Raw genomic sequence first — 144,179 nt, 5'->3', positions numbered from 1 at the left:
GGAAAATAAATCAGTTGAGAAAAAGACAGGGAAGAGTGCGAGGAAGGAACTTGCTTAGAGAAGAGCATGAACGTAATCTTAAAAAGAAGCATTGACAGAATTGGATTAAATCATGGTTGCAAGTTTGTCAAAGCATCCAAACATATTAAAAAGTGGACAGACTATTAATTTTGTAGTCATATGTACCGTTAGAAAAATTGCCAAGAACACTCGTGAAAATTTTTGTTAATATTCCAGTGGAAATCTTGAGGCTGTTAATTGAAAGAGAAGGAGGCATAGAAGAATTTGGTATTCCATTGGGTATTTTTTGAGTAGGGGGTACCATTGAAACGAGCAATAGTGGCTCTTCAGATTAGCACAAATTGGTCGCCAATAAAGATAACTATATTGTATTTCAAAATCTGACGTTTTCACTTGCAATTCAACCAATAAAACTAATTGTAAAAAATAACAATAAATCGAGGAGCATTGAGAGCTCGACAATTAGAATAAGAAAAAGCAGAGATTATTTTAAAATGGAGTTTAACAGAAAAAGAAATTCAATGGCGTCAGGAGGACCAACCGTTCCAATTGCAATACAAATGGATGCAGTAGGCAATCATACGGTTAGTATCGTACTACTACCTACTTTTCAGGGATTTTCGGATACAGATCCCTATCAACATTTATCTTTATTTTTTACAACATGTGTAGCTAATAATAGTAGAACTGAAGATATTTGGTTGCAATGGCTGCCAACGACCTTAAAAGACATGACATTTGAATGATATAACCGCCAACCAGTGGGTCAATTTCTGAATTGGGAAGTATTGAAGAATGCATTTTTATCTCATTTTTGGCCAATTGGTTTTGAAGACCGCCTTCGAGAGAGGTTAATGAAGAGTAAAATGATCCTAGGGAAGGCAGTGGAATCGTATTATGGCCGAGTGGTTGATATACTCCGTAAGTGGCCAAATCACCAAATATCGGAGGTATTTATCTTATCCATATTAATCAATGGTTTGTACTCATTAGAGCTAAAAATGTTTTTAAAGGAAGCTCAAACCGTTACGGTGGCTGCATCCCTTAATAGAGCCAAGGTTTGGGAGGAATGCCATTATGATCAATTTCTAACTGCGGGAGCCACGATGATTCCAATTCAAGGTAGATATCAAAATCCGACTTGGAACAAATTAGTGGGTAGTTATCCACGGATGTTAGAAACAGGGGCCAATTCCAATACTAATATTCAAGGGCCAGTTAATGTCACTCCATTGCAAGCTATACCATTGAACGTGACAACAGCATATGCTCCATATTTTTCGTATCAACAACAAGCGTTAACTACGAAAGAGGTACCAATAATGCCAGCTCTAAAAGATTCTAATGAAACCTTGTTATTGAATTTGACAAAGAAAATGGAGGAAATGGCCGTCAATATGGCCAAAGATAAGGAGAAGAGGCAAAAGTCTACCAATACTAGGACCAATGTATGGTACAATAATTATAAGGGCCACGGTCATTTTGTAACAGAATGCCCCTTACTCTCACAAATAATGAGTCAATATACATTTTGCGGAAGAAAGCACTTAACAGCAAATTGTTGGAATTGGCAAAGACAACAACAATAATTTAGTAATTAGACCATGATCCCACCAACCTAGTGGGATGTCAATCAAGTACAAATGGGAAATACGTTTGGATGGAATGAAAATCGATTTAATTGACAGAATCGAGCATTCAATAACTTTTAAAGTTTTAATTTTAATCAGGGGTCTGCATTGAATCCTCAGAACTATGATAAGAAGCAGTAGAGGTATCAATAATATACTCCATCGATGTCATCAAACCAAGTTCCCTCAGTACCAACAAGACAATCTGGATCATTTTTTAACCCTACATGGAAGAAGCCTAGTAGGTATATACTAGTGGAAGCACCCAATATGCTTGATGGCAGTGCAAGAAGACCACTTCATTATTTTTGTTGTAGATAGATTGTTCATTATACCAATAAATGTCCCAATCCTTGAGCCAATGATGACTAGGTACCAGTTTGTGGGAATTGCAAGCAGTCGAGGCATACGTATCAGCAATGTAATGCTCCTTTGAATGTCAATAATCTGGATCAGTTGATCCAAAGCCAAGGAAAATTTGAGGAGATAAATTGAGGTCCTCAAGATTCTCTGGTAAATCGGGTGGAATGTGTCCAAGCCGTTCTTATCCAGAGTTAGCAAAAGGAAAAAGGACTAATTCAATATTTGATTAATCCCGATGCGAAAGATCAATTTGACCCAATTAGGGGACCATCCAATCCAGGTCCTGTTACGGGCTTCGTACCCAGTATGAGACCTGACTCGACGACACAATCCAATGAGGTCCCAATTACGGAGGCTTTGGTTCCATTGTAAGCAATTCCAATCTCTATGCAGTTTTGAGAAATGTCTTATTCGTTAAAAGATCCTCTTGGGGGCGAGAATTCTAAGGAAGCCCGGGCTGCTGTTCCAATTCCGAATCCAAGGCGGAAGAATATCATACCTTAGGGAGTTAAATTCAAACCAATGAAAAGAAAGAGGGTATTAGAAATTATCCTAAATATGGAACCCTATGATATTTTGAAGGATCTGGATGCTATTTGGCCTTCTTTTTCTATGACGCAACTTCTAGCAGTCGCATTAGACTGTCGTTCTACATTGAATTCATCGTTGACCCGTCATAGGCACCATAATAAAGAAGTTTGTGAAATCAGTTTGAATCCTGACCCATGTGCACCAACCATCGATGTTTCGATTGACGGTGTTATGATTTCGGGTGTTCAGGTGGATGGTGGTTCCAACGTCAATTTAGTGAACGTTGATATAATGGATGCTTTAGTTTTGGAACACTTAGTACCCACGACATTGGTATTATGGATAGCAGATCATAGCCGGATTAAACTAATGGATATTTTATAGAGTGTTCAAACTATGATTGCCGGTATTGCATATGAAATTGACTATATCATCTTTCGGTTACAACGTTCGATTTTATCGTATCCAATTTTATTGGGATGACCTTGGCTTTATCAAGCAAAGGCCAAGAATGATTGGGATTGAGGTACTTTGACAATTGGCAAGGACTGAGACAAAATAGTATTACAAATGTACCCAGTACACTATCACGGGGAGTCTTAATTGTCAGCATCTGAATTAACGTCGAACGATGAGCTTAGCTCTGATGACGACGCTGTTGTAATACGTGAAGTCTAGCTTGAGAATGCTCTGAGCACTTAGCTGTGGAAGGAAGAATGGAAATTGCTATAATAAAACCCTAATTCTAATAGAATACTAACAATGCTCTAATTAGACTATCATACTACTAAACAAGCTTAATCAAATTCAAAAAAAATTTAAAGAAATTTTAAATAAACAATAGGAATTTTTAAAGAAACATTAAAAAGAACACAAATATCATTCAAATACATCTCAATTCAATCTTAATTTAATTCTAGTTAAAATCCTATTGAACTTCATTCAAACTTTAAGCCAAACTAATTGTATCTTAAATCCTAAAAAAATCTTAAACCCTAAATCAAACCATAACTAAATCCTAAACCAAACCCTAACCAAATCCTAAATCCTAAATCAAACCCTAACCAAATCCTAAACCAAATCCTAATCCAAACCTTAAATCCTAAACCAAACCCTAACCAAACCCTAAATCAAACTCTAATCCAAATCCTAAACCAAATCCTAATCCAAATCCTAATCCAAATCCTAAACCCTAAATCAAACCCTAACCAAATTCTCAACCCTAAATCAAACCCTATCCAAATCCTAAATCCTAAATCAAACCCTAATTCAAACCCTAAATCCTAAACCAAATTTTCAACCCTAATTCAAACCCTATACAAATCCTACATCCTAAATCAAACCCTAATTCAAACCCTAAATCCTAAACCAAATTTTCAACCCTAATTCAAACCCTATACAAATCCTACATCCTAAATCAAACCCTAATCCAAACCCTAAATCCTAAACCAAATCCTAACCAAATCCTAAATCCCAAACCAAATCCTAACCAAATCCTAAATCCTAAACCAAATCCTAACCAAATCTTAAACCAAACCCTAATAATTCCTACAATAGAATTAAACCTCAATAACTAATGAATAAACCGTTGATCTTAACTCAAATTTTGCACACTTCTAAAAAAAAAATTTCAAAACAAGTACAAAAAAAATTAATAAGGATCGGAGTTACCAAATTGACGATATCCTTAAAAATGTGCTCGGGTATTGGCCGGCATCCTTCTCTAATCTTGATGCCAATCTTCTATAGCCAATATCTCTCTTTTGAACTGTTTGATTTATTTTAAAATTCTCATACGCATAGAAAAACAAGTCTTATATCCTCTCACATAAGTTTCACTCCAATCCAACTAGTAAATTGCAAGAAATCTTAAAAAACCTCATTGGACCAAAATTCTACTTTTTGAGACCTTAACCCACTTAAACCTAAATATCCTTGAATTCAACCGTTAGATTGAGCTCAAATTCATAATACGTATTGAACACAACTATAAACATAATTCTACAAAATTTTATTTGTAGATCTATAACAAAATTATTGAAATCACCCAAAATATAAACCCTATTTTATTTCATAAAATCCAAGTCATCTGAAACAAACCTTGACTTTGCAAAGCTATTACAAAGCCAACATAGATTCAAATCAGCCACAATCAACACCCATAGAAACCTTATTCAATCTTCTATCAAATCCTACTCTCCGATCTGCCAAAGTGTCCTGGAGTCATTGTCAAGACTTGGTTTTGTGCCTCAAGGTCTGATTTTGATGCTGGTTCATAACTGGCCCTCTCTGGGTATTAATATTCATCTTCTTGAGGTAATTTTTACTAATTTGCACTCCTAACTCTTCCCTACATATGCCTATATCCTTTATTTTTCTAATCTACCTTGTTTGCCTTATTTATGGCCTTACAAAGTAAATAGAAGCATAATTTGTAAATAGGTAGTATTAGCACCTTTAATTTTTCTACCTTTTGACTAATATCTATTTTTCAAAGATAATTTGCTACAATATTTTTGAAGTGAGATCCTCAAAACATGATATTTTCTTCATCCTTACACTTATTATCTATGTTATATCACAACAACGTAGTAGCTCCAATTACGAAGGCGCCCATGGAGGCAGCACTACACCCTAGAGTGGTGTATCAATGTGGAGGTCCAGGAGAGTACTTGATATATCAGACGGACTCGAAAAACTTGGATAATGTTAGTACTAATTGGACGACCAAGTATGATGTGTACCATATTAGTGCCCTGGATACAGGATTCAGTACTTCATATAAGTCAAACTTATCGACTGACTTTAAACAAGCATGGGGGTGGAAATAGAACATCACTGTTGCACCTTTATGTCAAACTATCAACTTGGCGACCAGAGTAGAACCTCGGTGTCGTGTTGTGACACGAGTATACAGTGAAAATAAAAAGAAAGGGGAATTTTATTAATATTCAGTTACCTCGAATATTGGGAACATCGACCAACTCTAGTACAAATACTGAGTGGTCAGGTTCAGTGACTCCGTTACAGTCAGCCGGGGCATACTGAAATGCCCCGTTCGATTCCAATAACGAGAGTCAGCAGGAAGAGAAGGACCAATTCACACGACCGGTTCGAGGAGCCAATTGGATCCAATTTCGATAATCCAATCCGGGTCCTCTTACCCAATATGAGACCTGTATTGGTGGGGCAACCCAATGCAGTCTAGTTACAGGAAATCCAGGTCTTACTACGGGTCTTAGCCAATCTGACGCGAAGACCAATTTGACCCAATTACGGGAACATCCAGGTTACTACGGGCATCTTTACCAATATAGGACCTGAATTGGTCAGGCGACTCAATGTGGTCCCGATTACGGGGTTCGATTCTGTTTCAGGCTGTCCTGTTCTCTGTGCCGTCTCAGGGAACGTTGTTTTCGGTAAATGGATTTCTTAAAGGTAAAAACGAAGGAGAAAGCTTGGCGGCGAGAGCCAATTTCGAATCCAAGTTGAGGTGAGAGCCAATTTCGGATCCAAGCTTGAGGTGGGAGCCAATTCCGGATCTAAGACGGAAGATTGAAGAAATTCAGAGGATAAGGTTAGGGGGGATATAGTTTTGAGGTGGGTTTTTTTTGAGGGAAATCGAGGGGGGAGCTAGTTTTCAAGCTTCTGCAAGGTTACCAGTTCGGTTTTCATTGGAGGTTTTTTTTGAAGATCAAGGGAATTAGAGAGAGGAGCTTCATGCTTCGGGTCGGGGAAGGAAAGACAGAGAATTTGGATTTTTCTTCTTCGTAGAGTTTTGGGAAGACTGAGGCAATCGCTGCTGAAGTCAGTATTGTAATGGTGAATCGAGATTTTTAATGAAGTGGGTTTGAATACTCTTGACTGTTTTGTGAAATCGAGTTACGTCTGTGATTGAAGGATTAAAAGGGCGTCTATAGGATTGAGTATGCGGAGTGAATGAAATTTATTGGGTTAATCTAACAAGACAGTCAGTGGATACAAGATCGTAAGTACAAAGCAGTATTGAAGGTTAACAGTTTGGGTTGTACGGGGTTCTCTGTAACGTCTAGAGACCTACCGACTGGGGCAAAAAGGACTTCGACAAGCAGTCGAAGAGCACCCGTATAGATTTACGGTACATTGTTGCAGTCGTTTATATTCCAGCAGTCAAAAACTGATAGACTGCTTGACTATCGGCAAATCTCCATACTACCTTCTACAGCCAGACGCCCAGCGCGTTCTCGAGCAGGAAAGCACGTAATACGACATAAGTGGTGAACCCGACGTGAAAGCTTGAGATAGAAGGTATTGGATTTCGGTTGATTTTATCTTTATTTTAATAGAAAACGAAAATAAAAATTTTGAAGGATTTTTGGGAGAATTTTCTGGTGGGGAATCTTCTAAAGGACAAGGTATGCACATGGATCCGTCTATTGCTAGTTTGTTTCAAGCCTTCTCATTGTCAATGCAGCAACAGCAAAGCAATGATCGGAAGGAAGCTTTGGCAACCAAAGCATTACAAGCAGTGGTCAATAAAATTGATCAATTTGATGGGAGGAATATTTCAAGGTATTTAAGATGTTATGTTCGTGAAATGGAATTAAATCGGGTTTCTGAGAAGAAAATGGTTGCACTATTTGGACTTGCCACGTTACCGAAGATAAGGAACCACATTACATCGATTACGGATCATTGTGGGAATTCATGGGAGGATTTTTCACATGCATTGAAAGACGAATATTTCTTGGAAGATGCTGATCGCGTTACTAAGAAGCTGTTTCTGGGATGGATTGAACGGCCCAATAAGAATTTGCAAGCAACAGAGCTACTAAGGGAATTTGAGAGGCAGTACTCTCAATTATCGAAGGTAGAAAAATTGACATTGGAGCCGAACAAAGTTGATCTATTTCTTCAAGCTGCTGATGGAGAATTGTAAGAGAAATTAGAACCCCTTCTTGAAGACAAAGAAAAAGATGAAGGATTGACAACGAAGTGGAAGAACGTTGAAGATGCGATGGGGTTGCTTACAAAAAAAGAAAGGAGGAAGGATAGGAGCAATATTCCGAAAACAGTACAAGCACCCAAAGCTCGAGTACGTACAACACCACCGACAATGCCTACAGTTCAACCTTCGACATCCTTGTCAAAGAAAGCAGATATGGGTATGGAAGAAATTATACGAGGAATGCGAGATCTTCAAATCAAATTGGCAAGACTTGAAGAGAATACTTCTATAAACAATTCGAAGAATGTTTCAAAACAAGGATATGTACAAAGATGCATTTGGTGTGATGATGCTTCACACACTAGAAAAGATTGCAATGAATTTAATAATATGATACGACAGAGAATTATTTGCTGGAAAGATGGGAAGATAGCATTGAAAGATAGGGAGGATCTTCTTCAAACCAATTTTGGCAAGGGAGGAATAAGAGCATTGGTTCAAGATTACTTAAAAGGGCATGAAACAGTAGCACGAGAAAGTGCAAGTTATGGTGCTAGAGTAGATGATGAAATTGGTGGAAGTACGGAAACTAGTGAGTTTTGGGCTTTTGCCGTTTCTACAATGCAAGAAGGGAAATTACCTCGAGAAGCGTTATTGAGAACTACAGCTACAATACGAGGAAGAACAGGTTGGGAGGATCCTGTTGAGTCTCTTTCAGTTCATGCATATATTGCTAAGAGCCAACATGAAGCTTTGATGGAAGAAAAAAGACGAGGAAATTTTGATAATACTAGAGAAGGAAATTCTTTTAAGAGGCAAACTCGAGGAGACAAGGCTCGGGAGGCAGCTTCACAAGAATTGCCTGTAAAGGATATCTCAGCATCATTGGGAGAAAAAACAACGGAGATAAAAGATAAGGGCAAATCAATTGCTTATAAGCTACTTTTTGACATTGAAGCGGCAACAAATTTGAAAGGGGTGTTGGAAGAACGTATATTAAACGCTAAGGTGGAATTCACATTGAAAGAAGTCTTGGGAATTGCAAAGAAGGAGTTTCATGATGTTATCATTGACAGCATTAAGCGAAAGAGGCAATTAATGAGCGAAACTGGAATGAGTCATGCTATTGATGCAAGAATATGTAGAGATGAAGAAGAGGTTGATATTGGTTACAAGCAACCAACAAATGAAAAGAATGGGTATAATCAGCGAGTACGTTTCGAAGATTCTAGTGACAAGGAAATGGAAACTTTGAGCCATTATACTCGAAAGCATTGGGCAAGGGCAACTACCGAGGTATTGGTGAAGGTAGGAGATATAGAAGAACCAATAGTTGCCTTGGTGGACCATGGTTCTGAAATAAATCTCATGTCTAAAGATCTTTATAAGAAGCAAAAATGGCCAATTGATATGGAACATGGATGGGCAATACGAGCAGCTAATAACACACGAGGCGAATTATATGGAGCTTGTCCAGATGTCAAAATTTGGATTGGGGATGTTGCGACGGAGCAACATTTCTTCGTTCAAGATACAACGTCTTATCCGTTGATTTTAGGACAACCTTATATCACGGCAGCACAGATAGAAACAAAGGTACTTGACGATGGTTCTGCTTATGCAAGGGTACGGAGCGAAGATGGGAGGAAAGCTGTACAATTTCTAACAGTACCTCCTAACCATGAACGGAATCGAGATAGGTTGAGGGAGAAACCATTGCCAAAGATTGTTGAAGGATTTAAGGATTTTGGGGAGGTACCACTGTAAAGCGAGATTATGGAGGTACAAAAGAGGAGGTACTCTCGCGAGATGAAGGTGCCTTTGATGCGAGTTTTATTGGTATATTGGAGAATGGAAATATTATGTATAAGAAAGTTGATGATTTTAAAAGAAAAGAAAGAAAAAGATTATATGATATTGAAGGACAGTTACGCAAGATAGGTACATTGCAAGATGATGAGAGGATTTTGGGTGTTTATGAAGAAAATGGGCTGGAAGATTCATTGGAATTGATTACATCTATTGGGTTAGGGAATAATGATAAGATTGTTGAGATTCATTCGAGAGAGGTTTATACCATGCTTGAATCTTTTCAAGCACCAGAAGTCACAGTAGAGACGAGATATAAAACGGCAGATAAGAAGATAAAGCCTGTTGCCGGACCATTACCAGAGGATTCTAAAGAACAAATGGGAGAAGCATCAAAAGAAGCAAGTTTAAGAGATCCAATGAGTATTGGACATCAGTTTACTGAAGAGACTTTTGAAGAATTGAAGATTGGTTCTAATGGTTCTTTATTTCCGGAGGAAATTACTTGCTTCAAAAAGATGTTGGCTAAACAAGGTAGATCGTTTGCCTTCGAATCTCATGAAATTCGATGTGTGGATCCAAATATTATAACACCTATGGTTATCTTCACTGTACCACATGTACCTTGGAATCTAAGACCGATTCCAGTACCGAGGGCACATTTACCTAAATTGGTGGAACTATTGAAAGAAAAGATAAAGATGAAAATATTAGAACCTTCATTTGCGCCGTATTCTAGTCGATGGTTTACGGTACCTAAGAAGAATGGGTCACTGCGGTTTATTCAAGATATGCAGCCGGTGAATGCTGTAACTGTCAGGAATGCAGGAATTGGACCTATTGTGGATGAATTTGCTGAGGCGTTTGCTGGAAGGGCGATCTATTCAATGGGTGATTTGTATTCAGGTTATGATCAATTTCAACTTGCCGAAGGAAGTAGAGATATGACAACGATGAGGACACCGCTTGGATTGGTTAGAATGTGCACTCTTCCTCAAGGCGCGACCAACTCAGTTGCGCATATGATGAATGGGATGAATAAGGTATTGAGAGATTTTATCCCAGAAAAGACTATGCCTTTTCTGGATGATGTTCCTATAAAAGGGTGCAGAGAAGGAGACAAGGATGAAACTTTAGATACGAGGGGATGTCGCAGATATGTTGTTGATCATATACAAGATTGTGAAAAGATTTTAACTCGGCTTGGAGAAGTTCATCTTACATTATCGGGTATGAAGTCCGTATTTGGAGTGCGAGAGGTTGTAATTGTTGGACATTTATGCGGATCTTACAGAAGAAAACCAGATCCGACTAAAGTTGATGCAATTGGAAGGATGAAAGAGGATTGTGGTTCTTTAACAGAGGTTCGCAGGTTTTTGGGTGCATGTATATTTTATCGAATCTGGATCCCTCATTTTGCTCACATAGCGGATCCATTATATGAACTGTTACGCAAGGGTTACCGATTTGAATGGAAAGAAAGGCATATTCAAGCAATGCAAAGATTGAAGAAATTATTGATGTCACCTCCAATATTGAGGAAGGTTGATTATAAGTGCAATAGACCAGTGATTCTTACTGTAGACGCTAGTCCAATTGCCGTTGGATGGGCGGTGGGTCAAGATGATTCGAATGGGAGTAGATTTGCAGTTCGATTTGGGGCTAAAGTTTTAAGTATTCGTCAGCGTACATATTCGCAAGTCAAAAGAGAACTTTGGGGAGTCGTTTCGGCTATGAAAGCTGAAAAGGACTATTTGATTGGGGTAGTAGTAGTAATTGAAACAGATTGCTTGCCATTGCTTGGAATGATTATTAACTGTTTAACGCCAGATATTACAATGTTGAGATGGATTGCTTATATAAAGTCACTAAATCCAGAATTTAAGCATATCACTGGAAAGGACAATTTAGTAGTAGACATGCTATCTCGAGCAAGATACGAGAGGGAGGACGAAATGGTTGAAGACATTGATGATGTCGAATTGAAATTCTATTCAATATCAAATCTCAACAGAGAAGACAAGCTATTTCTTGAAGAATCTTATGAAGGAGAATTATTGGATATTGGTCATTATTTGAATACCTTGTCTAAGCAGGGGAATTGGTCTACAGAAAAATTCAAACAAATAAGAAAAAAAGCATATGGATTTTTACTTTGAGATGGATTCTTATGGAAGAGACCGAAGAAAGGAATTGGGATGCCACAAAGAGTGATAGGCAAAAGGGAAGAAAGACTAAAATTATTAAAGGAGTTTCATGATAGTTTATGGGCAGGGCATAGAGGAATCTGGGCTACTTTTGCTAAACTCAAGGAACGATATTGGTGGAAAATTATGTATCGAGATGTGCTCTTATTTGTAGAGTCATGTAAAATCTGTCAATCGTATTCTAATATCCGACATCGAGATGGTCTTCATCCTATGTATCCTCTGGCTATTCATTTTAAATGGGTTGTTGATTTGGTTATTATGCCGGTTGGGTTATGGCAGATGAGATATTTGGTTTTAGCTCGTGAAGATTTATCAAATCAAGTAGAAGGAAGAGCATTGAGGACAAAATCTACAGAGGGGATTTGTAGGTTTTTGCTTGAAGATGTCATTTGCCGTTACGGATGCGTAGGAAAAATCACTGCAGATCGTGGAGAATTAAATGCACAAGAAGCTCGTAAGTTCTTTGAAAGATGTGGAGTTAAACTATCACTGACTACTGCTTATAATCCGGAAGGGAATGCGAAAAGCGAACGCGGTCACACGCCGATTGTGAAAGCATTGGTTAAAGCTTGTAATGGGAAGGTTAAAGAGTAGCCACAGCTTTTGTCATTTGCATTATGGGCTGATCGAACAACACATAGTTCGGTGACAGGATATATGCCAGTAGAACTTATGACAGGTCAAAAACCAATTATGCCGATTGAAGAAAAGGTACTTACTTGGAGTATGCTACCATGGGAAGATGGATTGACAAGATAAGAACTTCTGGCTATTAGGATTCGACAATTGGAGCAAAGAACGGAAGATGTCCAGATAGCATTGGAAAGGTTAAAAAGAGCAAGGTTACAAAACAAGGCGCGATTCGATAAGCAACATCGATTGAGACCAAAAGCAATCGAGGAAGGTGACTGGGTACTTGTTTATGACAATAGTCTGGATAATCAACATAGTACTTTGCGGAAATTTTCAAAACGTTGGTTTGGACCATATGTTGTAACAACTGTTCATGATAATGCGACTTACTCATTACGGGAGTTAGATGGTACAAAATTGAAAATACCAATTGCAGGGAAGCAAGTAAAAATATTTAAACAAAGACACGCGGAGATGAATATGGAAGACGTTAATGAAGGTGCAGAGATTCCACAGCAAGAAGATGAAAGTGATATGGATAATGAAGGTGACGACGACGAACTGGACAAAGACGTAGGGGATATATTCTGAATCAAACAGCAATTGAGTAAATTGGTGCATACCGGAGGATGCACAGGTTCAGAGGGGGTGGATGTCGTGTTGTGACATGAGTATACAGTGAAAATAAAAAGAAAGGGGAATTTTATTAATATTCAGTTACCTCGAATATTGGGAACATCGACCAACTCCAGTACAAATACTGAGTGGTCAGGTTCAGTGACTCCGTTACAGTCAGCCGGGGCATACTGAAATGCCCCGTTCGATTCCAATAACGAGAGTCAGCAGGAAGAGAAGGACCAATTCACACGACCGGTTCGAGGAGCCAATTGGATCCAATTTCGATAATCCAATCCGGGTCCTCTTACCCAATATGAGACCTGTATTGGTGGGGCAACCCAATGCAGTCTAGTTACAGGAAATCCAGGTCTTACTACGGGTCTTAGCCAATCTGACGCGGAGACCAATTTGACCCAATTACGGGAACATCCAGGTTACTACGGGCATCTTTACCAATATAGGACCTGAATTGGTCAGGCGACTCAATGTGGTCCCGATTACGGGGTTCGATTCTGTTTCAGGCTGTCCTGTTCTCTGTGCCGTCTCAGGGAACGTTGTTTTCGGTAAATGGATTTCTTAAAGGTAAAAACGAAGGAGAAAGCTTGGCGGCGAGAGCCAATTTCGAATCCAAGTTGAGGTGAGAGCCAATTTCGGATCCAAGCTTGAGGTGGGAGCCAATTCCGGATCTAAGACGGAAGATTGAAGAAATTCAGAGGATAAGGTTAGGGGGGATATAGTTTTGAGGTGGGTTTTTTTTGAGGGAAATCGAGGGGGGAGCTAGTTTTCAAGCTTCTGCAAGGTTACCAGTTCGGTTTTCATTGGAGGTTTTTTTTGAAGATCAAGGGAATTAGAGAGAGGAGCTTCATGCTTCGGGTCGGGGAAGGAAAGACAGAGAATTTGGATTTTTCTTCTTCGTAGAGTTTTGGGAAGACTGAGGCAATCGCTGCTGAAGTCAGTATTGTAATGGTGAATCGAGATTTTTAATGAAGTGGGTTTGAATACTCTTGACTGTTTTGTGAAATCGAGTTACGTCTGTGATTGAAGGATTAAAAGGGCGTCTATAGGATTGAGTATGCGGAGTGAATGAAATTTATTGGGTTAATCTAACAAGACAGTCAGTGGATACAAGATCGTAAGTACAAAGCAGTATTGAAGGTTAACAGTTTGGGTTGTACGGGGTTCTCTGTAACGTCTAGAGACCTACCGACTGGGGCAAAAAGGACTTCGACAAGCAGTCGAAGAGCACCCGTATAGATTTACGGTACATTGTTGCAGTCGTTTATATTCCAGCAGTCAAAAACTGATAGACTGCTTGACTATCGACGAATCTCCATACTACCTTCTACAGCCAGATGTCCGGCGCGTTCTCGAGTAGGAAAGCATGTAATACGACATCGGATAATTAAGGTCTACAAAACTATTTAGCAACAAGAGTTCACCTACTCGACCAAATTTTTCTTGCATCATAAATCCACTTTTGCTTAGACTTATGATGATTTAAAAGGTATTCCCGTTGAAGTCTGTGAGCATTGTATCTTTTTAGAGGAGAATGCTAAACCGATACGGTAGAGGCAACATCGCCTTAATCCTAAATATTCCCTCATGGTGAAGAACAAATTGAATAAGCTTCTTGCCATTGGTTTTATTTATCCATACCAAATAGTGAGTGGGTTTCTCTAATCGTGATGGTACCAAAAAAGAATGGAAAAATCTAAATTTGTCAAGATTTTTGAAAACTTAATGCAGCCACCAAGAAAGATTACTTCCCATTGCCCTTTACAGATAGTATATTAGACGCTGTAGCAGGTCATGAATGTTATTTGTTCCTAGATGGATTTTTTAGATATAATTAAGTTTAAATTGCAACAAAAGACTAGCTCAAAACGACCTTTATTATGGATTGAGGCACATTCGCTTATTACGTGATGCCTTTTGAATTATGTAACGCCCCAGCTACGTTTCAGAGAGTGATGACTCAGACCTTCCAAGTCTATCTTCAGCTGTTTATAGAGATCTTTTTAGATGACTTCTGTGCATTCAGTACAAAATAAGATCATCTTAATTGTCTCGACAAATACTTGGCTCAATGCGCTAAGTTTGGGATATTGTTGAACTCGGATAAGTGTCAATTTAGTGTTCTGACAGGAAAATTGTTGAGACATATCGTCTCTAGCCACGATATTGCTACAAATCTGGATAAAGTAACACATATAATGAACTTGCCTAGACCAGAGACGGTCTCCGGTGTTTGAGGGTTCATTGGCCATGTCAGTTATTATCGACAATTTATTCGTTCATTTGCAGTTATTTTTCAACCTATAATGAACTTACTGAAGAAACTTCCATTAGAAGGGACTAGTCCCATTTGGGCCATGGAGTGTACCATAGCCTTTGAAGCATTGAAGTCAAAATTGGTCTCTGCACCAATATTGGTGGCTTCTCGTTGGACTGAGCCCTTTCATGTGTATGTTGATGCATCTAATGTGACTATTGGATTGGTGCTAAGTCAGAAAGATGACCAAGGTCTGGATCATCCTATCTATTATACTAGTCAGTAATTGGTGGCTGTCGAATGTAATTACATTACTACTGAATGAGAAGCGTTGGATATGATATACTCGGTTCAAAAATTTCAGCACTATTTGCTTGGGTATCCATTTGTCTTTTATGTGGATCATGATACCCTCAAATACATGATTAATAAGCCTCAATTGAGTGGACGCATTGCTCAATGGGTGTTATTACTTCAAAAATTTAATTTTACTATCAATGTACGACCAGGAAAGCAACATGCCAATACGGATCACTTGTCCGGATTGTCCAATATCTTGGGTAATGAACCTATTAATGATGCACTTTCTGATGTGCAGTTATTTACCGTCGAAGTGATTACAACTGAATATAGTGAATTGATTCAATATCTGACATTTCAGACATTCCCACCTACATATAGTGAGAAACTCAAGAATTGACTGATTTTAAAAAGTACACCGTATACAATGATGGGAGACGCCTTATATAAGCAAGGTTGGGATGGAATTCTACGTCGTTGTATCTTTCCCAGTGAAGTACAATCGATACTAGAGGGATGTCATTTGGATAGTTGTGGTGGGCATTTTGCGGGAGACAGTACTGCTCACAAGGCTTTAATGGCTGGATATTGATGGCCCACAATGTTTTCTGATGCGCACCAATTTGTTTGTTGTTGTGATCCCTATCAACGAATTAGTCGACCCATGGATACTTCAGTGATGTCGTTAGTATCAATCTTGGCACAAGCACCATTTGAGAAATGAGGAATTGATTTTGTTGGATCAATTGCACCAACATTGAGACATGGACAAAAGTGATATATTTTAGTTGCCACGAACTATGTAACCAAATGGGTGGAGGCTATTGCTACCTGCAATGATAATGCCAGTACGGTGGCTACTTTTCTATACGAGACTATTATTAGTCAATTTGGATGTTCGAAAGAATTGGTTAGCAATCGCGGCACCCATTTCATAAATGCTACTATAGCAGCCTTGATGAACACATACGAAATCAAGCACAGGAAAACAACACCATATCATCCTCGAGCCAATGAACAGACAAAAAAGACCAATGGTATTTTATGTAAGATTTTAACCAAAATAATTTTGGTCGCGAGAACAAATTGGGATACTAAATTGTTTGCGGCATTGTGGACATATCGTACTATATATAAAGTGACTACTAATTCCAAACCATTCTAATTGGTGTACGGGCAAGAAACAATATTACCAATTGAATTGAAAGTTCAAAGTTTGCGCATTGCATTGGATGAATGTCTTGGAGATAAGGAATCACTCCAATATCGGTTGGCAGAGTTGGACAAATTGGATGAAATATGAGCTACAACTCTCTTCAACAAGAAAACAACTCAAAAATGACGAAAGAGTTACTATGATAGTAAACTACGTCCGAAGAGTTTTATGTCCAATGATTTGATATTGTTGTATGATAGCAGGTTTAATCATTTTCCGGACAAATTTCAAGTTCGCTCGCATAGGCCATATCATGTGATTGAAGGGTTTTCCAATGGGTCTGTTTAATTGGAGGATTTCATGGGTCATCAATTCAGTACCCGCATTAACAGGAACCGATTACGGTTATATCATACATAAAACCCGAGACGGGTTTTCAATTTTTGGAAGAGGTCATATCGAATTTACTTAGGATAGACCTATCTAAGTGCATTAGGGTGTAGAGGCGGCTGAAAGGATAGTTAGTAATTACTAATGTATCAGATAGGACGGAGGTGTAAAACGGACAATAGGAGTAACATGTTGTCGTTATCACCACTAGATAAAAGAATAGGAGTTGGGCACCCATTTACGGTCATTTTCAGGTGTCACATTCTGTTATTGTTTCTTTTTGGTGTTACAATTTCAGGTGTTTCGGAGTATTGGAGCATAGTATTGACGGTTAAAACTTGAAAGAGTGTGCATCATGGCGATTGAGAGTGCAAAGAGAGCTACGGACAGAGAGAAAAGTGGCCGAAATGTAAAAGCTAAATGTAATTTAGGACCACCATCTGTAGTAATCATTACCAATATAGAGCCTATGAAGTTGGAGATTTGCTGGACGCCAAGGAGAATACGAGATTTTTGAAATGCACAAATGTTTTAATTTTTGCGAAAGTCAGATAGTTTGCCTTCAATTAATGTGGCATTAGTGGAAGAATACATCACGAACTATGATCCATAGGATGGATCGAGCACAGTACAAGGACGCGTTATCTGTATTGATGAGAAGATCCTCGAAAAAGTACTGTTTCTTCTAGTTGGAGAGATTACGGTGGATGTTGAGGAGTCCAATGACTTCCGACCGAGAAGTTATTTCAAAGGTGGCATATCATCATTTGAAAAGAACCAAGGTTGGCGGACGGTTGAGGCAATTACATCAAAGCTCATAGAATGGTTGAGCTTCGTGTTGAGGCGTCTAGGATTGTATCGACACAACACATATATGTCAAGACAATTAGTGTTTGCAGTGGTAGGGACGTTTGAACGGATGGTGTTCAATTGGGTAGCTTATGTAGCAACCCGTATTCATGCGAAAATGGGAGCCAAGTGTAAAATAGGAAATTTTACAACGTTGCTATGTTTCAATTATGTGTATGCTGTGATTGCGTACACATTACGGCAAACATCGCTAGTAGAGGGAAGTTCTGAAACAATGCCAGTGCCTCCACAGTGAGAACAGAATTTGTTGGCATAGAATGTCAATACAACGGTGTCGGGATAGAGAGAGTTTGCCTCAAGAAAATGCTGGGCTTTTGGCTATCACTAATTATTCAATCAAACTTGAAAATAAGAGAAGCCCTAATTTAATATATAATTTTTTCCTTTTGAGTAATTACACCAAATTTACAATTCTTAAGTAACCCACAACTTCCAAAATATGATAAAATCTTCTAAAACTTTGTTTATTCTTATGTGGAGATTTTTCTGAATTTCAATACCTCATATCTCCTAATCCGACCATCCAAACAAACTCAAATTTTACATGAGGTACTGATGTATTCTTATTAACTTCTACAACAAATTTCAACCACAAATTCGTTGTAGATCTTGAGATATCTTGAAAACCCTAACAGTCACTACAAACCCTTGTCTTTATACATCCGCGTGAAATTTTCTTCATATATCACAAAATATAAACTCAAATGCCACGAAATTTGTATGTATAGCTTTTTAACACAAAAATTTACATTCTCCAAAAGTTTGAGCCAAAAATTCATCCGGATACTCAAGTTATGGCTCTAACCATTACTACAAACAAAACTGCTTACTTACTGCCTTTGATTTGGAAGTGCTGCCTTCAACTCCTTACAACTCCTTCATATAAACTCCAAAAGCAATAATTCTTTCATGAAATATGTAGGCCTTCAAATCGCTGTTCTAGTCGCACCCGTTTTAATCACCATTCTAGTCGTACCGTTCTTCCTATCTTCAAAAGCTTCTGTAAAACTCCTCGTACCTTCAATAGAGTAACAATATGCCTTAAATAAACACCTTAACTTCAAACGGCTATAACTTTTTCATCCTAATTCCAAATCTTCTAATTTTTGCACACAAATTGTACCCAAAATCCTAAACTTTACAACCTTAGCTTGTAATCTCCAAATGCCGTCGAAAGAGGAATCCTAATTCCCTAATAAGGCCTCTGGCAGCCTCCTTGAAGCCCATTGGATATGGTATTCGACCAATAGGGATGAAGTTCTCCATTCCTTGCCTTCATCCGACCATGCCTTGCTTTTATTCCTTTCAATTAGCCTCCTACTAATTTAGATTTTCATTCTTAGGTTTCCACCTTCTCCCAAGGCTTCATACTAAATATTTAGGTCCTAAATATATATATATATATATATATATATATATTTTTTTAATATCAAAATCAAAAGAAGTAAAGAAACAAAGCAAAGTTTCTTATACTAAATCCTTTTAATTTAATCTACTAGCCACTCTAACACACATCTAGATTTATCAACATATAATATGTTTTAGCTAATTTTTACATACTGTAAGCATTTACAGTACAACAACATTATTGAAGACTGCAGCTACAATACAAGGTACAACATGTTGGAAAGATCTTATTGAGTCTCTTTCAGTTCATGCTTATATTGCTAAGAACGAACATAAAACTTTGATGGAAGAAAAGAGATGAGAAAATTTTGATGATACAAGAGAAGGAAATTCTTATAAGAGGCAGACTCGAGGAGATAAGGCTTATGAGGCCGCTTCACAAGAATTACCTATAAAGGATACTTCAGCATCATTGGAAGAAAAAACAAAGGAGACAAAAGAAAAGGATAAATCAATTGCTTATAAGCTACTTTCTGATATTAAAGTGGCAACAAATTTAAATGGGATGTTGGAAGAACATATATTAAATACTAAGGTGGAATTCACATTGAAAGAGATTTTGGGAATTTCAAAGAAGGAATTTCATGATGTTATCATTGACAACATTAAGGAAAAGAGGCAATTAATGGGCGAAGCTGGAATGAGTCATGCTATTGATGTGAGATTATATAAAGATGAAGAAAAGGTTGATAATGGTTACAAGCAATTAAAAAATAAAAAAAATGGGTTTAATTAACGAGTATATTTCAAAGATTATAGTGATAAGGAAATGGAAGCTTCAAGCCATTATACTCGAAAGCATTGGGCAAGGATAACTACTAAAGTATTGATGAAAGTAGGAGATATAGAAGAACCAATTGTTGCTTTAGTTGACCATGGTTCTGAAATAAATCTTATGTCTAAGGATCTTTATAAGAAGCAAAAATGGTCAATTGATATGGAACATGGATGGATAATATGAATAGCTAATAATGCACGAGGCAAATTATATGGATCTTGTCCAGATGTCAAAATTCGGATTGGAGATGTTGCGTTATAACAACATTTTTTTGTTCAAGATACGTCTTATCCATTGATTTTAGGACAACCTTATATTACGACAATACGGATGGAAACAAAAGTACTTGACGATGGTTCTACTTATGCAAGGGTACATAGTGAAGATAGAAGGAAAGCTGTACAATTTCTAATAGTACCTCTTAATTATGAACGGAATCGAGATAGCTTGAAGAAAAAACCATTGCCAAGGGTTGTTGAAGAATTTAAGGGTTTTGGGGAAGTACTACTATAAAGCAGGATTATGGAAGTACAAAAGAGGAGGTAATCTTGTAAGATGAAGGTGTCTTTGATGCGAGTTTTATTGATATTTTTATAAATAGAAATATTATGTATAAGAAAATTAATGATTTTAAAAGAAAAGAAAGAAAAAGATTATATAGTATTGAAAGGGAATTATACAAGTTAGGGACATTAAAAGATGATGAGAGGATTTTAGATATTTATAAAGAAAATGGATTGAAAGATTCTTTGGAATTAATTACATCTATTAGATTAAAGGATAATAATAAGATTGTGGAAATTTATTCGAGGGAGGTTTATACTATACTTGAATCTTTTCAAGTACCAGAAGTTATTATAGAAAAAAAATATAAAACAGTAGATAAAATGATAAAACTTGTTGTCAGACCTTTACCAGAAGATTCTAAAGAACAAATGGAAGAAGCATCAAAAGAAGAGAGTTTAAGAGATCCAAAGAAGATTGGACATTAATTTACAAAGGAGACTTTTGAAGAATTGAAGATTAGATGTGATGGTTCCTTATTTCCATTAAAAATTAAATATTTTAAAAAAATGCTTGCGAAACTAGGTAAATCATTTGCCTTTGGGTCTCGTGAAATAGGATGTGTAGATCCTAATGTTGTTGCTCCCATGGTTATCTTTATAGTACCTCATGTGTCTTGGAACTTAAGGCCAATTCCCATGTTGAGGGCACATTTACCTAAATTGGTGGAATTATTGAAAGAAAAGATGCGAATGAAAATTTTGGAGCTTTGTTTTGCTCCATATTCTAGTTGTTGATTTATGGTGCCTAAGAAAAATGGATTGTTTCATTTTATTCAAGATATGTAGCCAATGAATGCAATAACAATAAGAAATACAAGTATAGGACCTTTAATAGATGAGTTTGTAGAAGTATTTGCGGGAAGGGAAATTTATTCAATAGGTGATTTATATTTGAGTTATGATCAATTTCAACTTGCATATGAGAGTAGAGATCTAATAACTATGAGAATGCCACTTGGATTACTTGAAATATGTACTCTCCCTCAGGGTGCTACTAACTCAGTTGCACATATGATGAATGGGATGAACAAGGTATTAAGAGACTTCAATCTTGAAAAAACTATGTCCTTTTTAGATGTTGTTCCTATCAAAGGATGTAAAAAAGGAGGAAAAGATGAAATTTTAGATGAAAGAGGGTGTTGCAAATATGTTGTTGATCATATACAAGATTGCAAAAAGATTTTAACTTGACTTAAAGAGGTTCATGTGATTACTCGTTTTACTTATTCCAAATTAATCTAATGGGAATAAATCCGTATAGGAGGATTCGAACACGGAGAATGACTAGTTGCTTAAGTGTTCACGTTAGGATCTCACAATCAATTACCTCTTGAATGTATCATCTCTATTTCCAATATCTGAACACATAAGAAAATTATAATCTCCTCCTTTACCTTGTCGATCTCTTCCTTACAGCAATTCAGTCATACCAATAACTACTATTTCTACCAATATATTCACCTTCATAATCTCTAACTGTAATATTGCACCCTCACAGCTTTCAATACACAATTACCCTCATTCCAATCACTGAAATTCTTCACACAGAACTGCCATTCACATTACGGTGTTTCATATAAATACAGATTCATTCTCTCTACTGAACTACAATTAGATTTCAGTATTCAATCTTTCTTCTTTTCAAATTATACCAATCACATTTCCATTCCATAATTCACTTCACAATATTCAGAAACTCTCAATCCTCATATTCAAAGAAAATAACAAACAAAAGAAAAGAAGTAGCACAAAGCTTATCCCAACTCACACTATCACAGCGATGGTACCTTAATTAACTTCTACAACTCCTATATACTTTCCCATGATTCTCCAGATTCTAACTGTAATTCTATAGTTAATTACTTTTAAGAGTTAAATCACTCATCTGTCCTCCTGAATTTTCTATTATATGAATTCTTAATATATTTTATCAATATCTTTCAAAAATAAATTAATATCTATTCTACATAGCCCCACTCCTATCTATGCAACGTCGTTGCAAACACTTAATTGATACCTATTTAAAAATTATCTAACAAAACTCTACAAAAATTACAATCCCTCTGGCTTATCTAATTAATCAATTTCCACAGTATTTGTTATTAGTTCTACTGATTCCGGTTCCAACTGCAAATCTTCATCCTCCTCCAATCCTTCCATCGGCTCCTGCCTCAACTGAGCTGAAAGGTCTTCATTGTACTCGCCCACTTTATGAACTTAAGCTTCCAATTTCAGGATCTGGACATCTCTCAATTCCAACTGGTGCTGAAAGTGACTCCTTTCTTCTGGAACTTCGAGAACTAGCAATGTCGATACTTGTACTTGACCAATATTGACTAAATCCTCTGTCAATCTTGTCACCTTGGCATTCAAGGCCTCAATTTCAGTCCTTAACCGCTCCGTTTCACATCTGTATTGATCACTCAATACCAATTTCTCTTATACCAATAACTTGGCTTTTTCTCGTTCCATTACCAACTCACCCTTCGCTTTTTTCAGTTCCAAAATTGAATGACTGCCAGCCCGAAATAGTTCTTACCTATAGATCTCCACCATTCATTCTCTTTCTTTGTTCCAAGCTTCTTGTTGTTCTCCAATTTTTTGCTCCAATAGCAGCTTGGATTCCGCATTCACTTGGATGATCCGTTCTTGCTCTTTAATTCTTCGGGTCTGCTCCAATATCACCTTTTTGCTTGCCTCTAATTCCTATCTACCACTGCCCTCTACATCCAATGCTCGTACCATACAATGTATTTATGAAATATACTTCAATATAACATTTTTAAGATGTACGCCTTCCGGTAGTCGGCCCTATGGATACTATTAGGGATTCAAAAGCTTCTGTAAAACTCCTCGTACCTTCAATAGAATTTCTGTAAAACTTCTGAAGTTTTACCGAGGCCTTATTAGGGATTAGGATTCCTCTTTTGGAGGCATTAGGAGATTAAAAGCTAGAGTTGTAAGGTTTAGGGTTTGGAGAACAATTTGTGTACAAAAATTAGAGGATTTGGAGTTAGGGTGAAAAAGTTATAACCGTTTGTAGTTAAGATATTTATTTAAGACTTATTGTTACTCTTTTGAGAGTACGAGGAGTTTTACAGTAGCTTTTGAAGATCGAAAGATGCAACTAGAACGGCAATTTCAAGGCCTACATATTTCACGAAAGAATTATTGATTTTGAAGTTCATATGAAGGAGTTGTAATGAGTTGAAGGCGACGCTTCCAAATCAAAAGCAGTTTGTAAGTGGATTTGTTTGTAGTAATGGTTGAAGCCATAACTTGAGTTTTTGGACGAATTTTTGGCTCAAACTTTTCAAAGAATGAAAAATTTTGTATTAAAAAGCTTTACATACAAATTTCGTGGTATTTGAGCTTATATTTTGTGAGATATAAAGAAAATTGCACGCAGATGTATAAAGATAAGGGTTTGAAGCGGCTGTTAGGGATTTCAAGATATCTCAAGATCTGCAATGAATTTGCAATTGAAAATTTATAATAGAAGTTAATAAGAATACATCAGTACCTCATGTAAAATTAGAGTTTGTTTGGATGGTCGGATCAAAAGATATGAGGTGTTGAAGTTCGAGAAAATCTCCACATAAGAATAAATAAGGATTTAGAAGATTTTATCATATTTTGGAAGTTGTGGATTACTTGAGGATTGTGTATTTGGTGTAATTACTCAAAAAGAGAAAAATTATATATAAACTTAGGACTTCCCTTATTTTGAAGCTTGATTGAATAATTAGTGACAACCAGAAGCCCACCGTTTTCTTGAGGCAAACTCTCTCTACCCCGACAATGCTTCCCGAGGCATTTTCTCCTTTTACATTGTAGCAATAACAGAAGCCCAAAATTCACTAGTTTCCATACTTCCACCAAAGTCATCATCTACTCGAGTGCCATAACTTGCACTCTCTTGTATTGCTATTCCATGTTCTTCTAAATAATCTTGAATCAATACTCTCATACTTCCTTTGTCAAAATTAGTTTGAAAGAGATCCTTTGTATCCTTTAATGGTATCTTTTCATCTTTCCAATAAATAACTCTTTGCTGCATCATATTATTAAATTCACTGCAATCCTTCCCAGTATGTGAAACGTCATCACACCAGATACATCTTTGTACATACCCTTATTTTGAAACATTCTTCAAATTATTTATAGAAGTATTTTCTTCAAGTCTTGCCAATTTGATTTGAAGATCTCGCATTCCACGTATAATTTCTTCAATCTCCATATCTCCTTTCTTCAATAAAGATGTTGAAGGTTGGCAGTAGGCATTGTTGGTCATGTTGTATGTACTGGAATTTTAGGTGCTTGTATTGCTTTTGGAATATTACTCCTATCTTTCCTCCTTTCTCTTTTTGTAAGCAAATCCATCACATTTTTAATATTTTTCTACTTTGTTGTCAATCCTTCATCTTCTTTTTTGTCTTCAAGAAGCAACTCTAATTTTCCTTGTAATTCTCCATTAGCAACTTGAAGAAATAATTCAACCTTGTTCCACACTAATGTCAATTTTTCTACCTTCGATAATTGAGAATATTACCTCTCAAATTTCCTTAGTAGCTATATTGCTTGCAAATTCTTATTAGGTCGCTCAATCCATTCTAGAAATAATTTCTTAGTAATACGATCAGTGTCTTTCAAGAAATATTTGTCTTTTAATGTATGTGAAAAAAATTCCCATGAATTTTTATAATACTCCATAATTGATGTAATATGCTCTCATACCTTGTCCTTTAGAAGCCCCACCAAAAGCTCTACTTGAAGCTCCTCCCAAAGCTCCTTCAAAATTTTTATTCTTGTTCTCCATAAAATAAAAATAAAAATAAACAAATTCCAATACCTCCTACTTCAAGCGTTTCACGTTGGGTTCACCACTTATGTCATATTGTGTACTATCTTACTTGAGAATGTACCGGGCATCTACCTGTGGAAGATAAAATGATATTTTGAAAGTATCCAAGTAGTCTAATGGGTTTCAACTATCTAAACACAAACTATTTTGGATTTCAATATAAAAACTTACCTCCAATATAAAGTGCTTAGAAATACTATTTTTAATAACTTTGAGATATTATAAGCATAAATTCTTCTGTTATTTGTTAGTTTTATTTTATTTTATTTTAATTTTATTATTATTATTATTATTATTATTATTATTATTATTATTATTATTATTATTATTATTATTATATATTATATATTTTTTTAATTTGTTTTTTATTTTATTATTTTATTTTTTAATTTTTAATTTTTAATTTTTTTATTTTTAAACCCTAACCCTAGATAGCGAGCTTCGACAAGCTGTAATTCTCAATCTGACCGTCCGATTGTTGTAAAACTTCTACCGCTAGTATCTTTGCAAGTCTTCAAAATACTTAAGAAGTTTCAATCCAATCCACCTTACAAATTACAAGAAAACATTGTAAATCCACACTGATGTCCCTTGACCACCGCCTAGGGAGTTGATGACAAACCTTGACTTACAATTTCTTCTTCTCCAACCATTAATCAAACATTGTGTACAGCTCCGCCTTTAAGTCCTCGACTTACCACATCAAAATTCACCTTATTCAAGCTGATAGATCTCTAGATATTACAAAAACCCAAAATGACCCCAATATGCTGACTTTTGGTACCTCTTTATACTAATGATCAAATATCCTCTATTTGTACTATTAGATTAACACAAATATTTGCAAGTACTTGGCATACTCAACCATCTACATACTTCTAAAATTTCAACTGCAAATGTTTCTCCAATTTTATAAAACAGTTAAGAGTACTAGTCTTAACTTTATTGTAAAAAAAAACCCAATTCACCAATACAAACATTGACTTTGAGCAACAATTGCAAAATCCTGCCAAACTCTATGAAACTAAATCTTACACCTTTTGAAGGAGCTTGAAGCTAGCTCTTCGACGCCAAAAATCTCGATCTTCGAATGCCCTCTTCTTTTTTCTTTCTTTTCTTTTAACTCCGTGAGGTCCCCTATTCTTCCGCCTTGGACTCAAAATTGGAACAACAGACCGCGCTTCCATGGAATTCCCGCTTCTAAGAGGATCTTTCTATGGAAAGGACGTTTCTCCCAAAATGGCATAGAGAACGGAACAGCTTGAAATGAAATCGAAGCGTCTCTATTCGAGACCTCATTAGGTTGCCCAACCAAATTAGGTCTCATATTGGGTAAAAGGCCTGTAACAGGACCTGAATTGGATGTCCCCATAATTGGGTCAAATTAGTCCTTCACATCAGATTCATCCGAATATTGAATTGGTTGTTTTGCCTTATACCGACTCTTAGTAAGAACGGCTTGGATACATTCCACCTAATTTATTGGAGAATCTTGAGGACCTCAATTTATCTCCTCAATTTTTTTTCTTGGCTTTGGATATGTTGATCCCGATTATTGAAATTGAACGAAGCATTACATTGCTGATAAGTATGTCCCAACTGCTTGCAATTTCCACACACTAGCACGTAATCATCACTAGCTTTGGGATTGGGACATTCACATGTATAATGATCAATCTGTCTGCAACAGAAACAACAAAGTGGTTTTCTTGCACCCCCATCAGGCATATTGGGTGTCTCCACTGATATATACCTACTAGGCTTATTTCATATAGGGTTAGAAAATGATCATGGTTGTCTCGTTGGTATAGAGGGTACTTGGTTTGATGACGCCGGTGGAGTATATTACTGATGTCACGTACGGTGGTATAGCTTGCAATGAGGTGACATTAACTGGCCCCTGAATATTGGCACTAGAATTAGCCACTATTTCTAACATCCAAGATGACTAAATATTAATAAAATCTTTTTTATTTATATTTTTACTATATAGTCGTGTTACAATACGACGACGGACTCCCGAGGCAATTACTTCAGAATTCATAGAATGGATGCGCTTTGTGTTGAGGAATTTAGGATTATATCAATACATCACGTATATATCATGATGGTTAATGTTTGAAGTAGTAGGGATGCTTGATGGGATGGTGTTCAATTGAGTAGCTTATGTAGCAATCCATATTCATGCAAAAATGGGAGCCAAGTAAAAAACAGGGAAGTTTATAGCGTTGCTCTATTTCAACTATGTGTATGTTGTGATTGCATTTACATTGAGTCAAGCAATACCGATAGTAGAGAGAAATGTATCCTTGCCAATGCCTCAACAAGTTGAATGGAATTTATTAGCACTGACTGCCGATTCAGAGGTTGTAATACACAAAATTGGAGAATCCAGTCGTACATTGGCACAAAAGGCAGTTTCAGAAGTTATACCACAACCAGCTCCGATTTATTTCGTAGTGAAAGAAGAGAATGATGTCCCAATTTTGTTAGATATTAATCAATTGGTATTTCTATAGGACCGACTATTGAAAGGCATATATCTTAAGAATATTTTATTGAAGTATATTTCACAAATATATTACATGGTATGAGCATTAGATGTAGAAGGCAATGTCAAACAAAAATTGGAAATAAGCAAAAATGTGATATCGGAGAAAAATCAAAGAATTGTAGAGAAAGAACGGATCATCTAAGAGAATGTAGAGTCTAAGTTGATATTGAAATGGAGGTTTTTATAGAAACAAGAAGCTTGGATGAAAGTAAAAGAACACATCTTCAAGATTGTAGAAGGTCAATGGGATGAATTGCTCCAAAATCATCGGACATGGGATTTGGAATGGAAGAAAGTCAGGTGCCAGTTGCAAACAAAACAGAAAAAAATAAAGTTCTTAGTGCAAGAGAAAGCGGTATTGAGTGATCAATACAGATGTGAAACGGAATGGTTGAGGGTTAAAATTGAGGCATTGAATATTGAGGTGACAAAATTTGCAAATGATTTAGTCAATACTAGTCAGTCACAAGTATTGATGATACTAATTTTTGAAGTCCCTAAAATAGATGATTTAACATTAGCACTAATTAGAATTGAGTGATGCTAAGATCCTAAAATTAGAGGCTCAAGTCCGTGAATTGGGCAAGTATAATGAAGACCTTTAAGCCCAATTGACGAAAGAGCCTATGAAAGGATTGAAGGAGGATGAAAGTTTACATTTGGAATTGAAATTGGTGGAACCAACAATAGATAATGTTGTAGTTTATCAACTAGTTGAGGGAATAGCAATTTGATAGAGTTTTGTTTAGTTTTTTTTTCAATATGTATCAATTTTGTGTTTGCGATGTTATAGTGTATATGCTTATAATATATAAAAATTATTTTAAACATACAATATGTTCATAAGTCTTGGTGTATGTTAGAATGGTTAATAGATTAATTTAAAGAGAGTGGATTTAAGAAACTTTATTTTGAGTTTTATCTTTTTAATTATATTATTTCAAAAAAATTATAGAACTTAAATGTTAGTATGAAGCCTTGAGAGGAGATTAGAGCCTAAAGGAAAAAAATTTAATTAATAGGAGGCTTATTGGGAGGGATGAAAGCAAGGCATGGTTGGATGAACGTAAGGAATGGAGATCTTCATTCCTATTGGTCAAAGGCCATGTCCAATGGGCTTCAAGGAGGCTGCCTAAAGCCTTATTAGGGATTAGGGTTTCACTTTCGGAGGCATTCGAGCTTTAGAAGCTAGAATCAGCAAGTTTAAGGTTTTGGGTATAATTTAGATGAAGAGTTTGTATGATTTTAAGTTTTGTGAAGGAGATATAGGTATTCAAAGTTGAGGTGTCAAATTTATACCTATTGTCATTCTTTGAAGCATAACATATGCGTACAAAGAGCAATAAAAGATTGGTGATTAGAATTGAAAAAAAAATATTTTTGGATATACTTTACACATACTGTTTGATTAATTCTAAGTCTAGATGAAGGAGTTATAGCACATTAAAGACAACACATGTAATTCAAAGGCAGTAAGTGACTCATTTTGTTGATAGTAATGGTTGGAGCCATATCTTAAGTTTCTATATGAATTTTTGGCTCAAAATTTCTATAAGTGTGTGTTATTAGGTTAAAAAGTTATAGATCAAAGTTTCATGGTATTTAAATACTTATTTTGTGAGATATGAAGAAAATAGGATGCATGTGTAGGTAAGCTAGGGTTTAAAGCTACTACTAGGATTTTGGTGATATCTTAAGATCCGTAATGAATTTGTAATTGAATTTTTTTGTGGTAGCTTTTGAAAGCATATCAATACTTCATGTAAAATTTTAGATTTTTTGGACAATCCAATCGTGAAATATAAGCTGTTGAAGTTCAGAAAATATTTCTCATAAGGATATATGAGGCTTTAAGATACTTTATCATATATTTGGATGTTTTCTTGGTACTTGGGCTTATGTATTGATTTAATTTTTCAAAAAAGAAAAAAATATATATATATAAACTTAGTACTTTTATATCTTAGACTTGATTGAGCATTTAGTAGCATCCAGAAGCGTAGCGCTTTCTTGAGGCAAAATCTTTCTCTACCTGACAGCAAAGATGTTGCAAAGTTAGGAGTGGGACTAAGTTAGAAGTGGGGCTATGTAGAAGGAGTAGAAATTTGTTTTGTAAGATATTAGTAAAGTAGATTAATCATTCCTAAGATAGTCAATTTAGTAGGATGAATGATTGAATTAGTCATAAAAAATGATTAAGTAGGAGATGATGATTAAAATCTAGAATTTCAGATGTAAAGCCTAAATAAGTTGAAGAAGATATTGTAAGGGCCAGAATGTGATAGTCATGAGCCAGAGTAAGCTTGGTGCTATCTCTTTGTTTCTTTGTTGTGGAAGAGTAATGGATAGTTTTTAAATACTAAGAAGTGAATTTGTCAAATAAATCAAAGATTGATTTATGAATTATTGATTATATAATTGGAGTACTGTGTGATTGAATTATATAAGAAGTTATTAGAAGATTGATTATGGATGGAAGATTATGATTTTTGTTTATTGAGAGTTGTGTGTATTTCAAAAAAGTCTGTAATTATAGAAATTATGTGAATCCAGATTGGTTGGAGTAAATTCTGTTATTTTTGGTATTGGATAGAATTTATGTATTTTGAGCAATTTTTTGAGAGTGCAAGATTGCACATTGTTGTTATCAGTTGATGAAGGATTATTATTATTGGAAGAAAGTATTTTAGTATTTCTAGGTATTTTAGTGGTTCGAATTATAGTTAATTGTATGATCTTAACATGTAAGCTCATGCAATAGTCTTTCCCTGAGTTTGAATCTCCTTCTATCGATTTATGTGAAAGGAATTTATAAAATAAGTAAAACAATAACGACACCATCTATAGCTAGCCTTTGCTTTTGTCTCTTTTTGAACTTAGTTTTTTTTTTTTTTTTTTTTTTTTTTTTTTTTTTCAAGAAACTACATAATGGCTTAGTTGTGTGAGGAATATAAGGAATCTAAATTTAATAGAAGTTGCAAGCTCTTAAATGCCTTTTTATTTTAGTGATGCTATTACATACTTTCATCTCAGTAATAGCATCAATTTTTTTAGAGTGAGGCTTTTTGTCATACCTTCCATAAAAGTGTCCAATTATCATGATTTCATCAACTCTAAATTTAGACTTATCAATAAATAAGGTTATATCTACTTCTTCAAGCCTCTTTAAAATCTTTTTTATATCTTCAATGTCATTCTTCTTAAATCTTTTATATCAATCAGCATTCAATATCAAGTCTCTTATCTCTTCTTTGTAATCTTTGATAGGTATATCATCCATACAAAGAATAGTCTTCTTAAGTACAAAATACCTCAAGATTTGATTCATGGCATTTTACATATGAATTATTGAGTTAGTAGCACTTTGAGGCAAAGTGCACATCTTTATAAGTTCTAATAGAATTTTCATAGTTATTAGATCTCTACTTTTTGATGCAAATTATAACTAATCATAACTTAAATAAAGATCTCCAATAGAATAGATAGTTTGAGTCCCATCAATGCATTCTAATTTGTGGATTACTTAAAAATTTAGTTTAAAGTTATTTAATTATATAAACATTAAGGTTAGAAAATTTATTTGACTATTTAATTATTTATTAGAATTTAGAAGTATTTATAAGTTATAAAAGTCTTATTAAAAGAAAAATTATAAAAATAGAATCTTAATAAGTCTTGGAAGTAATTATTTTAGTTAGTTTAGTATTTTTACTTATCATTAAATATTAAGAATTAGTTATTGAGAAAAATGTCTTTATTGGCTTCCTATCTATAGTTTTTACTTATAAAAATCCTATCAATGATTAGTTAGTAGTTGGAAGAAGTATGAAGAAAATTTCATGTTTTTTTAGTAATTCTTTTTAAAATAGGATTTTTAATGGATATAAATTGATTTTATTACTATAAAAAATCACCAAGGTAGAAAAATATAACCTTTAATTCTAAAAATTTATTTAGAATTTTTTAGAAATTTTTATAAAAGATTTTAAGACCTTGGTGAAATTAAATTTTACCACCTTAGGAACCATTATGAAGAAATGAAGTAAAATTAGAAGGCCACACAAGGCTATTTGGCTAATAGAATATTTTTGGTGAATTTGAAAATTCAAAAAAATGAGTTTTACTAGTAGAAAATAGGAGGATTAGCAATTAATCTAGTCCTTGTAGGAAAGGAGGTGTATAAATCCCATATAAGTTGTAGCACCTTGGATATAGGTAAGAAGATAAGATTAAAGCCTCAAGGCTTCTTTAGACATCCCATATATACTACTTGTGAGCCTTGGTGAGGGCTCTAACTCTTGATCTCTTAAGCAAGTTATCCTTAAGATAAAAATTATTCACTTAACTTTTCTATTATTTACATTCTATCTTTAATTTATGATAACTTACTCATAGTAACTTGAATTTATATATTTTTTATATCATTGAAAAGAAGAAAAAAAAAATTATCTATTTAAAAATATGTTTTTTTTATTTTTTACTTTTATATTTTATTAGATGAAAGTAAAATAAACAAATTATGATTAGTTTATAGTATACAATTGCTTGATTGTACTTGTTTCACTTGTTTTGTATTTTTCTTCTTTTATTCTTTGTTCTTGCTATTTTCACTTCATACTATCAATTACAAGTTAATTGAGGCCATCTTGTAATTTGGATTGAAAGATGAATATTATCCTCACAGATAGCATGTCTTACAAAATCCTAAACAATTTTTTCTACAATTAATTACAATCCCTTATTTCTAATTATCATCTTATTGATTGGCTATATATCTTGAATAAATCTCAAAGCTCCAAAATTCTTTAATATTATAAACCATCAATTGGAATATAGAGCCATAGATGGTTTAAGTATTTTCATCTATATCTTTTCTTTCAATAAACTCACCAACTTAGGTAGTAAGGCTTTTAGCACACGAATTAGTTTCAAATTCCAAGGCATATGTAGAATAGTAAAAATGACCATTGATGTAATAATCTTTGGATTAACACATCCAATCCTAATTGGCAAAGAGGCAAAAGCCTTCTCATGCTTACAGATCATTTTTTAAAACCTTTTCTTCTCAGGTTCTTTCAAGAATTCATCCCTTCTAATCTTTAGCTTATTCAATGTCTCTTTCGTGATATTGTACCAATCTTTTTTTATTTATTTTAGTTTAGGCTCTTCTTCAGCCTTACTAATATAATCTTTAGAGTCAAATGGCAATTGTATTGCTACTAGCTTCATCTTCTTTGCCATGGTCTCATACTTGGTATTTACTATTACCTTAGTCTCCTAGCCATAAATCTCAATCAACTTTATATCAGTAGCTATCTTCAATGTCTCTTTATACAATCTTCTTAAATAAATTTCTATCATATCTATTGATGGAACATTTTTACTTGTAAAGTCTCTAAAATCTATAAAATATCATTTAAAAATCTTTCTTCTTCAATAATTCTACAAATAAATCTATCACTTAAAATCACATTAATTCTTTTTAATCTTTTTAATCTTTTTAATGGATCTTCTATACATAGAATCTAAATCTTTAATCTTTTAAAAACTTACAAATCTATCTTTTGTCAAACTCCAAATCTTACAACCATTCCTTTGTATATTTGAGCATATTACAGTAGATGATTTCTTTGCACCTATGGCACCTCATGCTTTATGCGTATAGTCTAGAAATCCAAAAAAATCATCATCCTCTTGTTTCATGATTCATGAGAGTTTTTTTAAGTTGATTTCTATATCTTTCATGATTTTGCTTTATTATGAAAAATTGGACTAAATTCTTGCTATTATGGCTATAAATCTAAGCATAGTATAAGCCATCATTCAACACCTTACTCTCCATTCTTATTAAAGTAATATATGCATGTTTCAAAATAATTAGAAAACTTCTTTGATTTTACACAAAGAAATTTTAATCTACTTCTACATCATTAATTTTAATATCCATTATTAGACATGCTCCACAAAAGCTACATCTTTTATCATTGGTAGCTCTCAACACCCATTTATTGTTGATATCAATTAACTACTTGTCCTTCTCATAAATCTATTAGGTTAAGATATTGATCTCAAAGTCCTAATCTAATAATACTAAAATTAGCTTTTCAAACTTCCAATCTTTGTACATATCTTTGTAATAGCTTTTGTCCAAAATAAATGAGTATAAGTTATCAAAGCTTCTCCTTCATCCATCTATAACTTTTTAGTCTTACATTGAGACACTTTGGCATCCACTATAATTTCTTCTTCTTAATTCTTATTAATATTGGCTTCTATCTTGATGTTAGCTATACCATCACATAAAAATATTTGTAGTACTTCATCTTCTATCTCATCACATAAAACTTCTTTTATAACTTCAACTTTTATTTTTACAAACTTATCATAAATCACTCCATGCTTTTAAGTATAGTCACCATTGCCTACATTATCATATATCAAGACAACTACATGTCCAATTTCTTTTCCTTCATTTTTTATCATTGATGCAATGAAATATTGACAAAATATTTATATTATTCACGCAAAGAAATAGGTAATTGGAGCAATATTTGAAAAAAAAATTGAAGTTTTAAGAAGTTTTTAAAATTGAGACTAGGTTGGTATCAAGGATAAGAACTTGATAAAAATAAATAAAAAATTGAGATTTTTCTCAATAAAAGATGACAAAATAGAAATAATTCAATATATATATTAAAAAAGAAACTGGAATGGATATTGCCAAAAGACAAGAAAACTCGAATCCCTTGAAACTAGACTAGAAGTAAGAAAAGAATTGACAAGAATGAAGAGGGCTTCACTCTTCTCTCTATATATACTATCTAACTAGGAGCTACGAGGTGACGTTCTATAGGACCTCTAATATGTGTTGACTTTGTAGGACACATACCTTGACTTACAAGACAAGTTTTTCTATGTATGAGCCAAATAGTTAGCTTGGTCTTTATACTAACAATATGTGTGGCACATGGCCAACTTGTTGACCATATTTTTAATCCAAAAAGTCAATTAAAGACACCTATAAAGTCAAAGTAGCATCTATGAAGCTTCTAAGAAGCTTTTATAGTAAACACTAAAGAATTAACTTACTTTTATCTACTTTTACTTATTTCTATCTATTTATATATGTAATTATTAGCTTACATGTATATTTCCATGATATTACCTTCCTTTTAGATACGAGTTCCAAAAGGAGCGATCATCATATGTTGAAGAAATCTATGATGCAACAAATTGTATTTGCTACATACTCTAATCTTTGTTCTCTACAAAGATGATTGATAGGGCCTTTCAACCATCGATAGTGTCCCATACTAGGGTGGAAAGACCATCCAATTATTTGATCGTTGTTGAGGCCTTCATAACTTCCTTCGAATAAAATATTTAGAATACTGTGAAGACTTGTTCTTATCTCTAGTAAAATCACCAAACATCGGGAGTCCCTTCCAAAGTTGTGATACCAAACACGTTGTATCTCGCCATCTATTTGAAGAAGAATATGTCATTCTTGAAGATCTTCATCTCGATTGCATAGTCTTAAAAGTTGTGACAATCGTAATGTCTCGTTCGGCAAGTCAGCAAATGAAGGCTCTTGAGTCGAATCTGCTAGTTGTTGGTTCTCCATCTTCTCAGCATTACAACTACAAAGAAGCTACAAATAAGGATTGAAAGTAGAATGTTATCTTGCTTAGATCTTGTTTCTTTTATAAAGAAGGTTTTCATCTTGATTTTGATGGATGTCATCCATGAAAAGCCTCCATCGCCTTTGTTGTATTTGTAAGATTCTTTATTGAGTCCCATGTGCATTTACTAATATCATATTTGCACTAATGGATAAGATATTCTAATTTATTTTGACACTGTTGTTGTATTACGTGTTGTTTTGCTCAGGAATGCACTGGGCACCTAGTTATGAAAGGTGAGATTGTATTTCACAAGTAGCCAAAAAATCCTAATAGATTTTATCCATATGAGAAGAATATAATCTGAATTTCAATTCAAAAGTGCATAAAACACTCTTCTTAGTAGTCTTCACCATACATAAATTCCAATTACCTTATTACTTTTATATTTAAGCAATTTAGATTTTTTTTGTAAGCCCCAATCCTAATTAGTAAGCTTTAACAAGCTATAACATCAAATCCTATTGTCCACTTGATGTAGAATTTTGCATGCAATTTTTAATATAAGTCTACTATATACTTAAGAATTTTTAGTTCAATCCAACTTACAAATTGTAAAAAAAACTCCAAAAATTGCACTAATATCACTCATCCACCAACTTGAAAAATAAAGTAGAAATCCTAGCAATGATTTTTTCCTCTCTAATTATTAACTTTATCACAAAATTGGTGTGTGGCTTGATCTTCAAGTCCTTCAATACCAAGCCAATTTTCACCTTAATCCAACTAATAGATCTTCAGATATTGTAGAAATCCTATCCAATATCAAATTGCCACCTTCCAAAATCCTCTTGTGCTAAAAACTAGTTATCTCTAAACCACACCATTAGATTAATACAAAATTTTGTATACAATTAGCACATCCAATAATCTAAACAATTTCAAATGTTCAATTGTAGATGTCACACCAATTGCACGAACTAGTCAAAATTGCTAGCCCTAATTATATTATATAAAATCCAAATCACTGATACAAACCTTGATTTTGAACAACAATTTTTAAGTCCTCCAAAATACTCTCAAAATAATTCTTATGTCTTTGAAAAGAACTTCAAACTAGCTCTCACATCCTAATTTCGGATCTACAAATGTTCCCCTATTTTGCTCTAGGCCATTGTTTTAGTAGCGAGAGGTCTGATTTTGACCCTATCTCACAAATGGTCAATCCTTAGGTATCAATCTAACCTACCTTAAGATGTTTTTAGTCCAAATCTACTCTCAACTTAACCCTAGTACCAACTATATTAATTATTTATCTCTTTTTACTTAAATTTATTAATTTATGGTCTTTCTAAGATAGTAGAAGAGTCTCTACAACCTAGAAGGTAAAATTATTAACTAACCTTTAACCTACTAACTATTAAGATAAGGAAATAACCTAAGAGGCTTTTATAAAAGCCATGTTTAGATACATCAAATTATAATTGAATTAAGATAATTAGATATTAATTAGAAATTCAATTTTGATTATAACTTCACTATATAGTTGAATTACATCACGACACCACCTTGAATCTAAGACTTCTTCTACTTCAAATTCTTCATTATTATTCACTCCTATAGAAGGAAGTAGAGCTTGTCTTCTTCTTGATATGTCCACTATCTTAAATGGTTCAAGAAGAGATATGTGGAATACTAGATGGATTTTTATTGACTTTGATAGGTATAAATGATATGCAACTAGATTGATTTGTGCAGAAATAAAAAATGGTCCAAGCCTTCGATAGTCCAACTTGTCGCAAGGACAAGTCATCTTGATATTATGACAAAGTAATCATATCTTATCACCCTTGAGAAATGGTAGTTTTTCCCTTCAATAGACATCCGCATTGATCTTTTATTGTTCTTGAGTTTCTTTTAACTGCGCCTTCATCGTTGCATGTAGCTTTGACAAATGAATTACCGAATCTTTTACCATAGGATTATCAACTTTTAAAATGTCAAAATTATCAAGTTGTGGATGATAACCATAATTGGTAAAGAAAGGTGTTTGATTTCTAGAAGAATGTATTGTATTATTGTAAGCAAATTCTATCAATGATAAAAGAATTGTCAAATCATCTTGTTGGAAGTTGATGGTACATCTTAAATATTACTCCAAAACTTGATTAAAACGCTTTGTTTGTCCATCAATTTGAGGATGGAATACTGAAGATAGTTTAATATCTACTTTTAGAATCTTAAAAGAATCTACTAAAATCTTAATACAAATTGAGTTCTCCTATCTGATATAATATCCTTCGATAATCTATGGTAGCAATAGATATAGTCAAGAAAGAGCTTAGTTGTTTCTTCACCTGTGATAGATTTTATACATGGTACAAAATATGCCATCTTGGTAAAATGATCTATTATTACAAATATAGAATCATAAGAATCTGAGATTGAAAGATCCATGATAAAATCCATAGAAACAAAAGAACATGGTTATTCTCAAATGGATAATGGTTGAAGAAGTCCGTAAGGTCGATGACAAGGAGTTTTTTGATCTTGAGTAAACATCACAAGATTCTATAAAATCATTGACTACTTTTCACATTTGGGGCCACCAAAAGTCCCTGGACATTAGTTCCAAAGTTTTATTGTACTCAAAATGTCTTGCTGTTGGAAAGTCATGATAAGCTTGAAAAATATGTAATCAAGTTTCACCTTCCAAAACATATAGGTATCTCTCAAAATATAATAGATTGTTTTTGAATTCAAACTTGAAAGTATCATGAGACTTTGAAGGATTTTCTTTAATATTACGAATAAGAGGATCAGAAGACATATTTACCTGAACTTGCTTAATGAAAGTTGAAACAATAGTTAATGTTGATTTTATTGCTTGAAGATGAAGATACTCTAGCTTCAAGAAAAATGTCCATCGTTGAACAAAAATAGCATCTCCTTCCTTTGATATAAGATAAGATTGTCTAGAGAGTGCATCTGACAAACCTTATTATTTTCCTAGTCGATAAGTAATCTTGAATTTGAATCTTGACAAAGACATACTTCAATGGCTTAGTGACCATTCAAAATACGTGTCGACATAAAATATTCAAGGTTTTTGTGATCCATATACATGATAACTGGATTAGAAGTACCTTCTAGATGATGGTGCCATTCTTGAAATGAATCGATGATTGCAAGAAGTTCTTTGTCGTGGATCTCGTAGTTGATCTCGGCTGCTTAAAATTTTCTAAAATGAAAAGCTATTGGATGAAGTTTATCATCTATTCCCATTTGTGACAATACAACAGCTAAAGCAAAGTTTGTTGTATCTGTTTCCATATAAAATGGCTTAGAAAAATTGATACGATACAAGATTGGAGTAAAAATAAATATTATCTTCAAAGCTTCAAATGCTACTTCCGTTTCTTGATTCCATTGAAGTTTTTCTTTACAAGTCAAATGTATAAGTGCAGCTACAACTTGAGAGAAGTCTTTGATGAAGATCCAATAGTAGTTGACAAATCCCAAAAAGCATTGGACATGTCTTATTGTTTTTGGGATCTTCCAATCTATAATAGTTTGAATTTTCTTAGAATCCATCATAAGTCCAGCATTTGAAATGATATATCCTAAAAAATTGACATGAATAGTGTGAAATATACACTTTTCTATCTTGGCATAAAGTCGTGCATCTCTTAGTTTTTCTAACACAATAGAACATGAAGTTCATGTTTTATTGTATTCTTAGAATAGATTAATATGTCATCTAGATAACAGACAATAAAATCATCTAATAACTCCCAAAAGACATCATTCATTAGATGTTAGAATGCTGCTGGTACATTTGTAAGTCTAAAAGGCATGACATTGTATTTGAAATGTCCATACCTTGTTCAAAACGCAGTCTTCCATTCATCTCCTTTTTTGATGCATACCATTTTGTATGCTCCTTAATGATCTATTTTTGTATAGATCTTAGCTTGATTCAACTGATCAAGAAGTTTAGATATCAAAGGTAGTGGCTACTTGTTCTTGATTGTGATTTTGTTGAGTCCTCGATAATTGATTCACATTTACAATGATTCATCTTTTTTCTTCACAAATAAAATTGGAGCTCCTGCTGGAGATTTGGAATGGCATATGAAGTTCTTGGCCAGATTTTCTTCAATATACTCCTTGAGTTCAGCCAACTCATTTTGAGATAAATTGTAGATTAGTCCAAATGGCAGTTGTACTCCTTCTTAAAGATCAATTGAGTAATCATAGGAACAATATTTTGGAAGAGTATCTACATTTTTCTTCTCAAATACATCTTGAAAATCTTAATATTGGCTTGGAATGCCACTTGAAGTCTTTTCACTAATAGAAATAGGTGTGGCATAAATGACACAAGGTGTTATTTTTTTTGCAGCATGCAAGAAAGCTCTTATACCTACAAATACAGGTTTAATTGTACTAGACTTATGACTTTCTATTTGATCAACTAAGCTCTTAGTTATACTTTCATAAAAATCAAGACTATAAGAAGTCCAATCTATTTTAGGATTATATTTTTTTAACCATAATAAACCTAAAATGACTAGATCAGAAGGAGATCTAATGATATTAAATATTACAAAGCTACTATGACCATTAATTACTACTTCTTTAGGAAGGGTTTCATAAATAACATCTCGTGAAGACAATGAATGACCATCTATGACTTCTACATGAACAATTTTAGTTTTCTTCACTAAAAGTATGCTAAGTCTTTCAGCAAATTTTTCATCTAAGAAGATATAGGTGTAACAAAGGTTGAATTTTTTTTGTAGTAGTTTTTGAAAGTATATTACTACTTCATGTAAAGATTAGGGTTGTTTGGATGGTCCGATCGTGAGATATGAGCTATTGAAGTTCAAAAAACATTTTTCATAAGGATATATTAGGTTTTAAGATACTTTATCATAAATTTGGGTGTTTTCTTAGTACTTGGGCTTATGTATTGATGTAATTATCCTAAATATATATATATATAAATTTGGTATTTTTATATCTTAAACTTGATTGAGCATTTAGTAGCAGCCAGAAGCTCAACACTTTCTTGAGGCAAACTCTCTCTACTCGGACAACGTACCATTTTAATTTGTATATCTTCTACTTTCAAATGTATGTGTTGAAGAGATGTTGATATTGCCATTGAATTATAGTAACGTCAAGGTCCACTTGTATGGTTCTCAGATCAAAATTCAAAAAGACGATTGTTGCACTTCACAATAAAATCAATTGCTTGACTCAATGTTTGAGGATCAGATAAATTGAGCATTAATTTTCTTACCTCATATTGCTATCCATAGAGAAATTGGCTAATAAGTGCAACATCATCCCACTTGATATTAGTTGCAAGTTGTCAAAATTAAAAAAATATACACTATTATTGATCGATTGCCTTGTCGCAAAATATAAATCTTGTTGTTTGCAACACAAATTATATCATGTTTTCCATACATGGATCGAAACTCCACAAAAAAAAGCCTCTAGATTATCCAATATTAGATCTTATTGTTTAAGAAAGGATGAAAACCATGATAATACTGAATCTGAAAAAAAAAAAACATACTAATAAATCTAACTTGCGATCCTGGAGTTACATAGCTTTGGGATTGAAGTTCAATCACAAGTTGTACTTGATTGATAAATCCTCTAAATTTTGATCTGGTGCCATCAAACCTCCCAAATAAGATAATTACAGGTTTTATAATATTGAAAGTATATTCTACCATAGAAGAAGGGACATAATTTGGTACAGATGTTTAAGCAACTCCAATCATTTTTATATCTTCACATCCTACCAATCTTGTTGTTCCTTGTGGTGATAAATTAAGTTCATACATCGCAAGCATTAGCTCCCTCAATTGCTCTTGTATTTGTGCCATTGCACTCTTCATTTCAAGAAGTTTTGCCATGATAACACTTAAAAAAAAAGATGTTTAATATCGCTCAAGACAAATAGAAGAAAGGACTTGACAACAAAGAAAATACTAAGGACAATATCTATTTAGAAAAGAGTAATTGATAACTTCTAATATACTTATATCTTATCAAAAAAAAGAGATAAACTACTATTAATCAAGATTAGATAAAGCTCTGATATTGTAAGGGTATTCTTGTCAATTTGTCAAGGACAAGAACTTGATAAAAATAAATTAAATAAAAGAGACTTCTTTCAAAGAAAGATGATAAAATAGAAATAACTCAATATGTATATTAAGAAAGAAACTGGAATGGCTATTACCAAAAGACAAGAAAACTAGAGACCCTTGAAACTAGATTAGAAGCAAGAAAGGAATTGACAAGAGTGAAGAGGGCTTCACTCTTATCTCTATATATACTATCTAACTAGGGGCTACATGGCAATATTCTATAGGACCTCTAATATATGTTGACTTTGTAGGATATATGCTTTGACTTACAAGGCAAGTTTTTTATGTGTGGGCCACATAGTTAGCTTGGTCTTCAAGCTAACAACATGTATGGCACATGGCCAACTTATTAACCATATTTCTAATCCAAAAAGTCAATTTAAGATACTTATAAAGTCAAAGTAATATCTATCGAGCTTCTAAGAAGCTTCTATAGTAACTATTATAGAATTAACTTATTTTTCTTACTTTTACTTACTTGTATCTATTTATACATATAATTACTAGCTTACATGTGTATATCTGTGACAATTGGTGGTCTATGTAGGATCCACTATAGAACATTTTAGAAAGGACTTATGACAATTATCTAGGTTGAGTCCACCATTAAAAATATTCTAAAATGTTTTAGGATATTTGAACAAAGTATAAATAGGACTAATTAGATCCATTTGGATATCTGATCAAATACAACTTTTTTTTCTTTCTCTTAATAAAGTTTGATTTTATATTTTTTTATTCAATTTTATTTTATTTTATCTGTCATATTCTATCATATTTAGTTAGGTTTTAGATTATATTATCTTATGTTGTAATAGAATTTATTTGCTAAGATTTGGAAGGGTCTTAGATCTTAAAAATAATCCAATTCCATTATTGTATTGTAACACGACTATAAGATGAAAATATAAATAAAAAAGATAATATTAATATTTAGTCATCTTAGATGTTAAAAACAAGGGTCAATTCCAATGCCAATATTTAGGGTCAATTAATGTCATCCCACCGGCATCATCGAACCAAGTATCTTCCATACCAACGAAACAATGAGGATCATTTTCCAATCCTACATGGAATAAGCCTAGTAGGTATATACTAGTGAAGACACCCAATATGCATGATGGTGGTGCACGAAGACCACTTTGTCATTTTTGTTGCAAACCAGGTTGGTCATTATGTCAGTGAATGTTCCAATTCCAAAGCTAGTGATGATTATGCACTAGTGTGTAGGAATTACAAGCAGATGAGGCATACTTATGAGCAATATAATGCTTTGTCCAATATCAATAAACTGGATCAGTAGGTCCAAAGACAAGGAAAAATTGAGGAGATAAATCAAGGTCCTCAAGATTCTTTGGTAAATCGGGTGAAATGACTCCAAGCCGTTCTTACTAGGAGTCAAAAAAAGGAAAAAGAACCAATTCAATATTCGGGTGAGTTTGATGTGAAGGGCCAATTTGACCCAATTATGGGCACATCTAATCCAGATCCTAGTAAAGGCCTTTTACCGAGTATGAGACTTGACTTGATTGGGCAATCCAATGAAGTTCCAAATACGAAGGCTTTGGTTCCATTTCAATCTGTTTCGTTCTCTATGCCATTTTAGAAGAAATATCCTTTCCATGAAAAGATCCTCTTATTGACAAGAATTCCGAGGAAGCGTTGTCGTATTACGTGCTTTCTTGCTCGAGAAGGCGCCGGGCGTCTGGTTGTAGAAGGTAGTATGGAGATTTGCCGATAGTCAAGCAGTCTATCAGTTTTTGACTGCTAGAATATAAACGACTGCAACAATGTACCGTAAATCTATACGGATGCTCTTTGACTGCTTGTCAAAGTCTTTTTTTTTGCCCCAGCCGGTAGATCTCTAGACGTTACAGAGAACCCCGAACAATCCAAACTGTTAATCTTCAATACCCCTTTGTACTTACGATCTTGTATCCACTGACTGTCCTGTTAGATTAACCCAATAAATTTCATTCACTCCGCATACTCAATCCTATAGACACCCTTTTAATCCTTCAATCACAGACGTAACTCGATTTTACAAAATAGTCAAGAGTATTCAAACCCAATTCATTTAAAAATCCCGATTCACCATTACAACACTGACTTCAGCAGCGATTGCCTCAGTCTTCCCAAAACTCTACGAAGAAGAAAAATCCAAATTCTATGTCTTTTCTTCCCCGACCCGAAGCATGAAGCTCCTCTCTCTAATTCCCTTGATCTTCAAAACCCTCCAATGAAACCGAACTGGTAACCTTGCAAAAGCTTGAAAACTAGCTCCTCCCCCGATTCCCCGAAAAAAAAAAAAAAAAAAAACCTCCCTCCCTAAAACTATATTCTCCCCTAACCTTATCCTCTGAATTTCTTCAATCTTCCATCTTAGATCCGGAATTGGCTCCCGCCGTCAGAGCTTAGATCCAAAATTGACTCACGTCATCAAGGCCTTCTCCTCCGTTTTTACCTTTAAGAGATCTATTTATCGTAAACAACGTTCCCTGAAACGGCACAGAGAACAGGACAGTCCGAAACAGAATCGAAACCCCGTAATCGGGACCACATTGAGTCGCCCGACCAATTCAGGTCTCATATTGGGTAAGATGCCCGTAGTAACCTGGATGCTCGCGTAATTGGGTCAAATTGATCTTCGCGTCAGACTGGCTGAGGCCCGTAGTAAGACCTGGATTTTCCCGTAACTAGACTGCATTGGGTTGCCCCACCAATATAAGTCTCATATTGGGTAAGAGGACCCGGATTGGATTCTCGAAATTGGATCCAATTGGCTCTTCAAACCCGTCGTGTGAATTGGTCCTTCTCATCCTGCTAACTCCCGTTATTAGAATCGAATGGAGCATTTCAGTATGCCCCGACTGACTGTAACGGGGTGACTAAACCTGACCACTCAATATTTGCGCTGGAGTTGGTAGATGCTCCCAATATTCGAGGTAACTGAATATTAATAATATTCCCCTTCTTCTTTTTTTTTTTTTTTATTTTCACTGTATACTCGTGTTACAACACGACATCCACCCCCTCTGAACCTCTGCATCCTCCGGTATGCACCAATTTATCCAACTGCTGTTTGATTCAGAATATATCCCCTACGTCTTTGTCTAGTTCGTCTTCGTCACTTTCATTATCCAAATCACTTTCATCTTCTTGCTGCGGAATCTCTGCACCTTCATTAAGGTCTTCCATATTCATCTCTACGTGTCTTCGTTTAAATATTTTTACTCGCTTCCCTGCAATTGGTATTTTCAATTTTGTACCATCTAACTCCCGTAATGAGTAAGTCGCATTATCATGAACAGTTGTTACAACATATGGTCCAAACCAACGTTTTGAAAATTTCCGCAAAGTACTATGTTGATTATCCAGACTATTGTCATAAACAAGTACCCAGTCACCTTCCTCGATTGCTTTTGGTCTCAATCGATGTTGCTTATCGAATCGCACCTTGTTTTGTAACCTTGCTCTTTTTAACCTTTCCAATGCTATCTGGACATCTTCCGTTCTTTGCTCCAATTGTCGAATCCTAATAGCCAGAAGTTCTTCTCTTGTCAATCCATCTTCCCATGGTAGCATACTCCAAGTAAGTACCTTTTCTTCAATCGGCATAATTGGTTTTTGACCTGTCATAAGTTCTACTGGCATATATCCTGTCACCAAACTATGTGTTGTTCGATCAGCCCATAATGCAAATGACAAAGGCATGGCCACTCTTTAACTTTTTCATTACAAGCTTTAACTAATGCTTTCACAATCGGCGGGTGACCGCGTTCGCTTTTCGCATTCCCTTCCGGATTATAAGCAGTAGTCAATGATAGTTTAACTCCACATCTTTCAAAGAACTTACGAGCTTCTTGTGCATTTAATTCTCCACGATCTGCAGTGATTTTTCCTACGCACCCGTAATGGCAAATGACATCTTCAAGCAAAAACCTACAAATCCCCTCTGTAGATTTTGTCCCCAATGCTCTTCCTTCTACTTGATTTGATAAATCTTCACGAGCTAAAACCAAATATCTCATCTGCCATAACCCAACCGGCATAATAACCAAATCAACAACCCATTTAAAATGAATAGCCAAAGGATACGTAGGATGAAGACCATCTCGATGTCGGATATTAGAATACGATTGACAGATTTCACATGACTCTACAAATGAGAGCACATCTCGATACATATTTTTCCACCAATATCGTTCCTGGAGTTTAGCAAAAATAGCCCAGATTCCTCTATGCCCTGCCCATAAACTATCATGAAACTCCTTTAATAATTTTAGTTTTTCTTCCCTTTTGCCTATCACTCGTTGTAGCATCCCAATTCCTTTCTTCGGTCTCTTCCATAAGAATCCATCTCAAAGTAAAAATCCATATGCTTTTTTTCTTATTTGTTTGAATTTTTCTGTAGACCAATTCCCCTGCTTAGACAAGGTATTCAAATAATGACCAATATCCAATAATTCTCCTTCATAAGATTCTTCAAGAAATAGCTTGTCTTCTCTGTTGAGATTTGATATTGAATAGAATTTCAATCCGACATCATCAATGTCTTCAACCATTTCGTCCTCCCTCTCGTATCTTGCTCGAGATAGCATGTCTGCTACTAAATTGTCCTTTCCAATGATATGCTTAAATTCTGGATTTAGTGATTTAATATAAGCAATCCATCTCAACATTGCAATATCTGGCGTTGAACAGTTAATAATCATTCCAAGCAATGGCAAGCAATCTGTTTCAATTACTACTACTACCCCAATCAAATAGTCCTTTTCAGCTTTCATAGCCGAAACGACTCCCTAAAGTTCTCTTTTGACTTGCGAATATGCACGCTGACGAATACTTAAAACTTTAGCCCCAAATCGAACTGCAAATCTACTCCCATTCGAATCATCTTGACCCACAGTCCATCCAATGGCAATTGGACTAGCGTCTACAGTAAGAATCACTGGTCTATTGCACTTATAATCAACCTTCCTCAATATTGGAGGTGACATCAATAACTTCTTCAATCTTTGCATTGCCTGAATATGCCTTTCTTCCCATTCAAATCGGTAACCCTTGCGTAACAGTTCATATAATGGATCCGCTATGTGAGTAAAATGAGGGATCCAGATTCGATAAAATACACATGCACCCAAAAACCTGCAAACCTCTGTTAAAGAATCACAATCCTCTTTCATCCTTCCAATTGCATCAACTTTAGTCGGATCTGGTTTTCTTCTGTAAGATCCGCATAAATGTCCAATAATTACAACCTGTCGCACTCCAAATACGGACTTCATACCCAATAATGTAAGATGAACTTCTCCAAGCCGAGTTAAAATCTTTTCACAATCTTGTATATGATCAACAACATATCTGCGATACCCCCTCGTATCTAAAGTTTCATCCTTGTCTCCTTCTCTGCACCCTTTTATAGGAACATCATCCAGAAAAGGCATAGTCTTTTCCGGAATAAAATCTCTAAATACCTTATTCATCCCATTCATCATATGCGCAATCGAGTTGGTTGCGCCTTGAGGAAGAGTGCACATTTTAACCAATCCAAGCGGTGTCCTCATCGTTGTTATATCTCTACTTTCTTCGGCAAGTTGAAATTGATCATAACCTGAATACAAATCACCCATTGAATAGATCGCCCTTCCAGCAAACGCCTCAGCAAATTCATCCACAATAGGTCCAATTCGTGCATTCCTGACAGTTACAGCATTCACCGGCTGCATATCTTGAATAAACCGTAGTGACCCATTCTTCTTAGGTACCGTAAACCATCGACTAGAATACGGTGCAAATGAAGGTTCTAATATTTTCATCTTTATCTTTTCTTTCAATAGTTCCACCAATTTAGGTAAATGTACCCTCGGTACTGGAATCGGTCTTAGATTCCAAGGTACATACGGTACAATGAAGATAACCATAGGTGTTATAATATTTGGATCCACACACCCAATTTCATGAGATTCGAAGGCAAACGAGCTACCTTGTTTAGCCAACATCTTTTTGAAGCAAGTAATTTCCTCCGGCAATAAAGAACCATCAGAACCAATCTTCAATTCTTCAAAAGTCTCTTCAGTAAACTGATGTCCAATACTCATTGGATCTCTTAAACTTGCTTCTTTTGATGCTTCTCCCATTTGTTCTTTAGAATCCTCTGGTAATGGTCCGGCAACAGGCTTTACCTTCTTATCTGCCGTTTTATATCTCGTCTCTACTGTGACTTCTGGTGCTTGAAAAGATTCAAGCATGGTATAAACCTCTCTCGAATGAATCTCAACAATCTTATCATTATCCCCTAACCCAATAGATGTAATCAATTCCAATGAATCTTCCAGTCCATTTTCTTCATAAACACCCAAAATCCTCTCATCATCTTGCAATGTACCTATCTTGCGTAACTGTCCTTCAATATCATATAATCTTTTTCTTTCTTTTCTTTTAAAATCATCAACTTTCTTATACATAATATTTCCATTCTCCAATATACCAATAAAACTCGCATCAAAGGCACCTTCATCTCGCGAGAGTACCTCCTCTTTTGTACCTCCATAATCTCGCTTTACAGTGGTACCTCCCCAAAATCCTTAAATCCTTCAACAGTCTTTGGCAATGGTTTCTCCCTCAACCTATCTCGATTCCGTTCATGGTTAGGAGGTACTGTTAGAAATTGTACAGCTTTCCTCCCATCTTCGCTCCGTACCCTTGCATAAGCAGAACCATCATCAAGTACCTTTGTTTCCATCCGTGTTGCCGTAATATAAGGTTGTCCTAAAATCAACGGATAAGACGTTGTATCTTGAACGAAGAAATGTTGCTCCGTCGCAACATCCCCAATCCGAATTTTGACATTTGGACAAGCTCCATATAATTCGCCTCGTGTGTTATTAGCTGCTCGTATTGCCCATCCATGTTCCATATCAATTGGCTATTTTTGCTTCTTATAAAGATCTTTAGACATGAGATTTATTTCAGAACCACGGTCCACCAAAGCAACTATTGGTTCTTCTATATCTCCTACCTTCACCAATACCTCAGTAGTTGCCCTTGCCCAATGCTTTCGAGTATAATGGCTCAAAGTTTCCATTTCCTTGTCACTAGAATCTTCGAAACGTACTCGCTGATTATACCCATTCTTTTCATTTTTTGGTTACTTGTAACCAATATCAACCTCTTCTTCATCTCTACATATTCTTGCATCAATAGCATGACTCATTCCAGTTTCGCTCATTAATTGCCTCTTTCGCTTAATGCTGTCAATGATAACATCATGAAACTCCTTCTTTGCAATTCCCAAGACTTCTTTCAATGTGAATTCCACCTTAGCGTTTAATATACGTTCTTCCAACACCCCTTTCAAATTTGTTGCCGCTTCAATGTCAAAAAGTAGCTTATAAGCAATTGATTTGCCCTTATCTTTTGTCCCCATTGTTTTTTCTCCCAATGATGCTGAGGTATCCTTTACAAGCAATTCTTGTGAAGCTGCCTCCCGAGCCTTGTCTCCTCGAGTTTGCTTCTTAAAAGAATTTCCTTCTCTAGTATCATCAAAATTTCCTCGTCTTTTTTCTTCCATCAAAGCTTCATGTTGGCTCTTAGCAATATATGCATGAACTGAAAGAGACTCAACAGGATCCTCCCAACCTGTTCTTCCTCATATTGTAGCTGCAGTTCTCAATAACGCTTCTCGAGGTAATTTTCCTTCTTGCATTGTAGAAACGGCAGAAGCCCAAAACTCACTAGTTTCCGTACTTCCACCAATTTCATCATCTACTCTAGCACCATAACTTGCACTTTCTCGTACTACTGTTTCATGCTCTTTTAAGTAATCTTGAACTAATGCTCTCATTCTTCCCTTGCCAAAATTGGTTTGAAGAAGATCCTCCCTATCTTTCAATGCTATCTTCCCATCTTTCCAGCAAATAATTCCCTACCGTATCATATTATTAAATTCATTGCAATCTTTTCTGGTGTGTGAAGCATCATCACATCAAATGCATCTTTGTACATATCCTTGTTTTGAAACATTCTTCGAATTATTTATAGAAGTATTCTCTTCAAGTTTTGCCAATTTGATTTGAAGATCTCGCATTCCTCGTATAATTTCTTCCATACCCATATCTGCTTTCTTTGACAAGGATGTCAAAGGTTGAACTGTAGGCATTGTCGGTGGTGTTGTACGTACTGGAGCTTTGGGTGCTTGTACTGTTTTCGGAATATTGCTCCTATCCTTCCTCCTTTCTTTTTTTGTAAGCAACCCCACCGCATCTTCAACGTTTTTCCACTTTGTTGTCAATCCTTCATCTTCTTCTTTGTCTTCAAGAAGGGGTTCTAATTTCTCTTGCAATTCTCCATCAGCAGCTTGAAGAAATAGAACAACTTTGTTCGGCTCCATTGTCAATTTTTCTACCTTCGATAATTGAGAGTACTGCCTCTCAAATTCCTTTAGTAGCTCTGTTGCTTGCAAATTCTTATTGGGCCGTTCAATCCATCCTAGAAACAGCTTCTTAGTAACGCGATGAGCATCTTCCAAGAAATATTTGTCTTTCAATGCATGTGAAAAATCCTCCCATGAATTCCCACAATGATCCGTAATCGATGTAATGTGGTTCCTTATCTTCGGTAACGTGGCAAGTCCAAATAGTGCAACCATTTTCTTCTCAGAAACCCGATTTAATTCCATTTCACGAACATAACATCTTAAATACCTTGAAATATTCCTCCCATCAAATTGATCAATTTTATTGACCATTGCTTGCAATGCTTTGGTTGCCAAAGCTTCCTTTCGATCATTGCTTTGATGTTGCTGCGTTGACAATGAGAAGGCTTGAAACAAACTAGCAATAGACGGATCCATGTGCATATCTTGTCCTTTAGAAGACTCCTCACCAGAAACTTCTCCCAAAAATCCTTCAAAATTTTATTTTCGTTTTCCATAAAAATAAAGATAAAATCAACCGAAATCCAATACCTTCCACCTCAAGCTTTCACGTCGGGTTCACCACTTATGTCGTATTACGTGCTTTCCTGCTCGAGAACGCGCTGGGCGTCTGGCTGTAGAAGGTAGTATGGAGATTTGCCGATAGTCAAGCAGTCTATCAGTTTTTGACTGCTGGAATATAAACGACTGCAACAATGTATCGTAAATCTATACGGATGCTCTTCGACTACTTGTCAAAGTCTTTTTTTTTGCCCCAGCCGGTAGGTCTCTAGACGGCACAGAAAACCCCGTACAACCCAAACTGTTAACCTTCAATACTGCTTTGTACTTACGATCTTGTATCCACTGACTGTCTTGTTAGATTAACCCAATAAATTTCATTCACTCCGCATACTCAATCCTATAGACACCCTTTTAATCCTTCAATCATAGACGTAACTCGATTTTACAAAACAGTCAAGAGTATTCAAACCCGCTTCATTTAAAAATCCCGATTCATCATTACAACACTGACTTCAGCAGCGATTGCCTCAGTCTTCCCAAAACTCTACGAAGAAGAAAAATCCAAATTCTATGTCTTTTCTTCCCCGACCTGAAGCATGAAGCTCCTCTCTCTAATTTCCTTGATCTTCAAAACCCTCCAATGAAACCGAACTGGTAACCTTGTAAAAGCTTGAAAACTAGCTCCTCCCCCGATTCCCCGAAAAAAAAAAAAAAAAAAAAAAAAAAAAAAAAAAAAAAAAAAAAAAAAAACTCCTTCCCTAAAACTATATTCTCCTCTAACCTTATCCTCTGAATTTCTTCAATCTTCCATCTTAGATCCGGAATTGGCTCCCGCCGTTAGAGCTTAGATCCAAAATTGACTCACGTCATCAAGGCCTTCTCTTCCGTTTTTACCTTTAAGAGATCCATTTACCGTAAACAACGTTCCCTGAAACGGCACAGAGAACAGGACAGCCCGAAACAGAATCGAAACCCCGTAATCGGGACCACATTGAGTCGCCCGACCAATTCAGGTCCCATATTGGGTAAGATGCCCGTAGTAACCTGGATGCTTGTGTAATTGGGTCAAATTGGTCTTTGCGTCAGACTGACTGAGGCCCATAGTAAGACCTGGATTTTCTCGTAACTAGACTGCATTGGGTTGCCCCACCAATACAAGTCTCATATTGGGTAAGAGGACCCGGATTGGATTCTCGAAATTGGATCCAATTGGCTCTTCAAACCCGTCGTGTGAATTGGTCCTTCTCATCCTGCTAACTCCCGTTATTAGAATCGAATGGAGCATTTCAGTATGCCCCGGCTGACTGTAACGGGGTGACTGAACCTGACCACTCAGTATTTGTGCTGGAGTTGGTCGATGCTCCCAATATTCGAGGTAACTGAATATTAATAAAATTCTCCTTCTTCTTTTCTTTTTTTTTATTTTCACTGTATACTCGTGTTACAACACGACAGCGTCGTCAATTGTTCTAATTCGGAGTCCAGGGCGAGAAAAAATGGGACTACACGGAGTTAAAAAAGAGGAGAGAATAAGGAAAGAGGCATTCGAAGATCACGATTTTGGAGTCAAAGAGCTGGCTTTAATCTCCTTGTGGTTGTCGTTTTACTTATTCCAAAAGAAACCTCCGAGAATAAACCTATATAGAAGAATTTGAACACAAGGAAAGACCATGTATATGACCTCTAATTATTAGGGTCATGCAATTAACCGCTACTGCTGAATGCTTACCATACCAAAGAACACTTAACTTTTCCTCCTAATGTCCACTCTCTCATATCAATACAATAACATCTACAACAACGATTTCAGTATCCTGTGTAATTCACAAATACACGAGCATATCCCAAACCCCGGAATGAACAACTTTCAATCCACAGAATCTGATCAAGACAATTCCTTCGAATACAATTCCTCTCCACTGAACTTACAACCTTGCGATAAACAGTGACTAAAAACTTCTATACGTCCTCAATCTTTCACAACAATTGATAAACAATGATCCATAAACAACTTCATAAATCAAATATTAATTCATTAAATTGATTCTCTTCACTAGAATCAACACTAACACAAAAGAAACAAGAAAACTGAGAAGAAGAGATAGCACCAAGCTTATCTCCGGCTTAGTACTATCAAAGTCTTGTACCTTAATTAACTTCTACAACTCCTATATATTTTTCCTTGATTCTTTAGATTCTAACCATAATTCTATAATTGATCACTTTTAAGAACTAAATCACTCATCCGTCCTCCTGAATTTCCTATTATATGGACTATTAATATATTTTACCAATATCTTTCAAAAAAGAATGAATATCTATTCTACATAGCTCCACTTCTATCTGTGCAGCGTCCTCGCAAACATTCAATTGATACCTATCTAAAAATTATCTAACAAATCTCTACAAAGTTATTAGCTCCTCTGGCCTATCTAATTAATCAATTGCCGCATTATCAAATGTAGGTTCGATCAAATTTGGTTCTAATTACAAATCTTCTTCCTCTTCCAATCCATCCATCAACTTCTTCCTCAACCGAGCTAAAAGGTCTTCATTATATTCATCCAATACACGGACTTGAGCATCCAGTTTCAAGATCTGGACATCCCAAAGTTCCAATTGATGCTACTACTGACTCATCCATTTTGGAATATCTTCAATTGACACTTGGGACTGGCTCTTCACTGTTAACTCTTAACTAAAACTACTACTCTCAAAAACACAAGAAATACAAGAAAATGGCACTCCAGTCAACCCAAAACAACACCACAGAATGACTTTAACTAGTGCCTCACTCCTATTCATTTACCTAGTGGTGTTAACGACAATATGTTATCCATACTATCCATGAAAAGTAATGGAAAGTAATCTTTCTTGGTAGCCACATTTAACTTTTGAAAATCTTGACATATCCTGATTTTTCCATTCTTCTTCGACACCATCACGATTAATGACACCCATGCACTATGCGAAACAGGATAAATAAAATCCATGTCGAGAAGTTTATCCAATTCCTCTTTCACTAAAAGGAAATATTTTGGGTTAAGCCGGTGTTGTCTTTGACAAATTGGCATAACACCCTCCTCCAAAATAATCCGGTGCTTTTACACATCGGTTGGAATCCCTTTCAAATCCACATACGACCACGCAAAGGCAGATTTGTGATGGACAAAAAACTATTTCCAAGCATCCAATTCTGTACCGATAATATCGGCATATATTTTAATTAGCTATGGCATTTCGTTGGTTCCCAAGTTAATAGATTGACACACACGATCTTCAACAACCTTTGATTTAATTGTCTTCTCCTAATCTAAATATCTTGTATTATCTGACATATGGGAACCACCCAAATCTGGTTCCAATGTATTGACTCTATTCATTGTGAGATTGTTCATCTATTCGGCAATAGCATGATCCGAGTTAGTCGCATCCTCCTGATGCAGTAAATATTTGCCGAGACTTCCACATTGATAGACTCCTACCTTTACTGTTGAAGTGTTTTGTCCTACCCCAAATTACGGTGAACCTATAGTATCATCATCTACCTCAATCAATTGATTCTCGTTGTTCGATGTAAATTCTGATTCTAGCAATTGAGATTCTCCAGGATATTGTACCGAGTATATCTGTAGAATAATCTGATCCCGGTCTTTTCCAATTGTCAATGTGCATTGGCCCCAATCGTTCTTAGTTTTGGCTTGATAAAGCCAAGGTCTGCCCAATAAAATGGGATACGATAACGTAGAACTCTGTAATCGAAATACAATATAATCGATTTTGTATATCAATCCCGTAATTACAGTGGTAATATTGCATAAGATTTCCATTGGCTTTATCCGACTATGATTTGCCATTCGCAAGACCAATGTTGTAGGTAGCAATTGCTTTAGATCTAAGTCCTCCATTGTATCCACGTTCATTAAATTTACACTGGAGCCACCATCAACTTGTACCCCTGGAATTAAAATGCATCGATTGTTGTTGCTCCCGGATCTAGGTTTAAGCTAACTTCATGAATTTCTTTAATGCGGGATCTTCGTTGTATTAATGTTGAATTCAATGTAGATCGACATTCTGGTGCTACAGCTAAAAGTTGCTTCATTGTAATTGAAGGCTAAATAACATTCAAATCCTTTAGAATGTCGTAGGTTTCCATATTGAGAGTAATTTCCAATGCTCTTTTGCATTTCATTCGTTTTGATTTTATTCCGTTGAGCAGCAATTCCTTCCTGGCGATTGGGATTGCCGCTGGTAACTTCACCAACTTTTCTACCACTAAAGATTCTTTTAATGCATAAGATCTTTTATTAGGATGTACAAGTATTGGTACTTGGTCGATTGGGATCGATCTTGATGGTCCCAACAAATTCGCACGTGAGACCAAATTGGGTTCCACAGTCTGTTGAGGTCTCAATATTGGGATATGTCCCAATACTAATATTGGTTCGTCAAGCCCTATAGACGGCGCTATTTGCTCTCCTGTGATTAGTTCATCCAGTTCCTAAATTAGATTCTTGTCTTTTTGTTGGCCTCTGGTAAGCACTGCGTTCACCACCTCAACATGATGTACTGGTGAGTCTCGTTGAACAAGGCCTTTGTCCTCCACCGGTTGGCTTGTTTGCATTTGCTGGTCCCAGTTATTATAATTAAAAGGTACATTACACTACTGAAAAGTGTGACCAGACTGCTCACAATTTCCACATATTAGAGCATAGTCATCACTGGTCCTTGGATTAGGACATTCACTTGCATAATATCCAATTTGTCTACAACGATAGCAACAAAGTGGTCTCCTGCCAACTCCTTCAAGGATATTGGGTGTCTCTATGGGTATATAACGGCTAGGTCTGTTTCATGTCGGATGAGTAAAGGATCCTGGTTGACCTATTGTTACTGTAGAGTCTGATATTGGCTTCGTCATGGATGGATATTGATGGTATCCTAGTTGGTTCATAGCCAATCTGTGAGTATTGGATACACCTTCTTAGTGAAATTTAGAGTTGAGGAAATTAGAATAATTCTTGTTTTGTTTATTCACTTCATTTCTATTCCAACCAAACCTATTATTTGTTTGTACTTGATTGACATCCCACAAAGTTGGTTGAGTCATTATCTGGTTACAGAGTTATTGTTGCTTTCATAAATTCCAATAGTTGGTGGTAATATGCTTGCCCCCATAAAAGGTACATTGTATAATCATTTGGGGTGGTGAAGGATATTTTGTTACTAAATGACCTTGTGTCAAGGACAAGAACTCGATGAAAAAATAAATCAGATAAGTGAGCCTTCACTCAAAGAGAGGTAACAAAATATATATAAACAAGTATATATATTGAAAGAGAAACTGGAATGGCTATTGCCAAAAGACAAGAAAACTAGAGACCCTTGAAACTAGACTAGAAGCAAGAAAGGAGTTGACAAGAGTGAAGAAGCCTTCACTCTTGTCTCTATATATATTATCTAACTAGGGGCTACGTGGCGACGTTCTATAGGACCTCCAATATGTGTTGACTTTGTAGGACACATGCCTTGACTTACAAGGCAAGTTTTTCTACGTGTGGGCCACATAGTTAGCTTGATCTTTAAGCTAACAACATGTGTGGCACATGGCCAACTTGTTGACCACGTTTCTAATCCAAAAAGTCAATTAAAGACACCTATGAAGTCAAAGCAGCGTCTAGGAAGCTTCTAAGAAGCTTTCATATTAAATATTATAGAATTAATTTACTTTTACGTACTTTTACTTATTTCTACCTATTTGTATATGTAATTATTAGCTTACATGATTATAGCCGTGCCATTATCCCCCCTTCTAGAGACGAGTTCCATGAGGAGAGTTCATCATATGTTGAAGAAATCTATGATGCGACGAATTGTATTCGCCACATACTCTGATCTTTGTTCTCTTCGAAGATGATTGATAGGGCCTCTCAACCATCGGTAGTGTCCCATACCAAGGCGAGAAGACCACCCAGTTATTTGATCATTGTTGAGGCCTTCGTAACTTCCTTCAAATAGAATATATGAAACACCATCAGGAGTTGTTCCTATCTCTAGCAAAACCACCAAACATCGGGAGTCCCTTCCCAAATCGTGATATCAAACGCGTTGTATCTCACCATCTATTCGAGGAAGAATATGTCGTTCTTGAAGATCTTCATCTCGATTGCGTCGTCTTGAAGGTTGTGACAATCGTAATGTCTCATCCGGCAGGTCAGCAAATGAAGGCTCTTGAGTTGAATCCGTTGGTTGTTGGTTCTCCATCTCTTGAGTGCCACTACTACAACGAAGCTACGAACAAGAATTGAAAGTAGAATGTTATCTTGCCTAGATGTTGTTTCTTTTATAAAGAAGGTTTTTATCTTGATTTTGATGGATGTCGTTGATGAAAAGCCTCTACCGCCTTTGCTACATTTGCAAGATTTTTTATTGGCTCCCATGTGCGTTCACTAATACCATATCTCCGCCAATGGATAAAATATTCTAATTTATTTCGGCGTCGCCTTGAATCTAAGACTTCTTCTACTTCAAACTCTTCATTATTGTCCACTTCTATAGGAAGAGGTGGAGCTTGTCATCTTCTTGCTATGTCCACTATCTTGTATGGTTCAAGAAGAGACACGTGGAATACTAGATGGATTTTCATTGACTCCGGTAGATGTAAACGATATGCAACTGGATTGATTTGTGCAGAATTAGAAAATGGTCCCAGCCTTCGATAGTCCAACTTGTCACAAGGACGAGTGGTCTTGATATTACGACGAAGTAGCCATATCTTATCACCCAAGATGAATGATGGTTGTTCCTTTCGATAGACATCTGCATTGGTGTTTTGTTGTTGTTGAGCTTCTTTTAACTGTGCCTTCATCGTTGCATGTAGCTCTAATAAATGAATTGCCAAATCATTCGCAGCAGGATTATCAACTTTTGAAAAGTCAAAAGTATCAAGTCGTTGATGATAACCATAATTAGCAAAGAAAGGTGTTTGTTTTGTAGAAGAGTGTACCATGTTATTGTAAGCAAACTCTGCCAATGGCCAAAGAGTTGTCCAATCATCTTGTTGATAATTAATGGTACATCTTAAATATTGCTCCAAAACTTAGTTAATACGCTCCGTTTGTCCATCAGTTTGAGGATAGAATGTCGAAGATAGTTTTATATCCACTTTAAGAATCTTGAAAAGAGTTCGCCAAAATCTTGATACAAATTGAGTTCTCCTATTTGATATAATATCCTTGGATAATCCATGATAGCGATAGATATTGTCAAGAAAGAGCTTAGCTGTTTCTTCACCTGTGATAGATTTTGTACATGGTAAAAAATGTGCCATCTTGGTAAAACGATCTACTATCACGAATATAGAGTCATAAAAACCTGAGATTGGAAGATCCGTGATGAAGTCCATAGAAACAGAAGACCATGGTTATTCTGGAATGGGTAATGGCTGAAGAAGTCCAAAAGGTCGATGACGAGGAGTTTTCGATTTTAAGCAAACTTCACATGATTGTACAAAATCTTTAACTACCTTCCACATTTGAGGCCACCAGAAATCCCTAGATATCAGCTCCAAAGTCTTATTATATCCGAAATGTCCTGCTATTGGAAAGTCATGACGAACTTGAAGAACAAGTAAACGAGCTTCTCCTTCTCGAACATATAGGCGTCCTTCGAAATAGAGTAGGTTATTCTTGAATTCAAATTTAGATGGATCATGAGATTTAGAAGAATTGTTCTTGATATCATGAACAAGAGGGTCTGAAGACATACTTAACTGGACTTGCTTAAGGAAAGTTAAATCAACAGTCAATGTTGATTTTATTGCTCGAAGATGAAATTGTTCCGGCTTCAAGAGAACCATTCTTTGTTGCTCAAAAGCTACATCTCCTTCTTTTGGTGCAAGATAAGAACGTCTAGACAAGGCATCGGATAAACCTTGTTGTTTTCCTGGCCGATAAGTGATGATGAACTCGAATCTTGATAAAGACATGCTCCAACGAGCTTGGCGACGATTTAATACGCATACTGACATAAAATATTTGAGGTTCTTGTGATCCGTATACACGATGACTGGACTAGAAGCGCCTTCTAGATAATGATGCCATTCTTGAAAAGAATCCACAATTACAAGAAGTTCTTTGTCATGGATCTCATAATTGATTTCTGCTGTTGAGAATTTTCTTGAATGAAAGGCTACTGGATGAAGTTTGTCATCTGTTCCCATTTGTGATAAAATCGCACCCAGAGCAAAGTCCGATGTATCTGTTTCCATAAAGAATACTTTGGAAAAATCAACACAATACAAGATTGGTGTAGAAACAAACAATGACTTCAAAGATTCAAAAGCAACTTCCGCTTCTTGATTCCATTGGAGTTTGTCTTTACAAGTCAAACGTGTAAGTGAAGCTGCAACTCGAGAGAAGTCTTTGATGAAGATCCGATAGTAGTTGGAAAATCCCAAAAAACATTGGACATCTCTTACCGTTTTTGGGATCTTCCAGTCTATAATAGTTTGAATTTTCTTAGGATCCATCATAAGTCCATCATTTGAAATGATGTAACCTAAGAAATCGACTTGAGTAGTGTGGAATACACACTTTTCTATCTTGGCATAGAGTCTTGCATCTCTTAATTTTTGTAACACACGACGAACATGAAGTTCATGTTCTTTTGGATTCTTAGAATAGATCAAGATGTCGTTGACATAACATACCACAAAATTGTCCAAAAACTCTCGAAAAACATCATTCATTAGATGTTGAAAAGCTGCTGGTGCATTTGTAAGTCCAAAAGGCATGACGTTGTATTCAAAATGTCCATACTTAGTTCGAAACGCAGTCTTCCATTCATTTCCTTCTTTGATGCGTAGTAGATTGTATGCTCCCCGGAGATCTATTTTTGTATAGATCTTAGCTTGATTCAGTTGATCAAGAAGTCCGGATATTAAAGGTAGTGGATACCTGTTTTTGATGGTAATCTTATTGAGTCTTCGATAATCAACACACATCCCCAATGATCCATCTTTTTTCTTCACAAATAGAATTGGAGCTCCTGTCGGAGATTTAGAATGGCGTATGAAATTACTGGCTAGATTTTCTTCAATATACTCCTTGAGTTCAGCCAACTCATTTTGTGATAAACTATAGATTGGTCCGAATGGCGGTTGTGCTCCTTCTTGAAGGTCAATTGAGCAATCATAGGGACGATATTTCGGGAGTGTATCCACATTTTTTTTTTCGAATACATCTTGAAATTCTTGATATTGGCTTGGAATGCCACTTGAAGTCTTTTCACCAGTAGAAACGGATGTAGCATAAATAATGTATGGTGATTCTTTCATAGCAGCATGCAAGAAAGCTTTTGCACCTATAAATATGGATTAAATTGAACTGGACTTATGACTCTCTACTTGCTTAACTACACTATTAGTTATACTTTCAGAGAAAGTGAGAGTTCGAGAAATCCAGTCCATTTGAGGGTTGTATTTTTCTAACCACGATAAACCTAAAATGATTGGGTTAGAGGGAGATCTAATGATATTAAATACTACAAAACTATTATGACCATTGATTATTACTTCTATAGGAAGGGTTTCGTGAGTAATATCTCCAGAAGACAATGGACGACCATCTATGACTTCTACATGAATAGGTTTAGTTTTCTTTACTAAAGATATGCTATGTCTTTTAGTAAATTCTTCATCTAAAAAACACGCTGAGGCTACTGAATCTAACAAGGCAGAGACTTTGTAATGTTTAGGTCCTAAAATAATATTTAATGTAAAACAAGGAGAGGGCTCTGAGGAGAGAATAGGACCTTTATTAGAAGTTGTGCAAGGTTCCAGCCGCACGGTCCCTATTGTAGCTGGACAAACTCGTTTTCCGACATATTATCTTCTTTCTTAGCCATACTCCTCATTTTGTGATTGCGTCATTTCTTTGGACAATGCTGAGCAGTGTGCTTTGGTCTCCACAATATAAATATAATCCTTCTTGACGACGACGAGTCTTTTCTTGCTCAGTAAGAGGTTTAAAACGTACTACATCAATTTGCATATCCTCTACTTTCGAATGTATGTGTTGAAGAGATGTTGGTGTTGCCATTGAATTATAGTAGCGTTGAGGTCTACTTGTACGGTTCTCAGATCGGAATTCAAAGAGGCGATTGTCGCACTTCACAGCAAAGTCAATTGCTTGACTCAATGTTTGAGGATCAGGTAAGTTGAGCATTAATTTTTTTACCTCATATTGTAATCCGTAGAGAAATTGGCTAATAAGTGCAGCATCATCCCACTTGATATCAGTTGCAAGTTGTCAAAATTGTGAAGCATATAACGTTACTAATCGATTGCCTTGTCGTAAAATACGGATCTTATTGGTTGCAACATGAATTGCATCATGTTCTCCATATATGGATTGAAACTCCGCCAAAAAAGCCTCTAGATTATCCAATATTGGATCTCGTCGTTCAAGAAAAGATGAAAACCACGATAGTGCCAAACCTGAAAGAAGCGTACCAATGAATCTAACTTGTGATCCTGGAGTTGGATAGCTTTGGGGTTGAAGTTCAATCACAAGTTGCACTTGATTGATAAATCCTCGAAACTTAGATTCGGTGCCATCAAATTTCTCGGGTAGGATAATTCTTGGTTCTCTAACATTTGAAGGGCGTTCCACCATAGGAGAAAGGACATGGTTTAGTGTAGATATTGAAGCAGCTCCAATCATTTCTATATCTTCACTTCCTGCCAATCTTGTTGTTCCTTGTGGTGGTAAATTGAGTTGATGCATCGCAAGCATTAACTCCCTCAATTGCTCTTGTATTTGTGCCATTGCACTCTTCATTTCAAGAAGTTCTGCCATGATAATACTTAGAAGAGAGAAGATGTCTAATATCACTCAAAATAAATAAAAGAGAGGACTTGCTGACAAAGAAAATACTAAGGACAATATCAGTTTAGAAGAGGGTAATCCGCAACTTCTAATACGCTTATATCTTATGAAAAAAAAGGGATAATCCACTCTTAATCAAGATTAGACAAAGCTCTGATATTGTAGGTGTACTCTTGTCAATCTGTCAAGGACAAGAACTCGATGAAAAAACAATTCAGACAAGTGAGCCTTCACTCAAAGAGAGGTAACAAAATATATATAAACAAGGTTATATATTGAAAGAGAAACTGGAATGGCTATTGCCAAAAGACAAGAAAACTAGAGACCCTTGAAACCAGACTAGAGACAATTAAAGACACCTATGAAGTCAAAGCAGCATCTAAGAAGCTTCTAAGAAGCTTTCATATTAAATATTATAGAATTAACTTACTTTTACCTATTTTTACTTACTTCTACCTATTTGTATATGTAATTATTAGCTTACATGATTATGGCCGTGACACCTTGCCCCTTACAATTGCTGCACTAGACATTGGGATGCATATTGGTTGGTTTATGCCTTTTTTCTTTATTCTTGGCCAAATTCATAGCCAATTCATCCATTTTTTTCATCAATGTTAATAGCAATGATTCATTGGAATCTCTTGATATCAATATATTTGGTAATTCCTTTGTAGGTATTAGTTTTTGATATGCAAAATAAGGTGCATATGGATGTGATGATGATGGTCGTATAGCTTACAATGGAACGGCATTCACTATTCCCTGTGGAATTGTACCATAATCATTCCTTCCCAAATAACTTTTCAATGCGTCATTCCAATTTGTCATTTGATAACCTCCTTGAGATGGAATCATCGTGGCTCCAACTGTTAAGTTCTGATCATAGTGACATTCCTCCCATACTTTTGCTCGCTCAAGAAATGATGCAATGGTGGCTGATTGGGCCTTCTTTACAAACATCTTCAATTCTGATGGATGTAGTCCATTAACCAATATGGACAACACAAACGATTTAGACATTTAATTATTTGGCCATTTTCAAAGTATATCTACTACACGACCATAATATGACTGTACCACTTCTCTTGGTATCATTGTGCTGTTCATTAATTTTTTTTCTAAGACATTCTTCAAAACCAATTGATCAAAAATGGGCTAAAAATATATTTTTCAATGCCTCCCAATTGAAAAATTGTCCCATAGATTGGCGGTTATACGACTCAAACATTTTGTCTTTTAATGTCGCTGTGCCATCTCAGCCAAATGTCTTATGTTCTTCCTTTATTCGCTACACATGCTGTCAAGAATTGAGACAAATGTTGATCTGGATCCACACTTGGCAAACCCCGAAAAGTAGGTAATGACGCAATGCTAGTCGTTCGATTGCCCACTACACCTATTGGAACTATAATCAAAATTGTTGGTCCTCCAGACGTCATTAAAGATGTCGGTGTTCCACTCAATTCCTTATTAAAATAAAAATTGTCTCTCGCAAAAGTCTTTTTTGGACTTCTAGGCCTTCTCGATTGACTATTATTATCTTCAAATAATTTTACTAGTTGAATATGAGGTGAAAATGACAAGTTTTGATATACTCTGAATTGGTCTTTATTGGGAAGTGATTTGTGCCAATCTTCAAAACCAGTCTTGTTAGGATCAGACGTAGTTCTAATTGAGAAAATATCCAGTGAGATACCTAATTCCTCTGTGCCTTCCTCATTTTCCGTTAACGGCTTCGAGAGGTATGCTGGACTATTAGCAGCGCTCTCTGCGAGTGCTCTTGACAATTTCTTTAACAATATGTACTTCTGAAATATTAGAGGTCGATCTTCTTTTGAATACGATCAAATATGCCGACAGGCATGCAACCATGGCTTAATCCAACTTTGTCGATGCTTCTTTTTTAATTTACAATCTCGCTCATTACGCAACAAATTTCTTGCTTGTAATCGCTCTCTTCTTTCCTTTGATTGCTTTAATCTCTTTGCTATTAAATTCTCATTCTTAATAACCATACTCTTTCATTATTTCTACTGAGTTTGCTTCCTAATCTCCTTTATTGCTTCGATAGTTAATTCCTAACACTCAATAATGTTATTAATCTCCGACAGCGACGCCAAAATGTGGTTGTCGTTTTACTTATTCTGGAAGAAACCTCCGAGAATAAACCCATATAGGGGAATTCAAACTTAAAGAAAGACCATGTATATGAGCTCCAATTGTTAGGGTCACGCAATTAACCGCTACTGCTGAATGCTTACCATACCAAAGAATACTTAATTTTTCCTCCTACTGTCCACTCTCTCATATCAATACAATAACATCTACAACAACGATTTCAGTACCCTGTGTAATTCACAAATACACGAGCATATCCCAAACCCTGGAATGAACAACTTTCAATCCACAGAATCTGATCAAGATAATTCCTTCGAATACAATTCCTCTCCACTGAACTTACAACCTTGCGATAAACAGTGACTAAAAACTTCCATACGTCCTCAATCTTTCACAACAATTGATAAACAATGATCCATAAATAACTTCATAAATCAAACATCAATTCATTAAATTGTTTCTCTTCACTAGAATCAATACTAACACAAAAGAAACAAGAAAACTAAGAAGAAGAGATAGCACCAAGCTTATCCTCGGCTCAATACTATCGCAGTCTAGCCCTCGGCTTACGACTCTCATAGTCTGGCACCTTAATTAACTTCTACAACTCCTATATATTTTCTCCTGATTCTTTAGATTCTAACCGTAATTCTGTAATTAATCGCTTTTAAGAACTAAATCACTCATCCGTCCTCTTGAATCTCCTATTATATGGACTATTAATATATTTTATCAATGTCTTTCAAAAATGAATTAATATCTATTCTACACTCCTTTAACAGGTATAAAATTGGATTTTCATAGAGTATGGGAGAACTTTTGCAATCGTTGCTGAAAGTCAGTGTTTATATTGGTAATTTGGATTTATTTGGCAATAAAGTTAAGGCTGATACTCTTGACTATTTTGTAAAATTGGAGAAACTTTTGCAGTTGAAATTTAGAGATATCTAGAGGGTTGAGTATGTCGAGTGCATGCAAAAGGTTGTATTAGTTTGACGGAACAGATAGAGGTTATTTGACCATTAGCGTAAAGAGGTATTGGAAGTTAGCAAATTGAGGTTGTTTAGGATTTCTGTAATATCTGGAGATCCACCGACTGGAATAAGGTGACTTTTGACATGGTAAGTCGAGGACTTGTAGGTGGTGGTCAAGATACATCAGTGTGGATTAACGGCATTTTTTTGCAACCTGTAAGTTAGATTGGATTGAAACTTCTTAAGCATTTAGAAGGCTTGCAAAGACACTAGTGGTAGAAGTTTATAATAATTGGACGATCAGATTGAGAATTACAGCTTGCCAAAGCTCATTGTTTAGGATTAGGATTTAAAAAAAATAAAAATAAAATAAAAAAATTAAATAAAAAATAAAAATAAAAATAAAATAAAAAATAAACTAAAAAATAACAAAAAATTTATATTTATAATATCTTGAAGTTATTAAAAATAGTATTTTAAAGTATTTTGTAATAGAATTAAGCTTTTACATTGAAATCCGAAATAGTTGTATTTAGATGGTTGAAACCCACTAGCCTATCCGGATACTTGTAAAACATTATTTTATCTTCCACAGCCAGATGCCCGATGCATTCTTAAGCAAGATAGTACATAATACAATACTATTTTATTAATATTAGAGAAAATATTAGTATATTCTTTAGTCATATATTGATAAGCATTGTCTAATTCGAGGTCAATTATTGTGGTCACATCAAGCACTGTTTTAGGGCTATCATGAGCTATTTTTAAGAAGTCAATTAAAAGACAAGAAGAGATTATAGTAGCAAAGTTTAGTAAAGAAATTATAATATGAGAGATATGGAGAAGCAATCTCAAATGGAGATTCAAATACAACACCTCCTAGATTAGATAGGTACTTTACAAGGACAAATAAAAGCATCTAAGACAAGAAAGTCGACATTTATTACACTAAAATTAAGTAAGTCTGATACATATTCTAAGACTTAAAGGCAAGAAGATAAATACCAATGGCTCTTCAACATGCAAAAATACCTCTAATTAATTGGAACAAATACCACTAAAATAATTATATTTGCCGCTAGCTATTTAAGAGGTGCGACAGCCATTTGGTGGCAACATCAACTTCAAAGCTATGGAGGTCAAGGTAGATTTTATAATTGGGAGGAATTTAAGACTAATTGATTCAATAATATGGAAAAAATAGCATACAATTAGTTGGCTAACCTCACATAATCTAAGTTAGTGCAACATTTTGTCTTCCAATTCAAGTCCCTATATCTCTAAATTAGTAATGTTTCAAAAATAAAGATAATGGATTCATTGTATAAGGATTGAAACCTATGGTCTAGCAAGACGTGGAATTAACATATCCACAAATATTTGAGGAGGCAATTAGGATTACAGAGAAGATTGATGCTACAAATTTTTAAAACTATGGAGTATGACCTATAGCATAAAGTCCTATGTTGCTATTCAATACCATGATACAACAATCAATGCTTATAGAGATTGATGCCCTATTAGGATCTTTGATACTACAAAGACGACAAATATTAGTATAAAAGGAATTATATTTCTATTATTGAGAATCAGGGCACAAGATCGAAGGTTGTCCAAAATGTTGTCATAATATAACATGACTAATAGGTGAAAGAGTGTGGAAATTATTATAATATAAGAGATCTTAGTTTAAAGTATTAATAGAAATTATCTTAGAAATATAGTTAATAGTCAAAAGGATAATAAAACTAAAAAGTATCAAAATTGCTTTTTATAAAATGGCCTTCTATTTACTTTGTTGGACCATAAATAAAGAAAAATAAATAAGATGAAAAAAATAAAAGATATGAGCATTTATAGGAGGAAGTTAGAAATTGATTTTAATAAAACTTAACTCAAAAAGAAAAAATTTGATATCCAATGAGGACTAGTTATCAATCTAGGTCGAAATCAAATCCTCAGACACAAAACCAAGTATTGATGATGATTTAGGGGTTCTTTTGCAGATCAAAGAGTGGAATTTGATAGCAAACTAAATAATATTTCTATAAGCATTAGTTTTGTATGATTTGGATTTGTAATGACTTTTTAAGGGCTTTACAAAGTCAAATTTTTTTTAGATGACTTGGATTTTTTGTAAAATAAAATAGGATTGACATTTTAGGCAATTTTGAAAGTTTCATAATAGATCTAAAAGTGGAATTTTGTGGATTAATGCTTATAGTTGTGCTTAATATGTGTTGTAAATTTTAGCTTGATTTAACTATTGAATTGAATATTATTGAGATTTAAGTGGGTCAAGATCTAAAAAAGTAGAATTTTAGGTCTAGTAAGGATTTTTAAGATTTCTTATAATCTACTAGTTGGATTAGAGTGAAATTTATATATAAAGATAGTAGACTTGTTTTACTACGTATATAAAATTTTTGAAATCAATTTAATGGTGAAAAGGAGAGATATTGATTTTAGGAGATTGGCATCAAGATCAGAGAAGGAAGCTAGCCAATACTTGAGCACGTTTTTGATGTTATTATTGATTTGGTAATTTTGATCTTTTTCAATTTTTTTGTATTTGTTTTCAACTTAATTATTAAGAAGTATGTAAAATTTGAGTCAAAATCAAAGGTTCATTCATTAATTATTGAGTTTTAAATCTATTATAAGAATTATTTGGAATTTGTTAGGATTTGATTTAGGATTAAGGATTTAGTTAGGTTTTGATTTAGGGTTAGGATTTGATTAGGATTTGGTTTAGGATTTAGGATTTGATTTAGGATTTAGGATTTGGTTTAGGATTTAGGATTTGGTTTAGAATTTAGGATTTTATTAGGATTAATTAGGATTAATATTTGATTAGGATTTGATTTAGGATTTGGGATTTAGGATTTAATTAGGATTTGATTTAGGATTTAGGGTTTAGAATTTGGTTAGGATTTGGTTTAGGATTTAGGATTTGATTAAGATTTAGTTTAGGATTTAGGATTTGATTAAGATTTAAGATTTGATTAGAGTTTGGTTTGGGATTTAGGATTTGATTAGAATTTGGTTTGGGATTTAGGATTTGATTAGGATTTGATTTAAGATTTAAGATTTGATTTAGGATTTAGAATTTTATTAAGATTTATTAAGAATAAGATTTGATTAAGGATTTGGTTTAGGATTTAGGATTTGGTTAGGATTTGATTTAGGATTTAGGATTCAGATTTTGGTTAGAATTTGGTTTAGGATTTAGAATTTGATTAGGATTTGGTTTAGGATTTGATTAGGATTTAAGATTTGATTAGGATTTAGGATTTTATTAGGATTTGATTTAAGATTTAAGATTTGGTTAGGATTTGATTTAGGGTTTAGAATTTTATTAGGATTTGGATTAGGATTTAGGATTTGATTAGAATTTGATTCAGGATTTAAGATTTGATTAGGATTTGATTTAGGATTTAGGATTTGATTAGGATTTAATTAGGATTTAAGATTTCATTAAGAATTGATTAGGATTTATTTAGGATTTAAGCTTTAGTTAGTTTTTGGCTTAAATTTTGATTGAAGTCTAATAGGATTTTAATTGGGATTAAATTATGATTGAATTGAGATTTATTTGAGATATATTTGTGATTATTTTAATATTTTTTTAATATTTTTTTATTTTTTCTTTGTAATTCCTTTAAAGTTTCTTTGAATTTTATTAAAGCTTACTTAGAATTATTAATATTCTATTAGATTCAGGATTTTGTTGTTGCAAATTCTATTCTATCTTCCACAGCCAAGTGCCGAAGCATTTTTAAGCAAGACTTTACATATTACGACAACGTCAAAATTCAAGCACCAATAAATTAAGACAAATTTAAAATCTTAAAATTCATCAAATTAATAATAAAATAGAGTGAAAAAATATGGCTTTCTAATAAAGGCATCTACAATAAGTATTAGGAATTATTGTTGCTTCTTAGAGAAAAATTACATGGCCTTGGACAACTATCAAAAAGATTAACTAATATATTTAATAGATCAACTAAGATCAACCATGTCAAGTACTTGTAAGTTGTGGCTCTATAAAAAATTGCATCTTGACTAGGATTATAAACCAATTTGGAATTAAAACCAAAGTAATCAAAGAAAAAAGTATATACCTAATAGATGACTAAGAAAATATATTAAGTAGAATATATAAAGTAGAAACTTTGAGATTGAATTACATCTATACCTTAAGGAAGAAATTCTTGATAACAAAGCTCAAATATGATGTTATCCTTGATATGCCATAGCTAGAGGTAAAATATAAGCAAATTGATTAGTTAAGAAGGATGATCTTCTTCAAAGACAATAGACATAAGATAATTCTTTGTGCCTTTGCATTGAATGAGGTAGCAAAATAATCTATAGCTAAAGGCTTACTTATAGGAATGACCTTTATAAAGAAGCAAATATTGCATAAACAATTGGTATATAAGGTAGTTTCAAATTTTGCCTTAGTGAAAGAAAAGACAGCCAAAAGAATAAAACAAACAAAGTAATTTATACTTGAATATTTGGATGTCTTTTCAACCGACTTACCTAATAGCATGCCACGTGATTGAGGTACCTCTTTTCAAATAGAACTATTGTTGGGGGCCAAACCGGCAATATAAGACTTTTTGGAAGAATGACTAAATATTACTTTTTAATGCCAACTTTTTGCTTATTACATCAATCCAAATCTGTAAATTGGCACCTTAATAGCTTGAACCTTTTTGCATTTCTATAATGATTTCTAATGTTGTATACTACATTGAGCTTTTGCTACATATTTGGCTCAATCTAGTCTTTTATATTTTTCAACTTAAGGACTTTTTTACTAAGCTAAGGCACTTTTATGATGAATATCAACCACCACCACCACCAATTGTGATTGATGACCAATAAGAGTATAAAAAAGATAATATTTTAGAGCATTACTACCTTTGTTGTCGCAATAAATGTCCATAATTTCAATACAAAGTCTTTTGGAAAGTTTATCTTATTTACAATGCAACATGGGAACCTACATAGAACCCCATTCATTATCAAGAAACAATTTGGAAATACCATCAAGAGCAAAATGATAAAATTTTGTATTAGAAAAGAAGGATTAATTATAACATGGTATGGATAAGATATTTATATTAGAGACGCATAGAAATAGGTAGTTAAAGCCATATTTGGGAAGTTTTTAGAAGTTTCTAGAATTAAAGCTAGGTTAATTGTCTATATAGGATCTACCATAGAACATTTTAAAAATGGTTTAGAAAGGTTATCTAGATAAGGCCCACTATTGAAAATATTCTAAAAAGTTCCAGGATGATTGAACAAAGTATAAATAGGAACAACTAGGACCATTTGGATATTTGATCATATATGGCTTTGTCTCTTTCTCTTAATAAAGTTTGATTTTGTACTTTTTTATTTAATTTTGTTTAATTTTTGTTTACTTTGATCTGCCTTTCATATTCCATGCTATTTAGTTTTATTCTAATCCATATTGTCTTACATTGTGATTAGATTTATATTACTATGATTTAGAAAGATCTTACATCTTAGAAATAATTCAATCTTATTTCAATCAAAGTGTCTAATATTCTTGCCATCACTATTTCATATATCATTTGCCTCTTTTTTTTGATAATATCAATGATGAGTTCATAAGAATCTTTCTTCACAATATCAAAAACTATCTTTAAGATAAATTCAATATTGGCATCCAAAATTCTCTCTTCTAAGATGTCATTTATGTCAATTAAAGATTCAATATCAAATGGAAGTTTATAAGGTGGTGCCTTATTATTTTTCTTGGTGTTGACTTCTTTCTCTTTGTCCTTACTATTATTCATTCTTTCTTCTTACTTCTTTTTTAAAAGCAAAACATCAGCTCTAAGATGTAAAATAGAAGGCCTTGCTTCTTACTTCTGACTTGTATTGTCTATTAGTTCTTCTTATAGAGTAGTGTTTCTACCACGTACAACCTTCTTCTTGTAAGTTGATTCTCCTATCTCATGTTTTTTTATCAATTTTGTTCTTCTTAATCTCCATTAATCCATCATAAAATTCCTTGTCTCTATGCTCACTCACCAAATAGGCCTTGATGGTGGTTGCATCAATTGGATCAATTCATTTAATTAATCTTCTTATAGCTTGAGCTCTTCTCACCATTACTTTTCTAGATATATAAATAGAAGTTTCTACCTTGATGTATTCAGTTTCAATAATATAATTTCCTATTTTTTTACTTTGTGGTGAATTATTCTTCTTCAATGTAACTTCTATGAATTTTTTTATGCCTCTTCTTTCAAAATTAGTCTTTGGAAGCTCACCTATTGTAGCATCTCTGATTTTGTCTTCTTTCAAAGTAATATTGCCATTCTTCATGCCATATAATCTACAATCACTATATTTTTTTTATTTAAATTACTAAATCAAATGCATCTCACTTCAAATTCTTTTGATCTTTCAACTGGGCATGAAGTACCTAATCTTATATTTTTCTTCAAAGAACTTATTTCTACCTTCAACTCTCTCAAGTCCCTCATAAATTTATCAAGGATTTTTTTATTTATATTCTTATTCTTTAAAATGTTTGATGAAATAGAAATAGACAAAGTTGTTGTTAGAGCCTTCATAGCTATCAATGATATTACTTCCATCTTTGCTCCAAATCTTCTAAATTTTACATATTATTCCTTGGCAATGAGGCTCACTCTCTCTTCCAACCTTCTCCAATCAATAATAAAATCACCTTGTGTTTTGTCATCTTAAAAAAAAAAAAACCATCTATCTTTTAATAATTCATCTACAACTTACAAAAATAATTTTTATTTCTTCACCTTTCAAAGGTGTTTTTTAGATAATAAAATATGTCTAAATTTCTTTCTAAATTCTTTTAATAGTTTTCATAGATATATACATATAAATCAATAATTACCTATGTGATTAGATAAAAATAAATAAAAATAGATTAATTCCATAATATCTTCTAAAGAAGCTTTTTAGAAGTTTTGTAGATGCTTCTTTGACTTTATAGGTATCTATAATTGATTTTTTAGATTAAAAACATGATCAAAAAGTTAGCCATGTACCACATATGTTAGTAACTTGAAGATCAACCTAACTATGTGATCCTTATATAAAAAAATTATCTTTTAAAATAAGCTTTCTTCACTCTTGTCAATTCCTTTCTTCCTTCTAGTCTAGATTCAAGAGTTTCAAGTCTCTTTGTCTTTTAGTAATAGCCATTTTAATTTTCTTTTAATATACATATTTTTTTTTTTTTTTTTATACTTATTTATTTACTTTCATCAAGTTCTTATCTCTCACAAATTGATAAGAGTATACTTATAATATTAGAGTTTTGTCTTTTCTTGATTAAGAGTAGATTACTTCTTTTTTTTAATAAGACATAAGCATATTAGAAATTAAAGATTATCCTCTTCTAAACTAATATTATTCTTAGTATCTTTTTTATTTTCAAGTTCTCTCTTTTGCTTGTCTTGAGTAATATTAGACATTTTTTTTTAAGTATTATTATGGTAGAGCTTGTTGAAATGAAAAGTGCAATGGTACAAATACAAGAGCAATTGACGGAGTTAATACTTATGATGCATCAACTCAGTTTACTACCACAAAGACCAACAAGAATAGCAAGAAGTGAAGATATAGATATGATTTGAGCTGCTTCAATATTTGCACTAAATCATGTCCCTTCTCCTACAATGGAACATCTTTTTGGTATTAGAGAACCAAGATTTTTTTTGCCTAAGAAGATTAATGGCACAAGGTCTAAATTTTTATGATTTATCAATCAAATACAACCTATAATTGAACTTCAATCCCAAAGCTATCCAACACTAGGATCACATATTAGATTCATTAATATATTTCTTTCAAAATTAGTATTATTGTGGTTTTTATCTTTTCTTAAATGTTAAGATCTAATATTACACAATTTAGAGGCTTTTTTGGTAGAATTTTGATCTATATATGAAGAATATAATATAACTTGTATTGCAACCAACAAGATCTATATTTTGTAATAAGGCAATCAATCCATAATATTATATACATTCATAATTTCAATAACTTACAAATGATATCAAGGGAGATGATGTTGCACTTATTGGCCAATTTTACTATAGATTATAATATGAGATAAATAAATTGGTGCTCAACTTACTTGATCCTCAAACATTAAGTTAACTAATTAACTTTGCTATAAAGTGTGATAATAGACTTTTCAAATTTTGATTTAAAAATTGGATAAGTGGGCTTTAATATTTCTATAATTCAATGGCAATAATAATGCCTCCTCAACATATACATTTGAAAGTAGAAGATATGTAAATTGATGTGGTATATTTCAAACCTTTTACTAAGCAAAAAAAAGACTTGTTGCCATCAAGAAAGATTATGCTTATATTGTAGAGAATTTAAGCACATTACTTAATATTATCCAAAAAAGTGATGCAATTATAAAATGAAGAGTACAAATGTCAAGGAAAATAACATATTAGAAAATGAATTTGTCCAACTACAATAGGGACCATGCGGCTGGAACCTTGTACAATTCCTAATAAAACTGCCATTCTTTCTTCAAAACCTTCAATTTATTTTATATTAAATATTATTTTAGAACCTTAACATTACAAAGATTTTTTTTTTAGATTTAAGAGCCTCAGCATGTTTCTTAGATAAAGAATTTGCTAAAAAAATTAGCATATCTTTAGCAAAGAAAAATAAATCTATTCATGTAAAAATCATAGATGGTCGTTTCTTGTCTTTTGGAGATATTATTCACAAAATTCTTCCTATAGAAGTAATAATCAATGGTCATAATAGCTTTATAGTATTTAATATCATTAGAACTACTTCTAATCCAATTATTTTAGGCTTATTGTGGTTTGAAAAATACAATCCTTGAGTAGATTAGATTTTTTAAATTCTTGATTTTTTAAAAAGTATAATTAAGAGTATAGTTAATCAAGTAGAAATTCACAAGTTTAATACAATTAAACATATGTTTGTAGGTGTAAGAGCTTTCTTACATGCTACAAAAGAAGGATCACCTTAATTCATTTATGCCACATCCATTTCTAATAGTGTAAAGACTTCAAGTGGCATTCCAAGCTAATATTAAGAATTTTAAGATGTATTTGAAAAAAAAATATGCATATTCTTCTAGAACATTGTTCCTAAGAATGTTCAATTGATCTTCAAAAAAAAGCACAACTGCTATTTTGATCAATCTAAAAGTCATGACAAAATGAATTGGCTGAACTTACAAAGTATATTGAAGAGAAGCTAGCCAAGAACTTGATACGCCATTCCAAATCTCCAACAAGTGCTCCAATTCTATTTGTGAAGAAAAAAAATTAATCATTGTAGATATATATTAATTATTGAGGACTCAACAAGATCGCCATCAAGAATAGGTATCCACTTTTTTTAATATCTAGACTTCTTGAACAATTGAATCAAGTTAAGATCTATATAAAAATAGATCTACAAGGAGCATATAATCTTGTATGCATCAAAATAGGGGATGAATGGAAGACTACATTTTAAACAAAGTATAGACATTTTGAATATAATATTGTCTTTCCAACTTATAAATACACCAAAAAAAATTTAATATCTTATAAATGATATTTTTTGAAAGTTTTTGGACGATTTTATTGTTTGTTATCTAAATGACATCTTGATCTATTTTAAGAATAAATAAGAAAATGAACTTCATGTTTGTCATATATTACAAAAATTAAGAAATGTAAGACTATATGCCAAGATAAAAAGATATATCTTCCACACTATTTAACTTGTTAGGTTATATCATTTCAAATGATAGACTTATGATGGATCTTAAGAAAGTTCAAACTATTATGATTTGAAAGATCCCAAAAATGATACGAGATGTCTAATATTTTTTAAAATTTACTAATTAGCATCATATCTTCAATAAGGAATTTTCTCAAGTTATAACTTTACTTACATGTTTGACTTGTAAAGACAAACTTTAGATGGAATCAAGAAGTAGAAGTAATATTTGAAGCTTTAAAAATAGCCTTTATTTTTACATGAATCTTATATCATGTTGACTTTTCTAAGGTATTTTTTATGGAAATAGATGCATCAAATTTTGCTTTAAATCTTGTATTATCATAAATAGAAACAAATGATAAACTTCACTAAATAGTTTTTCATTCTAAGAAATATTCATCAGCCAAAATTAACTATGAGATCCACGACAAAGAGCTTCTTGCAATTATAGATTCTTTTTAAGAATAGCATCATTATTTAGAAAGTACTTTCAATCTAGCCACCATATATATAAATCACAAGAATTTCAAATATTTTATATCAACACTTATATTGAATCATTGCCAAGCCCGTTGGAGTATGTTTTTATCAAGATCTGATTTCAAGATTACATATTGACCTAAAAAACAACAAAATTTGTCAAGCGCCCTTTGTAGAAGTTCTATTATTTCTATAGATTTTATTAAGGATCTTGTAATTTCAACTTTATATGATTCTATATTTGTGATAGTAGATCATTTTACAAAGATGGCATATTTTACATCATACACAAAATCCATCACAAGTGAAGAAATAGCTAAGTTTTTCCTTGACAATATCTATCAATATCATGAATTGCCTAAGAATATTATATTGGATAGGAGAATTCAATTCATATCAAGATTTTAGAAAATCCTTTTTAAAATTTTAAAAGTAGACTTAAAGCTATCTTCGACCTTTCATCTTCAAATTGATGGATAGATGGAATATGTAAACTAAGGTTTGGAGTAATACTTAAGGTGTACTATAAGTTATCAACAAGAAAATTAGAGAACTCTCTTACCATTCGCAAAATTTGCTTATAGTAATACAATACATTCTTCTACTCAATAACACCTTTTTTTTGCCAATTATGGTTATCATCAACAACTTGATACTTTTGATTTTTTAAAAGTTGATAATCTTAAAGTAGAAGATTTGGCAAGTCGTTTATCTAAGCTATATGCAACAATGAAGGAGCAATTAAAAGAAGCTCAAGAACAACAAAAGATCAACACAGATGCCTATCAAAAGGAATAATCATAATTTAATGTATGTGATAAGTTATGGTTATTTAAATTGCAAGTTGCAAGTTTCTTAAATACAAATATCATTTATATCTTCTCTTAAAGAAAAAAATTACATCAAATATATAAATTTATGATGTACAAGAGTTTCTAAGATGTAATTAGATTTCTTAAAAATCACTTCTGTTCTTATGAAAACCTCTTCTAAATATGTATCACTCAATAACTTTCAATTTAATCGTCTAATTGGATTCAAATTTTTTCTCAAATTAACTTATATCCTTGACTACCTCCATATAAAAATCCAACCATAAATTCATTATAAGTCTTTGGATTTCACATAATTACTAGCAGATACTAAATATATCAATTTTTAGGTACCTATGTACTAATTCCATCATATCTCAAAAATCTAATGCTTAAATACTATGAATTTTTAATATAATTTTTTTAAATATAATCATCTATGCTTGTAAAACTTTTGATGCAAATATTCGTCCAAAAACATGAGATATGGCAAAAATCAAAACCTCTATTAAAACAACTCACTTATAAATCTCAATTTTGAATACTAATTTCTAATAGCTCTTTTTTTTTGTTCTAGATTAGAATAAATTAATTTCTTTATATAAAATACAGCTCTTTAATTCAGCTTTTGAACCTCCATATTCAATTCTTAAATGCTTTCCTACAACTCTTTATATGCTTAAAAGAATAATAGTAGGTACCAAAATCACACCCTAATTTCAAAAAACCATATCTTCTTCTTCAAACTTATTTAAGAAAGCACATTGCCATAGAAAGTATCTATATTCTTTGCATCCAAAAATGATAGTAGACTTTGAATTCGCATCAATTATGAAGGCCTCTATAGACAAACTATTAAGAATACATATCTACTTCCACACATGGATGATCTTTTTAACCAACTTCAATGTGCAATCATCTCTAGCAAATTAGATCTTAGGAGTAGATATTGACATATACCTATTACAAAAGAAGATATAAAAAGAATAGTATTTTATATATACTATGGATATTTTAAATGGCTTGTTTTATCTTTTAGCCTCACCAATGCTTCAATTTCTTTCATAGGTCACATAAAAAAATTATTTTGAGACCTTTTAAATAAGTATGTAATTGTCTTCATTGATGATATTCTAATCTATAGTAAAATTTCTAAAGAGCATGAGCAATATTTACAAAAAATGCTATGTAGACTATTAGATAGTTGCTTCTATTATAAGTAATGAAAGTGTGAATTTTGGAAGTCAAAAGTTTCATTTTTATAATATGTAGTGTCATTAAAAGACATGCATATAGAGCAAAATAAGATGAAAGTGATAGAGCATTGGCCAACCTCCTAAGATGCTTTTGAAGTCCATTCATTCTTAGGCCTTTCTAGATATTATTGCTATTTTTTTGACAATTTGCATACATTTTTGCCTCATTAATAAACTTATAAAAAAAATGCTCCATTAAAATGAAAATTGGAGTAAAAAAAAGCCTTTGATAAATTGAAAGAAATACTCATTAGTACTTCAATATTGCAATTGTATGATCTCAACCTTCTTTGTACACTTGAAATTGATATTTTCAACTTTACTATTAGTGCAATCATTCAACAAGACTTTGTTAGAAGCCTTCAATTTATGGCATATGAATCATGCAAGCTAAGAAGGATATGGTGCAATTATTTTGTACTTGATCAAGAGCAACTAGGAATTGTACATGCCACAAAGGTGTAGTAATACTATTTGTTGGAGAAGCCAATGATTATTTGGACTAACCATCAGCCCCTGCCATATAATTTATATCTAAAAAATATGAAATCATAAAATCATTGTTGAAAATAATAATTATAGTTCTTTGGCATTCCACTTAAATATAAATAAAGATGACAATACATTATATTAGATACCTTATTATGGAGACCAAACTTCAAGCCCAAATCAAAAAATAAGGCAAAAGTCATTACCATTAATAATGTCATTTCAAACCTAATTAAAAGAGTGAAATAGAAGAAAGCTATGCATAAAGATGTTTATTTTAAGATGATTATCAATTAGCTGAATATAAATAATGTATTGAATTAACATTATCATTTAAATGATGGCTTACTCCATGTCAAGAAGTAAATTTATGTACCTGATAATGTTATATTCTAGATACATATACATCAAGATGGTGACAATATTCTAATATTTGGATTTTAAGGCATCAAAAGACTCTAGAATAGATCTTAAAGAGATGTTTTTGGACAAGTTTAGATTGTGATGTTTGAGCTTTTGTGCACTCTTGCGAGTCATGCCAATATACTAAAGCATGCAACATAATATTTCCTAGACTATTGCAACTAATTCCACTACTTAAGGCATGTTCAAAGCAAATGATCGTGCATCTCAGTACATGTTTGCTATAGACACCTTTCCATCTCATCGCAATTATTGTCTTTGTGGACCGATTCTCAAAGCAACCTAACTTGATTGCAATGCATTCTAATATTGATGCCTTCATACTTGCATGGATCTTCTTTGATATTATCTTTTAATAACATGGATTACCTCATGTCATTGTTTCAAATGAAGAGCTGTGCTTCATAGAGAATTTTTAAGAAGTCTTATTCAAGCTATTAGATACACAACTTGCTATATCCATAGTCTTCCATCTTCAAATAATTAGACATGTAGAGCATGCAAATCAAATCTTGAAAAAGATGATACAAGCATTTGTAGGGATTTATCATAATGACTAAGATGAATATTTGACTCCTTTAGAATTTACTTATAATAATAGTATTCAAGCAAGTACTACTCATTTACTATTCTTTCTTTATATCAATCAGTATCTAATTATCTCAACATCTTTCCATTGTCTCATTGATATTAATAATCCAACAATAAAGAAGTTTTTACAATAGCTTACAACAACTTACAATGGCCTTGTATGAAGCATAATATTACCATATTATTGCACAAAATTAATAAAAGTAATATGTAGATAACTACTAATAATATAAGTTCTTTTAGGAGGATGACAAGATGTTACTTTCTAATACTAACTTTTTACTTGTTACATGAATCCAAGTCCATAAATTAGTACTTCAATAGTTTAAATTTTTTTAAATTTTTATAATGATTTATGATGTTATATACCATCTTAAGCTTCTATTACATATTTGGATTTATTTGGTCTTCCATATTTTATAGCTCAAGGAGTTTTACATTAAAACAATGCACTTCTCAAACCAACATCAACTACCACCACTATTAGTTGTGATTGATGACCAATAAGAATATGAAATGGATAATATTTTAAAACATTACTATTTTTGCCATAGCAATGGACATTTGTAACTTTAATAAAAAAATGACATTGATATATAATTACTATTATTATTACTTAAGTAATATAAATAGATATAAATTGGTAAAGATAGATTAATTTTTTAATATCTTTTAGAAGAGCTTTCTAAAAGCTCTATAGGCACTACTTTGACTTTATATATAATTATAGTTTATTAATAGGTTATAAAGTTGATCAACAAATTAATCACATACTACACATATTGATAGCTTATAGAACAAGATAAACATGTGGCACCCATATAAAAAACTTGCCCTGCAAGTTAAGATACATGTTATATAAAGTCAACAAATTTTAGAGGTCCTATAGAATGTCACCACATAGCTCTTAGGTAGATAGTATATATAGAGATAAGAGTGAAATCTTCTTCAATCTTATCAATATCTTTCTTGCTTCTAATCTAGTTTCAAAAAGACTCTAATTTTCTTATCTTTCAGTAATAGCCATTTCAATTTTCTTTTAATATACATACTTCTTTATTTCTATTTTATTATATTTTTTTGAGAAAGTCTATTTTTTTTTTCATCGAATTCTTGTCCTTAACACAGAGCCCTCTAAAAAGGTTATCTCATCCATAATGTGAAAACTTGCACAAAACCTCATCTATTTTCAAGAAATAATTAAAAAATATCATTAAGAATAAAATGAGGATATTTTTCATTAATAAAAAAATAAAAAAATAAACTATAATAAGGCATGGATAAGATATTTGTATTATTAATGCATAGAAATAGGTAGTAGGAGTCATTTTTGAGAAGTTTCTTGAATTGATTTTAGATTGGTGGTTCATGTAGGATCCACCATAGAATATTCTAAAAGAACTTAGAATAATTATCTTGCTAGAATCCACCATTAAAAATATTCTAAAAGGACTTCAAGTAATTATCTTAATAGAATCTATCATTAAAAATATTCTAAAAAGTTTCAAGATGATTAGACCAAGTATAAATAAGACTAACTTAGCCATTTGGATATTGGATTAAATATAATTTTGATTACTTTTTTTTAATAAAATTTGATTTATATTTTTTTATTCTACTTTATTTTATTATCTTTTGCCTTGTTTTGCCTTTCATGTTTTATTTTATTTAATTTTGTTCAATTTTATTCTAGTTTTCTTTGTCCTATGTTATAATGAAACTTATATTGTTATGGATTGAAAGGATTTTAGATCTTAGTGAGAGTCTAGTCCCATTTCAAAAAAATGCTCTCTTTTATTTATTTCCTTCTTTAATCTACACCAAATTATATGTTCTATGAAAATCTATTTTGGTATGGATCTTAGCTAGATTGAATTCTTCCATAAGCCCAAATATCAATAATAATGGATAATAATTCTTCATTGTTATTTTTTTTGAAGTTATAATAATCAACACACATTTTTAAAGATTCATCTTTTTTCTTCACAAAAAGTATTGGTATACTTGTTAGAAATTTGAAATTCCAAATAAAATTCTTTTCAAGATTTTCATTGATGTAATCTTTTAATGCCAAAAGCTTGTTTTGTGATAGATTGTAGATTGGGCCAAATGGTGGTTGAATTCCTTCTTGAAGATTGATGGTAAAATTATACAATTGATGCTTTAACAATATATTAACATTCTTCTTTTCAAAGACATCTTAAAATTCTTTATGGTGCTCTAAGATAGCTACTAACAAGCTTATTTTTTCATAAGCTACAGTTGCATAAATGATAAATAATATTTTCTTTTAAGCTATCTTTTTAAAAGCCCTTGCTTCAAAAAATAAGAGCTTTATTATTAATGATATCTTGATAGGTTTTGCCTAAAGAAATTATATAGGAAATTCAACATTATAAAACCTCAAATCTATGTATGGATTATATTTTTTAACCAAAAAAGTCTTGGAATGATAGGATTAGATAAAGTTTTAATAATATTAAATACTATTTTATTACTATAGTCTCAAATGATATTTCTAGCAATATGATTACATGAATAATATAGCTTAAAGATAAAGGTTGACCATTTGTTACTTCTACATGGACATGTTTTGATTATTGTATTAAAAGAATTTTATAAAGTTTAATAAATTCTTCATGTGAAAATAAGAAGTTATCCTTAAATCTAATGAGGCATTTATTTGAAGTTTTTTGAGGCTAAGAAATGAAGGTATAATAAAATAATAAGCAAGTTAGGCAAAGAAAAAAAAAAAAAAAAAAAATGACCTTAATGAATTTGAGGTATTAAAATATTTAGTCACATAATCCTTATTGTTATTGGGCATCTTTGTTTTTCTAAACTATTGTACTTCTAATCTTGGTTGTATATTGTTTCTTTGGACAATTTTTAGATTTGTGGTCTTCTTCACTATAATATAAGCATAGGCTTTGTTCAAATTGATATTTGTTCTTTTTTGCTTTAAGAGGTTTGAACCATGTTGCATCAATTTGCATATTTTTAGCTCCAAAATGTGGAAATTTACTAAAATCTACAAGTATTGATCTTTATGATATTAAAATAATCAATTATCTCCTTAGATGTAGAAGCTTGAGAAAGTAATTGTATTGTAGGTTGAATTATTTTAACTCTAACATTACTATGAAAACTTGCAAAAAAAACCTTCAATTTCATTAGTTCTATGAGATAAAGCATTCAACATGTTTATTATAACATCTAACTTGGACCTAAAAAACTCAACCATATTAACATTTTCACGTCTAGCATTCCTAAAAGAAAAAAAAGATGTTTTTAAACAATATAAGTTTAATGGAAGTTACTCCATAACCTCTTAAGCACTTAAATGCCTTCAAAAAGAGAGATAATTTGCTCTCTATTAAGAAAGATCAAGCTCTAGTATTAATAAGAAGGTAATTTTGACAAATTATCATAAATATACTATATATATAACCAAATAAGAAGTTGAATAGAAGAGTTTTATCAAGAAAGCTAGCAAAAATTTAATTAAAGTAGATACATATAAGATCAATACCAAGAGAGGTGAGCTATAGCTCCAAGTGATGATTTGTCAAGATTGATGAATCCCTCAATTCAATTCCAATATATACTAAATATTAAAAATCTTTTTAAGAATTTTTCATATTGTTTAAAGATAAAATAATCTTAGGAAGCTTTTTAAAAAGTTTTCATGTTGCTTGAAAATAAAACAATCCTAAGAAGCTTCTTCAGAAGTTTTGGTATTGTTTCAAGACAAAAAAATCCTAAAAGGCTTCTTAAGAAGTTTCCTTGTTGCTTGAAGATAAAGTAATCCTAAGAGATTTTTTCAAAAAATTCTCATATTGCTTAAAAATGAAGCAACCTTAAAAAGCTTCTCAAGAAGTTTTTATATTGCTTGAAGACAAAGCAATTTTAAAAAGCTTCTTCAGAAATTTCTATATTGCTTGAAGATAATGCAACCTCATAAGGCTTTTCAAGAAGTTTTCATGTTGTTTAAAGACAAAGCAACTTCAATAAGCTTCTCAAGTAGTTTTTAAGTTGTTTAAAAATGAAGCAATCTTAAAAAGCTTTTTGAGAAGTTTTTATGTTGTTTGAAGATGAAACAATTCTAAAAGCTTCTCAAGAAGTTTCTATGTTGCTTAAAGATGAAGCAATTGTAGTAAGTTTCTTGAAAAGTTTCCATGTTGCTTCAAGACAAAGCAACCTTAGAAAGTTTTTTTAAGAGTTTTTATGTTGCTTGAAGACAAAGCAATCTTAAGAAGCTTCTTTAGAAGTTTTTATGTTACTTAAAGATAAAACAATTCTAAAAATCTTTTCAAATAGTTTTTAAAATTTTTCTAGAACTTTTAAAAATCTACTAAAATATTTTAAGAATATTTTAAAACTTTCTAAAAAAAATCTATTGTCTTCTAGAATCTTCTAAAATTTAATAAAAAAATTATGAATATTTCCAAAATCTTCTTCTTAAATATTCATAGCATTCATAACGATCTATCTTTTTTTCTTTCACAACTATGATTGGAGCTTGTATTGCAGATTTAAAATAGTTTATGAGATTCTTAGCCAAATTTTCTACAGTATACTCCTTGAATTTAGCCATCTCATATTGAAATAAACTATAAATTAATCCAAATTGTAATTTAGTAGCTTCTTAAAGGTCAATTAAGCAATTATAGATGTAATGCTCCAAAAGAATAATGTATTCTTCTTTCAAAAATATCTCAAAAATCTTATTATTAGCTTAAAATATCATTTAAAAATTTTTTATTATTAAAATAAATATAGTATAAATAACATAAGATAATACTTCTTATATAGCATGCAAGATAATTCTTGTAGCTACAAATAAGGATTTGATTGCACTAAACTTAAGACTTTCTATTTAAGTGATAAAATTATTAGTTATATTTTGAAAAAAGTCAAGACTACAAGAAATCCAATTTATTTGAGGATTATATTTTTTTTAGCCATGATAAATCTAAAATGAGAAGATTAGAAGAAGATCTAATAATATTAAATATTAAAAAGCTATAATGACTATAAATTTTTATTTTTATAGGAAGAATTTTATGTATAATTTTTTCAAAAGACAACAGACAACTATTTGTGATTTCTACATGTATTAATTTAATTTTCTTCAATAAAGGTATGTTATATCTTTTAACAAAATTTTTATCTAAAAACAAGTTGAGGCTCCTAAATCTAATAAGACAAACGCTTTGTAATACTTAGGTCCTAAATTAACATCTATAATAAAGTAAAATAAAAGATTTTAAAGACAAAATAGGACCATTTTTAGGTGTTGTATAAGATTCTAAATGCATGGTCTTTATTATAGTTAATCAAACTTATTTTTTAACATACTTTCTTCTTTCACAATCATACTCTTTATTTTGAAGTTATTTTACTCTTTTAGATGATATTGAGCAGTGTGCTTAGGTTTTTCATAATATGAGCATAATCCTTCTTAAGAATAATGAGTCTTTTTTTTGCTCAATAAGTGATTTAAAAAATATTGCATCAATTTGTATATTTTATACTTTTAAATATATATATTAAGAAGGCAATTTTATTCCCATCAAATTATAAAAATTTTGGACTCTACTTATGTAACTCTAAGATTGAAATTCAAATAATTAATTATCATACTTCATAGCAAAGTCAATTGCTTGATTTAATATTTGAGGACTTGATAAGTTTAGCATCAATTTCTTTATTTTATATTTTAATCTATAAAAAATTAGCTTATAAGTGTATCATCATTGTATTTGATCTCAGTTACAAGTTATTAAAATTATGAAGCATATTACTAATTGATTATCACTTTGCAAAATATGAATTTTATTACTTACAATTCAAATTGTATCATGTTTTGTATATATAGATCAAAACTTTGTCAAAATATTTTCTAAATTATTCAATATAAGATCATATTATTTTAAAAAATTAAAAATCATGATAATGTAAAATTTAAAAATAGTATTTTAATAAAATTGACTTAAGATCTTAGAGTTGGATAGATTTGAGATTAAAGTTTAATCACTAATTATACTTAATTGATGAATTCCCAAAATTTTGATCTTATGCCATTAAACTTCTTAAGTAAAATAATTCTTTGTCTTTTAACACTTGAAAAGTATTCTACTACAAGAAAAGCAACATGATTTGGTATAAATGTTGAAGTAATGCCAATCATTTCTATATCTTTACTTCCTGCCAATCATATTGTTCTTTGTAGTAAATTCAATTGTTGCATTGCATGTATCATCTTTCTTATATTTGTATTATTCTATTCTTCATTTTAATAAGTTTTATTATAGTATATATATATATATATATATATATATATATATATAAAAATATCTTTAAATAAATAGAAGACATAATTTGAGAATTAAATAAAAAATTAAGAATAATATTAGAATAGAAGTGAATAATCCACAACTTTTAATATGTTTATGTTTTATTAAGAAAAAGGGATAATCCATTCTTAATCAAAAAAAGACAAAGCTCTAAAATTGTAAGTGTATTCTTATTAATTTATCAAAGATAAGAATTCAAAGAAAATATGTAAACAAGTAAATATGTATAAAAAAGAGAAGACAAAATAAAAATAAGAAAGTATATATATTAAAGAAGAGACTAGAATGGCTATTATCAAAGAATAAAAATCTAGAGATTCTTAAAATAAATCTAAAAATAGAAAAGAAATTGACAAGAGTGAGAAAGACCTCACTCTTATCTCTGTATATATTATCTAATTAAGGGCTACATGACAATGTTTTATAGAACCTCCAATACTTGTTCAACTTGTAAGGTAAGCTTCCTATATGTGTACTACATGTCCAACTTGTATTACAAGTTATTGACATACACTACATGTAGCCAAATTTTTGTCTAATTTTTTAATCAACCAATCATCTACAGTCACATTTAAAGGCAAAGCCACATCCATAGAGCTTCTAAGAAGATAGTCTATAAGATATTATTAAATTTATTTACTTCTACCTACTCATATTATTTAGATGAATATTGGAATAAATATGGATGTCTATGATATTTATCAATCATCTATAAATATATGTAAATTCAAATTTGCATCTATAAAGCTTCTAAAAAGAATTTTTGCAAGATATTATATTATTTATCTACTTTTACTTATTTCTACCTAATTTTTTACTTATTTAAATAATTCCTAGTGTCAATTATATCCATAATAGTATATTGATGATACCAAGTTTTCAATACCTTGCTACATAAGTAAGCTACAAGACTTACTTACTAAGTTATAAAAGATCCCATAAGAAGCTTTATAAGATTTATTTGGCTTATATATTACGTATTTAAATTATATAATATTTTTTGATAACTATTTAAAGTATTAAATCCTATTATAAATTATCATATCTACATCACATATTTAGAAGCATATATAGATTCAATCTCCATTCAAAAAGATTTATTAATATTTGAGATGAAGACATCATTTATTTAATATATATTCTATATATATTCTATTAATTTATATTTTCTTTATATATATATTTATAATTATATATAAATAAATTAAATGGTTTTTATTTTATATTATTATATTATATAATAATATATTGATATTAAATTTTGTTTATACTATTGTAAGAATCCTTTAATCTTTTAATTTAAAAATAATTTTGGTACACTTTATGTTTTTTTAGTTGCTATATTTACTATAAAAATAAATCTTACTAATTTATGTTGGTGTTTTAGTTAATGAATTCTAAAACACAATTATACAATATAATATTTATTTATAAAAAATTACATAGTAACATATAAATTAATATTAAGCCATACTTATTATGTACTACCTATTATAGTAATTAGTAAAATGTGTAATTTAAATGATGTGATTAATTTTTTTTGCTTTTTTTGTTTATTTATTTATTTATTTTTATATTAATAACATTTAGATTTTGTCTACACAGGTCTACATGATTTCAATCTTGTGGTTATTTTTGACATTATCTACAAATGTAATGGATTGTATAATTTTAGGATCTCCAACCTCACTTATTAGTTCTTCATTTTATCTCTATTTTATTTTGAGTGGTTTTACTCCAAAAATATACTTTTCCACTGGTTCTTCACGTTGAGGACAGAATTCACTCAAGTTCCCTATTATTCGTATAGAAATAAATCAATTTATTTTCTGATAAGCTCTTAAGCCAATATGAGACACAAAACTGCAAAATTCATAAGACAATTACAATCTATCGATCAAGGGGTCATTTTATGGCTGACAATCCACCTGCATCAGCGTGCAAGAGTTAGATATTGTGACAAGTGCAAATTTACTTATGAATCAACCCCTTCGTGAAAACTGCACGCTTATAAGATCTGACGGTGACTTGGATGTTCTATAACCTTGGACCGGCCAACAAGTGTCGTCACTAGGCGAACGAACATCCACGTAGACATCGTATGAATATCATCCATCATCAATATATTCATCCGAATTAGGGTGTCAACATGCAACACCTGAATCCCCGTGGGAGCGGAAAGGTTTCGGGACAGCAGTTGGCAGTGCTAATTTTGATTTTTGGGCCCCTCACTGGACTGACGCCATCTCTCGGGAAATGCGGCGCATTAATGTGCTGCCACTTACGTGGTCGCCTCATCGCCATGTTCGTTAGGCCGTCGATGCGCTCTCTGCGTTCATCGCAACCCCATTCGGAAACTTGTGTCTAAAGCTATGATGCTTCTTGCCCTATGAGATGCCTGCGACATCTTCCCTTCCCTTTTCAGTCTTCGAGTGTGGCTGGCGTGCTTTGTCTCTTCTTTTGGTTCCGGCCGTTGGCTTCAGGTATGCCTCCGCTCTTGCTTTCTTCAGCCTGGCCCTCCCTGCGCTTTGGAGTGGACTCCGAGTGGCTGGTGTGTGTGTGGAGGTGGGGGTTCTGCCTACTGAGAACACGGGACTGTTTTTTGTGAGGTTAGTTGGTTAATCACTCAAGCAGAAGTGACAGGGGAGATGTTGCAGGGTGGACTTTGGAAGCCAGTGTTGCTTTCTTTGCGTCAGGAATGGTGCATTTCAGGGTACGTGTGCGTTGCCAAGTGCAAAGGAACTGGCGAGGTATTCTGCATCTGGATTATAACTTTTACGAGGTGTAGTCAACAGTGTCGGGAAGCGCTTCGAGGCTTTTATGGCTCGGATTCGCTCTCAAAGCAGCGATTGTGGTTTGCAAAATAGTAGGAATCTTTCTGTGTATGTGTTTTTCCGTGGTCGATCGAGGACAGGTGGAAATGGGTGATGGGGGCGTATATTTTGTCGCTGGATGCCACCGAGGACGAATGATATATGTGTTGCCCCGACCAATTGCACTACGACGATAGGATTTTAAATCCGCAGTTTTTCTAAAGGCTTCTCGTGATACTCGGTGTGCAACCTTACAATTTTCAAGCCAGATGAGAATAGTCGAAGGGGCTCCAAGCTGCTCTACATTTGATTTATTCCGAAAGAGCAAGTGGGAATTGTGAAGTTTATGCGCCCAATTTGGATAACTGGAGGACGGCTAAGTGGAATTACTGGTTTCAGCTGACTTCATTGTATTGATTGGGGTTGTCTCATTCTGGGATGCTTCGGCTGCTCAGTGGTGGATCTGAGATGTTTTCTGGACACAGCGGAGCTGAATAGTTGCATGGCAACCTATGGAAGCTTATTTTCAGAGCTCGTTGTAAATTTCTCTTTCAATTGAAGACGAACGTGTTGCTTCGATGCCTAATTAACATTCAAAGTAACGTATCAATAATGCGAAGTCTACGTCATATGGTCTGCTGGACCTGGGAGGGTGCAAATTTCGAAAGCTTTTTTATATTTTCAGCTGTTAATGGAGAGCTCATTTATATTCAGTATTTTGAAATGCGGCACCTGGACCTAGAATTGACGTTGAAGGAGTTGTCGATAGCTATTGGGCCACATAACACGTTGTTGCCCCAGATTGGAACATATTGTGCCTGTTAAATATGTAACGTCAGCATTTTTGGATGAGTGAAGTAATACGAAGTATGCATTGTTTACAAGTGTGCGCCTTGTTTTTCTCTTCATGGTCGCTGTTTGCGACGCAATCTGGCGCATACTGTGATCACTTTGTCATGAATTTTCTGGGTGTCAGGGTGCAGGCGGTTACCTCCAGATGAAGGTCGTGTAATCGTCTCTGTTAGAGTGGCTGACTAAAAACTAGCAATGGTTCTCAAATTCGACCTGCCTTTTAAGGTAGGCGAGGAGGTGGAAGCTAAGTTCAACGAGACTGGCTACCGAGGGGCCTGGTTTCGCTGTCGGGTATGTGCACATTGCTCATCGCTTGTCGTAACACTTACTCTGTTCTCGTATTCGTTAATCTAGAAAATTTTTCGTCTTCTATTCGGAAATACTTTTTACTCGATTTCGGAGTATGATGTTGGGTTGCTTGTATGTTTTCGTAAAGCTATGGAACACATGTTTTGGTTTGCCAGTCCTTGAGCGGAGATTGCGTTGTTACAATATTTGGTGCGACGGGCAGGTTTGTAATCTTGGCATGACCATTATCGAATATGTGTATGATGTGGTCCAGATTCTGGAAATTAAACCCTCCACGGCTGATTATGATTTATTGCTGGAGTACCTAGATTTCGAGGAAGAAGGTATGTCCCTTATGATTGCTGTAGTGTAAATTTATTTTCTCCTATTGCATAATTTAGAATCGAATGTTTAGTCTTTTGCTTACCTAAGTTTGTAGGAACAGAGGATGAGTTTGCTTTAGTTTTACCTTGAGGGTTGTCTTTGTGGACGACTGCAGGTAATTCTTGGGTTAAGGTCCGTCAGGCAGATCCTTCAGTCAGCTCTCAAAAATGGTGTAAGGGTAAGAAGCCTTTGATTTGGATGGCACGGCCAGTGCCCCCACTAGTACATGAGCGCGACATTAAGAAGTATCAGGACGATATACGTGAGGGGCGGAAGAAGGCTGGATGTGTTTATGTGTACAACGATGATGTATACACTGTTGGAGACATGGTCGAATGGTGGAAAGACGATTGCTACTGGACGGCACGGATTATTGAGATGAAAAGTAAAAAACGTCGAGCCAAGGTTTGAGTCATCACAGCGAATTCTTCAATTGTGTGTGCTATTGTACTAAAACCGTTGGTATTTATCTGTGGCTGAGAAGTCATTATCACTGAGATCTGCACAGTTACAAGGTTTTAGAGAAGAGACAGTTGTAAGACAAAAAAAATAGTTTCTAGAAACAGGTTGTTTATTATCTTGTAGGAATGTGTCTTTTTTGGTACTTCCAATTTGCCCTCCTACCCCATGTTTATGATTGGAACTCAAGCCGTTGCCTATGCGTTTTGTGCAGTCCTACAATACCATGACGGTTATCTTTCATGAGCTCCTTCACAATTTTTTGTGACGAGCTTTTTAATGAAAATTTTAATTGCCTTTGACTCTTCTTAATGCAGATTAGGTTTCCCTCTCCACCACATGGAGAAGGAAGCGCGGATATCGTTCCCCTGAAGAATCTTCGACCGTGCTTCACTTGGAGCCCTCCGCATCAGTGGACACAAGTGGGATCAAAGGTCAGTACTGCCGGGATCTATTCGTGCATGGTAACATAAACTGTTTATTATCACCTCTGTACATGGTTTGTCACATCATAATCACCACATGTTTTGTATGCTGAGGAATTTATGCACTAATCTATGTTGGTTAGTCTTAAATCACCCGTGTTTACTTCTCATCTTTGAGTGATATCTTCTTTGTATATGAATTCATTCTAGTATTTTACGATACATGCTTACATCTGACGTTTGTTCCTAGAACTATAATTACAGTACTGTCGCTCTGTTCAAAGCTTTATTTTCGAACATAGACCCTAAAACTGGGTTCTATCTTTACGAATTGGCAAACTCAATTTGAAGGGTGGATCCTTGTTTTGGGTTCAGAGAAGGGATGCTAGAGGCAAGAGCGAAACAAGTAAGATCGACAAGGCACAGTTGGCGCTGATATATTTGTCCGGGCATGAGTGTACTTCCACGGTTGTGCCCGATGACCACCGTGATGGTATTTCATCAGGAAACGTTAATTTTCGTGGTGATTTAGAGCTTTTTGAAGAAGCGGCGCATGGTTTACGTGCACTTGGGCATGAAAGACGTATTAGTGGTGGTTCTCATGAACTGGTCGTAACTCCAGACAGGCACAATGAAGATTCCGCGTGCAAACCAGTTGTACCGCAGTCTGCTTCAGACTCCAAGCATGGAACTGAGGAGCAGAGTAAGTTTCTCTTTCTGCTGTACTCAGTACAGGGTAAAACACTACTTTGAACTTTAGATATTTTATGCGACCATAGATTTTGTTTTTCTATACCGGTTCTGAGCCCTGTTTTGAAATTTCTGAACTATCTGATCCGGAAGGTTTTGTTTTGTTTTGTTTTGTTTTTTTTTGTTTTTGGCTCACTTGGTTTTTTTCATTTTTTCTAAGTGCCATTTCCTCATTAGTGAACTTTTATTCAATTTTATTTCTACCTGTTCCGTATGCGTGCTCGAAGCTTTGAAATAGAAGCTTCACTAGTAGCGGTAAACTTTCGAATGAACATGAAATCTTAGAGACTCTAGGGAAAGTTAGGTGGAAGGTCTCTTCAGTTCTTTATCCACTATGCCTGATTGCGATTGAGAGGTACGAAGTTGGTGAGTTTCGATAGATCCTTCAGCTAAATCAGAAAGGTTTTTATTATTCTTCCGATTTGTTTCGGAGCACTCTAGTTTATTGCTAAAACATCTTCGTCATGGTTTTTGCGTTTGTACTGGAATTTTTTTGTGCGTGCCATGGATTCGTATTTGTTCTGTTTCAGAAGGCAGGGTGCGAGATTGAATTATGTAGTTGCAGTGGGAGTAGTGTCGACGATCTTGGCAAACTCAAAACCGCTGATTTAGTTCCCTTTTTAGTAATTATACTCTGCAGTAAGGAGGCTGTAGCCGCTGTTTTGTCAAGAATAGTTCACCTAACTCCTTGCTGATGCATGTGATACGCCAGGTGCAAAGTCTTCAGTAAATGGTTCTGATATAGTTCCAGACATCGAGGGTGCATGCGTAAATATTGGTATTGCCCATGCTATTTCTTCAGACGCCGCAGCAGATCAGTCGCAGTTGGTAACTACAAGTCCAAGAGGGGACGAAACGGATTCACAGGCAGTGCTCTCTCTTGCAGGAGAAATAACAGAAAAGTTTGAAAGTATTGATGGCTTTGGTGAATCCAATCCGACATCTGAACGTTGTACAACTGGTACAGCAGTTCATGTCAATGATGGAAGCGTCACTGCTTCTGTGGATCTGTCACATGTGAAGTCTGTTAGATCTGGTGATGGAGTTGAGAATCTTGTAGCCACTCCAGGCAATGCAGTTCATCAGAGTAAAGTTGTACCTGAGATGAGTGTTGGTATTGGAAGTTCTGACACAATCACGAGTAGATCCTCCGCGAGCGAGACCTTTGCTTGTGCCAATGTTGCTGAGCTACCTATAACTGCTGTGGTAGACCCTCAAGACAATTCAACAACGATCGAACTTGTCGTTGCTGAAAGGACCGCTCTGGATAGCCCTGGTAAATGCATTGCAAGGAGACATGCAGGTGGATTCTGTGATCCTGAATCCAAGGTGGATACGGATGCTACCAGTAATGACAGCCCATGCGTGAACTTACTTGTTCATGCCGAGGATATAGCCGCTATCAAGAACCCTCTAAACACAAACCTCGTTGCAGCACGTGCAGAGGAATTAACTGACGTCAGAGCTGAACAGCTATCTCCTGTTGGTAACAGAAATGTGGCAGTTGATGAGGTCACTATAAGTGGGTTCCATTTCAATAGAACAGTAGCTAATGTGCCTGTCAGTATCGAGTTGAATCATTTTGATATCCCTCCGGATGGTCATGTTGCGTCCTTTGATCCACGTCAAGAGCAGCCAACGGAGGGCCTGGGTGCTGTCCTGAATGACGACGGTCCTACTCCTCTAAGTAGTCGTAAGTTGTCAAGTCATGTCAGCTGTGTTGCAATCCAACACGCTGTCAAACTGGTGTACTCTAGGAAAAGAAGGCGGAAGAAAGAAAAATTGAGGACTGGTTCGAAGCGCGTGTGTCATGCTGTGCCGCATCAAACAGTTGGAACATTTGTCTCTCAGACGGATGGATTAATGCACGAACCCTTGATCATAAGTGTCCCAACTACTCCATCCAATGATGAAAAGAGGATTTCTACTTCTCATTGCACTGTGAATCGTGAAGCTGGAACGAATGCACAAGACAGCAGGATTTCTGAAGTCGCTTTGACCTCCGAGGTAGTTTCAACTAAATCCTCTAACCTTACAGATGCATGTCAGTTTTTCGTTGACCTTCCATTCAATTTTTCTTGTTTCTGTTATCAATTTGCATCAATTGTATAAAATAGCATTAGCAAATCATTTTTGCGGATTCTGTTTTTTTCTTTTAGGCCTCGTTGTCTTACATTCTTCGAGTGCCTGTGTGTAGTGTCAGGAGTATGGATGCACTCCATCCGCTGGAGTTGAGAATGATTCTCTGGCACGCGTGCTGGCACTCTCCAGTATACACGAACAACGACTGCAAGCGGTGGAAGCGAGTGCTCGTTTGAATTGTGAGAATCTGTTTGAAGCTCTCTGCTGTACTGTTCCGTCTATTTCAAACCTCTATTTTTATTGTCCCTCACAATATGCTTTGAAATTGTGTCATTACGGATTAAGTTTATTTGGTAGCTCACCAGATTTTCCATGCATGAATTTAACAGCACGTAACGATACGGAATCTGGATGTCAACCGGGTAGTACCGGAAATTGTGATTTGAACGAGCATCTTGATGCTTTGGAGAGGCTGATCGAGCGGGTTCATTCTTTAGGAGATCAGTTGCATGGTGGCCATAAGCGGAAGTGGAAGAGGGTGTTTTGGAAGATGAGTGATGGGAGTGTGTTTTCCTCTGAAGCACGGAGACAATCAAGCGGACCTACAGAGGCAGTAGAGGCAACTCGTGATTTTGTACCCTCTTCAGATTTGGATAATGCCGCAGAACGACTTCCATGTTTACTTGCGCAGGCTACTTATGCACAACAGAATGATGAAGTTACCAGTTCGTTTGAAGTCCCAAATGATCTTAGGCCCTCTGCGACAATGAAGTCCCGTTCAAATCTTACAGTCACCAAGGGTATTAAGAAATGCAGAAGTGCAAGAACTTTAGTTACATGCAAAACTCAGACGTTGAGTTTCATGCGCAACAAACTTGTTAATGACGTACTTTTGAAATCAGCGAATGCATATTCCAAACTCAACAATAATTCCAAGAGGATTCAAGACGAGTATATGGGTCCTGAAAAAGTTTACCGTAAAGCGAGGTTAGATGTTACCAAAGCAGTTTTGGAAAGTGTGCATAATTCCGCGACCTGCTCTCCTGCAGTCGAACCTTCACGTATGAGAGGCTCTATCAACAACTCAAAGGGGAAACGTCCAAGACTGAAGCATACTGGACCTCGGAAGAGGTATCCTAAAACAGAAAATTCGATGGTTGTCGACGTGCGCACAAAAGAAAAGCTTGTGGATTCTGCATTCGTGGGACTACAGATACAGAATCTCGAAGATGTGCTCAGCAAGCAGGTTTTGGCTTGATAACCTTACCATGCGTCTGTCCGTAGAATAGACGGGACTTGATCCGTCGTACTCACAATTTCATCTCTAAGATTTGTAATCTGATGTCGTTGATCATCACATTCATGATGTCTGCATGGAGTGACTGAGAACTGAGGGAGAAATATGTGCGGTTCAATTCGTTGAAATCGGTCGTTATTTGGATGTCGTAGGATATTGGGAAGGCACTTCTCTTTTTCATTCATTGAATAGTTGAAGGTCCCGTAAAAAAGTTTCCCACCTCGTGCTGCATGGTGATGCACTTGCAGGAATCAGGTGCAGAATTGGCGCCGAGAGAGTTTCGAACGAAGTCTCGTCTATCAGGTGGGAGCAATCATGAAACTGCTGAACCTGTGAAGTTGGGTAAGATAATACTTTTCTTTTCTTTATTTTGTGGTAGCATGTGTTTATACTTCGTACGGACAAGATCCAAGCACCTTCTAGTAGTTTGTCTTTGATGGTTTTTTTCGTAAGTTTATTTACTACTGTCCTTTTCAGCAGATCATGGTTTGTTTATTTGGTTGCAGTAGCTTGTTACGATGTAACATTGTCTATACAATGTGTTCTATGATCTCCGATGATCCTGATTGTCTTATGTTATAGCCTTCTATCTCGTTTTTATTATGTCAAGTTTTTGGTTATTAATCGGATCGAAGAACACAGATGAAATGTCTTCGAGGCTCTTCGAACTTAATTTGTGTTGATTCTTTTTTCTAGTATGTTTTTATTAATTAGAGCGATTTCGAAAACCATCTTATTGTCTATAGTTAGAGTCCTTGGAAGAAGAGTTTAAGGGAAGCCCAAAAAATTTCTAATGCGGAAAATTTCCTTGTCAAAAAGCTGACCCTGCTGGTAAGTAAGACTGAGAGCATTTTTCACACTTGACTGTCATCTTTACTGGCGGCCGTGAAATGTCAACTCTCACATGGATCCATATTTTCCTCGTACTTTCCCTCTTTCCAGCAAACATGTAAGATTTTTGCTTACAGTGTTGGATTATTTACTCGTATTGTTGGCAGATCCCGAAGTAATTGATAACCATTGTCAGGACAAAATCAAACTGCAACCGAATGGAAATTGGTGTATTAAGTCCTACACGATAGACGGCAAACCCGTCTGGATTGGTAATTACCAAACAAAAGAGCTTGCTCTTAATTCATATGCCGTTGTTAATATGTTAACCTGCCCCAAAGTGAAGGTTGGACCGCATATCAACCATCCAAGTTGCCCGGGTCTCAGGTCAGTCCCGGGATCGAACTCTTTACATCTACATACACACGCTCGCACAAACGACATAAAAATAAATATATTCATGTACAGAAGATAAATAAATCAGTTAGTCGTTTGTACGGTTGGTGGGTTAATTTCTCAAATAAATTTTGTCTTTCAGCGAGCAAGCAAATGGAGATCATTTGTCACCTGCGCACGTACTCGAAGAGAATGAATTGCAGGATTTTAATGTCGAGAAAGGCACTAGACGCAACGTTTCCGAATCCTGCTTAAGTGTTGGTGAGTCAAAGAATAGGAGTATGGTACTCTCCATGGACGAGGACAGAAGAAAAACGGATGGTTTTTCAAGTTTAGGGAAGACATCCCTGGTTGATGAGCAGGGTGTTTGTACTGTCGAGAAGATGACCACAGCAGTTGAGAGTTGTAACCAGGGTTTATCAGTAAAATCAACAAAGGCGGATGCTTCAATCAGTTGGACGAAATCAGAGGAGGGAAATACAATAGGGAGCAGCAACGCACATGGAGAAATGCCTTCACGCAAACTGACCAGAGGCCCCTTAAGTTCCCCGAGTACCATAAACCTTGTGGTTGCAGATAGAGGCGTTCTACTTAACAGAAACAATCGGGACAATTTTCCTGTCAAATCGGAGGTGTCTGAACTGCCAACAGTTGCAGCAGCAGTTGGCAGTGCACATCACTTACCGATTCATGATTTTACGAAGTTTCTTTCTGGAAAGGATGCACTTGATCGTATTTCTATGGATAACTTCGAGACTAAGGAGGAGAAAGAAGTAGCCACTCAAGCTAGGACGGCGTTGTGGCGAGGCTTATGTTGTTCCCCGCCGCACCCTGGGTTGGTTTCACAAGGACTTGACGTCGTTCAGCGGATAAATTTTTTTATCAAATCAAGGATGCACTTTGAAGTTGTAGCTGATGGCGATTTGAAGAAGATACTTCTCAGCTCTGGAAAACTTGGTGAGGAGATTTACATAGGTCACTGGAAGACTGATGTTGAGGTACATGCTGCACGCAAAATTATAACTCGCTGCAAGAAAGCGCTTGTAAAGTTGATGATCGAATTTGAATTATCCAGTAAAAGGAGTGATTCAAGCATTGAAACTCATGCTGAGCGGACAGTCCTACATGAGAAACCTATCAATCCAAGTTATTCTACAGAAAGGTTAAATGTGCCAGGTTTAACGTTAATTAATGAAGTTGGACAGCCATGTTCCGGTTCTAACAAGTCTTCGACAACTGCTGGGGGTGCAACACAAGATTCGGCATCCGCACGGGCACTCAGTCACCGAATTCTTGAGGTTGCTTACAATGACACCAATATTCAAGCCAGTGCAGGGACAGTTGCAGCTTTAGATGGCTGTCAAGCCCCTCCAGATTCCAGAACAGTTGGTGGACAAGCCAATTTTACAAAAAATCAATCTCTATTCGAAGATATAATTATCTTGGATGATGATGATGATGATGATGCGAATGTACCTCCAGCACGCAGTATCCCGCCAAGTTCAGTAAGTGATAGACTGTTCAGAACCGAGACGGTTGGGAAAACTTTCAATAGAAATCTTGATAACAACACTCAGCTGGACCCACTGTCCCCGATCGCTCCTTCGCAGAGGCAGAGCGTCGTTCATGTGAACAGAGGTTCTAGAGCTGGGGTTCTACTTGGCGACAGATCATCTTATCCTGGACAGATACACAACCAGGGTTATCATTTCACAGTTGATCCATTTATAGCTGGACCAGGTGGCACCAGGCAAACAGTTCATAAATATTCTCAAACTGGCAATTCAAGTGCCGATCCTATCATAAGAGTTCAGCATACCGGTGGAGTAGGCGATGCACAGACGTTTGAAATGGCTCATACTCAATCATTGAGGCGAGGAGGGTTGGGTAATATGAATATGGTTGCGACACCCTCCAGTATCGGAAATGTTGTGCATCTTCCTGGTAATCGGCATGGTGGTGTGCCTACCGAAAGCTCCTTTAGGAACCGTTTAAACAGCGAACCAGTTAGTGTGAGAGAAGTATCCTCGTCTTACAGTCGCGAGAATCATTCCATTGGAGCAGCTACATTGCCCTACATGAGTAAAAAATTCTATGATTGCTGCCCGGTGAGACAATCATCTATCTGAAGATCTAATTATCATTTTCTTGGAGTGATTTAGATATATTTCTCCTTATTCTTGTTGGGAATTTCCATAGATTCCTGTTCTTGTTACCTAGGTTTCGTTGGACAGTAGATGGTTAAGTTGATGCTTGGATAAAAGAAACTCTTCAGTTGATTATTAGTATGTTCTAATGTGCAGGACATTGAACCTTGTAAAGAAGATTTTATTACATGTAAGGGGCTATTTTGTGGATCCTGCAATCGGCTGGTGCATACTCACTGCGCTCTTCTATCAAAGCATCTGAATTTGACTCGATTTCCCTCAACCGGTATGGGTGGTGGTTTCGACAGTACTCTTGTTCTACTAAGACCGGTGGTTAATATTTTCGAAGTTTATCTGGATCTTTTCCTCATATATGCTCACTGAGTAACTCTCATTACAGCTGTTGGCACACCTCTCCTCCATAGCTTCAACTCTTTGTCAACTGCTGTACGTCATGTGTATTGTTATACTGATTTTTTATTCTGCTGTACTTCGGCAGGTCAAGAACATGCTGTGTACAGATGCTTTTGTGGTAGATCCTGGGACATTGTTCCTATAGTTCTTATTCGCATGAAGGATTTCATACGGCAAATTTGAGAGAATCAATATGCAAATCTGGTGCACGGCACCAAAGTTGTTCATTCAGGAAGTTCAGTTACTGTACTTGAGCTAAACAAAGGAAAGGAATTAAAAGCGATCTTAAACGTTCTGGGCAGTATCCTCGGTGGAACCAAGAATGCTGCCCTTTATGCAATTTTGGAAATGGTACATTCAATGAATTGTCAACTCTCGATGAACGCAGACAGAGTGAATTTCTTGGAGTGGCTTGCATCTGTCAACGGGGCCATGAAATTAACTGGAGGTAACCATGATAGCCCTTTAGCTTTATCTATATATATATATAGTTTAAACTACGAATGACATGAGGAATAGTTGTTTATGTATGAGTATGATTGATTTTCACAAACAATTCCAAAGAACTCTGTTATGAAAACCACCAAATGAGAAGGTAACATTAGGGAACTTTAAATCTGATTCCAAAGAACATGCAGTTGTAATTTGAATGACTATGCATATAAGGTTGTACATCGAGGGTGTATGGAAGGTTTTCACTTTGCACTCATTGAATGGACGTTGATATTTTTTCAAGTTCTAGTAAGGATTAACAATCAATCAAAATGGTGGATTTGTGTAGGTTTGAAGTCTTCAAATCAAAAATGTCGAGCTTGAAGGGTATGTACGGAAAAACTCCTCAAGCATATATACTCTCGTTCTGATTCATTTTAAGACTTAAAATACATCTTTGTAACGTAATCTTCAAGAAAATGATATTTTTTTAGCAAATTGAGACCCGTGGGTGGATTTTCTTTCATTCAATCATTTGCATGAAATGGGTGCGAACAGAAGCTAGAGCACAAGGAAGGTATACTGAAAAACAAATATTACCAAACTATTTTGGGACTTTGCAAGGAATCTATTATACTAGAAAAGAATCATCTTAAAATGGCACACATTGTGCATTAAAAAGCACTTGAGCCGATAAATGTTTTCTTGTGCGGATAAAATTGATTTAAAAAGTCTTTATTTAAAATTACAACGATTTATATTAATTGATTCAAATTGGAGAAATTTGTATTTAATCTACAACGTGCATGATGGGATATGAAAATAATACTTTTTGTGATTTGATATAAGATTATCTTTTCAACTTATTTTTGTTTGGAGCTTCGAATTTGAAAGAAGAGGTAGATCTCTTACCTGGACACTTGTGTAGTAGCCAAACTAGCTATGAAGTGCTTTATGGCAAGAAGAAATAAGTTGAGAGTATCCAAAGTTTTACATCAGATTAATTAGCTATGAATATCTGCGTGGCAAGAATGAATAAGTTATGAGTTTTCAAAGTTTTATGTTCTGTGATACTTATGCATGATTTATGATGAGGAGGCAAAAGAAGAGGAAATAGTGGAACATGGAGATCAAACATGGATTCCATCCAGATCTGTGGAGCAATCCAAAACTATTGATAGGTCCATTTTAATCATCTTTTATTGTAATCTTTTCTAAATTTACTTGAAAAACTTTGGAGTGCTATAATAAACGTGTGGGTGAAAAAAATCAGTACACAACAACTGTAATATAACTTAGACTTGATACACACCTCTAGTTTCTTTACACAATTCCAAATTGCTATATGCACATCTAGGAAAGATAGAGACTCTTGACTAATTGGTTGTTTTGTGAAGTTTGATATTTGCAGCAATTGTGGAGATTCTTTATACTTAGAATAGACACGAGTTCATAAAAATAATCATATTCAATTCTTAGACGTAATTTGCATTTCTAACCTTTGTACAACTAAACATAAATTAAAAGTAGATATACTATCTTTTTGGGTATAAAATGAATTTGGAGCATATATAAAAAAGATTTGATGTGCATTTATTTAAAACATCCTATTTTCACAACAAATTCAAACAATTGAATTTGTAAATTTGACTTATTAATATTTTTGCAACATTAAGAATGTGAATAAAAACCTCAAGAAAATAGTATGCAAGCTCTATAGACCTCCTTTCTTGGTAAAATGTAAAAGGTAGAGATACTTGAGATGATAATATGTACAATTTGTCAACCTCTCACTCCATTCTAGATGGATGAGAAAAGAAGGCCCTTAGATTTGGCCTTGTGAGGATCGACGAGCACAAACTATAATTTGAGGATTCTCTCACAAGCTCCAATACTTGGAGAACTAGGATGCTTGGAAAATGATTACTTGGAATAAAGCTTTGGAGCATAAATCCTTGTCTCTTTCTCCATTGAATTAGGCGGTAATTGTCTAAGCATAGTTGAAGCCAACTAAAACATTGTTGGGATAGAGAGAGTTTGCCTCAAGAAAGCATTGGGCTCTTAGCTACCTTTAATTGCTCAATCAAGTCTTGAGATTAGGAAGACCATGTTTATATATATATATATATATATATATATATATATAACACTTTTAGGTGCTATTATACCAAATATATAAGTCTTAAGTTCCCAAAAACATCCAAAATATGATAAAACCTCTAAATCTTTTAATAGTATGTCAAAGATTTACTAGTATCATAGTCATATTAGAGATGTTTTATGTATATGTCAAAATACCATCAATTATCTACATCTCGTAGTTGAGAATTTTTCTTTGAAGAGCAAAAATTACTTTTAAGAGTCTTCTTTAAGCGAAGGCTACACAACTTTTGCCACGTTGTAGTAGCAATAGGACATCTAGTTAGTTTTTCTAGCACTTTTTGTATAATAGACTTGCTAGTAAATATATATGCATTTGTATTTTTTTCATCCCAAGTATCTATTTGAGCTTGTCCATCAAGAGAAATTAAAGTTGAATCAAATATCGATTGCTTTTCATGACCATGAATAACCTAAAGTACTTTTTTAGCTTCAAAAATGATTTCTATGTGATATTTCCTCATAGAGAATTGACTACCATCAAACATCTTTACAAGAATCTTGTCTTGTTTTTCCATATTGCTATAATTTCTATAAAAATGAATAAAAAATAGAGTGTTAATTTCTAAAAATAAAAAATAAAAAGAATCACAATAAATGATTGTGAGTCTAAAATAGATAAGAATGTAAACTATGATATTATTCTAGATTAATTTGTGACATACTTGTTGGAACAAATCCATAACTTAAAAGATTTTCTTATGTTCTTATGCAAGCATATTCCAATATAGCAATTAGATCTTTATTAATCACAAATAAATATACACCAATTTAAAGCAAGTTTTCTAGTGACAACACAGTTCTAAAATACACAGACACTCTCTAATTGTTCCGTTCAAACTAATCCATTCTCTCTTGAATCTCTAGAAGTAATCATGGTAATAATGGATGTAGAATCTAGATGTAGAATGTGTATGGACATACTTCCAACAAGTGTAAATGTACAATGTTGTGAATATTCATATACAATTGTTTACTTTTCAAACCAAACTAGCAACTTCCAATTCCACCAAATCCAAAACAAGCAAGCATCCGCTATATTAATATTTAGCATGTTGTAGAAGCTGTTTGCATTGCAATGCACTATCAAGGACAAGAACATGATAAAAAATAAATAAACAAGTGAGACTTCTCTCAAAGAAAGATGAAAAAATAGAAATAATTTGATATGTATATTAAGAAAGAAACTAGAATGGCTATTGCCAAAAGCCAAGAAAACTAGAGACCCTTGAAACTAGATTAGAAGCAAGAAAGGAGTTGACAAGAGTGAAGAAGGCTTCACTCTTGTCTCTATATATACTATCCAATTAGGGGCTACGTGGTGACGTTCTATAGGACCTCCAATATGTGTTGACTTTGTAGGATACATGCTTTGACTTACAAGGCAAGTTTTTCTACGTGTGGACCACATAGTTAGCTGGGTCTTCAAGCTAACAACATGTGAAGCATATGGCCAACTTGTTGACCACGTTTCTAATCCAAAAAGTCAATTAAAGACACCTATAAAGTCAAAGCAACGTCTATGAAGCTTCTAAAAAGCTTCCATAGCAAATACTAAAAAATTAACTTACTTTTACCTACTTTTACTTACTTCTACCTATTTATACATGTAATTACTAGCTTATATGCGTATGTCCATGACATGCACATGTCTACACTTCATTCCAATTTTGCTTGTGTAATGCATTGGCAAATTGGTGCCACCTTTTGCATTTGGTGAATATTTATATGAGACAAGAAACAAAGGTGGAAATTAAGGATTGGATTCCTTTGGCAACATTTGCCAAATATTTGGCAAATAAAGAAGTTGTATTTAAGACATTAGGGATGCAACCAACAATTGTGGCATTGCTTGCAACCATTGATGGTAGGGTTATAGGGTTTTGATGGCAAGCAATTATAGTTTTGTTTTGCCAATCTCAATAAATTTGTTTGGCAACTAAATTTGGTGTTGGCTTAAACCAATTTAATATTTACTTCAAAGAATTATTAGTATAAATATTACAAATGGTAAACCACCATGTCTATCTTGTAATGGCATTTCTTCATGAGTATTATTCTAAACGTACTAAAATAAGAAGATTTGACTATATAAGTTTTTTATTTTTTTTATTTTTTTCTTCGATTTAAGTTGTTTTTTTCAACATGATCAAGTTCTTTTACAATTATATGAAAAATTTGGATATTGTCAAGGATTTAAATTCCACCATAATTTAAACATTTGGATCAAGTCTTCACAATTTAAAGTAAAAATCTAATAGTTTTTATTTTATTCTCCATTTCGTTTTGATTTTGATTTTTTTAATTGTATTCTTAATTTTATACATACCATCAAATGGATCTCTTATTAAAAGAATTTTATAGCATATCATTATCATTGCAAATAAAGAAAAATGTGCTTGAAAAAGACCTACTTTTGTTGATTCAAAAGAATTTTTTTTAATTCTTTCAAATTCCATATATCTTGACGTACCATAAATTCAATCATTTTGTTTAGCTTTTGGATTCTTTCCAACATCAATTTTAGAATTTCTAAAACTAATCAGTTTTTAAAAATATATCCAGACCCTACACCCTGCTGTATGTCGGCAACGTCGGCAAGGCAGGCATATGTGAGAAAATGCTGATTAAAACGCCAAATCCTCTCGGTTCCAGCTGCATGTGTGCGCGCATCTAAGCCGCCAAGTACACACACTGACAAACAGCAATTCCTACGGATCACCTCATCGTCTTGCTCCATGCGAGCCCCGGATTGGATGGAATCTCGCCTCCACGGCGTGCAGCAGTGGACTGAGGTCGCGGGCGCGCTTGCACTACCCCAACTACCCCAACTAGAAAGTTTGTGGGCAACGCCTTCGACGTTGTCGTTGAGGGCGTGATTTCACATTGCTTGCAGTGGTGGCCGCGGCGTGCAGCGTCCACCGGCTAGGCGTTGAAGCGGTGGCAGTTCGCCCGGATCTCGCCCGCACTGCCAGTCAGCACGCCGATGTCGCTCATCTTCCTCATCGCGTTCTTAAAAGCCTCGTTGAACACCCCCTGGCTGGTGTGCTTCGCAACCATGGGCTTGGTTTCGGGGTCCTCGTGCAGCACCTGGTCGGACGTGAGCAGCCCCTTCCTCGCTTGCAGGTTCTTGAAGTAGACCTCGTCCAGCCTGGTGGGGGTGGTGACGTCCAGGTTCACATTGTTGGGGCTGCCTGCGGGGCACTGCCTCTGCAACGCCTGGGCGTACGTGGGATCCAAGGTGGCGTCTGGGGGAGTGGTGAGACGGTTCTGGACTGCACGGCACGACGCCACACCGACGCTGTGCGCGCCCGACAACACGACCATCTCCTCGGTGGTGAGGCCCACGCCTGCGAAGATGGACTTGAGCGTGGCCACATTGGCCGTTGGGGCGGGCAGTTTGCCGGCAACGTCGGCAGCGGAAGATACCAGCCCGTCTCTGCGTCCCAAGGGGACTTTCCACGTGATCTTTCCTCCGGACAACTGCAAACGTCCGGCAGGGAATTCGGGGTTAGAGTTTATACAGCACGCCGGATCGCATGTACTTATCCAGGCCAACACACCGCATGCAGCAAGCAATCCTTGAAAGGCTTTGAAAAGCCGGATCCCGTCCCAAGGATTCTCAGGACGGAGTTGGGGCGAGGGCGTGTGGCCATCAGGACTGACAGCATTGTGCTCTCTGAGTGAGTACCTTTTTCACTGCAATTTGAGACGCCATGGCCGTGATGTCTGCGCACGAGACGATGCCAGGGCATCGCTTTTCAATGGCCGTTTTGGCAGCATCGATGACTTCGAACCCCTGCAGGCTCCCGTTGGGTGGGGCGTCTTTCTCCGAGGGAGAGTCGATGAGCACAGATGCGTCACATCCCTGCACCAAATTACGTTGAACATGATTTGCGTGAGCGAATGCGCTGCAACACCACATGCATGCACGAGGCAGCAACAATGCCGTACGCGCGCCGGTGATTGCGCCACTGTGAGGGTCCACGGACACTGTGCCCTCCAATGTACGCGACGGCATGTCGCGAGGGGCAGAAGTTCATGGATAGGTGATCATGGGATGCAACTTACGTGGACGAAGCAGTCGTGGAAGTGGATGCGAAGAACGCCCGCGGCAGAAGCTGCACGCCTGTTCAGCGCGGAATTCACAGCCGAGGTGATGACAGTCTCGGCACTGGGGCAGCTGGTCCTGTAAAAGTTCTCCACCAGCTGCGCCTGCACCGTCGTGCTCAGAGCTGCAAGAGACGCCACAAGCAGCGCCAAAACTGACAGCATGGCTGTTGGCCCGCCCCCCATGTCGCCGGTTCCGAGGATTGACTTGCTTCGATGCCCGAAGTTGTGCAGCGCTGGTGCTAGTGCTGGTTCTGGAGCTGAAGCTGGAAATGGAGCTGAAGCTGGGCGGCCCCGCAGTGGACGTGTTCTCAGCGAATTGGGAGTCCGCAACCAGTGATCTCGGCCACTTCCCTGTCGGGGTTGCTCGGGCTTTTGGACTGAGGAGCTCAGGCTGTGGTTCCAACCTCACCGCAAATGCTTGCAGTCGGAAACGATACGGTTCTGTGGCGACCGAACCACTCGTTTACATACTCGACTGGGCACCTCGCTCGGGCATGCCAGTCGAGGATCGCTACCAGGAGTCCCCGGAGCATGCAGACAGTTGCATGGGGGGCTGCCCTGTTTGACCACTGAACGCCCTCAACGGGCTGACCCGTCCGGATCTCGTCCAGTAATCTGCTTGGCGGCCGAGGTTAGAACTCTGTCCAGGGCGCTGGATCACAGCTGCTGCCAGCTCCATGCCCTCCTCGCCCTCGCTTCGACGACAAAGCATATCGTGAGGCGCCCGGACCTACCGGACGCCATACCCCGTCTTAGCGAAGCAGCGGCTACCGCAGTTGACTAGTGGAAGCGGAAAGGCAAGGGTGGTTCCATGAGTCGAGAGCCCGGTCAACGAACTGCTCCGTGGACTTTGCGATCCAAGGTTGCGATTGGTCCTGCCCGAGGAATATTCTCGCTCTCCGCATCCGACCCTGTGTGTCGAAATCTCTCTATCCATCCGCTGAGCTAGGCACGCAGAGCTCAAGGTCTGAATGGTGGGAGCGTGGGGAATTGGACGATGCCCCCCCTCCCCCCAAGGAGAACAGTGTGCAATCTCCGCAGACCCCCCCCTCCTTGCGAAATGCAAAAGGTAGGGACACTTGCGACGATAATGCGCACGATTCGTCAACCTCTCACTCCACTCCAGCTGGATGAGGAAAGCAGGCCCTTGCGTTTGACCTTCCGGGGATGGGCCAGCGCAAACTGTAGTTTGAGGGTTCCCTCACGGCCTCCGACGCTTGGACAGCTAGGACGCTGGGGGAACGATGAGTTGGAGCAAGGCTTTGGAGCACGGGTCCCCCTCCCTTGCTCCACTGAATCCGGCGGTGATTGTCCGAGCGTAGCCGAAGCCAGCTGAAACGTTGCCGGGAGGTGAGGTGGTTCCCAAACCGAACGACTCGCAGGAATGTGTTGTGTTGCGGAACAAATAAGGCGAGGGAACCCAAAATTTCGCATTACGTTGTGCTTGTGCATGGTGTGAGGAGGAGGAGGAATGGGTGGGACTGTGAGATCCAATTTGGATTCCATCCAAGTTGAAACATGATTTGTGGGGCAACCCAGAACAACTGGTAGTAGGTTTATCTCAAGCATCCCTGGTTATGATTTGTCCTATACTTGTTTATTTATTTGACAACTTTGGAAAAGTTTTAAAAAGTGTTGGACCTAAATGGGATGTTGGAATGGTGTCATTCGTTGCTGCCTTGACAAAGGCATGAGTGGAAGAAACAAGGCTTGCACACACACAATGGATTGGCTCCACACACAAATTTCAGCATGTGATTGCACACATGACAAGATAGACTAAAGAGTGAATGGAAATCATCAATCACAATGCTAGGGATTCTTAGAGTTTGTACACACACACACACCTTTGGAAAAATGTTTGGAAGCCACTTCAAGGCACAGAAAGGGCCTCCAAAGCCAAAGCCCGAAATGCTTTTTGTTCTATTGAGATTGTGGATAGTGGTTGTATGATGAAGCAAATAAATTGGTATTAAAAGATTTTCTTACATTCTTATACAAGCATATTCTAATGTAGCAACTAGATCTTTATTAATGACAAACAAATATACATGAGTTCAAAACAAGTTTTCTAGTGACAACGTAGTTTTAAAACTCATAGATACTCTCTAATTATTTTTTTTCAAACTAAATCCAATATCCATTGAATCTCTACAAGCAATTGAGGTTACAATGGATGTAAAATTTGGATGTAGAATGAAAATGGATATACATCCAATACTCCCACTTATCCACAACCATTCTACAAAGAATGCTAATTTTGTGTCTTTCACTCATCCTTGTGGAATAGTTGAAGGCCTAGCAATTATCAAAGGTGTTGGAAAGTGTCCTAAGGTGGAGGTTTTGTAACCATGTTTGCAATTTGGTTTGTTGTGTGAATATATTGGAAATCCATGGTCTGATTTTTGTAACACTTTCTAATTGAAAAATACTTCATATCAATATGTTTTGTTCTATGATGGTACTCAAGATTTTTTACAAGGACAATGGTTGTTTGATAATTGCAATAGATGGTTGTTGGTAATTTCTATGGTTGTTGCAATGAATTCAAAAGTCGATAAAGCCATGTTATTTTCTTTGTAGATTTTTCAAGTGCTACTAATTTTACCATAATGGTTGATGATATCATGCATCCTTTCTTGCGGCTCTACAAAGCAATGGCTTTGTTTCTATACATATATATGAAATAAGTTTTTTTTATTCTATTGTCCAACTTTCCTTCAAAAACAGCATTAGCATAGTTGATGAGTTGTAGAGGTGCTCTTTCTATTGCATAGTATAATCTATACAATTGTATGATTTATTTATTTATTTTTATTTTTGTTTTTTAAAAATTACATGATCCGTTTAACAGTTGTCCAATGGCTTTGATGAGGTCTGTCTTGAAATAAGAACACCTTATTGACTTTGTATCAATTATTTGGTCTCATAATAATAGTTGCATATATTAAATAATCCACAACTTGACGATATGGAACATGTACCTCTGCATTAGTTAGATCATTGTTCTTTTAGAGTTTTGCATATATGTCTACTGGTGTTGAAACATTGTGTGCATCTAAGAGGCTGATACATAAGAGCACATCATCTATATGTGATTTTTGATGTAGAAAAATTGATCCAATAATGAAGCAATGTTCCACTTTAAATCCAAAAAAGTAATCCATTGTTCTTGTTATAACATAAAATGTAATTTGCAAGTATTGTAAAATCTCATTAATATAGGTAGGTAGTAATGAAATGATGATTTTGTCATCTACATAAATTCCAATGATGGTGTGTAATTCTCTATGGTTGCAATAGACACAAGACTCAACCTTAGTTACAAGTAATTGAAATTGTTTTAGAAATCTTGAGATCTTAATATTCCATTGTTATGTAGATTGTTTTAAACCGTAAAGGTTCTTTTTTCACTCGGCAATAGTGAATAGGTTTTGTTGGATCCTCATAGCTATGAGACTCATACACACACACACACACACATATATATATATATATTTCTTCAATTAAATCCCCGTTTAAAAAAAGCATGCCAATGTCAAATTATTGGAGTTGCATCCCTTTAGCCATGGCAATTTCAAAAGTAGCTTTGATAGAATCATAATAGATTACCGGTGAATATATCTTTGTAAAATCTATTCTTGGCTTTTGAATGAATCCCTTTGCATACAAGCATGGTTTGTACTTTTCAATATTTCCATGTGACTTATATTTTACTTTATACACTCATTTATTGCAAATGAGTTTTTGTTGTGGTGGTTTTGGAACTAAATCCTATGTATTATTATCCATTAATGACTGATTATCATGGCCCATTGCTTATTTCTATGACATTGAAATTGAAGAAGATATTGCTTCTTCATATGATTGAGGTTCATGCATGAAAGCTCCCACTGATGCTAGAAATGCATGAGAAAAAGAGATGGTTTTAGTTCACAGTGGTTGCAAGATTGGAGATTCAATATGGAACATATCTTACAATGAATTTGAATTTTTGGAGAAGTTATCAATCTTTGGAGTATTAAGCAAAAGCTCTTGTATGGATTTATAGCAAGGTCTCAAAGGTACTTTAGCTAGTAGGTTTTGTGGTAGAATCTCATTATAAATGGTATGTGAAAATGGATGGATTGACATCAACATTAGGTACTAATGATTGACCTCTAACTTATTGGAATCTTCCATTGTTCAAATTAGTCACGAGATTTGATCTTGCATAAGGAGAAACTCCTATTGATGGAATAAGACCTCCCATTGATTGAGATAAAGATCGTTTTTCTTACATAGAATCATTCTTGGATGAATTTTAAAATTTCTAAGTTTAATTTTTTGAAGAAGCTCTTGCTACAAAGTCAAAATTTAGTTGGTGGTTATAAGAAGAAGTTTTGTTGGTTTCAGAAGCTTGCATAGCTATAACAAGCTAAGATTGAGAAGTATAATGCAACATGGATTGAATAAGTAGATATGCATGGCTATTCCAATCAAAGTTTGGTAGAGTATCAATCCTGTATTTTTTAGATGCTTCATCAATAATATAATCTAAGCTTTTGAGTTTTTTGTTTGTGAGTGGATTCTATAATCTATATAACTAACTAATTTTAGAATATTCAACAAATAAGTCTGGATGCTCTTTGAGTCCATTTTTGTATGTATTTGATTATTAATAAAAAGCCATGATAATGAACTAAAAATTTGATAGTGTTTCATTGTGGGTTTTTTTTTGAACCATAACTCATAGGATATAATACCACCAACTCGACAATTGATGGTGCAATTAAGTTAATAAACTACCATATGAACTACCTTGGCCTATAATTTTGGAAGAAGATCTTTAGCTTAAAGTAAGTAGAGAGCCATTTCAAAGACGATGTGATTATCATGTTGAATATAGCCATTTTGTTGCGGCATATAAGCAAATACTTGTTTGCCATTCAATATGATTTTCATTGATAAAATTGTCAAAATTTGTATTACAAATTTTTTGTCCATGATAAGTTCATAAAACAAGGACATTGTTGCTAGTGTCACGTTTGATAAGACTGACAACATGTTTAAAGGATCCAAAAGCTTCAAACTTTTATTTAGCAAAATGAACAAATTTATATGTAGTTCTATCATCCTTGTATAAGATGTAATATAATGATCTATTTTAAGAAGGAGTTTGAGTTTTCTTTCTTGAAACGGCACCATGAATTAACTGCCTTAGAATTGTTGATCATTGTTTTGTAGGATCTTGTTTGTACACAAATTTGTGTTATTCATTCTTCATGCATCTTTTGCAGGAATGAGAGAGCACATCATTATAATTTAATCTGAAAACTTAGAAATTGCTGCAATTATTCATACGATAAATTGTTGGAATATTCACATAGCCCATACATTCTTACCATAGATGGATTTCTTGAAAGTTTGAAGTAATTTGAGTAGAAAAGGCTACAGCATTTATATCTTGTATATGTGTAGTTTTTGAAAAAGATAGATTAGTACATGATAAAAACAAATTTTGAAATGCAATGCAATTCTCCTTCTACAAAAGTCTATTATGTAGCGAATTTGCTTGTGTGGAAAAAGTTTGTAGTTCAATAAAGTATTTTGGTAGATGAAATGACTTATTTGTTGTAGTCATCTATGCAAGGTATGAAAACAAAATCTTTTGAAAAGATGAATTTAATATTCAATTGATACAACTTGTAAAGTCCAATTCTTTTGAATATTTTCTTCTTAGTTTGTGTTTTGAATTTGCATTGACCATGATAGGTGATGAAAGAAAGATTTCTTTTGGAGACAAGTCCTACAAAGAAGAGAGTTCTTTTCAATCCTAGAACATATAATACATCATGAAATATACCGTTTTGGTATTGGCTATCAATATTATACTTATTTCCAATGTTTTTACAACTTTTGACCCATAATTTGGTATTGTTTGCAATTTGAATAGTATATACGCCTCAGAAAATGTAATTTATATTTGAAAGCCGTTCATAACAATCAATCATTTGCATACTTGCATTATTATTTGTGAACCATATGTTTGCTAAAGATTTTGCTACATGTGCATGGCCGACTATCACAATGTTAACTACAAAAGTAAAGTCACAATCCAATCTAGATTTGGATTTGTCATTAGAGGTGCTAGAAAATTGAAGACTTTTTGTTATATTTGCATCACTTATTCCACTGTCTACTTTGCAAGGATCTTTGTGATTGAATCACTTGTTCTTAAGCTTAGTACAATTTGGCAACTTGTGACCTAAAGCTTTATAATTATAATATTTAGTGATGACTTGAAGTCACACATATATTGAATGTTGCGTTAGTTTTGTTTTTGTCTTGTTGATATGTCAATTAGGAAGAACATGCAATAGTGTGAAAAAGGCTTGGTGAACTTCAAAATCACCTCTTCTTTAGCATTGCAATAGACTCTCATGTTGTAGAAGACGTTCTTCTAGATGATCTATAGTTTATTTGATTTCAATAATATTAGATCATACAACTATAATGCTATTATAGCTAATAGGAAGGCTATATATCATTTTACTAATAATCATCTTCTCAAAAATAGTATGTCAAAGATTTACTAGTATCATAGTCATATTAGAGATGTTTTATGTATATGTCAAAATACCATCAATTATCTACATCTCGTAGTTGAGAATTTTTCTTTGAAGAGCAAAAATTACTTTTAAGAGTCTTCTTTAAGCGAAGGCTACACAACTTTTGCCACGTTGTAGTAGCAATAGGACATCTAGTTAGTTTTTCTAGCACTTTTTGTATAATAGACTTGCTAGTAAATATATATGCATTTGTATTTTTTTCATCCCAAGTATCTATTTGAGCTTGTCCATCAAGAGAAATTAAAGTTGAATCAAATATCGATTGCTTTTCATGACCATGAATAACCTAAAGTACTTTTTTAGCTTCAAAAATGATTTCTATGTGATATTTCCTCATAGAGAATTGACTACCATCAAACATCTTTACAAGAATCTTGTCTTGTTTTTCCATATTGCTATAATTTCTATAAAAATGAATAAAAAATAGAGTGTTAATTTCTAAAAATAAAAAATAAAAAGAATCACAATAAATGATTGTGAGTCTAAAATAGATAAGAATGTAAACTATGATATTATTCTAGATTAATTTGTGACATACTTGTTGGAACAAATCCATAACTTAAAAGATTTTCTTATGTTCTTATGCAAGCATATTCCAATATAGCAATTAGATCTTTATTAATCACAAATAAATATACACCAATTTAAAGCAAGTTTTCTAGTGACAACACAGTTCTAAAATACACAGACACTCTCTAATTGTTCCGTTCAAACTAATCCATTCTCTCTTGAATCTCTAGAAGTAATCATGGTAATAATGGATGTAGAATCTAGATGTAGAATGTGTATGGACATACTTCCAACAAGTGTAAATGTACAATGTTGTGAATATTCATATACAATTGTTTACTTTTCAAACCAAACTAGCAACTTCCAATTCCACCAAATCCAAAACAAGCAAGCATCCGCTATATTAATATTTAGCATGTTGTAGAAGCTGTTTGCATTGCAATGCACTATCAAGGACAAGAACATGATAAAAAATAAATAAACAAGTGAGACTTCTCTCAAAGAAAGATGAAAAAATAGAAATAATTTGATATGTATATTAAGAAAGAAACTAGAATGGCTATTGCCAAAAGCCAAGAAAACTAGAGACCCTTGAAACTAGATTAGAAGCAAGAAAGGAGTTGACAAGAGTGAAGAAGGCTTCACTCTTGTCTCTATATATACTATCCAATTAGGGGCTACGTGGTGACGTTCTATAGGACCTCCAATATGTGTTGACTTTGTAGGATACATGCTTTGACTTACAAGGCAAGTTTTTCTACGTGTGGACCACATAGTTAGCTGGGTCTTCAAGCTAACAACATGTGAAGCATATGGCCAACTTGTTGACCACGTTTCTAATCCAAAAAGTCAATTAAAGACACCTATAAAGTCAAAGCAACGTCTATGAAGCTTCTAAAAAGCTTCCATAGCAAATACTAAAAAATTAACTTACTTTTACCTACTTTTACTTACTTCTACCTATTTATACATGTAATTACTAGCTTATATGCGTATGTCCATGACATGCACATGTCTACACTTCATTCCAATTTTGCTTGTGTAATGCATTGGCAAATTGGTGCCACCTTTTGCATTTGGTGAATATTTATATGAGACAAGAAACAAAGGTGGAAATTAAGGATTGGATTCCTTTGGCAACATTTGCCAAATATTTGGCAAATAAAGAAGTTGTATTTAAGACATTAGGGATGCAACCAACAATTGTGGCATTGCTTGCAACCATTGATGGTAGGGTTATAGGGTTTTGATGGCAAGCAATTATAGTTTTGTTTTGCCAATCTCAATAAATTTGTTTGGCAACTAAATTTGGTGTTGGCTTAAACCAATTTAATATTTACTTCAAAGAATTATTAGTATAAATATTACAAATGGTAAACCACCATGTCTATCTTGTAATGGCATTTCTTCATGAGTATTATTCTAAACGTACTAAAATAAGAAGATTTGACTATATAAGTTTTTTATTTTTTTTATTTTTTTCTTCGATTTAAGTTGTTTTTTTCAACATGATCAAGTTCTTTTACAATTATATGAAAAATTTGGATATTGTCAAGGATTTAAATTCCACCATAATTTAAACATTTGGATCAAGTCTTCACAATTTAAAGTAAAAATCTAATAGTTTTTATTTTATTCTCCATTTCGTTTTGATTTTGATTTTTTTAATTGTATTCTTAATTTTATACATACCATCAAATGGATCTCTTATTAAAAGAATTTTATAGCATATCATTATCATTGCAAATAAAGAAAAATGTGCTTGAAAAAGACCTACTTTTGTTGATTCAAAAGAATTTTTTTTAATTCTTTCAAATTCCATATATCTTGACGTACCATAAATTCAATCATTTTGTTTAGCTTTTGGATTCTTTCCAACATCAATTTTAGAATTTCTAAAACTAATCAGTTTTTAAAAATATATCCAGACCCTACACCCTGCTGTATGTCGGCAACGTCGGCAAGGCAGGCATATGTGAGAAAATGCTGATTAAAACGCCAAATCCTCTCGGTTCCAGCTGCATGTGTGCGCGCATCTAAGCCGCCAAGTACACACACTGACAAACAGCAATTCCTACGGATCACCTCATCGTCTTGCTCCATGCGAGCCCCGGATTGGATGGAATCTCGCCTCCACGGCGTGCAGCAGTGGACTGAGGTCGCGGGCGCGCTTGCACTACCCCAACTACCCCAACTAGAAAGTTTGTGGGCAACGCCTTCGACGTTGTCGTTGAGGGCGTGATTTCACATTGCTTGCAGTGGTGGCCGCGGCGTGCAGCGTCCACCGGCTAGGCGTTGAAGCGGTGGCAGTTCGCCCGGATCTCGCCCGCACTGCCAGTCAGCACGCCGATGTCGCTCATCTTCCTCATCGCGTTCTTAAAAGCCTCGTTGAACACCCCCTGGCTGGTGTGCTTCGCAACCATGGGCTTGGTTTCGGGGTCCTCGTGCAGCACCTGGTCGGACGTGAGCAGCCCCTTCCTCGCTTGCAGGTTCTTGAAGTAGACCTCGTCCAGCCTGGTGGGGGTGGTGACGTCCAGGTTCACATTGTTGGGGCTGCCTGCGGGGCACTGCCTCTGCAACGCCTGGGCGTACGTGGGATCCAAGGTGGCGTCTGGGGGAGTGGTGAGACGGTTCTGGACTGCACGGCACGACGCCACACCGACGCTGTGCGCGCCCGACAACACGACCATCTCCTCGGTGGTGAGGCCCACGCCTGCGAAGATGGACTTGAGCGTGGCCACATTGGCCGTTGGGGCGGGCAGTTTGCCGGCAACGTCGGCAGCGGAAGATACCAGCCCGTCTCTGCGTCCCAAGGGGACTTTCCACGTGATCTTTCCTCCGGACAACTGCAAACGTCCGGCAGGGAATTCGGGGTTAGAGTTTATACAGCACGCCGGATCGCATGTACTTATCCAGGCCAACACACCGCATGCAGCAAGCAATCCTTGAAAGGCTTTGAAAAGCCGGATCCCGTCCCAAGGATTCTCAGGACGGAGTTGGGGCGAGGGCGTGTGGCCATCAGGACTGACAGCATTGTGCTCTCTGAGTGAGTACCTTTTTCACTGCAATTTGAGACGCCATGGCCGTGATGTCTGCGCACGAGACGATGCCAGGGCATCGCTTTTCAATGGCCGTTTTGGCAGCATCGATGACTTCGAACCCCTGCAGGCTCCCGTTGGGTGGGGCGTCTTTCTCCGAGGGAGAGTCGATGAGCACAGATGCGTCACATCCCTGCACCAAATTACGTTGAACATGATTTGCGTGAGCGAATGCGCTGCAACACCACATGCATGCACGAGGCAGCAACAATGCCGTACGCGCGCCGGTGATTGCGCCACTGTGAGGGTCCACGGACACTGTGCCCTCCAATGTACGCGACGGCATGTCGCGAGGGGCAGAAGTTCATGGATAGGTGATCATGGGATGCAACTTACGTGGACGAAGCAGTCGTGGAAGTGGATGCGAAGAACGCCCGCGGCAGAAGCTGCACGCCTGTTCAGCGCGGAATTCACAGCCGAGGTGATGACAGTCTCGGCACTGGGGCAGCTGGTCCTGTAAAAGTTCTCCACCAGCTGCGCCTGCACCGTCGTGCTCAGAGCTGCAAGAGACGCCACAAGCAGCGCCAAAACTGACAGCATGGCTGTTGGCCCGCCCCCCATGTCGCCGGTTCCGAGGATTGACTTGCTTCGATGCCCGAAGTTGTGCAGCGCTGGTGCTAGTGCTGGTTCTGGAGCTGAAGCTGGAAATGGAGCTGAAGCTGGGCGGCCCCGCAGTGGACGTGTTCTCAGCGAATTGGGAGTCCGCAACCAGTGATCTCGGCCACTTCCCTGTCGGGGTTGCTCGGGCTTTTGGACTGAGGAGCTCAGGCTGTGGTTCCAACCTCACCGCAAATGCTTGCAGTCGGAAACGATACGGTTCTGTGGCGACCGAACCACTCGTTTACATACTCGACTGGGCACCTCGCTCGGGCATGCCAGTCGAGGATCGCTACCAGGAGTCCCCGGAGCATGCAGACAGTTGCATGGGGGGCTGCCCTGTTTGACCACTGAACGCCCTCAACGGGCTGACCCGTCCGGATCTCGTCCAGTAATCTGCTTGGCGGCCGAGGTTAGAACTCTGTCCAGGGCGCTGGATCACAGCTGCTGCCAGCTCCATGCCCTCCTCGCCCTCGCTTCGACGACAAAGCATATCGTGAGGCGCCCGGACCTACCGGACGCCATACCCCGTCTTAGCGAAGCAGCGGCTACCGCAGTTGACTAGTGGAAGCGGAAAGGCAAGGGTGGTTCCATGAGTCGAGAGCCCGGTCAACGAACTGCTCCGTGGACTTTGCGATCCAAGGTTGCGATTGGTCCTGCCCGAGGAATATTCTCGCTCTCCGCATCCGACCCTGTGTGTCGAAATCTCTCTATCCATCCGCTGAGCTAGGCACGCAGAGCTCAAGGTCTGAATGGTGGGAGCGTGGGGAATTGGACGATGCCCCCCCTCCCCCCAAGGAGAACAGTGTGCAATCTCCGCAGACCCCCCCTCCTTGCGAAATGCAAAAGGTAGGGACACTTGCGACGATAATGCGCACGATTCGTCAACCTCTCACTCCACTCCAGCTGGATGAGGAAAGCAGGCCCTTGCGTTTGACCTTCCGGGGATGGGCCAGCGCAAACTGTAGTTTGAGGGTTCCCTCACGGCCTCCGACGCTTGGACAGCTAGGACGCTGGGGGAACGATGAGTTGGAGCAAGGCTTTGGAGCACGGGTCCCCCTCCCTTGCTCCACTGAATCCGGCGGTGATTGTCCGAGCGTAGCCGAAGCCAGCTGAAACGTTGCCGGGAGGTGAGGTGGTTCCCAAACCGAACGACTCGCAGGAATGTGTTGTGTTGCGGAACAAATAAGGCGAGGGAACCCAAAATTTCGCATTACGTTGTGCTTGTGCATGGTGTGAGGAGGAGGAGGAATGGGTGGGACTGTGAGATCCAATTTGGATTCCATCCAAGTTGAAACATGATTTGTGGGGCAACCCAGAACAACTGGTAGTAGGTTTATCTCAAGCATCCCTGGTTATGATTTGTCCTATACTTGTTTATTTATTTGACAACTTTGGAAAAGTTTTAAAAAGTGTTGGACCTAAATGGGATGTTGGAATGGTGTCATTCGTTGCTGCCTTGACAAAGGCATGAGTGGAAGAAACAAGGCTTGCACACACACAATGGATTGGCTCCACACACAAATTTCAGCATGTGATTGCACACATGACAAGATAGACTAAAGAGTGAATGGAAATCATCAATCACAATGCTAGGGATTCTTAGAGTTTGTACACACACACACACCTTTGGAAAAATGTTTGGAAGCCACTTCAAGGCACAGAAAGGGCCTCCAAAGCCAAAGCCCGAAATGCTTTTTGTTCTATTGAGATTGTGGATAGTGGTTGTATGATGAAGCAAATAAATTGGTATTAAAAGATTTTCTTACATTCTTATACAAGCATATTCTAATGTAGCAACTAGATCTTTATTAATGACAAACAAATATACATGAGTTCAAAACAAGTTTTCTAGTGACAACGTAGTTTTAAAACTCATAGATACTCTCTAATTATTTTTTTTCAAACTAAATCCAATATCCATTGAATCTCTACAAGCAATTGAGGTTACAATGGATGTAAAATTTGGATGTAGAATGAAAATGGATATACATCCAATACTCCCACTTATCCACAACCATTCTACAAAGAATGCTAATTTTGTGTCTTTCACTCATCCTTGTGGAATAGTTGAAGGCCTAGCAATTATCAAAGGTGTTGGAAAGTGTCCTAAGGTGGAGGTTTTGTAACCATGTTTGCAATTTGGTTTGTTGTGTGAATATATTGGAAATCCATGGTCTGATTTTTGTAACACTTTCTAATTGAAAAATACTTCATATCAATATGTTTTGTTCTATGATGGTACTCAAGATTTTTTACAAGGACAATGGTTGTTTGATAATTGCAATAGATGGTTGTTGGTAATTTCTATGGTTGTTGCAATGAATTCAAAAGTCGATAAAGCCATGTTATTTTCTTTGTAGATTTTTCAAGTGCTACTAATTTTACCATAATGGTTGATGATATCATGCATCCTTTCTTGCGGCTCTACAAAGCAATGGCTTTGTTTCTATACATATATATGAAATAAGTTTTTTTTATTCTATTGTCCAACTTTCCTTCAAAAACAGCATTAGCATAGTTGATGAGTTGTAGAGGTGCTCTTTCTATTGCATAGTATAATCTATACAATTGTATGATTTATTTATTTATTTTTATTTTTGTTTTTTAAAAATTACATGATCCGTTTAACAGTTGTCCAATGGCTTTGATGAGGTCTGTCTTGAAATAAGAACACCTTATTGACTTTGTATCAATTATTTGGTCTCATAATAATAGTTGCATATATTAAATAATCCACAACTTGACGATATGGAACATGTACCTCTGCATTAGTTAGATCATTGTTCTTTTAGAGTTTTGCATATATGTCTACTGGTGTTGAAACATTGTGTGCATCTAAGAGGCTGATACATAAGAGCACATCATCTATATGTGATTTTTGATGTAGAAAAATTGATCCAATAATGAAGCAATGTTCCACTTTAAATCCAAAAAAGTAATCCATTGTTCTTGTTATAACATAAAATGTAATTTGCAAGTATTGTAAAATCTCATTAATATAGGTAGGTAGTAATGAAATGATGATTTTGTCATCTACATAAATTCCAATGATGGTGTGTAATTCTCTATGGTTGCAATAGACACAAGACTCAACCTTAGTTACAAGTAATTGAAATTGTTTTAGAAATCTTGAGATCTTAATATTCCATTGTTATGTAGATTGTTTTAAACCGTAAAGGTTCTTTTTTCACTCGGCAATAGTGAATAGGTTTTGTTGGATCCTCATAGCTATGAGACTCATACACACACACACACACACATATATATATATATATTTCTTCAATTAAATCCCCGTTTAAAAAAAGCATGCCAATGTCAAATTATTGGAGTTGCATCCCTTTAGCCATGGCAATTTCAAAAGTAGCTTTGATAGAATCATAATAGATTACCGGTGAATATATCTTTGTAAAATCTATTCTTGGCTTTTGAATGAATCCCTTTGCATACAAGCATGGTTTGTACTTTTCAATATTTCCATGTGACTTATATTTTACTTTATACACTCATTTATTGCAAATGAGTTTTTGTTGTGGTGGTTTTGGAACTAAATCCTATGTATTATTATCCATTAATGACTGATTATCATGGCCCATTGCTTATTTCTATGACATTGAAATTGAAGAAGATATTGCTTCTTCATATGATTGAGGTTCATGCATGAAAGCTCCCACTGATGCTAGAAATGCATGAGAAAAAGAGATGGTTTTAGTTCACAGTGGTTGCAAGATTGGAGATTCAATATGGAACATATCTTACAATGAATTTGAATTTTTGGAGAAGTTATCAATCTTTGGAGTATTAAGCAAAAGCTCTTGTATGGATTTATAGCAAGGTCTCAAAGGTACTTTAGCTAGTAGGTTTTGTGGTAGAATCTCATTATAAATGGTATGTGAAAATGGATGGATTGACATCAACATTAGGTACTAATGATTGACCTCTAACTTATTGGAATCTTCCATTGTTCAAATTAGTCACGAGATTTGATCTTGCATAAGGAGAAACTCCTATTGATGGAATAAGACCTCCCATTGATTGAGATAAAGATCGTTTTTCTTACATAGAATCATTCTTGGATGAATTTTAAAATTTCTAAGTTTAATTTTTTGAAGAAGCTCTTGCTACAAAGTCAAAATTTAGTTGGTGGTTATAAGAAGAAGTTTTGTTGGTTTCAGAAGCTTGCATAGCTATAACAAGCTAAGATTGAGAAGTATAATGCAACATGGATTGAATAAGTAGATATGCATGGCTATTCCAATCAAAGTTTGGTAGAGTATCAATCCTGTATTTTTTAGATGCTTCATCAATAATATAATCTAAGCTTTTGAGTTTTTTGTTTGTGAGTGGATTCTATAATCTATATAACTAACTAATTTTAGAATATTCAACAAATAAGTCTGGATGCTCTTTGAGTCCATTTTTGTATGTATTTGATTATTAATAAAAAGCCATGATAATGAACTAAAAATTTGATAGTGTTTCATTGTGGGTTTTTTTTTGAACCATAACTCATAGGATATAATACCACCAACTCGACAATTGATGGTGCAATTAAGTTAATAAACTACCATATGAACTACCTTGGCCTATAATTTTGGAAGAAGATCTTTAGCTTAAAGTAAGTAGAGAGCCATTTCAAAGACGATGTGATTATCATGTTGAATATAGCCATTTTGTTGCGGCATATAAGCAAATACTTGTTTGCCATTCAATATGATTTTCATTGATAAAATTGTCAAAATTTGTATTACAAATTTTTTGTCCATGATAAGTTCATAAAACAAGGACATTGTTGCTAGTGTCACGTTTGATAAGACTGACAACATGTTTAAAGGATCCAAAAGCTTCAAACTTTTATTTAGCAAAATGAACAAATTTATATGTAGTTCTATCATCCTTGTATAAGATGTAATATAATGATCTATTTTAAGAAGGAGTTTGAGTTTTCTTTCTTGAAACGGCACCATGAATTAACTGCCTTAGAATTGTTGATCATTGTTTTGTAGGATCTTGTTTGTACACAAATTTGTGTTATTCATTCTTCATGCATCTTTTGCAGGAATGAGAGAGCACATCATTATAATTTAATCTGAAAACTTAGAAATTGCTGCAATTATTCATACGATAAATTGTTGGAATATTCACATAGCCCATACATTCTTACCATAGATGGATTTCTTGAAAGTTTGAAGTAATTTGAGTAGAAAAGGCTACAGCATTTATATCTTGTATATGTGTAGTTTTTGAAAAAGATAGATTAGTACATGATAAAAACAAATTTTGAAATGCAATGCAATTCTCCTTCTACAAAAGTCTATTATGTAGCGAATTTGCTTGTGTGGAAAAAGTTTGTAGTTCAATAAAGTATTTTGGTAGATGAAATGACTTATTTGTTGTAGTCATCTATGCAAGGTATGAAAACAAAATCTTTTGAAAAGATGAATTTAATATTCAATTGATACAACTTGTAAAGTCCAATTCTTTTGAATATTTTCTTCTTAGTTTGTGTTTTGAATTTGCATTGACCATGATAGGTGATGAAAGAAAGATTTCTTTTGGAGACAAGTCCTACAAAGAAGAGAGTTCTTTTCAATCCTAGAACATATAATACATCATGAAATATACCGTTTTGGTATTGGCTATCAATATTATACTTATTTCCAATGTTTTTACAACTTTTGACCCATAATTTGGTATTGTTTGCAATTTGAATAGTATATACGCCTCAGAAAATGTAATTTATATTTGAAAGCCGTTCATAACAATCAATCATTTGCATACTTGCATTATTATTTGTGAACCATATGTTTGCTAAAGATTTTGCTACATGTGCATGGCCGACTATCACAATGTTAACTACAAAAGTAAAGTCACAATCCAATCTAGATTTGGATTTGTCATTAGAGGTGCTAGAAAATTGAAGACTTTTTGTTATATTTGCATCACTTATTCCACTGTCTACTTTGCAAGGATCTTTGTGATTGAATCACTTGTTCTTAAGCTTAGTACAATTTGGCAACTTGTGACCTAAAGCTTTATAATTATAATATTTAGTGATGACTTGAAGTCACACATATATTGAATGTTGCGTTAGTTTTGTTTTTGTCTTGTTGATATGTCAATTAGGAAGAACATGCAATAGTGTGAAAAAGGCTTGGTGAACTTCAAAATCACCTCTTCTTTAGCATTGCAATAGACTCTCATGTTGTAGAAGACGTTCTTCTAGATGATCTATAGTTTATTTGATTTCAATAATATTAGATCATACAACTATAATGCTATTATAGCTAATAGGAAGGCTATATATCATTTTACTAATAATCATCTTCTCAAAAATAGTATGTCAAAGATTTACTAGTATCATAGTCATATTAGAGATGTTTTATGTATATGTCAAAATACCATCAATTATCTACATCTCGTAGTTGAGAATTTTTCTTTGAAGAGCAAAAATTACTTTTAAGAGTCTTCTTTAAGCGAAGGCTACACAACTTTTGCCACGTTGTAGTAGCAATAGGACATCTAGTTAGTTTTTCTAGCACTTTTTGTATAATAGACTTGCTAGTAAACATATATGCATTTGTATTTTTTTCATCCCAAGTATCTATTTGAGCTTGTCCATCAAGAGAAATTAAAGTTGAATCAAATATCGATTGCTTTTCATGACCATGAATAACCTAAAGTACTTTTTTAGCTTCAAAAATGATTTCTATGTGATATTTCCTCATAGAGAATTGACTACCATCAAACATCTTTACAAGAATCTTGTCTTGTTTTTCCATATTGCTATAATTTCTATAAAAATGAATAAAAAATAGAGTGTTAATTTCTAAAAATAAAAAATAAAAAGAATCACAATAAATGATTGTGAGTCTAAAATAGATAAGAATGTAAACTATGATATTATTCTAGATTAATTTGTGACATACTTGTTGGAACAAATCCATAACTTAAAAGATTTTCTTATGTTCTTATGCAAGCATATTCCAATATAGCAATTAGATCTTTATTAATCACAAATAAATATACACCAATTTAAAGCAAGTTTTCTAGTGACAACACAGTTCTAAAATACACGGACGCTCTCTTATTACTCTCTTCATTCTATTTGAATTAAAAACAAAGTAAAAAATGTTCTTTAATAAGTTGAAGAAGGCACTTATTATTGCTCTAATATTATGATCATAAGATTTTAACCTTCTCTTTATATTTGACATTAATGCATCTTACTTTGCTATTGATATAATCTTTCAATAAGACTTTGATAGGGGCTTTTAACGTATGGTGTGTGAATCTTATAAGCTCTTAAAGGCAAATTATAATTTCTCTATATGTGATTGAGAATATTTAGTAATTATACATGCCACAAAGGTGTGGCAATATTATCTATTAGAGAAGCCAATGATTGTTTAAACTAACCATTGGCCTTTGCTACATGGTTTATATTTAAAAAATATAAAATCATAACATCATCATTGAAAAGAATAAATGTGATTCTTTAACATTGAATTTGAATACAAAAAAAGATAATAATACAACATGTTAGATAACTTATCACATAAACTAGACTTAAAGTCCAAAACTAAATTCAATTTTGCGCTAATTATTTGTTGCAAATGCCTTTGTGACCTCTTGTTTATGCTCTTAAATTTTATTTTTTAATTTTTTTCTTATTTAATGATAATTGAGCATTTAGATTAGGATTTATATAAGTAGAATCTGATTTTATCAAATTATTAGGATTATAACCTTTGATGATATAAATCCTAGTCTGATTCCTTAAGTTAGGTTAATTAAGACCAATATGATAAAGATTAGAAAATTAAAATAGTAATTTCATTAATTTTAATAATTTAGAAGTTGTTAGTCATTACTATAAAGGTTGATTGTGAGCCTATGAGTTCACCTACAATCATCTCATATGATTTAGAGTGAATTAGAATCAAAACTTTCTAAAAGATTTAGTGAAGTTTAGTATTGATGGTTTTGAAGCTTTTTCTTTAACTTCAACAAATCCAATTGATAATGTAGTTTTTTCAAGTAATAGAGGATTTCAAATGCAATGGCACCATTGAATTCACCTCATAGAGTGAAGAAAATAAGATCAGGACCTTCTCCTCCAACATACAAGTAGAGCAATTAAATTTTCATTTTTGAAGGATTTTACAATAATTGCTAAAATCTCTAGAGATAAATACTTTCATAAAAATTACAAATAAACATAGATGGAGGCATGTGAGTAGTCAATCTTAGCATAAAAAGATGTTTTGAATACAATGGTGAAGTTAGATTTGCCAAAAAAAAAAATTGACCACTTACAATAGCCATCACTCTTAGTAACGAAATTAGCTTTTGAATGAATAAAGGCTATAAATGTAGATTAGGGATCTTAGAAATCAAGGGTGGAAATATAGCCACCCTTCTATGAGCCTTCATTCAATTTTATAAGAGAGGCTTGGTTTTCCAAGCCTTCTCTCTCTCTCCTCTTTTGGTGAAGGACAAAGCCATGCCAAAATTTGGCTAAAAATCCTAATCTTAATTTCATTTAGATTTTTAAATCTTATTTTGAACTTTGTGGATGGATGTGCATGAATTTTTAGTTGTAAATGGTAGTCATTGGTTTTTAAAACATACTTCATTGTAGTAGATAGCTCTTTTGGCCTTCCAAATACTCTAAGGGTTTCAAGAGCCTTGGATTTTCCTTAATCTGTCATTCAGTACATTTAGTTTTAACTTGAAATTCTTTTTAATTATATTTTTTGTTTTAAACTTTCTAACAAGATAAGGCTTGCTCAATTTGGAGTTGAATTAAATTTTTGGTAAAATTTTGAGTGTGAGGGAGTCGATTGCCTTTGTAGTTTGGATTAATCAAGTCTACGAAGGTATTTCTCAGTGCATTATAATTGGATTTGATTGAAATTTTGGGAGCATTGAACTTTATAAGCTAAGCTTTGAAAGAAATATTTTTTTTTAGATTTAAAGATAATTTGGATTTTTAAAAAATTTCTAAGTGAAGGAGAATTGTCACCAAGATAGTTTGGATTACTCAACTTTAAAGGAGCAATTTTCAAGACTAAATCACTAGATTACAACAAGATTTGTTGGAACAAGAGTTTCTTTAAGTTAACCTTATAAGAAACTAAGAATCATTCAATTTGGAGCTAGTTAAAATTTTTGGAAATGTTTTGAATAGAAGGGGGTCACTACCTTTAATCCTTGGATGTTGTCAAGGCACCTTCACATTTACCTCTCTTATTATATTTATACTTTTAACTTCATAGTGACTTGTAATCTCCACATTTTGACTTTTGGCTAATAAATTTTAAGATTTAACTTTTAACCTTTAATATTCTCACTTTAATTTTTAAGTTTAACTTTTAAGTTTAACTTTTAATTTTTAACTTAAATTTTAATTTTTAACTTGAAATTTTTAATTTAATTTTAACTTTAATTTTTAAATTTTAACTTTTAACTTTAACTTTTGAATTTAACTTATTAACTTTAATTTTTCAATTTAACTTTTTAACTTTTAATTTCTATTTAAACTTAATTTTTTATTCTTATTATGAATTAATAGTAATGATTTAATTATTTATTTATTTTATCATTTTTTCATAGTAAATTTCATTTAATATTTTAATTTAATATTGATAACCAGTCTTAGAAGGCATTAATTTTAATTAAACTACAAATACCTGCATTCATATTAATTTAATAATTCTATAACTAGGAGTTCTTCCATTCTACCTCTCGAGCTTGTTGTGTAGTACATATTCCATAGAATGGTGGATTTTAGGCTCACAGCCCTATAATTAAACTATAGTTTTTGTCTTTATGGACTGACTTTCAAAATAACTTCTTTTGGCTAGGATACGCTCTAATATTAATGCCTCAATATTTATACGGTTCCTCTTCAATATTGTCTTTTGTTACCATAGATTACCTTGTATCATCATTTCAAATCGGAATCCATGCTTTACAAGAAGTTTCTTTTAGGCTTTGTTCAAGCTATTAGACTTATAATTTATCATATTCATGACCTTCCATTCTCAAATAGATTGACAAATAAAGGGTTTAAATCAGACCTTAGAAGATATGCTACGGATATTTGTGGTGGTTCATCATAATTACTAGGATAAATATTTGATGCTCTTAGAATTTATTTATAATGATAGTATTTAAGCAACTACCAGTCATTCACCATTCTTCTTTAATAACAATCAATATCCAATTATGCCAATAGTTCTTTATTATTTTATTGATACTAAAAATTTAATAATTGAGGAATTTATACAACAACTTACAATGGTCTTGTAGGAAATACAATACTACTTTTTTATTGCATAAAATTGACAAAAATAATATAGGAATAACCATCAATAATACAAGATCTTCCAAGAAGGTGACTATGTATTACTCTCCAATACCAACTTTCTACTTTTTACATCAATCCAAATCCATAAGTTGACACCTTGATAGCTTGGATCTTTTTACATTTTTGTAGTAATTTTTGATGTTGCATACCACTTTGAGCTTCCATCACATATTCGGGTCCATCCAATTTTCTATATTTTATGATTTAAAATATTTCACATTGAGTCAAGGTATTTTTTGGACAAACACCAACTACTACTATCACCACTAGTTGTCATTAATGACTAATAAGAGTATGAAGTAGATAGTATTTTGGAGCATCACTACTTTTTCTATTGTCATATTTTAATATAATTATATGATAAAAATATAATCAAAATTAAAATTTTAATTAATATTCAATTATCTTGCTTCAATAGTAATTCAAGTTATTTAAAAATAGCTTTTATAAAAGCCTCTTAATTTATTTTCTTATCTTAATAGCTAGTAGACTAAAGCTTGATTAATAATTTTACCTTTTAGATTGTAGAATTTCTTTTAGTGCCTTAGAAAGATCACAAATTGATAAAAATGAGATAGAAATGATAAATAATTAATATTGTTGATACTAGGATTAAGTTGAAGGTAGGATAAGGCTAAAAATTCCCTAAGATAGGTTAAATTGATACCTGAGAATTGACCATTTGTGGGATAGTATCAAAATCAGACCTCCAATTACTAAAATGGCCACCTAGGGCAAAATAGGGATTATTTCAAAGCTTGGTAATTGAAATTTGTGAGTTAGTTTGAAGCTTATTTCAAAGGAATAAGTCTTATTTTTATATGGTTGAAATGACTTTAAAATTCTTATTCAAAGTCAAAATTTGTATTGGTGATTTGGAATTAATACAATATAATTAAAATAAGCATTCTTAGCTAATTTATGTAATTAGTCTTACATCTATAGTTTAAAATATAGGATAAAATATAAGCAAGAAGGTTGAATTTGGAGTTTTTGATAGAGCTTTGGATGGAGCTTCAAGTCGAGCTTCACATAGATTTTCTACTAATGGACAAGGTATGTATTTTGATCTCAACACTACAAATATGTTTCAAGTATTTCTATTATTTATGCAACAACAATAAAGCAATGATTGCAAAGAAGCTTTGGAAACCAAAGTATTAGTAGGAATGATTAAAAAAATTTACCAATTTAATAGAAGGAATAATTCAAAGTATTTGAGATGTTATATATGGAAAATAGAATTGAATTATATTTTTGAAAAAAAGGTGATTGAGCTATTTGGACTTCCTACAATATCCATGTTGTATTATAATTTGGCTACTATATGAAAATAATACACATAAATATTTAATATATAATTTATTATATAATGTGATAAGAGTCACATTATTAGATTTAAATTAGTCACAAAATATAGTTAGATTAGTACTTTGAAGTAGTTAGTTTAAAAAGGCTATTATTCAGATGATTTATATTGATAATAGTTTTATATATTTAGAGCCACCTTTATTAGACATTAGTGACTTTTGAAATCTTATTTTTTTTCTTTTATTTGGTATTTAGAGCATATAACATGTAAATCTTATAAAAAAAAAGAGTTAGAAAAGAACTTTGATAGTAAAAAGAGCAATTATAACATCTATATGGATGAATGGAGATGGATGATAGAAATATCCATTGTTATTGGCCAAAAATCATGCCCAATGGGCTTCAAGGAGGCTGCCTAAGGCCTTATTAATAACTAGGATTATTCTTTCAAGGTCATTCGAATTTAAGATGGTAAGATCAAAAGTTTTAGGATTTTGGCTATGATTTTGGTACAAATTTGGTGTGATTTGGAGTTTTTATGAAAAAGATATAGGCGCTTAAAGTTAAGGTATTGGTCTTGTACCTACTATCACTCCTTTGGACATAACGCATGCATACAAAAAGCAATGAAGAATTGGCAAATAGAATTGAAAAAAAAAAAAAAAATTAACTATATTTTTTATATATTATTGGATAAATTCTAAGCTGAAATAAAAGAGTTATAGAAAGTTGAAGTTAGTACTTGCGATCTAAAGGCAGTAAAAAAATCCAATTTACTAGTAGTTTTATTTTTTGCTATATCTTAGATAATTTGATAAGATTTTATCTTCAAATTTCTAAAAATATGTATTAATATGTTAATAAACTTTATATACAAATTTTATGGTATTTAGAATTTGATTTTTAATATATAGAGAAAATAGTATTTGGATGCTTATAAATTAGGATTTAAAGTACTTGCTAGGATTTCTAAGATGTCAAATGATTTATAGTACATGTATAATTAATTTTTTTGTAATAAAGATAAATTCTAAAATATTTAAAAATTTGAAAAGAATTGAACGGTTGAATCAAGAGATATGAATTTCTAAAGTTTGGAGAAAAAAAAATCCTTTGTAGAAAAAATATTTTGAAAGAATTTTGCTGCAATTTGGATATTTTATACAAAATAAAGGAGTTTTTAGGAGCCAAGACTTTATATATATGTTAAAAATGGAGATATAGAGTTATAGAAAAATTATGATGTCAAGATGGATATTTGTAAGAAGTTTATGGATTTTCTTTGAACTTATAGAAAATCAAACTTACCAACAAATGATTAAATATGATTTGGTATAATAAAGGATGTAAGGACATTTTCTAATGATTTAGAAAGCCTTATGTATAAAGCTTCTTAAATATAAATCATTTTATCGATAGAATATCTTTTGATATTATTATATTTTTTTGGCCTCTATAATAAGAATGCATTACTTATTCAAACTTATCCAATAAATTAAAGTTAAACTTTCTATAGTTAGATATCTAATATATTTTTAGAAAAAAAATATGTCATATAACATTAGAGGTAAAAAAAAAACATGATAAATCAATTATGGATCATTTTGAAGATTCATAGGAGATATTTTTATGGGCATTAAAAGCCAAATATTTTTTAAAGGAGACTGATCAGCTTATCAAGAAATCATTTTTAGAATGGATTGAGTGGCCTAATAAGAATTTACAAGCAACAAAGCTTTTGAGGGAGTTTGAGAGATAATATTTTTTATTATTAAAGATAAAAAATTAACTATAGAACCAAACAAGGTTGAATTGTTTCTTCAAGTAGTTGATAGAAAATTATAAAAGAAATTATAGAATGGATAGGATTATTTTGTTTTGTAATATATAGTATGTAGGATTAAGAGAAGCTAGTAAACTAATGAATAGATAGTTTAAAAGGCAAGATGGATGATTCAATCAAAAAAAGTAGTTATCATTGTATTGTGTAGTGGTTGGCATTTTGAAATAAGCATAAGTAGGTTGAAAAAGAAGTAAAAGAGGCCAGACTATAATAGTTATGAGCTGGGGTAAGCTTAGTGCTACCTCTTTATTTCTTTGTAGTTGAAGAGTAATGGATAGTTTTGAATAATGTGAAGTGAAATTTTGGAATGAAAAAGAGATTTAATATTGTATATGAAGTATGGAATTTATTGTGGATGAATACAATAGAGAATTATAAGTGGACAATTAGAAGTATTGGTGAAGAATGGATATGAATGAGAGAATTATTATACTGAGGTTTGCGAAAGAGTATTTGGAGTCTAGATTTGTGTAAAGAAATGTAAGAAGAATGACAGTTAAATATGGAGGATTCTAGTGATTGGATTATGGAGTGATTGTATGCTATCTTTTAAGATAGTATAGTATTACATATCATTGTTATAAATTAGGAGAAGAGAAGAAACAATGAATGTAAAGATGGAATGATCGATTGTAATATTTGATAAAATGTAGAGAATAATGTAGCATTCTTGGATATTTTTAGTTGATCACGAGACAGTTAATTGTGTAACCCTAATATGTAAATTCATGCAGATAGACTTTTCCTGTATTCAAATTTTCTTATATACGTTTATTCCAATTAGATTAGTCTAGAATAAATAAAACTACAATTACATTTTGGCATCACTGCTGGAGATTGATAATAGTATTGAGTGTTAGGAATTAACTGCCGAATATGTGGTTGTGGATATCATACAAAGAGGTTACAAAATTAGTGCTGGTTTGAAAGTGAAGCCAAATGTATAGTTAAAGTAGAGATGGAAAAAAAATTCAGTAGTATATGATAAAAGATTATGGTTAATAAGAATGAAAACATCACATAAAGAAAAATATGCTAATTGAAAGGAAGACAAGGGAGATCACAAGCAAGAAATTTGCTGCAAGTCAAGCAAGAACAGAATCTAAAAAGGAAGCATCGACAGAGTTGAATTAAATCATAGTTGCATGCTTGTTGGCATATTTGAGTATATCAAGAACCTAACAGACCATTAATATTTTAGTCATATATACCGTTAAGAAAATTACGAAGAGCACTCACAAAATTTTTTGTCAATAGTCCAGCATATGCCTTGAATTTGTTAACTAAAAGTGAAGGAGTCATGTAGAATAGATATCAATTCGTTTTTTGAAAGATATTGGTAAAATATATTCATACTCCATATAATAGGAAATTCAAGAGGATGGATGAGTGATTTAGTTATTAAAAGTGATTAATTATAGAATTATGGTTAGAATCTGGAGAATCAAAGAAAAGTATATAGGAGTTGTAGAAGTTAATTAGAGGGCCAGACTGTGAGAGTCATAAGCCGAGGGCTAGACCGTGAGAGTCGTGAGCCGAGGGCCACCGCTGTGATAGTATGAGCCGGGGTAAGCTTGGTGCTACCTCTTTTCTTTTGTTTGTTATTTTCTTTAAATAAAAAGATTGAGAGTTTCTAAATATTGTGAAGTGAATTACGGAATGGAAATGTGATTGGTATTATTTAAGAAGAAGAAAGATTGAATGTTGAAATCTGATTGTAGTTCAGCAAAGAGAATGGATCTATGTTTGTGTGAAACACTGTAATGTGAATGGCAGTTCTGTGTAAAGAATTTCAGTGATTGAAACGAGGGTAATTGTGTGCTGAAAGCTGTAAGGATACAGTATTACAGTTGGAGATTATGAGGGTGAATATATTGGTAGAAATAGCAGTTATTGGTATGACTGAATTACTCTAAGGAAGAGACTGATAAGGTGAAGGAGGAGATTATAGTTTCTTTGTGTATTCAGATATTGAAAATAGACACAATACATTCAGGAGGTAATTGATTGTGTGATCCTAACGTGAATGCTTAAGCAACTAGTCATTCCCTGTGTTCGAATCCCCATATACGAGTTTATGCTGGAAGGTTTTTTTTGGAATAAGTAAAATGAGCAATTACATTTTGGCGCCACTGTCGGGGAGTGATAATAGCTTTGAGTATTAGGAATTAATTACCAAACGTGTGAGAAAATTGGCCCTGGAAGACGATTTCAGTAATGTTTGAAGCAAGATTATGATTAATAAGAATAAGAGCATTGCATCGAGAAAAATAAATCAATTGAGAGAAAGACAGGGAAGAGCGCAAAGAAGGAACTAGCTTAGAGATGAGCAAGAACGTAATCTTAAAAAGAAGCATCGACAAAATTAGATTAAACCATGGTTGCAAGCTTGTCGACGCATCCAAACATATCAAGAACCGGACAGACTGTTAATTCTGCAGTCATATGTACCGTTAGAAAAACTGCCAAGAACACTCACGGAAAATTTTGTTAATATTCTAGTAGAAATCTTGAGGCCGTTAACTGAAAGAGAAGGAGGCGTAGAAGAATTTGGTACTCCATTGGATATTTTTCGAGTAGGGGGTACCATTGAAACGAGTAATAGTGGCTCTTCAGATTGGTACAAATTGGTCACCAATAAAGATAACTATATTGTATTTCAAAATCCGACGTTTTCACTTGTAATTCTATTGATAAAACTATTTGCGGAAAATAACAATAAATCAAAGAGCACTGAGAGCTCGGAAATTAAAATAAGAGAAAGCAGAGATTATTTTAAAATGGATTTTAGCGGAACAAGAAATTCAATGGCGTCAGGAGGACCAACCGTTCCGATTGCAGTACAAATGGATGCAATAGGCGATCGAACGACTAGTGTCGTGCCACTACTTACTTTTCAGGATTTGCCAAGTGCGGATCCAGATCAACATTTATCTCAATTCTTGATAGCGTGTGTAGCCAATAATGGAAGAATAGAAGACATTTGATTAAGATGGCTGCCAATGACATTGAAAGATACAACGTTTGATTGGTATAACTGCCAACCTGTGGGACAATTTATCAATTTGGAGGCATTGAAAAATATATTTTTAGCCCATTTTTGACCAATTGGTTTTGAAGAACGTCTTAGAGAAAAATTAATTACTAGTAGAATGGTACCAGGGGAAGCGATACAGTCATATTATGGTCGTGTAGTAGATATACTTCGAAAATGGCCAAATAATCAAATGCCAGAATCATTTGTATTGTCCATATTGATTAATGGACCTCACCCACCAGAATTGAAGATGTTTGTAAAGGAGGCCCAATCAGCCACCATTGCATCATCTCTTGAGTGAGTGAAAGTATGGAAGGAATGTCACTATGACCACAACTTAACAGTTGGAGCCACGATGATTCTATCTCAAGGAGGTTATCAAATGACAAATTGGAATGACGCATCGGAAAGTTATCTGGTAAGGAATGATTATGGTAAAATTCTATAGGGAATAGTGGATGTCGTTCCATTGCAAGTTATACTACCATCATCATCACACCCGTATGCATCTTATTTTGCATATCAAAAATCAATACCTACGAAGAAATTACCAAATGCATTGATATCAAGGGATCCCAATGAGTCATTGTTGTTAACGTTGACAAAAAGAATGGATGAATTGGCTGTGAATCTGGCCAAGGATAAAGAAAAAAGGCATAAACTAACCAATATGCGCCCCAATGTCTAGTGCAGCAATTGTAAGGGGCAAGGTCATTTAGTAACAAAATGTCCTTCACCTCCCTAAATGACTGTACAATGTACCTTTTTGCAGAGGCAAGCATATTACCACCAATTGTTGGAATTTATAGAAGCAACAACAACTCAATAACCAGATAATGACTGAATTAATCCAGTGGAATGTCAATCAAGTACAAACAAGAAATAGGTTTGGCTGGAATGGAAATCGAGTAAATAAACAAAACAGGAATTATTCTAATTTCCTAAACTCTAAATTTCACCAAGAAGGTGTATCCAATACTCACGAATTGGCGATGAACCAACCAGGATACCATCAATATGTACCCATGACGAAGCCAATGCTAGACTCTACAGTAACAATGGGTCAACTAGGATCCTTTACTCATCCGATATGGAACAGACCTAGCCGTTATATACCTGTAGAGACACCCAATATCCCTGAAGGAGTTGACAGGAGACCACTTTGTTGCTATCGTTGCAGACAAATTGGACATTATGCGAGTGAATGTCCTAATCCAAAGGCCAGTGATGACTATGCTCCAATATGTGGAAATTGTAAGCAGTCTAGTCACACTTATCAGCAGTGTAATGTGCCCTTTAATTATAATAATCAGGACCAACAAATCTAAATAAGCCAACCGGCAAAGGACAAAGGCCCTTTTCAACGAGACTCACTAGTACATCGTGTCGAGGTGGTGAATGCAATGCTTACCAGAGGCCAATAAAAAGACAAGAATCTAATTCAAGACCTAGATGATTCAATCGCAGGAGAGCAAGTAGCGCCGTCTATGGGACTAAACGAACCAATATCAGTATTGGGACGTTGTCGTATTACGTGCTTTCTTGCTCGAGAACATGCCGGTGTCGTGTTGTAACACGAGTATACAGTGAAAATAAAAAAAAAAAAAAAAAAAAAAAAAAAAAGAAGAAGAATTTTATTAATATTCAATTACCTCGAATATTGGGAGCATCGACCAACTCCAACGCAAATACTGAGTGGTCAGGTTCAGTCACCCCGTTACAGTCAGCCGGGGCATACTGAAATGCTCCATTCGATTCTAATAACGGGAGTTAGCAGGATGAAAAGGACCAATTCACATGACGGGTTTGAAGAGCCAATTGGATCTAATTTCGAGAATCCAATCCGGGTCCTCTTATCCAATATGAGACCTCTATTGGTGGGGCAACCCAATGTAGTCTAGTTACGGGAAAATCCAGGTCTTACTATGGGCCTCAGCCAGTCTGACGCGAAGACCAATTTGACCCAATTACGCGAGCATCCAGGTTACTACGGGCATCTTACCCAATATGGGACCTGAATTGGTCGAGTGACTGAATGTGGTCCCGATTACGAGGTTTCGATTCTGTTTCGGGCTGTCCTGTTCTCTGTGCCATTTCAGGGAACGTTGTTTACGGTAAATGGATCTCATAAAGGTAAAAACGGAGGAGAAGGCCTTGATGAAGTGAGCCAATTTCAGATCTAAGCTCTGACGGCGGGAGCCAATTCCGGATCTAAGATGGAAAATTGAAGAAATTCAGAGGATAAGGTTAGGGGAGAATATAGTTTTAGGGAGGGAGGTTATTTTTTTCGGGGAATCGGGGGGGAGCTAGTTTTCAAGCTTTTGCAAGGTTACCAGTTCGGTTTCATTGGAGGGTTTTGAAGATCAAGGGAATTAGAGAGAGGAGCTTCATGCTTCGGGTCAGGGAAGGAAAGACATAGAATTTGGATTTTTCTTCTTCGTAGAGTTTTGGGAAGACTGAGGCAATCGCTGTTGAAGTCAATATTGTAATGGTGAATCGAGATTTTTAAATGAAGTGAGTTTGAATACTCTTGACTGTTTTCTAAAAATCCAGTTACGTCTGTGATTGAAGGATTAAAAGGGTATCTATAGGATTGAGTATGCGGAGTGAATGAAATTTATTGGGTTAATCTAACAAGACAATCAGTGGATACAAGATCATAAGTACAAAGCGATATTGAAGATTAACAGTTTGGGTTGTTCGGGGTTCTCTGTAACGTCTAGAGACCTACCGGCTGGGGCAAAAAGGACTTCGACCAGCAGTCGAAGAGCATCCGTATAGATTTACGGTACATTGTTGCAGTCGTTTATATTCCAGCAGTCAAAACTGATAGACTGCTTGACTATCGGCGAATCTCCATACTACCTTCTACAGCCAGACGCCTGGCGCGTTCTCGAGCAGGAAAGCACGTAATACGACAAAAAGTGGTGAACACGACGTGAAAGCTTGAGGTGGAAGGTATTGGATTTCGGTTGATTTTATCTTTATTTTTATGGAAAACGAAAATAAAAATTTTGAAGGATTTTTGGGAGAAGTTTCTGGTGGGGAATCTTCTAAAGGACAAGGTATGCACATGGATCCGTCTATTGCTAGTTTGTTTCAACCCTTCTCATTGTCAATGTAGCAACAGCAAAGCAATGATCGAAAGGAAGCTTTGGCAACCAAAGCATTGCAAGCAGTGGTCAATAAAATTGATCAATTTGATGGGAGGAATATTTCAAGGTATTTAAGATGTTATGTTCGTGAAATGGAATTAAATCAGGTTTCTGAGAAGAAAATGGTTGCACTATTTGGACTTGCCACGATACCGGAGATAAGGGACCACATTACATCGATTACGGATCGTTATGGGAATTCATGGGAGGATTTTTCACATGCATTGAAAGACGAATATTTCTTGGAAGATGCTCATCACGTTACTAAGAAGCTGTTTCTAGGATGGATTGAACGGCCCAATAAGAATTTGCAAGCAACAGAGCTACTAAGGGAATTTGAGAGGCAGTACTCTCAATTATCGAAGGTAGAAAAATTGACATTGGAGCCAAACAAAGTTGATCTATTTCTTCAAGCTGCTGATGGAGAATTGCAAGAGAAATTAGAACTCCTTCTTGAAGACAAAGAAGAAGATGAAGGATTGACAACGAAGTGGAAGAACGTTGAAGATGCGGTGGGGTTGCTTACAAAAAAAGAAAGGAGGAAGGATAGGAGCAATATTTCGAAAACAGTACAAGCACCCAAAACTCCAGTACGTACAACACCACCAACAATGCCTACAATTCAACCTTCAACATCCTTGTCAAAGAAAGCAGATATGGATATGGAAGAAATTATACGAAGAATGCGAGATCTTCAAATCAAATTAGCAAGACTTGAAGAGAATACTTCTATAAACAATTCGAAGAATGTTTCAAAACAAGGATATGTACAAAGATGCATTTGGTGTGATGATGCTTCACACACTAGAAAAGATTGCAATGAATTTAATAATATGATACGGCAGGGAATTATTTGCTGAAAAGATGGGAAGATAGCATTGAAAGATAGGGAGGATCTTCTTCAAACCAATTTTGGCAAGGGAAGAATGAGAGCATTAGTTCAAGATTACTTAAAAGAGCATGAAACAGTAGCACGAGAAAGTGCAAGTTATGGTGCTAGAGTAGATGAAGAAATTGGTGGAAGTACGCAAACTAGTGAGTTTTGGGCTTCTGCCGTTTCTACAATGCAAGAAGGAAAATTACCTCGAGAAGCGTTATTGAGAACTGCAGCTACAATACGAGGAAGAACAGGTTGGGAGGATCCTATTGAGTCTCTTTCAGTTCATGCATATATTGCTAAGAGCCAACATGAAGCTTTGATGGAAGAAAAAAGACGAGGAAATTTTGATGATACTAGAGAAGGAAATTCTTTTAAGAGGCAAACTCGAGGAGACAAGGCTCGGGAGGCAGCTTCACAAGAATTGCCTGTAAAGGATACCTCAACATCATTGGGAGAAAAAACAACGGAGACAAAAGATAAGGGCAAATCAATTGCTTATAAGCTACTTTCTGACATTGAAGCGGCAACAAATTTGAAAGGGGTGTTGGAAGAACGTATATTAAATGCTAAGGTGGAATTCACATTGAAAGAAGTCTTGGAAATTGCAAAGAAGGAGTTTCATGATGTTATCATTGACAGCATTAAGCGAAAGAGGCAATTAATGGGCGAAAGTGGAATGAGTCATGCTATTGATGCAAGAATATGTAGAGATGAAGAAGAGGTTGATATTGGTTAATAGCAACCAACAAATGAAAAGAATAGGTATAATCAGCGAGTATGTTTCGAAGATTCTAGTGACAAGAAAATGGAAACTTTGAGCCATTATACTCGAAAGCATTGGGCAAGGGCAACTACTGAGGTATTGGTGAAGGTAGGAGATATAGAAGAACCAATAGTTGCTTTGGTCGACCATGGTTCTGAAATAAATCTCATGTCTAAAGATCTTTATAAGAAGCAAAAATGGCCAATTGATATGGAACATGGATGGGCAATACGAGCAGCTAATAACACACGAGGCGAATTATATGGAGCTTGTCCAGATGTCAAAATTCGGATTGGGGATGTTGCGACTGAGCAACATTTCTTCGTTCAAGATACAACGTCTTATCCGTTGATTTTAGGACAACCTTATATCACGGCAACACGGATGGAAATAAAAGTACTTGACGATGGTTCTGCTTATGCAAGGGTACAGAGCGAAGATGGGAGGAAAGCTGTACAATTTCTAACAGTACCTCCTAACCATGAACGGAATCGAGATAAGTTGAGGGAGAAACCATTGCCAAAGATTGTTGAAGGATTTAAGGATTTTGGGGAGGTACCATTGTAAAGCGAGATTATGGAGGTACAAAAGAGGAGGTACTCTCGCGAGATGAAGGTGCCTTTGATGCGAGTTTTATTGGTATATTGGAGAATGGAAATATTATGTATAAGAAAGTTGATGATTTTAAAAGAAAAGAAAGAAAAAGATTATATGATATTGAAGGACAGTTATGCAAGATAGGTACATTGCAAGATGATGAGAGGATTTTGGGTGTTTATGAAGAAAATGGACTGGAAGATTCATTGGAATTGATTACATCTATTGGGTTAGGGGATAATGATAAGATTATTGAGATTCATTCGAGAGAGGTTTATACCATGCTTGAATCTTTTCAAGCACCAGAAGTCACAATAGAGATGAGATATAAAACGGCAGATAAGAAGGTAAAGCCTGTTGCCGGACCATTACCAGAGGATTCTAAAGAACAAATGGGAGAAGCATCAAAAGAAGCAAGTTTAAGAGATCCAATGAGTATTGGACATCAGTTTACTGAAGAGACTTTTGAAGAATTGAAGATTGGTTCTGATGGTTCTTTATTGCCGGAGGAAATTACTTGCTTCAAAAAGATGTTGGCTAAACAAGGTAGCTCGTTTGCCTTCGAATCTCATGAAATTGGGTGTGTGGATCCAAATATTATAACACCTATGGTTATCTTCATTGTACCGTATGTACCTTGGAATCTAAGACCGATTCCAGTACCGAGGGTACATTTACCTAAATTGGTGGAACTATTGAAAGAAAAGATAAAGATGAAAATATTGGAACCTTCATTTGCGCCGTATTCTAGTCGATGGTTTACGGTACCTAAGAAGAATGGGTCACTACGGTTTATTCAAGATATGCAGCCGATGAATGCTGTAACTGTCAAGAATGCAGGAATTGGACCTATTGTGGATGAATTTGCTGAGGCGTTTGCTGGAAGGGCGATCTATTCAATGGGTGATTTGTATTCAGGTTATGATCAATTTCAACTTGCCGAAGAAAGTAGAGATATAACAACGATGAGGACACCGCTTGGATTGGTTAGAATGTGCACTCTTCCTCAAGGCGCGACCAACTCAGTTGCGTATATGATGAATGGGATGAATAAGGTATTTAGAGATTTTATTCCGGAAAAGACTATGCCTTTTCTGGATGATGTTCCTATAAAAGGGTGCAGAGAAGGAGACAAGGATGAAACTTTAGATACGAGGGGGTGTCGCAGATATGCTGTTGATCATATACAAGATTGTGAAAAGATTTTAACTCGGCTTGGAGAAGTTCATCTTACATTATTGGGTATGAAGTCCGTATTTGGAGTGCGACAGGTTGTAATTATTGGACATTTATGCGGATCTTACAGAAGAAAACCAGATCCGACTAAAGTTGATGCAATTGGAAGGATGAAAGAGGATTGTGGTTCTTTAACAGAGGTTTGCAGGTTTTTGGGTGCATGTGTATTTTATCGAATCTGGATCCCTCATTTTACTCACATAGCAGATCCATTATATGAACTGTTATGCAAGGGTTACCGATTTGAATGGGAAGAAAGGCATATTCAGGCAATGCAAAGATTGAAGAAGTTATTGATGTCACCTCCAATATTGAGGAAGGTTGATTATAAGTGCAATAGACCAGTGATTTTTACTGTAGACGCTAGTCCAATTGCCGTTGGATGGACTGTGGGTCAAGATGATTCGAATGGGAGTAGATTTGCAGTTCGATTTGGGGCTAAAGTTTTAAGTATTCGTCAGCGTGCATATTCGCAAGTCAAAAGAGAACTTTAGGGAGTCGTTTCGGCTATGAAAGCTGAAAAGGACTATTTGATTGGGGTAGTAGTAGTAATTGAAACAGATTGCTTGCCATTGCTTGGAATGATTATTAACTGTTCAACGCCAGATATTGCAATGTTGAGATGGATTGCTTATATTAAGTCACTAAATCCAAAATTTAAGCATATCATTGGAAAGGATAATTTAGTAGTAGACATGCTATCTCGAGCAAGATACGAGAGGGAGGACGAAATGGTTGAAGACATTGATGATGTCGGATTGAAATTCTATTCAATATCAAATCTCAACAGAGAAGACAAGCTATTTCTTGAAGAATCTTATGAAGGAGAATTATTGGATATTGGTCATTATTTGAATACCTTGTCTAAGCAGGGGAATTGATTTACATAAAAATTCAAACAAATAAGAAAAAAAGCATATGGATTTTTACTTCGAGATGGATTCTTATGAAAGAGACCGAAGAAAGGAATTGGGATGCCACAACGAGTGATAGGCAAAAGGGAAGAAAAACTAAAATTATTAAAAGAGTTTCATGATAGTTTATGGACAGGGCATAGAGGAATCTGGGCTACTTTTGCTAAACTCAAGGAACAATATTGGTGGAAAAATATGTATCGAGATGTGCTCTCATTTGTAGAGTCATGTGAAATCTGTCAATCGTATTCTAATATCCGACATCGAGATGGTCTTCATCCTACGTCAACAACCCAAATCGTTAATCTTCAATACATCACAGACTTACGACCAGATTCACCGACTGCCTGCTGGGAGCATTAACCCAATAAATTTCATTCACTCTCCATATTCAATCCTATAGACACCTTTCTTTTAATCCTTCAATCACAGAACGTAACTCGATTTCACAAAACAATCAAGAGATTTCAAACCCACTTCATTTAAAAAATCCCGATTCACCATTATAACATCGATTTCCAGCTAGCCGAAAGGCCTCGGGGCCTTCCCAAAACTCCCGAAAGAAGAAAAATCCAAATTCCTTCCATGTCTTTCCTTCCCGATCCGCTACGAAGCTCCTCTCTCTAACTCCCTGAGATTCTTCAAAACCTCCAACGAAACCGAATCCCAGAACCCTCATGCAGGCTCGAAAACTCGCTCCTCCTGGATTTCATCAAAAAAACCACCCCCAAAACTATATCCCCCCTAACCTTATCCTCCGAATTTCTTCAATCTTCCGTCTTAGATATATGCACCAATTTACCCAACTACTATTTGATTCAGAATATATCTCCTACGTCTTTGTCCAATTCGTCTTCATCACCTTCATTATCCAAATCACTTTCATCTTCTTGCTGCGGAATCTCTGTACGTTCATTAAGGTCTTCCATATTCATCTCTGCATGTCTTCGTTTAAATATTTTTACTCGCTTCCCTGCAATTGGTATTTTTAATTTTGTACCATCTAACTCTCATAATGAGTGAGTCGCATTATCAAGAACAGTTGTTACAACATATCCACGATCTGCAATGATTTTTCCTACGCACCCGTAACGGCAAATGACATCTTCAAGCAAAAACCTACAAATCCCCTCTGTAGATTTTGTCCTCAATGCTCTTCCTTCTACTTGATTTGATAAATCTTCATGAGCTAAAACCAAATATCTCATCTGCCATAACCCAACCGGCATAATAATCAAATCAACAATCCATTTAAAATGAATAGCCAGAGGATACGTAGGATGAAGACCATCTCGATGTCGGATATTAGAATACGATTGACAGATTTCACATGACTCTACAAATGAGAGCACATCTCGATACATATTTTTCCACCAATATTGTTCCTTGAGTTTAGCAAAAGTAGCCCAGATTCCTCTATGCCCTGTCCATAAACTATCATGAAACTCTTTTAATAATTTTAGTTTTTCTTCCCTTTTGCCTATCACTCGTTGTGGCATCCCAATTCCTTTCTTCGGTCTCTTTCATAAGAATCCATCTCGAAGTAAAAATCCATATGCTTTTTTTCTTATTTGTTTGAATTTTTATGTAAATCAATTCCCCTGCTTAGACAAGGTATTCAAATAATGACCAATATCCAATAATTCTCCTTCATAAGATTCTTCAAGAAATAGCTTGTCTTCTCTGTTGAGATTTGATATTGAATAGAATTTCAATCCGACATCATCAATGTCTTCAACCATTTCGTCCTCCCTCTCGTATCTTGCTCGAGATAGCATGTCTACTACTAAATTATCCTTTCCAATGATATGCTTAAATTTTGGATTTAGTGACTTAATATAAGCAATCCATCTCAACATTGCAATATCTGGCGTTGAACAGTTAATAATCATTCCAAGCAATGGCAAGCAATCTGTTTCAATTACTACTACTACCCCAATCAAATAGTCCTTTTCAGCTTTCATAGCCGAAACGACTCCCTAAAGTTCTCTTTTGACTTGCGAATATGCACGCTGACGAATACTTAAAACTTTAGCCCCAAATCGAACTGCAAATCTACTCCCATTCGAATCATCTTGACCCACAGTCCATCCAACGGCAATTGGACTAGCGTCTACAGTAAAAATCACTGGTCTATTGCACTTATAATCAACCTTCCTCAATATTGGAGGTGACATCAATAACTTCTTCAATCTTTGCATTGCCTGAATATGCCTTTCTTCCCATTCAAATCGGTAACCCTTGCATAACAGTTCATATAATGGATCTGCTATGTGAGTAAAATGAGGGATCCAGATTCGATAAAATACACATGCACCCAAAAACCTGCAAACCTCTGTTAAAGAACCACAATCCTCTTTCATCCTTCCAATTGCATCAACTTTAGTCGGATCTGGTTTTCTTCTGTAAGATCCGCATAAATGTCCAATAATTACAACCTGTCGCACTCCAAATACGGACTTCATACCCAATAATGTAAGATGAACTTCTCCAAGCCGAGTTAAAATCTTTTCACAATCTTGTATATGATCAACAGCATATCTGCGACACCCCCTCGTATCTAAAGTTTCATCCTTGTCTCCTTCTCTGCACCCTTTTATAGGAACATCATCCAGAAAAGGCATAGTCTTTTCCGGAATAAAATCTCTAAATACCTTATTCATCCCATTCATCATATACGCAACTGAGTTGGTCGCGCCTTGAGGAAGAGTGCACATTCTAACCAATCCAAGCGGTGTCCTCATCGTTGTTATATCTCTACTTTCTTCGGCAAGTTGAAATTGATCATAACCTGAATACAAATCACCCATTGAATAGATCGCCCTTCCAGCAAACGCCTCAGCAAATTCATCCACAATAGGTCCAATTCCTGCATTCTTGACAGTTACAGCATTCATCGGCTGCATATCTTGAATAAACCGTAGTGACCCATTCTTCTTAGGTACCGTAAACCATCGACTAGAATACGGCGCAAATGAAGGTTCCAATATTTTCATCTTTATCTTTTCTTTCAATAGTTCCACCAATTTAGGTAAATGTACCCTCGGTACTGGAATCGGTCTTAGATTCCAAGGTACATACGGTACAATGAAGATAACCATAGGTGTTATAATATTTGGATCCACACACCCAATTTTATGAGATTCGAAGGCAAACGAGCTACCTTGTTTAGCCAACATCTTTTTGAAGCAAGTAATTTCCTCCGGCAATAAAGAACCATCAGAACCAATCTTCAATTCTTCAAAAGTCTCTTCAGTAAACTGATGTCCAATACTCATTGGATCTCTTAAACTTGCTTCTTTTGATGCTTCTCCCATTTGTTCTTTAGAATCCTCTGGTAATGGTCCGGCAACAGGCTTTACCTTCTTATCTGCCGTTTTATATCTCATCTCTATTGTGACTTCTGGTGCTTGAAAAGATTCAAGCATGGTATAAACCTCTCTCGAATGAATCTCAATAATCTTATCATTATCCCCTAACCCAATAGATGTAATCAATTCCAATGAATCTTCCAGTCCATTTTCTTCATAAACACCCAAAATCCTCTCATCATCTTGCAATGTACCTATCTTGCATAACTGTCCTTCAATATCATATAATCTTTTTCTTTCTTTTCTTTTAAAATCATCAACTTTCTTATACATAATATTTCCATTCTCCAATATACCAATAAAACTCGCATCAAAGGCACCTTCATCTCGCGAGAGTACCTCCTCTTTTGTACCTCCATAATCTCGCTTTACAATGGTACCTCCCCAAAATCCTTAAATCCTTCAACAATCTTTGGCAATGGTTTCTCCCTCAACTTATCTCGATTCCGTTCATGGTTAGGAGGTACTGTTAGAAATTGTACAGCTTTCCTCCCATCTTCGCTCTGTACCCTTGCATAAGCAGAACCATCGTCAAGTACTTTTATTTCCATCCGTGTTGCCGTGATATAAGGTTGTCCTAAAATCAACGGATAAGACGTTGTATCTTGAACGAAGAAATGTTGCTCAGTCGCAACATCCCCAATCCGAATTTTGACATCTGGACAAGCTCCATATAATTCGCCTCGTGTGTTATTAGCTGCTCGTATTGCCCATCCATGTTCCATATCAATTGGCCATTTTTGCTTCTTATAAAGATCTTTAGACATGAGATTTATTTCAGAACCATGGTCGACCAAAGCAACTATTGGTTCTTCTATATCTCCTACCTTCACCAATACCTCAGTAGTTGCCCTTGCCCAATGCTTTCGAGTATAATGGCTCAAAGTTTCCATTTTCTTGTCACTAGAATCTTCGAAACATACTCGCTGATTATACCTATTCTTTTCATTTGTTGGTTGCTATTAACCAATATCAACCTCTTCTTCATCTCTACATATTCTTGCATCAATAGCATGACTCATTCCACTTTCGCCCATTAATTGCCTCTTTCGCTTAATGCTGTCAATGATAACATCATGAAACTCCTTCTTTGCAATTTCCAAGACTTCTTTCAATGTGAATTCCACCTTAGCATTTAATATACGTTCTTCCAACACCCCTTTCAAATTTGTTGCCGCTTCAA

General features: G+C 34.7%; 3 protein-coding genes and 2 long non-coding RNA genes across 8 annotated transcripts; 3 read left to right on the top strand and 2 right to left on the bottom strand.

Annotated features, from left to right (window-relative positions):
* Positions 1–87,101: 87,101 nt before the first annotated feature.
* On the top strand, positions 87,102–88,266 carry LOC149989890 (uncharacterized). Of its 2 annotated transcripts, none has more exons than XR_016503131.1 (2): positions 87,102–87,338; positions 87,499–88,266. It is a non-coding gene; the product is annotated as an uncharacterized LOC149989890 (long non-coding RNA). The 2 variants fall into 2 exon arrangements; XR_016503132.1 differs by having other exon boundaries at positions 87,513–87,643.
* Positions 87,428–98,923, top strand: LOC112289328 (uncharacterized). 3 transcript variants are annotated; one of them, XM_024534493.3, is made up of 15 exons: positions 87,428–87,568; positions 88,645–88,811; positions 89,083–89,152; positions 89,308–89,597; positions 89,969–90,085; positions 90,452–90,779; positions 91,539–92,833; positions 93,024–93,147; positions 93,298–94,154; positions 94,454–94,547; positions 95,204–95,423; positions 95,575–97,540; positions 97,736–97,865; positions 98,079–98,441; positions 98,775–98,923. In XM_024534493.3, the coding sequence occupies exons 2-14, from the start codon at positions 88,716–88,718 to the stop codon at positions 98,174–98,176; spliced, it is 5,685 nt and encodes a 1,894-aa protein (XP_024390261.2). In that variant the 5' UTR covers positions 87,428–87,568; positions 88,645–88,715; the 3' UTR covers positions 98,177–98,441; positions 98,775–98,923. The 3 variants fall into 3 exon arrangements, with proteins under 3 accessions (XP_024390261.2, XP_024390256.2, XP_024390239.2); XM_024534488.3 differs by having other exon boundaries at positions 87,499–87,605; XM_024534471.3 differs by lacking the exon at positions 87,428–87,568 and adding an exon at positions 88,126–88,266.
* A 286-nt stretch (positions 98,924–99,209) lies between these two features.
* LOC149989889 (uncharacterized) lies at positions 99,210–99,677 on the top strand. Its single transcript, XR_016503133.1, has 2 exons — positions 99,210–99,324; positions 99,482–99,677. It is a non-coding gene; the product is annotated as an uncharacterized LOC149989889 (long non-coding RNA).
* A 3,378-nt stretch (positions 99,678–103,055) lies between these two features.
* On the bottom strand, positions 103,056–104,881 carry LOC112281425 (cationic peroxidase 1). The gene is made up of 3 exons (XM_024517931.3): positions 104,657–104,881; positions 104,277–104,453; positions 103,056–104,068 (listed from the first exon to the last, which is right to left on the bottom strand). Exons 1-3 carry the CDS (start codon positions 104,879–104,881, stop codon positions 103,511–103,513), a joined length of 960 nt encoding a protein of 319 aa, XP_024373699.1. The 3' UTR covers positions 103,056–103,510.
* An 8,771-nt stretch (positions 104,882–113,652) lies between these two features.
* Positions 113,653–115,478, bottom strand: LOC149989888 (cationic peroxidase 1-like). Its single transcript, XM_090250714.1, has 3 exons — positions 115,254–115,478; positions 114,874–115,050; positions 113,653–114,665 (listed from the first exon to the last, which is right to left on the bottom strand). Exons 1-3 carry the CDS (start codon positions 115,476–115,478, stop codon positions 114,108–114,110), a joined length of 960 nt encoding a protein of 319 aa, XP_090106840.1. The 3' UTR covers positions 113,653–114,107.
* Between the last annotated feature and the right edge of the window lie 28,701 nt (positions 115,479–144,179).

This window comes from Physcomitrium patens, chromosome 1 (genome assembly GCF_059467195.1).
Source record: "Physcomitrium patens ecotype Gransden chromosome 1, ASM5946719v1, whole genome shotgun sequence".
In the NCBI taxonomy this organism is placed as follows: Eukaryota; Viridiplantae; Streptophyta; class Bryopsida; order Funariales; family Funariaceae; genus Physcomitrium; species Physcomitrium patens.
This window is presented reverse-complemented; position numbering and strand designations above follow the sequence as displayed.

Bases quoted from the DNA above. Each gene is read 5' to 3' on its own strand.
- LOC112289328 (XM_024534493.3), top strand. From the start codon at position 88,716: ATGGTTCTCAAATTCGACCTGCCTTTTAAGGTAGGCGAGGAGGTGGAA. The intron at 88,812-89,082 runs GTATGTGCACAT...GATGTGGTCCAG, and splicing joins GGGCCTGGTTTCGCTGTCGG to ATTCTGGAAATTAAACCCTC. The intron at 92,834-93,023 runs GTAGTTTCAACT...GCCTGTGTGTAG, and splicing joins AAGTCGCTTTGACCTCCGAG to TGTCAGGAGTATGGATGCAC.
- LOC112281425 (XM_024517931.3), bottom strand. From the start codon at position 104,881: ATGGGGGGCGGGCCAACAGCCATGCTGTCAGTTTTGGCGCTGCTTGTG. The intron at 104,454-104,656 runs GTAAGTTGCATC...AATTTGGTGCAG, and splicing joins TCCACGACTGCTTCGTCCAC to GGATGTGACGCATCTGTGCT. The intron at 104,069-104,276 runs GTACTCACTCAG...GGACGTTTGCAG, and splicing joins CTCAAATTGCAGTGAAAAAG to TTGTCCGGAGGAAAGATCAC.
- LOC149989888 (XM_090250714.1), bottom strand. From the start codon at position 115,478: ATGGGGGGCGGGCCAACAGCCATGCTGTCAGTTTTGGCGCTGCTTGTG. The intron at 115,051-115,253 runs GTAAGTTGCATC...AATTTGGTGCAG, and splicing joins TCCACGACTGCTTCGTCCAC to GGATGTGACGCATCTGTGCT. The intron at 114,666-114,873 runs GTACTCACTCAG...GGACGTTTGCAG, and splicing joins CTCAAATTGCAGTGAAAAAG to TTGTCCGGAGGAAAGATCAC.